General features: G+C 39.6%; 6 protein-coding genes across 8 annotated transcripts; 3 read left to right on the forward strand and 3 right to left on the reverse strand.

Annotated features, from left to right (window-relative positions):
• Positions 1-26,785: 26,785 nt before the first annotated feature.
• On the reverse strand, positions 26,786-28,012 carry LOC138204929 (transcobalamin-1-like). The gene is made up of 4 exons (XM_069160473.1): positions 27,905-28,012; positions 27,690-27,822; positions 27,389-27,522; positions 26,786-27,107 (listed from the first exon to the last, which is right to left on the reverse strand). Exons 1-4 carry the CDS (start codon positions 27,978-27,980, stop codon positions 27,034-27,036), a joined length of 417 nt encoding a protein of 138 aa, XP_069016574.1. The 5' UTR covers positions 27,981-28,012; the 3' UTR covers positions 26,786-27,033.
• A 3,187-nt stretch (positions 28,013-31,199) lies between these two features.
• LOC138204917 (G-protein coupled receptor family C group 6 member A-like) lies at positions 31,200-37,978 on the reverse strand. Its single transcript, XM_069160460.1, has 7 exons — positions 37,951-37,978; positions 36,668-36,749; positions 36,261-36,573; positions 35,310-36,089; positions 34,239-34,448; positions 34,039-34,156; positions 31,200-33,092 (listed from the first exon to the last, which is right to left on the reverse strand). Exons 1-7 carry the CDS (start codon positions 37,976-37,978, stop codon positions 32,164-32,166), a joined length of 2,460 nt encoding a protein of 819 aa, XP_069016561.1. The 3' UTR covers positions 31,200-32,163.
• Positions 37,979-39,825: 1,847 nt separating this feature from the next.
• LOC138204918 (matrilin-3-like) lies at positions 39,826-53,675 on the forward strand. Its single transcript, XM_069160461.1, has 8 exons — positions 39,826-40,157; positions 41,455-42,159; positions 43,861-43,980; positions 47,421-47,540; positions 50,201-50,320; positions 50,846-50,971; positions 53,315-53,416; positions 53,626-53,675. The coding sequence occupies exons 1-8, from the start codon at positions 39,836-39,838 to the stop codon at positions 53,673-53,675; spliced, it is 1,665 nt and encodes a 554-aa protein (XP_069016562.1). The 5' UTR covers positions 39,826-39,835.
• A 1,393-nt stretch (positions 53,676-55,068) lies between these two features.
• Positions 55,069-72,011, forward strand: wdr35 (WD repeat domain 35). Of its 3 annotated transcripts, XM_069160926.1 has the most exons (28): positions 55,069-55,324; positions 55,407-55,524; positions 55,784-55,855; positions 56,028-56,120; positions 56,222-56,350; positions 56,495-56,628; positions 56,918-57,083; positions 57,189-57,334; positions 58,025-58,150; positions 58,624-58,809; positions 59,097-59,132; positions 59,241-59,301; positions 59,804-59,948; positions 62,948-63,017; positions 63,429-63,482; positions 63,574-63,683; positions 63,812-64,031; positions 64,193-64,273; positions 64,428-64,564; positions 64,968-65,171; positions 65,306-65,452; positions 65,584-65,716; positions 65,916-66,026; positions 66,695-66,859; positions 68,222-68,362; positions 68,584-68,740; positions 70,544-70,784; positions 71,504-72,011. In XM_069160926.1, exons 1-28 carry the CDS (start codon positions 55,301-55,303, stop codon positions 71,676-71,678), a joined length of 3,582 nt encoding a protein of 1,193 aa, XP_069017027.1. In that variant the 5' UTR covers positions 55,069-55,300; the 3' UTR covers positions 71,679-72,011. The 3 variants fall into 3 exon arrangements, with proteins under 3 accessions (XP_069017027.1, XP_069017028.1, XP_069017029.1); XM_069160927.1 differs by lacking the exon at positions 59,097-59,132; XM_069160928.1 differs by lacking the exons at positions 55,069-55,324; positions 55,407-55,524 and having other exon boundaries at positions 56,197-56,350.
• A 2,524-nt stretch (positions 72,012-74,535) lies between these two features.
• Positions 74,536-75,831, forward strand: LOC138205084 (potassium voltage-gated channel subfamily S member 3-like). The gene has a single exon (XM_069160742.1). The coding sequence runs from the start codon at positions 74,536-74,538 to the stop codon at positions 75,829-75,831; it is 1,296 nt and encodes a 431-aa protein (XP_069016843.1).
• A 6,944-nt stretch (positions 75,832-82,775) lies between these two features.
• fosl2 (FOS like 2, AP-1 transcription factor subunit) lies at positions 82,776-91,305 on the reverse strand. The gene is made up of 4 exons (XM_069160929.1): positions 90,465-91,305; positions 87,401-87,655; positions 87,024-87,131; positions 82,776-85,573 (listed from the first exon to the last, which is right to left on the reverse strand). The coding sequence occupies exons 1-4, from the start codon at positions 90,591-90,593 to the stop codon at positions 85,031-85,033; spliced, it is 1,035 nt and encodes a 344-aa protein (XP_069017030.1). The 5' UTR covers positions 90,594-91,305; the 3' UTR covers positions 82,776-85,030.
• Positions 91,306-101,914: the final 10,609 nt, after the last annotated feature.

The following is a 101,914-nucleotide window of genomic DNA, read 5'->3' on the forward strand; positions in this document are numbered from 1 at the left end:
TATATAAGTCATGTAAGTCAGACAAGCATGCAAGAAAGTCTTCAAAAATGTTGAAGTTCCAAACCAGTGTTGTCATCTCACAATCAGGAGCTTCTGGGTTCGATAGGGGGTCTGGAACTTAGTGTGGACGATTGCATGTTCTTGCTTGAATGTAATGTTTCACATTATGGACAACATGCATAAGTTAGTCATCCTCATTATGGACGACAAACTTTACATTCTGGTCATTGGTTTTGCAGGAATAAGGAATTCATGTTGAAAGGTATAGACGGGAATTGAACCCGGTACCTTCCAACTGAGAGACAACAACTCTGACAGCTGCACCACTGTGTTAGCTTCCATGACATGAACGGAAGTCATACTTATAGCATGTCGTCTGAAATATGATCAAAAAGTCATACTATAGCATGTCGTCAGAAATTTGAAGGAAATATATCATGCTCTCGTGTGACTTTTTGATCATATTTTGGACGACATGCTATAGTATGACTTTTTGATCATATTTTGGACGACATGCTATAGTATGACTTTTTGATCATACTTTAGACGACATGCTATAGTATGACTTTTTGATCATATTTTAGACGACATGCTATAGTATGACTTTTTGGTCATATTTTGGACGACATGCTATAGTATGACTTTTTGATCATATTTTAGACGACATGCAAAAGTATGACTTTTTGATCATATTTTAGACGACATGCTATAGTATGACTTTTTGGTCATATTTTGGACGACATGCTATAGTATGACTTTTTGATCATATTTTAGACAACATGCTATAGTATGACTTTTTGATCATACTTTAGACGACATGCTATAGTATGACTTTTTGATCATATTTTAGACAACATGCTATAGAATGACTTTTTGAACATACTTTAGACGACATGCAATAGTATGACTTTTTGGTCATATTTTGGACGACATGCTATAGTATGACTTTTTGATCATATTTTAGACAACATGCTATAGTATGACTTTTTGATCATATTTTAGACGACATGCTATAGTATGACTTTTTGGTCATATTTTGGACGACATGCTATAGTATGACTTTTTGATCATATTTTGGACGACATGCAATAGTATGACTTTTTGGTCATATTTTGGACGACATGCTATAGTATGACTTTTTGATCATGTTTTAAATGACATGCTATAGTATGACTTTTTGATCATACTTTAGACGACATGCAATAGTATGACTTTTTGATCATATTTTAAATGACATGCTATAGTATGACTTTTTTATCATATTTTAGACGACATGCTATAGTTTGACTTTTTGGTCATATTTTAGACGACATGCTATAGTATGACTTTTTGATCATATTTTGGACAACATGCTATAGTATGACTTTTTGATCATATTTTAGAAGACATGCTATAGTATGACTTTTTGATCATATTTTGGACGACATGTTATAGTATGACTTTTTGGTCATATTTTGGACGACATGCTATAGTATGACTTTTTGATCATATTTTGGACGACATGCTATAGTATGACTTTTTGATCATATTTTAGAAGACATGCTATAGTATGACTTTTTGATCATATTTTGGACGACATGCTATAGTATGACTTTTTGATCATATTTTGGACGACATGCTATAGTATGACTTTTTGGTCATATTTTGGACGACATGCTATAGTATGACTTTTTGGCCATATTTTGGACGACATGCTATAGTATGACTTTTTGATCATATTTTAGACGACATGCTATAGTATGACTTTTTGATCATATTTCAGACGACATGCTATAGTATGACATTTTGATCATATTTTAGACGACATGCTATAGTATGACTTTTTGATCATATTTTAGACGACATGCTATAGTATGACTTTTTGGTCATGTTTTAGACGACATGCTATAGTATGACTTTTTGATCACATTTTAGACGACATGCTGTAGTATGACTTTTTGATCATATTTTGGACGACATGCTATAGTATGACTTTTTGGTCATATTTTGGACGACATGCTATAGTATGACTTTTTGATCATATTTTGGACGACATGCTATAGTATGACTTTTTGATCATATTTTGGACGACATGCTATAGAATGACTTTTTGGTCATATTTTAAATGACATGCTATAGTATGACTTTTTGATCATATTTTGGACAACATGCTATAGTATGACTTTTTGATCATATTTTTAGTACGACATACTATAAATATGACTTCCGTTTAAATTATTTCAGGCAACACAACAGTGCAGTTGTCAGCGTTGTCGTCTTACAGTCTAAAGGTCCGTGGTTCGATCCCCGCCTGTGACTTTCTATGTGGAATTTGCATGTTCCTGCATAGGTAATATGTAAATTAAAATATGTCTTCCATAATATGGATGACTATCTTATGCATGTTATCATGCATATAGTCCATGATGTAAAACAAACATCATGTAGTCGTAATTGTGACAAAGTCACACTCCAAGCAAGAACATGCAATCCTCCACAGACAGAGTTCCAAGCCCCTGATCGAACCGAGTACTTCCTGACTGTGAGATGACAACGCTAGCAACTGCAAAGTTGTGCTGCCTCTATTGCATGTTTGTCTGACTTATATTACTTATATGACTTTTAAACATTTTCTTGAAGAAAGCACGGTGGTGCAGCGGTTAGTGTTGTTGACTCCCAGTCAGAGGGTTGCAGGTTCAATTCTTGCCCTTGCCGGTGGTTTTCATCCAGGATGTTAATGTCATCCTTTCACGGGAGAGTCTCGAACCCAGAACCTTCTGAATGGGAGGCAACAGCACCAACCACTGCACCGTAGACCTCTCTTCCTTAAAATGTTTAAAAGTTATATAAGTCATATAAGTCAGACAAGCATGCAAGAAAGTCTTCAAAAATGTTGAAGTTCCAAGCCAGCGTTGTCATCTCACAATCAGGAGCTTCTGGGTTCGATAGGGGGTCTGGAACTTAGTGTGGACGATTGCATGTTCTTGCTTGAATGTAATGTTTTACATTATGGACAACATGCATAAGTTAGTCATCCTCATTATGGACGACAAACTTTACATTCTGGTCATTGGTTTTGCAGGAATAAGGAATTCATGTTGAAAGGTATAGACGGGAATTGAACCTGTTACCTTCCAACTGAGAGACAACAACTCTGACAGCTGCACCACTGTGTTAGCTTCCATGACATGAACGGAAGTCATACTTATAGCATGTCGTCTGAAATATGATCAAAAAGTCATACTATAGCATGTCGTCAGAAATGTGAAGGAAATATATCATGCTCTCGTGTGACTTTTTGATCATATTTTGGACGACATGCTATAGTATGAGTTTTTGGTCATATTTTAGACGACATGCTATAGTATGACTTTTTGGTCATATTTTGGACGACATGCTATAGTATGACTTTTTGGTCATATTTTAGACGACATGCTATAGTATGAGTTTTTGGTCATATTTTGGACGACATGCTCTTGTATGACTTTTTGGTCATATTTTGGACGACATGCTATAGTATGACTTTTTGGTCATATTTTGGACGACATGCTATAGTATGACTTTTTGATCATATTTTAGACAACATGCTATAGTATGACTTTTTGGTCATATTTTGGACGACATGCTATAGTATGACTTTTTGATCATATTTTAGACGACATGCTATAGTATGACTTTTTGATCATATTTTAGACAACATGCTATAGTATGACTTTTTGGTCATATTATAGACAACATGCTATAGTATGACTTTTTGGTCATATTTTGGACAACATGCTATAGTATGACTTTTTGGTCATATTTTGGACGACATGCTATAGTATGACTTTTTGGTCATATTTCGGACGACATGCTATAGTATGACTTTTTGGTCATATTTTAGACAACATGCTATAGTATGACTTTTTGGTCATATTATAGACGACATGCTATAGTATGACTTTTTGGTCATATTTTAGACAACATGCTATAGTATGACTTTTTGGTCATATTTTGGACGACATGCTATAGTATGACTTTTTGATCATATTTCAGACGACATGCTATAGTATGACTTTTTGATCATATTTCAGACGACATGCTATAGTATGACTTTTTGATCATATTTCAGACGACATGCTATAGTTTGACTTTTTGATCATATTTTAGACAACATGCAATAGTATGACTTTTTGGTCATATTTTGGACGACATGCTATAGTATGACTTTTTGATCATATTTTGGACAACATGCTATAGAATGACTTTTTGGTAATATTTTAAATGACATGCTATAGTATGACTTTTTGATCATATTTTGGACGACATGCTATAGTATGACTTTTTGATCATATTTTGGACGACATGCTATAGTTTGACTTTTTGATCATATTTTAAATGACATGCTATAGTATGACTTTTTGATCATATTTTGGACGACATGCTATAGTATGACTTTTTGATCATATTTTGGACGACATGCTATATTATGACTTTTTGGTCATATTTTGGACGACATGCTCTTGTATGACTTTTTGATCATACTTTAGACGACATGCTATAGTATGACTTTTTGATCACATTTTAGACGACATGCTATAGTATGACTTTTTGATCATATTTTGGACAACATGCTATAGTATGACTTTTTGATCATATTTTTAGTACGACATACTATAAATATGACTTCCGTTTAAATTATTTCAGGCAACACAACAGTGCAGTTGTCAGCGTTGTCGTCTTACAGTCTAAAGGTCCGTGGTTCGATCCCCGCCTGGGACTTTCTATGTGGAATTTGCATGTTCCTGCATAGGTAATATGTAAATTAAAATATGTCTTCCATAATATGGATGACTATCTTATGCATGTTATCATGCATATAGTCCATGATGTAAAACAAACATCATGTAGTCGTAATTGTGACAAAGTCACACTCCAAGCAAGAACATGCAATCCTCCACAGACAGAGTTCCAAGCCCCTGATCGAACCGAGTACTTCCTGACTGTGAGATGACAACGCTAGCAACTGCAAAGTTGTGCTGCCTCTATTGCATGTTTGTCTGACTTATATTACTTAAATGACATTTAAACATTTTCTTGAAGAAAGCACGGTGGTGCAGCGGTTAGTGTTGTTGACTCCCAGTCAGAGGGTTGCAGGTTCAATTCTTGCCCTTGCCGGTGGTTTTCATGTAGGATGTTAATGTCATCCTTTCCAGGGAGAGTCTCGAAACCAGAACCTTCTGAATGGGAGGCAACAGCACCAACCACTGCACCGTAGACCTCTCTTCCTTAAAATGTTTAAAAGTTATATAAGTCATGTAAGTCAGACAAGCATGCAAGAAAGTCTTCAAAAATGTTGAAGTTCCAAACCAGTGTTGTCATCTCACAATCAGGAGCTTCTGGGTTCGATAGGGGGTCTGGAACTTAGTGTGGACGATTGCATGTTCTTGCTTGAATGTAATGTTTCACATTATGGACAACATGCATAAGTTAGTCATCCTCATTATGGACGACAAACTTTACATTCTGGTCATTGGTTTTGCAGGAATAAGGAATTCATGTTGAAAGGTATAGACGGGAATTGAACCCGGTACCTTCCAACTGAGAGACAACAACTCTGACAGCTGCACCACTGTGTTAGCTTCCATGACATGAACGGAAGTCATACTTATAGCATGTCGTCTGAAATATGATCAAAAAGTCATACTATAGCATGTCGTCAGAAATTTGAAGGAAATATATCATGCTCTCGTGTGACTTTTTGATCATATTTTGGACGACATGCTATAGTATGACTTTTTGATCATATTTTGGACGACATGCTATAGTATGACTTTTTGATCATACTTTAGACGACATGCTATAGTATGACTTTTTGATCATATTTTAGACGACATGCTATAGTATGACTTTTTGGTCATATTTTGGACGACATGCTATAGTATGACTTTTTGATCATATTTTAGACGACATGCAAAAGTATGACTTTTTGATCATATTTTAGACGACATGCTATAGTATGACTTTTTGGTCATATTTTGGACGACATGCTATAGTATGACTTTTTGATCATATTTTAGACAACATGCTATAGTATGACTTTTTGATCATACTTTAGACGACATGCTATAGTATGACTTTTTGATCATATTTTAGACAACATGCTATAGAATGACTTTTTGAACATACTTTAGACGACATGCAATAGTATGACTTTTTGGTCATATTTTGGACGACATGCTATAGTATGACTTTTTGATCATATTTTAGACAACATGCTATAGTATGACTTTTTGATCATATTTTAGACGACATGCTATAGTATGACTTTTTGGTCATATTTTGGACGACATGCTATAGTATGACTTTTTGATCATATTTTGGACGACATGCAATAGTATGACTTTTTGGTCATATTTTGGACGACATGCTATAGTATGACTTTTTGATCATGTTTTAAATGACATGCTATAGTATGACTTTTTGATCATACTTTAGACGACATGCAATAGTATGACTTTTTGATCATATTTTAAATGACATGCTATAGTATGACTTTTTTATCATATTTTAGACGACATGCTATAGTTTGACTTTTTGATCACATTTTAGACGACATGCTATAGTATGACTTTTTGATCATATTTTGGACAACATGCTATAGTATGACTTTTTGATCATATTTTAGAAGACATGCTATAGTATGACTTTTTGATCATATTTTAGACGACATGCTATAGTATGACTTTTTGATCATATTTTGGACAACATGCTATAGTATGACTTTTTGATCATATTTTAGAAGACATGCTATAGTATGACTTTTTGATCATATTTTGGACGACATGTTATAGTATGACTTTTTGGTCATATTTTGGACGACATGCTATAGTATGACTTTTTGATCATATTTTGGACGACATGCTATAGTATGACTTTTTGATCATATTTTAGAAGACATGCTATAGTATGACTTTTTGATCATATTTTGGACGACATGCTATAGTATGACTTTTTGATCATATTTTGGACGACATGCTATAGTATGACTTTTTGGTCATATTTTGGACGACATGCTATAGTATGACTTTTTGGCCATATTTTGGACGACATGCTATAGTATGACTTTTTGATCATATTTTAGACGACATGCTATAGTATGACTTTTTGATCATATTTCAGACGACATGCTATAGTATGACATTTTGATCATATTTTAGACGACATGCTATAGTATGACTTTTTGATCATATTTTAGACGACATGCTATAGTATGACTTTTTGGTCATGTTTTAGACGACATGCTATAGTATGACTTTTTGATCACATTTTAGACGACATGCTGTAGTATGACTTTTTGATCATATTTTGGACGACATGCTATAGTATGACTTTTTGGTCATATTTTGGACGACATGCTATAGTATGACTTTTTGATCATATTTTGGACGACATGCTATAGTATGACTTTTTGATCATATTTTGGACGACATGCTATAGAATGACTTTTTGGTCATATTTTAAATGACATGCTATAGTATGACTTTTTGATCATATTTTGGACAACATGCTATAGTATGACTTTTTGATCATATTTTTAGTACGACATACTATAAATATGACTTCCGTTTAAATTATTTCAGGCAACACAACAGTGCAGTTGTCAGCGTTGTCGTCTTACAGTCTAAAGGTCCGTGGTTCGATCCCCGCCTGTGACTTTCTATGTGGAATTTGCATGTTCCTGCATAGGTAATATGTAAATTAAAATATGTCTTCCATAATATGGATGACTATCTTATGCATGTTATCATGCATATAGTCCATGATGTAAAACAAACATCATGTAGTCGTAATTGTGACAAAGTCACACTCCAAGCAAGAACATGCAATCCTCCACAGACAGAGTTCCAAGCCCCTGATCGAACCGAGTACTTCCTGACTGTGAGATGACAACGCTAGCAACTGCAAAGTTGTGCTGCCTCTATTGCATGTTTGTCTGACTTATATTACTTATATGACTTTTAAACATTTTCTTGAAGAAAGCACGGTGGTGCAGCGGTTAGTGTTGTTGACTCCCAGTCAGAGGGTTGCAGGTTCAATTCTTGCCCTTGCCGGTGGTTTTCATCCAGGATGTTAATGTCATCCTTTCACGGGAGAGTCTCGAACCCAGAACCTTCTGAATGGGAGGCAACAGCACCAACCACTGCACCGTAGACCTCTCTTCCTTAAAATGTTTAAAAGTTATATAAGTCATATAAGTCAGACAAGCATGCAAGAAAGTCTTCAAAAATGTTGAAGTTCCAAGCCAGCGTTGTCATCTCACAATCAGGAGCTTCTGGGTTCGATAGGGGGTCTGGAACTTAGTGTGGACGATTGCATGTTCTTGCTTGAATGTAATGTTTTACATTATGGACAACATGCATAAGTTAGTCATCCTCATTATGGACGACAAACTTTACATTCTGGTCATTGGTTTTGCAGGAATAAGGAATTCATGTTGAAAGGTATAGAAGGGAATTGAACCTGTTACCTTCCAACTGAGAGACAACAACTCTGACAGCTGCACCACTGTGTTAGCTTCCATGACATGAACGGAAGTCATACTTATAGCATGTCGTCTGAAATATGATCAAAAAGTCATACTATAGCATGTCGTCAGAAATGTGAAGGAAATATATCATGCTCTCGTGTGACTTTTTGATCATATTTTGGACGACATGCTATAGTATGAGTTTTTGGTCATATTTTAGACGACATGCTATAGTATGACTTTTTGGTCATATTTTGGACGACATGCTATAGTATGACTTTTTGGTCATATTTTAGACGACATGCTATAGTATGAGTTTTTGGTCATATTTTGGACGACATGCTCTTGTATGACTTTTTGGTCATATTTTGGACGACATGCTATAGTATGACTTTTTGGTCATATTTTGGACGACATGCTATAGTATGACTTTTTGATCATATTTTAGACAACATGCTATAGTATGACTTTTTGGTCATATTTTGGACGACATGCTATAGTATGACTTTTTGATCATATTTTAGACGACATGCTATAGTATGACTTTTTGATCATATTTTAGACAACATGCTATAGTATGACTTTTTGGTCATATTATAGACAACATGCTATAGTATGACTTTTTGGTCATATTTTGGACAACATGCTATAGTATGACTTTTTGGTCATATTTTGGACGACATGCTATAGTATGACTTTTTGGTCATATTATAGACGACATGCTATAGTATGACTTTTTGGTCATATTTTGGACGACATGCTATAGTATGACTTTTTGGTCATATTTTGGACGACATGCTATAGTATGACTTTTTGATCATATTTCAGACGACATGCTATAGTATGACTTTTTGATCATATTTCAGACGACATGCTATAGTATGACTTTTTGATCATATTTCAGACGACATGCTATAGTTTGACTTTTTGATCATATTTCAGACGACATGCAATAGTATGACTTTTTGGTCATATTTTGGACGACATGCTATAGTATGACTTTTTGATCATATTTTGGACAACATGCTATAGAATGACTTTTTGGTAATATTTTAAATGACATGCTATAGTATGACTTTTTGATCATATTTTGGACGACATGCTATAGTATGACTTTTTGATCATACTTTAGACGACATGCTATAGTATGACTTTTTGATCATATTTTGGACGACATGCTATAGTTTGACTTTTTGATCATATTTTAAATGACATGCTATAGTATGACTTTTTGATCATATTTTGGACGACATGCTATAGTATGACTTTTTGATCATATTTTGGACGACATGCTATATTATGACTTTTTGGTCATATTTTGGACGACATGCTCTTGTATGACTTTTTGATCATACTTTAGACGACATGCTATAGTATGACTTTTTGATCACATTTTAGACGACATGCTATAGTATGACTTTTTGATCATATTTTGGACAACATGCTATAGTATGACTTTTTGATCATATTTTTAGTACGACATACTATAAATATGACTTCCGTTTAAATTATTTCAGGCAACACAACAGTGCAGTTGTCAGCGTTGTCGTCTTACAGTCTAAAGGTCCGTGGTTCGATCCCCGCCTGGGACTTTCTATGTGGAATTTGCATGTTCCTGCATAGGTAATATGTAAATTAAAATATGTCTTCCATAATATGGATGACTATCTTATGCATGTTATCATGCATATAGTCCATGATGTAAAACAAACATCATGTAGTCGTAATTGTGACAAAGTCACACTCCAAGCAAGAACATGCAATCCTCCACAGACAGAGTTCCAAGCCCCTGATCGAACCGAGTACTTCCTGACTGTGAGATGACAACGCTAGCAACTGCAAAGTTGTGCTGCCTCTATTGCATGTTTGTCTGACTTATATTACTTAAATGACATTTAAACATTTTCTTGAAGAAAGCACGGTGGTGCAGCGGTTAGTGTTGTTGACTCCCAGTCAGAGGGTTGCAGGTTCAATTCTTGCCCTTGCCGGTGGTTTTCATGTAGGATGTTAATGTCATCCTTTCCAGGGAGAGTCTCGAAACCAGAACCTTCTGAATGGGAGGCAACAGCACCAACCACTGCACCGTAGACCTCTCTTCCTTAAAATGTTTAAAAGTTATATAAGTCATGTAAGTCAGACAAGCATGCAAGAAAGTCTTCAAAAATGTTGAAGTTCCAAACCAGTGTTGTCATCTCACAATCAGGAGCTTCTGGGTTCGATAGGGGGTCTGGAACTTAGTGTGGACGATTGCATGTTCTTGCTTGAATGTAATGTTTCACATTATGGACAACATGCATAAGTTAGTCATCCTCATTATGGACGACAAACTTTACATTCTGGTCATTGGTTTTGCAGGAATAAGGAATTCATGTTGAAAGGTATAGACGGGAATTGAACCCGGTACCTTCCAACTGAGAGACAACAACTCTGACAGCTGCACCACTGTGTTAGCTTCCATGACATGAACGGAAGTCATACTTATAGCATGTCGTCTGAAATATGATCAAAAAGTCATACTATAGCATGTCGTCAGAAATTTGAAGGAAATATATCATGCTCTCGTGTGACTTTTTGATCATATTTTGGACGACATGCTATAGTATGACTTTTTGATCATATTTTGGACGACATGCTATAGTATGACTTTTTGATCATATTTTAGACGACATGCTATAGTATGACTTTTTGGTCATATTTTGGACGACATGCTATAGTATGACTTTTTGATCATATTTTAGACGACATGCAAAAGTATGACTTTTTGATCATATTTTAGACGACATGCTATAGTATGACTTTTTGGTCATATTTTGGACGACATGCTATAGTATGACTTTTTGATCATATTTTAGACAACATGCTATAGTATGACTTTTTGATCATACTTTAGACGACATGCTATAGTATGACTTTTTGATCATATTTTAGACAACATGCTATAGAATGACTTTTTGAACATACTTTAGACGACATGCAATAGTATGACTTTTTGGTCATATTTTGGACGACATGCTATAGTATGACTTTTTGATCATATTTTAGACAACATGCTATAGTATGACTTTTTGATCATATTTTAGACGACATGCTATAGTATGACTTTTTGGTCATATTTTGGACGACATGCTATAGTATGACTTTTTGATCATGTTTTAAATGACATGCTATAGTATGACTTTTTGATCATACTTTAGACGACATGCAATAGTATGACTTTTTGATCATATTTTAGACGACATGCAATAGTATGACTTTTTGATCATATTTTAAATGACATGCTATAGTATGACTTTTTTTATCATATTTTAGACGACATGCTATAGTTTGACTTTTTGATCACATTTTAGACGACATGCTATAGTATGACTTTTTGATCATATTTTGGACAACATGCTATAGTATGACTTTTTGATCATATTTTAGAAGACATGCTATAGTATGACTTTTTGATCATATTTTAGACGACATGCTATAGTATGACTTTTTGATCATATTTTGGACAACATGCTATAGTATGACTTTTTGATCATATTTTAGAAGACATGCTATAGTATGACTTTTTGATCATATTTTGGACGACATGTTATAGTATGACTTTTTGGTCATATTTTGGACGACATGCTATAGTATGACTTTTTGATCATATTTTGGACGACATGCTATAGTATGACTTTTTGATCATATTTTAGAAGACATGCTATAGTATGACTTTTTGATCATATTTTGGACGACATGCTATAGTATGACTTTTTGATCATATTTTAGACAACATGCTATAGTATGACTTTTTGGTCATATTTTGGACGACATGCTATAGTATGACTTTTTGATCATATTTTAGACGACATGCTATAGTATGACTTTTTGATCATATTTTAGACAACATGCTATAGTATGACTTTTTGGTCATATTATAGACGACATGCTATAGTATGACTTTTTGATCATATTTTGGACAACATGCTATAGTATGACTTTTTTATCATATTTTAGACGACATGCTATAGTTTGACTTTTTGATCACATTTTAGACGACATGCTATAGTTTGACTTTTTGATCACATTTTAGACGACATGCTATAGTATGACTTTTTGATCATATTTTGGACAACATGCTATAGTATGACTTTTTGATCATATTTTAGAAGACATGCTATAGTATGACTTTTTGATCATATTTTAGACGACATGCTATAGAATGACTTTTTGATCATATTTTGGACGACATGCTATAGTATGACTTTTTTTCATATTTTAGATGACATGCTCCAGTGTGAATTTTTGATCATATTTTTAGTACAACATACTATAAATATGACTTCCGTTTAAATTATTTCAGGCAACACAACAGTGCAGTTGTCAGGGTTGTCGTCTTACAGTCTAAAGGTCCGTGGTTCGATCCCCGCCTGGGACTTTCTATGTGGAATTTGCATGTTCCTGCATAGGTAATAAGTAAATTAAAATATGTCATCCATAATATGGATGACTATCTTATGCATGTTACCATGCATATAGTCCATGATGTAAAACAAACATCATGTAGTCGTAATTGTGACAAAGTCACACTCCAAGCAAGAACATGCAATCCTCCACAGACAGAGTTCCAAGCCCCTGATCGAACCGAGTACTTCCTGACTGTGAGATGACAACGCTAGCAACTGCAAAGTTGTGCTGCCTCTATTGCATGTTTGTCTGACTTATATTACTTATATGACTTTTAAACATTTTCTTGAAGAAAGCACGGTGGTGCAGCTGTTAGTGTTGTTGACTCCCAGTCAGAGGGTTGCAGGTTCAATTCTTGCCCTTGCCGGTGGTTTTCATCCAGGATGTTAATGTCATCCTTTCACGGGAGAGTCTCGAACCCAGAACCTTCTGAATGGGAGGCAACAGCACCAACCACTGCACCGTAGATCTCTCTTCCTTAAAATGTTTAAAAGTTATATAAGTCATATAAGTCAGACAAGCATGCAAGAAAGTCTTCAAAAATGTTGAAGTTCCAAGCCAGCGTTGTCATCTCACAAACAGGAGCTTCTGGGTTCGATAGGGGGTCTGGAACTTAGTGTGGAGGATTGCATGTTCTTGCTTGAATGTAATGTTTTACATTATGGACAACATGCATAAGTTAGTCATCCTCATTATGGACGACAAACTTTACATTCTGGTCATTGGTTTTGCAGGAATAAGGAATTCATGTTGAAAGGTATAGACGGGAATTGAACCCGGTACCTTCCAACTGAGAGACAACAACTCTGACAGCTGCACCACTGTGTTAGCTTCCATGACATGAACGGAAGTCATACTTATAGCATGTCGTCTGAAATATGATCAAAAAGTCATACTATAGCATGTCGTCAGAAATGTGAAGGAAATATATCATGCTCTCGTGTGACTTTTTGATCATATTTTGGACGACATGCTATAGTATGAGTTTTTGATCATATTTTAGACGACATGCTATAGTATGACTTTTTGATCATATTTTAGACGACATGCTACAGTACGACTTTTTTGTCATATTTTAGACGACATGCTATAGTATGACTTTTTGATCATATTTTAGACGACATGCTACAGTACGACTTTTTTGTCATATTTTAGACGACATGCTATAGTATGACTTTTTGATCATATTTTGGACGACATGCTATAGTATGACTTTTTGGTCATATTTTGGACGACATGCGATAGCATGACTTTTTTTGTCATATTTTGGACGACATGCTACAGTATGACTTTTTGATCATAGTTTAGACGACATGCTATAGTATGACTTTTTGATCATATTTTAGACGACATGCTATAGTATGACTTTTTGATCATATTTTAGACGACATGCTACAGTACGACTTTTTTGTCATATTTTAGACGACATGCTATAGTATGACTTTTTGATCATATTTTAGACGACATGCTACAGTACGACTTTTTTGTCATATTTTAGACGACATGCTATAGTATGACTTTTTGATCATATTTTGGACGACATGCTATAGTATGACTTTTTGGTCATATTTTGGACGACATGCGATAGCATGACTTTTTTTGTCATATTTTGGACGACATGCTATAGTATGACTTTTTGGTCATATTTTGGACGACATGCTATAGTATGACTTTTTGATCATATTTTAGACAACATGCTATAGTATGACTTTTTGATCATATTTTAGACGACATGCTATAGTATGACTTTTTGATCATATTTTAGACGACATGCTCTAGTATGACTTTTTGGTCATATTTTATACGACATGCTATAGTATGACTTTTTGATCATATTTTAGACGACATGCTATAGTATGACTTTTTGGTCATATTTTGGACGACATGCTATAGTATGACTTTTTTGTCATATTTTGGACGACATACTATAGTATGACTTTTTGATCATATTTTGAACGACACGCTATAGTATGACTTTTTGGTCATATTTTGGACGACATACTATAGTATGACTTTTTGATCATATTTTGGACGACACGCTATAGTATGACTTTTTGATCATATTTTGAACGACACGCTATAGTATGACTTTTTGGTCATATTTTGGACGACATACTATAGTATGACTTTTTGATCATATTTTGAACGACACGCTATAGTATGACTTTTTGGTCATATTTTGGACGACATACTATAGTATGACTTTTTGATCATATTTTGGACGACATGCTATAGTATGACTTTTTTGTCATATTTTGGACGACATGCTATAGTATGACTTTTTGGTCATATTTTGGACGACATGCTATAGTATGACTTTTTTGTCATATTTTGGACGACATGCTATAGTATGACTTTTTGGTCATATTTTGGACGACATGCTATAGTATGACTTTTTTGTCATATTTTGGACGACATGCTATAGTATGACTTTTTGATCATATTTTAGACGACATGCTATAGTATGACTTTTTGATCATATTTTAGACGGCATGCTATAGTATGACTTTTTGATCATATTTTAGACGACATGCTATAGTATGACTTTTTGATCATATTTTGGACGACATGCTATAGTATGACTTTTTGGTCATATTTTGGACGACATGCTATAGTATGACTTTTTGATCATATTTTAGACAACATGCTATAGTATGACTTTTTGATCATATTTTAGACGACATGCTATAGTATGACTTTTTGATCATATTTTAGACGACATGCTATAGTATGACTTTTTGATCATATTTTAGACGACATGCTCTAGTATGACTTTTTGGTCATATTTTATACGACATGCTATAGTATGACTTTTTGATCATATTTTAGACGGCATGCTATAGTATGACTTTTTGATCATATTTTAGACGACATGCTATAGTATGACTTTTTGATCATATTTTAGACGACATGCTATAGTATGACTTTTTGATCATATTTTGGACGACATGCTATAGTATGACTTTTTGATCATATTTTAGACAACATGCTATAGTATGACTTTTTGATCATATTTTAGACGACATGCTATAGTATGACTTTTTGATCATATTTTAGACGACATGCTATAGTATGACTTTTTGATCATATTTTAGACGACATGCTCTAGTATGACTTTTTGGTCATATTTTATACGACATGCTATAGTATGACTTTTTGATCATATTTTAGACGACATGCTATAGTATGACTTTTTGGTCATATTTTGGACGACATGCTATAGTATGACTTTTTGGTCATATTTTGGACGACATGCTATAGTATGACTTTTTGATCATATTTTAGACGACATGCTATAGTATGACTTTTTGGTCATATTTTGGACGACATGCTATAGTATGACTTTTTTGTCATATTTTGGACGACATACTATAGTATGTCTTTTTGGTCATATTTTGAACGACACGCTATAGTATGACTTTTTGATCATATTTTAGACAACATGCTATAGTATGACTTTTTGATCATATTTTGGACGACACGCTATAGTATGACTTTTTGGTCATATTTTAGACGACATGCTATAGTATGACTTTTTGGTCATATTTTGGACGACATGCTATAGTATGACTTTTTGATCATATTTTAGACGACATGCTATAGTATGACTTTTTGATCATATTTTAGACGACATGCTATAGTATGACTTTTTTGTCATATTTTAGATGACATGCTATAGTATGACTTTTTGATCATATTTTGGACGACATGCTATAGTATGACTTTTTGATCATATTTTGAACGACACGCTATAGTATGACTTTTTGATCATATTTTGGACGACATGCTATAGTATGACTTTTTTTTCATATTTTAGACGACATGCTATAGTATGACTTTTTTTTCATATTTTAAATGACATGCTATAGTATGACTTTTTCATCATATTTTAGACGACATGCTATAGTATGACTTTTTGGTCATATTTTAGACGACATGCTATAGTATGACTTTTTGATCATATTTTAGACGACATGCTATAGTATGACTTTTTGATCATATTTTGGACGACATGCTATAGTATGACTTTTTGATCATATTTTAGACGACATGCTATAGTATGACTTTTTTTTCATATTTTAGACGTCATGCTATAGTATGACTTTTTGATCATATTTTGAACGACACGCTATAGTATGACTGTTTGATCATATTTTGAACGACACGCTATAGTATGACTTTTTTTTATCATATTTTAGACGACATGCTATAGTATGACTTTTTGATCATATTTTAGACGACATGCTATAGTATGACTGTTTGATCATATTTTGAACGACACGCTATAGTATGACTGTTTGATCATATTTTGAACGACACGCTATAGTATGACTTTTTTTTATCATATTTTAGACGACATGCTATAGTATGACTTTTTGGTCATATTTTAGATGACATGCTATAGTATGACTTTTTGATCATATTTTAGACGACATGCTATAGTATGACTTTTTGATCATATTTTGGACGACACGCTATAGTATGACTTTTTGGTCATATTTTAGACGACATGCTATAGTATGACTTTTTGGTCATATTTTGGACGACATGCTATAGTATGACTTTTTGATCATATTTTAGACGACATGCTATAGTATGACTTTTTGATCATATTTTAGACGACATGCTATAGTATGACTTTTTTGTCATATTTTAGATGACATGCTATAGTATGACTTTTTGATCATATTTTGGACGACATGCTATAGTATGACTTTTTGATCATATTTTGAACGACACGCTATAGTATGACTTTTTGGTCATATTTTAGACGACATGCTATAGTATGACTTTTTTTTCATATTTTAGACGACATGCTATAGTATGACTTTTTTTTCATATTTTAAATGACATGCTATAGTATGACTTTTTCATCATATTTTAGACGACATGCTATAGTATGACTTTTTGGTCATATTTTAGACGACATGCTATAGTATGACTTTTTGATCATATTTTAGACGACATGCTATAGTATGACTTTTTGATCATATTTTGGACGACATGCTATAGTATGACTTTTTGATCATATTTTAGACGACATGCTATAGTATGACTTTTTTTTCATATTTTAGACGTCATGCTATAGTATGACTTTTTGATCATATTTTGAACGACACGCTATAGTATGACTGTTTGATCATATTTTGAACGACACGCTATAGTATGACTTTTTTTTATCATATTTTAGACGACATGCTATAGTATGACTTTTTGATCATATTTTAGACGACATGCTATAGTATGACTGTTTGATCATATTTTGAACGACACGCTATAGTATGACTGTTTGATCATATTTTGAACGACACGCTATAGTATGACTTTTTTTTATCATATTTTAGACGACATGCTATAGTATGACTTTTTGGTCATATTTTAGATGACATGCTATAGTATGACTTTTTGATCATATTTTAGACGACATGCTATAGTATGACTTTTTGATCATATTTTAGACAACATGCTATAGTATGACTTTTTGATCATATTTTAGACGACATGCTATAGTATGACTTTTTGATCATATTTTGGACGACATGCTATAGTATGACTTTTTGATCATATTTTAGACGACATGCTATAGTATGACTTTTTTTTCATATTTTAGACGTCATGCTATAGTATGACTTTTTGATCATATTTTGAACGACACGCTATAGTATGACTTTTTTTATCATATTTTAGACGACATGCTATAGTATGACTTTTTGATCATATTTTGGACGACATGCTATAGTATGACTTTTTTTTCATATTTTAGACGACATGCTATAGTATGACTTTTTTTTCATATTTTAAATGACATGCTATAGTATGACTTTTTCATCATATTTTAGACGACATGCTATAGTATGACTTTTTGGTCATATTTTAGACGGCATGCTATAGTATGACTTTTTGGTAATATTTTAGATGACATGCTATAGTATGACTTTTTGATCATATTTTGGACGACATGCTATAGTATGACTTTTTGATCATATTTTAGACGACATGCTATAGAATGACTTTTTGATCATATTTTAGACGACATGCTATAGTATGACTTTTTGATCATATTTTAGACGACATGCTATAGTATGACTTTTTGATCATATTTTGAACGACACGCTATAGTATGACTTTTTGATCATATTTTGAACGACACGCTATAGTATGACTGTTTGATCATATTTAGAACGACACGCTATAGTATGACTTTTTGATCATATTTTAGACGACATGCTATAGTATGACTTTTTGATCATATTTTAGACGACATGCTATAGTATGACTTTTTGATCATATTTTGGACGACATGCTATAGTATGACTTTTTTTTCATATTTTAGACGACATGCTATAGTATGACTTTTTTTTCATATTTTAAATGACATGCTATAGTATGACTTTTTCATCATATTTTAGACGACATGCTATAGTATGACTTTTTGGTCATATTTTAGACGACATGCTATAGTATGACTTTTTGATCATATTTTAGACGACATGCTATAGTATGACTTTTTTTTCATATTTTAGACGTCATGCTATAGTATGACTTTTTTTTATCATATTTTAGACGACATGCTATAGTATGACTTTTTGATCATATTTTGGACGACATGCTATAGTATGACTTTTTTTTCATATTTTAGACGACATGCTATAGTATGACTTTTTTTTCATATTTTAAATGACATGCTATAGTATGACTTTTTCATCATATTTTAGACGACATGCTATAGTATGACTTTTTGATCATATTTTAGACGACATGCTATAGTATGACTTTTTCATCATATTTTAGACGACATGCTATAGTATGACTTTTTGGTCATATTTTAGACGACATGCTATAGTATGACTTTTTCATCATATTTTAGACGACATGCTATAGTATGACTTTTTGGTCATATTTTAGACGACATGCTATAGTATGACTTTTTGATCATATTTTATACGACATGCTATAGTATGACTTTTTGATCATATTTTGGACGACATGCTATAGTATGACTTTTTGATCATATTTTAGACGACATGCTATAGTATGACTTTTTTTTCATATTTTAGACGTCATGCTATAGTATGACTTTTTGATCATATTTTAGACGACATGCTATAGTATGACTTTTTGATCATATTTTGAACGACACGCTATAGTATGACTGTTTGATCATATTTTGAACGACACGCTATAGTATGACTTTTTGATCATATTTTAGACGACATGCTATAGTATGACTTTTTGATCATATTTTGAACGACATGCTATAGTATGACTGTTTGATCATATTTTGAACGACACGCTATAGCATGACTGTTTGATCATATTTTGAACGACATGCTATAGTATGACTTTTTTTTTATCATATTTTAGACGACATGCTATAGTATGACTTTTTGATCATATTTTAGACGACATGCTATAGTATGACTTTTTGATCATATTTTAGACGACATGCTATAGTATGACTTTTTGATCATATTTTGAACGACATGCTATAGTATGACTTTTTGATCATATTTTGAACGACACGCTATAGTATGACTGTTTGATCATATTTTGAACGACACGCTATAGTATGACTTTTTTTTATCATATTTTAGACGACATGCTATAGTATGACTTTTTGATCATATTTTAGACGACATGCTATAGTATGACTTTTTGGTCATATTTTAGACGACATGCTATAGTATGACTTTTTGATCATATTTTAGACGACATGCTATAGTATGACTTTTTTTTCATATTTTAGACGACATGCTATAGTATGACTTTTTTTTCATATTTTAAATGACATGCTATAGTATGACTTTTTCATCATATTTTAGACGACATGCTATAGTATGACTTTTTGGTCATATTTTAGACGACATGCTATAGTATGACTTTTTGATCATATTTTAGACGACATGCTATAGTATGACTTTTTGATCATATTTTGGACGACATGCTATAGTATGACTTTTTGATCATATTTTAGACGACATGCTATAGTATGACTTTTTTTTCATATTTTAGACGTCATGCTATAGTATGACTTTTTGATCATATTTTAGACGACATGCTATAGTATGACTTTTTGATCATATTTTGAACGACACGCTATAGTATGACTGTTTGATCATATTTTGAACGACACGCTATAGTATGACTTTTTTTTATCATATTTTAGACGACATGCTATAGTATGACTTTTTGATCATATTTTAGACGACATGCTATAGTATGACTTTTTGGTCATATTTTAGACGACATGCTATAGTATGACTTTTTGGTCATATTTTAGACGACATGCTATAGTATGACTTTTTGATCATATTTTAGACGACATGCTATAGTATGACTTTTTGATCATATTTTGAACGACATGCTATAGTATGACTTTTTGATCATATTTTGAACGACACGCTATAGTATGACTGTTTGATCATATTTTGAACGACACGCTATAGCATGACTGTTTGATCATATTTTGAACGACACGCTATAGTATGACTTTTTTTTTTATCATATTTTAGACGACATGCTATAGTATGACTTTTTGATCATATTTTGGACGACACGCTATAGTATGACTGTTTGATCATATTTTGAACGACATGCTATAGTATGACTTTTTGATCATATTTTGGACGACATGCTATAGTATGACTTTGTTTTATGACTTTTTGGATTATGACCTTTTTCTGAACTGACATGCCTCAAGTTACTTCTCACTGAAGCAACTCAACCAGCACACAATGAAAAAAAAAGAGTCTCTGTTGGACTTTTTCTTTTTACCTTTGGTTTGTGGCTTACCCTTACAGGGACTCGCCTTAGGAGGTCTCACCCTCCGTGAACCTTGTGTGTTACCTCGGCGGGTAAACCGTGAACCTCGTGCGTCGTGTTACCTCGGCGGGTAAACGGTGAACCTCGTGCGTTACCTCGGCGGGTAAACGGTGAACTTCGTGTGTTGTGTTACCTCGGCGGGTAAACAGTGAACCTCGTGCGTTACCTCGGCGGGTAAACCGTGAGTGTTGCATTACCTCGGCGGGTAAACCGTGAACCATGTGTGTGTTGTGTTACCTCAGCGGGGCTCGAACCCGTGTCTTCATGAGGTCGTTTCACGCTGGAAGTCGGCGTTGTAGACCGCAGGACTATCTTCGGTGCCGGAGAATGAGTCGTTGTAGGAGAAAGTGTACCATGGAGTTCACTCAGAGCTTCCAGAGACTCAGCCGACAGTCTGGTTAACTCAACAGGTAAAAGATTCTACTTCACCAAGGTTGCTATTAATGGTTCAGATTCCACCTGTTGATGGTGATTCAACTTTTAGTGAAGTTGAAACGTTTGGGGAATTTGAAAAAGTTTTGCATACACTACACATTACAGGAAGATATTTAATATCACTGCAGACCTCCTTGAAAACATGTATATTTACTGTCCAAAGAATGTCTGCGGCAATTTTGGTCGCATTTAAATGAATATTTGTGGACGGTGGAGGTATAGGTTGCAGTTTTAATTCTTAATTATAATGTTTTTCTTCAAGTTAAGACAAAAAGAGTTTAGATAGGACTTTATACATATATTCTAAATTGAAAAAAATAAAACCACAAAGTGCAAGCAAAAGAATAAAACAGCTTATTGCATGAATGTAATGTTTTACATTACGGACTACATGCATAAGTTAGTCATCCATACATTCCAGGCGGGAATTGAACCTGGTACCTTCAAATTGAGAGACGACACAGGTGCACCACGAGGCTGGCTTCCAGAATGTGAACGGAAGTCATACTTATAGCATGTCGTGCAAAATATGACTTTTATTCCATATATTAGCCGACATCCTATAGTACGACTTTTTTTTTTTCATATTTCGGACGACATGCTATAGTTAGTATGACTTTTTTAGGGCCCGAGCACCGAGCATCGGTGCGAAAGCCCTATTGTATTTCGTAAAAATGTTCTCCTTACGTAAAGTGATTTGCCTTTTTGGAAGCTTTATCATATTCAAAAACTCATGAAAGAGGATACACATATGTCTCCCAGCGAAAAATTTGGTATTCTGGTGGAGTCGCGAGTGGGCGCGGCCAAACGGCTCGAGAGCGCCCCCTAAAGAGATGCCCTGGCGGCCACATTTACCTAAATTCACCAAATCCGGTGGACACGTGTATCACACCTAGACGCACAAAAAAGTTACATTGCACCGTTACGTCAACTGGACAGGAAGTCCACCATTTTGAATTTAGTCGCCATTTTGGGCCATTCCGACACGTTGTACTTTGTCGAACTCGTCCTCAGGATTTTGTCGTACCGACTTGAATTTAGGTTCTATGGATAGAAAACATGTTTGGGATTAAAAGTTGTATACATAATTTGTTTTCATCGATGTGTGTGCCAGTAGTGTGGTGGCCATTTTGAGCGTCTCGCCATGAAACTACGAGTTGCTTTAAATCTTATGTACATGGACCGACCTTCTCCAAACATCACAGGTATGATAACAGCCCCGCCCTGAAAACCCCTGTGGGGTAATATTCGCTCATAGTCATAGCGCCCCCTGTTGGCCACTGGAAATGACACTTTTCATACTTTCACATTCTACGTCGAGCTGGTTGATCCCATGAACGTAAAGTCGGGTCACAATAACCTAAACATGTAGTTGATGATATATTGAGACATTCGTTCGACTTTGTCAATGGGTGTCGCCGTGACGATGCGGCAAAGTTGGATGTCTCGCCGTGTCACAGGAATTGGATGTTTAAGGTCAAAGGATGCTTGAAACCTCACGAAACATGTGACATACATCCGGCGTGGTGAGACGATACATCTGATGTGTTTTGCGAGTGGGCGTGGCCAAACGGCTCGCTAGCACCCCCTGCTGGAGACAGGAAACGAGACAAAAATAGCAACTTTAAGTGGGGATACGTGGTCCCTCGCACACTGCACGTTGGGGAGGCGGCTTCGGGGGGACAGCTTTGGGGAGGAGGCGGCGCGCCGGAGTGCGAGGGTCCGTACATCACTGCTTGCAGTTTTAATGTTGACCTTGTAGCCTAAGGATCATCAGCACTTTGGGGTTTCCATTAAAAAACAAAACACATTTTATGATAATATGGATGTTTGTTCAGTTCCCGTGTATGCAAATGCCAATAAAAGCACTTCACTGTAGGTGAGGCTGTATGGATTGTACAGCCAGATTTCCTAGATGACACATACTGGTCCGGGTCAGCGCCCATGTGTGCAGGAGGCTGTAAGGCGCGGCACCAGGAGCTGAGGAGAGATCTCTGTGGAGACTCGAGCTGCTGCTGGCTTGGCTACAAGTCACTGCAAAGGTGAGGCTGATGATATTTGATGGATCCACTCGGACACAGCGAAACTAAAGTCACTCTGATCTCTGCTGACGTTTATTGTCATGCTTTTTCTTTGGGTTCTCCTGCCTCTGTGTGTCAGTGAACTGTGGGAGGCCAGATGTGGACTAAAATGGAGTAGTGTACGGTAATGACTGGTGGGTGGGCTCTGTGATGAGGTACGCCTGTCACTCTGACTTCATGCTGGTGGGAAACACTACCAGATCCTGCCAGCCTGACGGCCTCTGGACCCCGAAGCCTACATGCCTCCGTGAGTAAACACAGACCACAACAACTAAAGGTTTTATGACCCTCTACGAATCTTTCAGCTCTCCTACCACCTGCCTTTTAGGAATGTGTCAACAGGGACGCATTGAAGTCAGTGAGAGGGAGCTAAATGGGACATGCAACGCCACCTGCACATACAAGACCTACTTCGGCCCACCCAAACAGGGCTGTACTCGCATAGACAACTGTAAGAAGAAGGAGACGGGTTGGAAGCGCTTCTTTGGACAGTGTGTTCCTTGCATTTGTGACTGCTCTCTATCATGTGGTTAGTAGCTTCCCCCAACACACTGTCAAGCATTATGATTGGTGGACTTGTTGAACAGATGCAATGTTAGCATGTTGTCTTTGCACATATCCACTATAATGTGGTTAATTACTTGCTTTGAACATGATGTTGCGGCCCGTCTGTGAGGAAGTCCCTGCAAAGAACATTTTTTGTCTTTTTATTTGTAGCATCTTCTGGCTAAAAAACAGAGAAAAGATGTTGACAGTTCAGACTTCAAACAAAGAGGAGACACAGACCGGCTGTAGACCACAGTGCCAAATGTGTGGACAAAACAGTGCACCAAAATCTGCATGGTTTAAGACACTAATTTCATCTCTGGCAAACTGAAAACAACATTTTCTTATTGGTTTCTAAATGAAGGATTAAACAATATGACAGGAAGACTTCAGTGCCTGAGGTTCAAATGTATCAGATAGATAGATAGATAGATAGATAGATAGATAGATAGATAGATAGATAGATAGATAGATAGATAGATAGATAGATAGATAGATAGATAGATAGATAGATAGATAGATAGATAGATAATATTATGACGAGAAGGTCAGAAAAGAAGAGAAATTTTAATCACTTAAAAAGTGTCTGAGAATTTGTGTCAAGCAATTAATTGAAATACAGGTGATGAGGTGTTTTTTAAAGCTCATTTGTGAAGACAAATAATTATTCTAAGGCAGTATTTGATAGCTCAGACAGTGTTCCCTGGTTGGTTGAAATAATTGGATGCTAAATATAATTTTTCACAAAATCCATCTACAAGGAATAGACCTTTTTCATGGCAGCCATTTTGACTTGTTACTAATGCACAGGGGTATTTATGATGGGTCCGTTCCAATCAGTGACAGTGAAGCAGGATGCACAAATGCAGGAACGCTCCTGTGTTGGATGCAACCCTCATTATTACACCTGCACTCCCTACAATGACATGTCAACATGTCTGCTGTCAAAAAAAATCTACACCTCACTTACTACAATATATGTCTAAACATGTGCACATGTTTGGGTTTCTAAGAGAGAGGAAGTTATAACGATTAAGAGAAGGAGAGAAGGGAGTGAAAGCACAGAGATTATTGTGTTGCTCCTCCTCTCAGTCCATCTGTCCTGGAATGAGCTGAAACCTTAATCTTGTTACAAAGGGCAGAGCTTTGATCAGGGGTCAGAGTTAACATGAATAGTGTGTTTATTGGGGCTATACCATGTATACTTTTTAATGTCTAAGTCATTCATTGTGAAAAATAGCAGAGTATATTTGTTCTCAAATTACATTTTTATTTTTTTATATTGTAGATGGATTGTATGAATGTAAAATTATGTCTGGTGCATTTGAAATGAATAAAAAGAGCAAAAATATGACTAGTGTATCTGAAGTCGAAAGTTAAACAGTTAAAGCATCACTCAGTTAATTTTTTTTAAGCTTTCAGTCTTGCAGATCTTCATCAGAGCTTTAATAATGACTCATCACATTTTGATAGGATTACATCATCTTGTATGCATTCACCCAAAAATTTTCATTAAGCAGTACACTATCTGACCTGTGATAGACTGTATGTATACACACATACGCTTGTTTCATTATCCCAATGGGGATTTTCATCCCCGTAACACATACCCTGCCCCCTAACCCTATAACCTTAACTATCACAACTACATGACTAACCTCAACCCTCACACTAACCCCAACCTAAGTCTAATTTTAACCCTAAAAACAAGTATTAACCCTCAGAGACAAGACTACCCCTGCAAACCTAAATTACGTCCACACAGTGACACATGTCCCCGTGAGCTGTTGTGTATTCAGGTTTAAGTCCACACCAGGATATAAAAACATGTACACATTCGATTTTTTGTAATCATTCTTAATTCCCTGTCTATTTTTAAAGTAAAACAAAAATAGTAAAAGATTCAAAGACCTTGAATGACACAAGTCAAACATTCACAAAATATACTTGATAAAAAATAAATGTTACATACATTTTTAACCATCTTTAATTATTTGTTCAGGTGTTTGATATTTTACAACCCAGTTGAGTAGACTTGATAGACGACATTGCCGCTGATACCACCAGATGCTGCTGTTGTGTTTAGTCTCACAACAACCATCAGTGCCTCTTACAAGAACACTAATCCACAAACAACTATTAAACACAAAATTAAAAAGGAAATAAAGTTTGATTCTCTTCCACATCTGATTCTGAAGAGTCACCGCTAAACACTCATCACTGCTCGGAGGACCAGGTACTGAGCCGAAAGACGATGTGTTCATTAGCTGCAGGTATGTAGCAGCCAACTCCTGTGAAAGGGGACACGAGATTTTTAAATTTATTCATAAAAAACAAATTCTTTAAAATAACTATTTGTGCAGCAACTTCTTTCCTACACCCCCAAAAAACTTAGCAACCCTTAGCAGCACTACATATTCCCGATGTAAAACAGATATATATGATATGATTTCAGAATAATCACACTAAAAGCCATCCAACAAGTGAAAGGGAAACTAATTCTCCTGCTACATTACAGTTGATTAGGTCCTTCTCAGGTATGTTGCACTGAAACTCCGGGGAGGATACTCACCCACTTCCAGTCTTTTGTGCTCTCCGGAGCATTCAGATAGGATCTCCCAGTACGTGTGATCCTGCTTGTTTCCAGCTATTCCATTTATACTCACTACAAACGGACCAAAGTCTGGGTTCTCCTTCGTGGTGAACCTGCAGGCAGTACAGAGAGTCAGGCCATATCTCTACTGGAGTTTCTTTAAAAAGCAGAAATGGGTCATCATCAGCTTAAATATGTAGGAGAAACAGCCGAGCTCCCATTCAGAATAAAGGATGACAGGCAGAGATATTAAAGGGGATGTCATGATGGGTAGTCTTACTTGAAGTTCGTTGGTGTTTCCTGCAGCCTCCTCAGAGCTCCCAGCAGCACACCTCCCTCTACCACAGAGCTCAAATAGGACTCAGTAGTCGTGCTAGTCTCCACAGACACTCTGATAGGAATAGATGCTGGACCTGCATAAAAAGTCATATTCGCTTGCCATGCTTTGCATGATACACGCACAAAAAAACAAAGGTTATATTTCTATAAATTTACCTTTATTTGAGAGACCGCCTGGTGTCAACAACAGAAGAAAGCCCACAGAGAGCAGAGCAGCTGGTCTCAGAGCCATCCTGTGTGATCTTTTCCCTCTGATGTGTCGAACAACACGTCGTCTTAGTACTTATAGGAGGCCTAACCCACATTAGGAAACACACCTTATTCCACAGAGAATGTAATCTCTCTTTCCCCCAGACAAATATTATATTATGCAACAAGGGTTTGCCCTCTGAAGTCAAACAGTAACACCAAACTACTATAGTCATGCAGCACATTTTCTGGAGCCTAAAAACAAAGGATTCATCTTTGTTTTGTAATGTGATTTATCTCCATCACATTAAGGCTGAGTTGCAGGAAAATAAAAAATAAATTAAAACTGCAAGCACCTCTGTGATGAGTTCATATTCACGAGGTAAAACAGGAGTGTGTCACGAAGGAATGTGGTCTGACAGGCCAGTCTGTTTTTTTTTCCTGTTGTTTTTCCTAGGAATTATTTTTCTCTTTCCTTATTATTCTTACGTGAAGTGATTTGCCTTTTTGGAAGCTTTATCATATTCAAAAACTCATGAAAGAGGATACACATATGTCTCCCGGCGAAAAATTTGGTATTCTAGTGGAGTCGCAAATGGGCGCGGCCAAACGGCTCGAGAGCGCCCCCTAAAGAGATGCCCTGGCGGCCACATTTACCTAAATTCACGAAATCCGGTGGACAGGTGTATCACACCGAGACGCACAAAAAGTTACATTGCACCGTTACGTCAACTGGACAGGAAGTCCACCATTTTGAATTTAGTTGCCATTTTGGGCGATTCTGACACGTTGTACTTTGTCGAACTCGTCCTAAGGATTTTGTCGTACCGACTTGAATTTAGGTTCTATGGATAGAAAACATGTTTGGGATTAAAAGTTGCATAAATAATTTGTTTTCATCGATGTGTGTGCCCGTAGCGTGGTGGCCATTTTGAGTGTCTCGCCATGAAACTACGAGTTGCTTTAAATCTTATGTACATGGACCGACCTTCTCCAAACATCACAGGTATGATAACAGCCCCGCCCTGAAGACCCCTGTGGGGTAATATTCGCTCATAGTCATAGCGCCCCCTGTTGGCCACTGGAAATGACACTTTTCATGCTTTCATATTCTACGTGGAGCTGGTTGATCCCATGAACATAAAGTCGGGTCACAATAACCTAAACATGTAGTTGATGATATATTGAGACATTCGTTCAACTTTGTCAATGGGCGTCGCCGTGACGATGCGGCAAGGTTGGATGTCTTGCCGTGTCACAGGAAGTTGACGTTTAAGGTCAACGGATGCTTGAAACCTCACGAAACGTGTGACATACATCTGATGTGGTGAGATGATACATCTGATATGTTTTGCGAGTGGGCGTGGCCAAACGGCTCGCTAGCGCCCCCTGCTGGAGACAGGAAACGAGACAAAAATAGCAACTTTAAGCGGGTATATGTGGTCCCTCGCGCACTGCACGTCGGGGAGATGGCTTCGGGGAGGCGGCGCGCTGGAGTGCGAGGTCCGAAGCCGTCTCCTCACCGGGAGACATATGTGTATCCACTTTCATGAGTTTTTGAATATGATAAAGCCTCCAAAAAGGCAAATCACTTTACGTAAGAATAATAAGGAAAGAGAAAAATAATTCCTTGGAAAAACAACGGGGCTTCGCACCCTAAAAACCAGACTGGCCTGTCAGACCACATTCCTTTGCGACACACTCCTGTTTTACCTCGTGAATGTGAACTCATCACAGAGGTGAAGTTCAAGTGATGTCTTTGAGGGAAGCTGAGAGAAGGAGGAGGTGAAAGAGGAAGGCTCGTTTCACACACACACATTTCCCTTTTAACAGCATCGTGTCAGTTCCATTTCACCTGATTATTCTACCATTAGTAAACTCGAAAACGCACTCGTTAACGCACTGTAAACCAACCAGTACTGCCTTTGTGAACAATATGAAGTTTTACCCCTTACTTTGTTATGCCTATCAAATATGTTAAATTCACATACAGTATCTCAATATAATTTTTTTTTTGTATCTTCCAGTTAAATAAACTATATTTACCTTTTTAACGCTGCTGTCTTTAGAATGACAAAAGGTCATTTAATTAAAAAAATAAAAAAATAGTTCACACAGAATTAAATAGAAAACAAATGAAATCCCTGAGAGGGGAAGCCGGGATCAGAAGACTCCAGTGGTGGGGAAATGACTGAGGACCTGAAGATCTGAGCTCTGTTCATCTCAGGATGACTCAGGACAGAACCATAGTCTGGAACTCCTCTGCTCCAATTCTGCTGTCATTGTCATCATCAGCTGCTGAGATGAAGCTCTTGGTTTCTGCTTCAGTCAGTGTTCGCGCACATCAGTGTGTGTTGCAGCAGCAGCACCTCCTCCTCCTCATCATCACCATCATCATCATCACCACCACCACCTGCAGCATCTCCGGCCGCCTGGCAACACCGAGTTTTATTTTAAATATTCCGACTGACACTTCTGATGTTTTTACTTTCATCTCCAAGTATTTGTTTCTCTCTGTGACTGTTTTTTTGTTTTTTTTGTAAATATTTGGATACTCCGGTTTGCACGCGAGTGGGAGTGGCCAAACGGCTCACTCGCCGTGACACAGGAAGTTGATGTTTAAGGTCAACGGATGCTTGAAACCTCACGAAACGAGTGACATACGTCCGGCGTGGTGAGACGATACATCTGATGTGTTTTGCGAGTGGGCGTGGCCAAACGGCTCGCCAACGCCCCCTGCTTGAGACAGGAAACGAGTCAAAAATAGCAACTTTAAGCGGGTATACGCGGAGACGGCTTTGGGGAGGCGGTGCGCCGGAGTGCGAGGGCCCGTACATCACTGCTTGCAGTTTTAATTAGCAATTAGAATCAAAACGTTGTCTGGTCCTGGGATGTACATTAGCACGGAAGTCATTTTAGACTTTATTTGATTCTACACAACACAGCTGGAATTTAATACAAGCCTGAATCTTGCAAATAATGGATCATCTTTGTTTCTGAACTATTGCTGAGCAAAGTTTCCATTACAATTGTAAGACCCAGTTAACCTTCAGGATGAATGGAATAATTATTGTCTGTGTGTTTGAGTTGGCTGTCGTTCCAATGATCTGTTCATATACAGTATAAATACATTCAAACATGCTTATCTACTCACTACACCTGGCTTTTAGACCTTCTTTGCAGTGTAAAGTTAAAGCAGCCAAATAATTATGTTCGGCCTCATGTTGTAATATTGCAAATGAAGACTTTTAAGTCAAACTGGTTGTTTATTGTGTGGACATACATTACATTTAATATTCAGGAAACGTATCCACAGCTCTACAGATTATCGGTGTCGCATGGAGAGCTTGCTGGTGTTTGATGCTTTCAATGAAAAAAATAACCATATTACCAAACACAAGGTTACATAAACATTTCCTATGCTGGCGGCCATAATTAAAGAAACTGTAAATATCATTCAGTTGATAATGTCTTGAGTTAATCTGTTTTTGTGAGTAATATGTCACTTGTATTTGAAATAATATATGACAAATACAAATAATAGAAACAAAAAGATAATTATACACTCTGTACAGATCAGTTTAAAGTAAAGAGTAATCACATCACCCAAAAACCTGCATTTACCTCTATTATGTATATAAATATATGATATAGGTTATACCTAAACAGGTTCTACAGGTAGAAAAGAGAAAAAATGCAGAGTGTGATAACACTCAGATAGATAAAGGAAACGTTTTACATTTTGGATAGCATAGCACAAGGGCTGGAAACAGCCACTCTGAAACTGTAACAGCTTTTTATCCATTCAATTAATTAACATATTGTTTGATCAGTACAAAAAAAGGATTAGATTAAACTAATCAGCAAAGTCCCCTTACAGACTTTATTGTGTTGTAGATTTCATGTTTGAAGGATTAATTCGTCATTCATTCCCACCAATTTGCACTTGATAATCCAAAATGATAAGTGAAAATATTTTTTTGACATTTTTGCAAATTTATTTAGAACAAGGAACTTAAATCTCTCATTTACAAAAGTATGCTCACCTCCATTTCAGTATTTTTGGGGCCATTGCAGCTTCAAGTCTTTGTATGTGTAAGTCTCTACAACATGTTAAATTGTTTGAGACACTCAATGGCTCTGATATCACCACACAAAGATGATTTTCTGTACAGATAATTCTTACCTAACAGCTACAAAATAAATGTATGGATATGTATGTACAATTATGATTTCACCACATTCATGCCCTTCTGCTCATAATGCCTCCTGATGTACTCAGTAATTGCGTTCTCATTATTAAGCTCTTTCCTGAACACCATAATGTAACATTTAGGGGCCAAGTGAAAGCAGAGGATGCTGTAGCTAGAAATGAGAATGGCTGCACTTTCAATAGCCGGTTTGTACTTCCCTGTCAAACTGAGAAGAAGTGGGATGAAGATGATCCAAATGATTAAAAACAGCAGCATACTGATGCTGATTAAAACTGCATTTTTATACAAATCTGGCAGCTGTTTACTTTTGATTGCAAATAGGAAACAAATGAGGGCCAAGAAAGCAAGGTAGGCTATCATGGCAATAAAGTACCCATTGGACCACATCGTACACTGGTGCAGGTTCATTCTTGCTGATATTATCTCTTTGGGGAGCGGGGGCCTCAAGATCAGCCATGACACAGATAAGGCCAACTGAACCCCAGAGACGATGGTCACCACGGCATGTGGGTAGTTAAGCTTCTTCACCCAGGATCCAACCTTCAGGTCAAACTGGAAGCCCACCAAGATCTGAAGCAAGTTAGCCAGAATACAGGAGATGCAGATGGAAAAGGCGAAACCAAAGAGGGGCAGGCCAAAACAGACGTAAGCCTTGGTGGGTTTGCCAATGAAGCTAAAAGAAAGGATGAAGCTGGCCATCAGGGAAAAAAGCTCCAAGAAGCACAGATAACCTCCAACTGCCTTCACAATGGGAGTTCCACGATAGATTGTAAACAGAACTGCAAACACAATCGAAATGATTATCCCAAAGAATCCAAATGAAATCAAAATGATGGAGAAGGGGGCTGACCACTTGAGAAATACATCATTGTTTTTGAAACACCGGTTCCGCTGTTTGTCGTCTGAGTACTGCTTTTTACCACAACGCTTACATGCTGTACCTGTAGAGGTAAATAAAGAAATGCAACTTTAACTTAATAGGAAAAGAAAGGATATTTTGCTTATTCATTCTGAAGAATAAACTCATTTGAAAAGGAATATCATAGAAATCCATAAATATAATATTTTATGTTTTGCTCAAATGAGGAAGTAACAAACTGCAATATCTGATCAACATTACAGTACGGTATTGTAAGAGTGACATTATGCAATACATGCAAAACTGACATGTGGGAACTCAGGACATGCAACAACAAGAGTTTAAACCTGAGCATTTGAATATAAAATTAGTAAATAAGAGTATTTTTATATTTTTATAAATTTGACCTGTTACCCCGAATACGTAAGATGACTTAGTATTCCTTTGCTATAGCCAATCATAAAATTATGTACAAAATATTACTGCAAAAATAAGGAAGTAAAGGTTTGGCTCTAACACGTATGGTGGCAGTGAGATCAAATACACAACCCTTAACTCTTATCTGTGGGCTGTATGAACATTTTTAGGGGCAGAAGGTGGTGTAGACAAGAGGTTGGTTGGAAATATTTGGGAGAGGAAGCTTTAATTAAAACGGCCCCCAATTTTTATCTTATGCCTTCCTTTTTATGTCAAATTAAATACAGACACCAAACATAATTTCTCAAAATACAATCATGTTCTGGAATTTCCCATCATGGTGAGTATTTTTTATCAAGACTAAAATGCATCTATTCAACAATTATTTTATTTTCAAAACCAGCAATATTACTTAATGTAAAAGAGGAGTCTAACAATAGTTAGAGGCATCTAAATATCCCTCTAACTATTGTTGCAATTTGTTAGTCAGCTGTGCACTCAGCTACAGATTGTAAAAACAACTCTCCCCTATTAGCCCTCATGTATTAATATGGAAGGAAACTGTATATCAGTAGACATTATTCTGTTGGGATTTGTAATATAACACTCACCGTTTCCAGGGGAAAACTCTCCAGTCGCACATGGAACACAATCAGGACAACACTTTTTTCTTTGCGTTTTCAACTCGTGTCCGGGTTTACACGTTTTAGAGCAGTTGTAAGCAGTCCTCTTTAAAGGAAACAACAGAAGCAGTAAATAATATTCATAAATTATCAAAGGAATAAACTAGATAAAGAAATCTTCATCTCACCTCCATAGTTTTTATGTTTTGAAGATATTCAGGGACTTTGATTTCCCCATTTGGCCAGTACTCTCCAATAGTTATTATTTTTGTGCCTTGTTGGGATTCAGACGTGTTCCAGTAAACAATATCATATCCCAAACTGGGGTCTCCATTTCTGTCAAAGGATATATGTGTGGTGTTCACAGTGAAGTTGACATTCTGGATTTCCTTGAAAAGCTGTGGAGACAACCATGAACAAAACAAAACTAATATAAAACAAATCACATTCTCTTATGAAATTGAATAAATGAAAGTACAATAAATATGTATTGTATTTCATAAACGAAACAGCCATAGATGTTAGGAATTTTGTAGCGTAAGTATGTACATTTTTTACATTTTATAAATATCAAAAAATACATTTGAACTTTTGTTTGTTTTCAGGAATATATTTACTTGCCAGAAAATGCTCTTATTTACTCTTTTGTAGTTGTCGCAACTGTCCAGTAAATGTGAGCCGCAACCAGTTAGCTTTGCATGAGGACTTGAAACACTATACAAATCTTCTCATCAGCTTTTTTTTAATCTATAAACCCAGGATTTGAGAACATGCAGCAGTTTTAAGGAGAGTAATGTTTTGACTATTTCTTGGCCAAGAGCAGTAATTTCCTAAAGTCTCTGTTGCTTTTCTACCAACCTCATGGTAAATTCAAGATCTGAAGCATTTAGCAAATGGTCAAATAACACACATAATCGACCCAAGAAAAGCAATTTGTCATTTCCATTGTCGACAGCCATTTCACATGCTTTATGTCGAGCTAAGATAACTGGCTGCTGGCTTCATATTCACAAGACAGGCTTGAGAAACTTTGCAAACTTCCTATCTACTATCTTCCTATTGACTAAATTCCCCCACTGTAGGATTAATAAAGTATAATCTAATCTAATCTAATCTAATCTAATCTAATCTAATCTAATCTAATCTAATCTAATCTAATCTAATCTAATCTAATCTAACTGTCAAAAAAAAAATTGTCTAACACATATTTGTTCAAGACATATAGCAGCCGTACAATATATATGAGCAAGATACTTTACCTCCAAGGCTGTAAATTTGGCGCTACGTTCACACTGTTGGTGATCACATTTTAGCAAGCGTCTGAGACCCTCCACGATGACTTGAACAGCTAAATAAATACTGTAAGATTCATCCTGGTCAATGTAAGTGGCCAAGCAGCTTGGGTCCAGGCATTGTCGGCCGTTTGTTAGCGAGCAGTTTCCTCCGTTCTCCTCAGACAGATTTGAGCACAGGGGATATTGAGTGAGGTGATATTGGAGAAAGGTGTTAGGAGTTCTGTTAAACATTGAGATGACGTAGTCTTTAAATCCTGGCACCTCATTCCTCTTAAAGATGAATCCGAAAACCTGCCCTGCCCGCTCAATGTCTGGCATTGTAAAGATCTTTGAAGAGGTGGACCACGTATCACTTGCAACCCAAGTTCTGCTCAAGTTTTTCTTAATGGCAGCGTCCATGATCATTTCAACATTGGTGTCCTTGGTGAACACAATGATGGCTTCAGCCGAAGAGTTACCAATTTGTTCTACCAGCTCAGCCAATTTCGTATTCGTAAAGTTGTCACGCAGGATGACAATGAATTCAATGCAGATGCTCATTTTAATGAAGTGGTCCTCGAGGCGATCAGTGCCGTATTTCCCATACTCATCGTCACTTCCCACAATGGCCACTGTTTTCCAATTAAACTTCTTCACCAGCAAAGCAATGCCCTTTGTCTGATATTCATCACTCGAGACTGTTCGCAGAAAAGTGGGGAACTTGGACTTCCTGCTGAGCAGCTCGCTCGTTGATGCGTGACTGATCTGTAACAAACAGGAACAAAATCATGTTAAAATAGTTCCGCACAAAATTTGCAACAGTGATGCATTTAAATCTAAAGACAAATATTGATTTAACTGTATTTTTAAACTAAAATTATTAGCTTCCATATAAGTTTCTAACTGCAGTTTGTAGAAAATACAGTGAGGACAAACCTGTGCAACTGATGACAAAGCAAAAATACGCGCAACAGCTATCGATACTTCAGAATACCTCTCACCGATCACCACCTTGGTTTGGGGTTCAGGTAAAGCAGAGTCAGGGTGTGCAGGTAGTAAACAGCTGTGAGGGTCTGACTGGTTCTTCAGCAGCTGAAGTGTTGCTCTGATGGCATGGCTGACATCTCCACAAGTGTCGTGGATGTCGTATCCTATAGTGAAGTTGGGGAGAAGTCTTGGAGTGCGCTGGTTTATTTCTCCGATGCTGTAAATCATCACTTGGCTGTGTAGGAAAATTTTGAAGTCATAGCTGCAAAAATTGACAGGGGACAGATTAAATTTCAAGTGATTCATTTTTTTTTTTTTTTTTTACAGTGATGTAATTAGATTAATTTCATACTTACTCCACACAGGAGAATTTTCCATGTTCTGTGCTTGTATTGGTTTGCTGGTGAAGAGGGAGAAGTCCTCCAATGATGATATCACCTGGAGAGTATGCACGCCGAAAATTATTCTCTCTTAAACAGGTGCAAAATATACTCATAAAGTTGACAAATAACCACAACAACATTGTGGCTGCATAGAGTCAAAGCATGCAGTATGTGCATTTGTTCTTCTCTCTAGAGTATGAACTTGTTCCTGAGCAACAGCTCTCATAAAAAGTCCCTTTGTGAAAGGTGTGACTCTTTGAAAATTTAAATTTCCTGTCACATAATGCAAAACCTGCCCTGCTATTAATATCTTTGAAACTCTGGATTGGCACGCAGACAGCCAGGTGATTTGAATCGCTGGTGAAGTGACTCTTTGATGGTCACATAATAATTCATTATCAAATGATCTGCCACCTTCAGCTGATAAACTGGTTTAGACAAGGCAGCTTTATGTATTTCACAGCATTTGAAATACTGTATGTCATTTGTTTTTTCCCCTCAAGTCAGACCAAAACCACAGAGGCGCACTTTGCACCACGAGCCAAGAGAGGGCAATGTGTTACATATAACTGCCTTAAAAGGGATTCATTTATACACTGCTCAAAAAAATAAAGGGAACACTTAAACAACGCAATGTAACTCCAAGTCAATCACACTTCTGGGAAATCAACCTGTCCAGTTAGGAAGCAACACTGATTATGAATCAATTTCACCTGCTGTTGTGCAAATGGAACAGACAACAGGTGGAAATGAGGCAATTATCAAGACAACCCTATAAAGGAACGGTTCTGCAGGTGGTGACCACAGACCATTTCTCTGTCCTCATCCTTTCTGGATGATGTTTGGTCACTTTTGCATTTTGCCAGCGCCCTCACCTCTAGAGGTAGCATGAGGCGGTGTCTACAACCCACAGAAGTTGCTCAGGTAGTGCAGCTCATCCAGGATGGCACATCAATGCACGCTGTGGCAAGAAGGTTTGCTGTGTCTGTCAGCACAGTGTCAAGAGCACGGAGGACATAACAGGAGACAGGCCGGTCCACCAGGAGACGTGGAGGGGGACGTAGGAGGACAACAACCCAGCAGCAGGACTGTTATCTGCTCCTTTGTGCAAGGAGGAACAGGAGGAGCGCTGCCAGAGCCCTACAAAATGACCTCCAGCAGGCCACTAATGTGCATGTTTCTGCTCAAACTGTCAGAAACAGACTCCATGAGGGTGGTACGAGGGCCCGACGTCCACAAGTGGGGTCTGTGCTTACAGCCAACACCGTGCAGGGCGATCAGCATTTAACAGAGAACACCAAGATTGGCAGCTTCGTCATCGGCGCCCTGTGCTCTTCACGGATGAGAGCAGGTTCACACTGAGCACATGTGACAGACGTGACAGAGTCTGGAGACGCCGTGGAGAACGTTCTGCTGCCTGCAACATCCTCCAGCGTGACCGGTTTGGCGGTGGGTCAGCGACGGTCTGGGGAGGCATTTCTTTGGAGGGCTGCACAGCCCTCCGTGTGCTAGCCAGAGGTACCCTGACTGCCATTAGGTCCTGGGATGAGATCCTCAGACCCATTGTAAGACCACATGCTGGTGCAGTGGGCCCTCAGTTCCTTCTGATGCATGACAATGCTCGGCCTCATGTGGTTGGAGTGTGTAAGCAGTTCTTGCATGATGAAGGCATCGATGCTACAGACCGGCCTGCCCGTTCCCCAGACCTGAATCCAATCCAGCACATCTGGGACATCGTGTCTCGTTTCATCCACCGACGCCACGTTGCACCACAGACTGTTCAGGAGTGGACTGATGCTTTGATCCAGGTCTGGGAGGAGATCCCTCAGGAGAACATCCGTGGTCTCATCAGGAGCATGCCCAGGCGTTGTAGGGAGTGCGTACAGGCACGTGGAGGCCACACACACTACTCAGCCTCATTTTGACTTGTCTTGAGGAATTTCCACAGAAGTTGGATCAGCCTGTGATCTGATTTTTCCACTTTTATTTTGAGTATGATTCTGAATCCAGACCTCCATGGGATAATGATTTTGATTTCCATTGATCATTCTTATGTTATTTTGTTCTCAATGCATTCCACTGTATAATGAATAAAGATTTTCAACTGGAATATTTCATTCATTGAGATCTCAGATGTGTTGTTTAAGTGTTCCCTTTTATTTTTTGGAGCAGTGTATTTTTGTTAAATCAGTCACATGGCATTTGTCACAGGCACAACGCTAGAGTAATATGGAGAAAATGATGCTGTCGATGCTGCATGTGGCAAATTATTTTGGGCCCACTATCAAGTCCAAATGTATTTTTTTTTTTGTAGACAGAAGTCAAAATCAAAGAACACATTAGACAAATGTCTCTTGTTTGTATGAAGGCTTTATGCATATTTGCAATACTACAGTCAGTAAAAAAAAAACTATAATTTTTTAAAAAAAATTTCACCTTCTGAAAAAGACTGACATCTTTTGCATTCCTCTTGCTAGTAATCTAACAGTATAGCCCCTGCAGAAGTGTTTTATTATTTTATTGGATTACTCTCACTGATAGATGTAAACTGCATTTTGTGGTCGAGGTGGAGCTATTTTTTATTAATTTAAAAAAAAAATTTGTTTGGTTATGGAATTGATAACATTGTAGGGTATCACATGAGCTGATTGTTGTTTGAATAAGAAATCTTGAGTAATAATGGAAGGGTGTAAAATATTGAGAAATTAAACTATTTGCTGCTGAGTGGAAGCACACCTAAAAACTATGCTTTACTTTGTGACATTTACCGACTGATTCCCTTCTAACAGCCTGTCTCCTGATTCATTAATTACAATTTCTACTACCATAGGGTACCATTGTATATATATATATATATATATTGTAATATAATTACTTTGAATGTAACTTCAAAATTTGATCAAATCCCAGAATTCAAGGACGATATTACATTAGTGAAGTAAAAACCAGATGCTGCTGCTCAGGCACTACCCTCACTTATTCTGGGCAGTCTTTTGATTGGGTCTCTGGCTCCCTCCGCTGATGTTGCATGCGTGGACCGGGTCATATAAAAGGGCTACACTCAGTAGTAGGAGGCTAGTGGACACCCAGAGGACACCAGGAGGAGGGACACAGAAAAAAAATAAACTGCGCGCAGACAACATGACTTCATTAACGTGGAGACTGGTCTGTTTTATTGGAATCCTCTCATCGGGATCTCTGGGAACTTTACCGCAGCCTCGGTCACTGCACAGGCAGATTCGTCCTCTGATCCCACGAGTGTCCCCGCAGGTCCCCCCGCGGCTACATGAGCGCCACGAAGATATCAGATCTATTGAACAAACCTCGGATGAAGTACCAAATGCAGAAATGTTCCAAGAAGTCAAACGGGGTGATAAGACCATCCGGGACTTCAAGCAGCGGCGGGCAGGCACCAATAACCACCTGACTCAGTCGCAGGAGAGCCGCGCACCTGACGTTGAAGGTTAGTTGGTGGATGTTGTGTCCTTTTAGTTGTCACGATTAATCCACGTGCTGTGCATGCTGACGCGTGAGTGCAGTTTTACAAATGGTCAGTAAAGATTTTTTTTATGGAACTTTTTTTTTCCATGATAAATGCAAGGATCCCAAGTGTGAGTCAGAAACTGGAGGGTTTTGGAATGCAATGTGGTTAATGTAGTCTGTGCAATTTGTATTAGGCCTTTTCAGCTTTTTTGTCCAGTCCCAAATGTAGCCTTTAGTGAGTATTTGATTTGTTTAGAAATAAAACAAATACATTTCTGATGTTCTGGAGAAAATTCATAAATGAAATCAAAAACTCATCAAAAACTATTTCTGCATGCTCATTTTGCCTCCTTAAATCAAAGCAACCAATGCCAATGCTCTCCCCTCTGCCTTTTCACTCTTGCTTTGCATAGCTGGTGGTGGTGGCACAAATTCCAGGTTTCATCCTCGCTATCAGCCCTTTCATCACCAGCCACCACAGAAAAGTCAGCTGCCCTCATCACTGCAACTCAAACCTGCTCCATTTATATCCTGGCAGTAAACTCAAGACTTGAGTAGCTCTCCTGAATCCATCAGAGCTAGTGCAGGTACTGAACCTTAATCAACACCATAAAGATAGGTGAGGAGTTATGACTTGGCTTTCCTCTCACATGTAAGCCATATCCCCCTAACATACCGAATTATATATACATTTTTAATGAAATCTTTCTATACTAATAATGCCACAGCGAAAAATCAATCCCCCACCCTCTTTGCTTCTTAATACTGAATCATGCCCCAGAATAGTCTTTTTTTCAAGGTTTAATCTTTATTGGCTAGAGAAAAGGTTGATTAGCGTGTGTACTTAGTAATTTCATCATTAGTTTCTTACATCACCTGCATTCAGCCAGTATTACATCAGTGTTTTATAAGCATTCTTACATTTCCTGATTTCGGTATAATGATAGTTGAGAGGTGAGATTTTAACTGTTATGTCATTTTAACATTTATCTCAATATGAATCGAATATTTTTTTTCACTTAAGATAAGCAAAGCTTTTGACTTAATAAAAAAAAAAAAAGTCTTGGGTGAACTGGCCAACTAAGCAAATAGTGGAAGAAATGTGTGCGTGCGATGCAATGGGTTATACATCCATAGGAGCTCCTGTGTTGGTTTCAATATAACATTAAATCAGTTTCTCCTTTACAATAGTAACTGTTGTCATATTGCACTCTGTCTGAAAACAGACACACTTGCAAATCCATTGAAAACATTTTTTTTTTTTTTTTTTTTTACAGCAACAAGGTCCAACTGCAAAAATCGGCCAATAGACCTGGTCTTCATCATAGACAGCTCTCGCAGTGTACGCCCTGCTGAGTTTGAAAAGGCCAAGGAGTTCCTGCAAGACATGGTGGACAGCTTGGCGATTGGCTCTGATGCCACTCGAGTCGGCCTCGTCAATTATGCCAGCACAGTGAAGATTGAGTTTCTACTGAAGACGTATTTCAACAAGTCGTCCCTGAAGAAGGCGCTGGCTCGAGTTGAGCCCCTCGCCTCAGGCACCATGACGGGCATGGCCATCAAAACCGCCATGGAGAAAGCTTTCACCGTGGAGGCAGGGGCTCGAACTGGCTCGCCGAACATCGCCAAGGTGGCCATCATAGTGACAGATGGGAGACCCCAGGACAAGGTGGAGGAGGTGTCAGCGGCAGCACGAACATCTGGGATCGAGATCTACGCGGTGGGAGTGGACAGAGCTGATATGGCGTCCCTGAGGCTCATGGCCAGCCAACCCCATGACGACCATGTCTTCTATGTGGAGACCTATGGTGTCATAGAGAAGCTCACTTTCAAATTTAGGGAAACCTTGTGTGGTAAGGATGATGATAATGGGAGTGCAGATATTCCAATAGATGCTGGAATTGATGATTTTGGACTAGATCTAGGTGGCAGGAAAGCCGGTAAAGAAGTAAATATTGAACGTGACGATAAAGGAAAGAAGGGTATGTCAGATCCGTTCTTTTATATTCATCTGTGATTGTATGGGCAGCACCATAGAGGGAATCTCCATTCTAAAGTCATTGGTCTTCTTCTTTGCTCCTAAGAACAAGGGCAAAGGTAACCAGTGATTTACCGCCACTTGTTTTGTTTGGAATTCCTACCAAAAGGTGTTCACTAGCTGCTGCCATGCAGATGGTGAAAAAGTAGAGTAGTATTAATGCAGTTAGCATTAAGCATGTACAATAAGTTATACATTAACCAACTTGAAGAAGAAGACAAACCTCTGATCGCTGATAATCTGCTGACTCAGAGTAAAATCCCTTGAATACTTTAAAATGGTTGAAACCCAACATGATGATGTCTGTACTTTTCACTGGGAGGACGCTGCTCCTCACTCGCTGTGCTGCGTTTTTGAGCCCAATGCCATGAGCCCTGCTCTGTTATCTGAAGCTGTGCTTCCGCAGTCTCTGACAGATGATTAACAGACACTTGTAATGCAAGGCAAAAACTAAACAAACTTGCGTTGAGTATGATTTGAGTCTGTTCGAGTGGAAATGTCTTTTAGTGTAGCCTATATTTAGCACAAAGTTTTCATTATTTTTGAATACGCTCATTAAAAGAAAAAAGGCTATAGGCCAATTGTAGGAATGGCTCGACAAATATTAATACTGCTTTCCCTCCAAAATTTAGATAACAAGATTGTTTCGTACTCTCATATCTGTCTGCTCAATATGAGCTGGGGCCAGCAGTTGGTTAGCATCGCTTAGCTCAAAGACAGGAGTCTTTCCAATAACTGCAAACTACGCCCTTAGAGTTCAATAGTTTTACCTCATTTGTTTCATCTTCAGGAAAAAAAAAAGCGTTACGACGCTTTTACTTATTTTTTGCAAAATGCACATATATTATGTCATGTATTATGTTGGCTTCAGGAAGGCTTGATCCAGCCCAGCTGCTCGTTGATATGATACGTTTGGGTGATATCAGAACTTGCGATGTAAGAAGTAAGAGGCTTTCAAAATACAAGTACTATTCTTACATTAAAAAATATTTTGCACAGAACCCCCCCCCCCATATAGCTCAGTCATTGTGCTCAAATAGAAAGAGGATTAAAAAATGTCAGTATTTACATTTTTATGTCCAACTTTTTGTTACCACCCAAACTTGCAAGCTGAAGTTATACATGCTCGTCATGCAACATTCATCCTGGTTGCATTTTGTGTTAACGACAGGCTTCCAGTAACGCAAACCGAAGAGCACTATTTGTTCATGACTGCATGAACCTGTGGAGTGAATTCATAATAAAATCTGTGTTTCACTGAGACTGTATGTCCACCGCAGTGATAACACTAGTGACGACACACAACGATTACTGAAGAGTGAGCCTTCAGTAGAGTTTGTGTTTGGATTTTGTACTGCATGGAATTTTTGCTGTTAAAAAGGTGGGTTTTTATTCTGATAATTTAAAATCAAAACCTATGGTGTAACAGCTGAATATTTGTCTTGTTTCCACAAATAATAATTTTCAATCGGTACAAATTCACTGCATCATCACTGTAGATGAAGCGCAGAGATCAAGCAAACTAACCTGCATGTGACAGATTACTCAATACAGACTTACAACGTATTAATACAGAGATACAACACAAAATACAACTGATTTCACTAGACTTAATCCAATCAGACATTGAAGTGTTTCTTTTCAGGTATGGAGGCATGTGCTCGGGGACACAATTGTCAGCATATTTGTGTCAACAACGGCAACTCATACAACTGCAAGTGTCAGTCGGGCTTTGTCTTGAACCCGGACAAGAAAACATGCTCACGTAAGAATCTTTATCTTTGTATTAATGTTTTTATACATTGTCTCAGTGTCTGACTATGTTTTTGTATTTCTTTGAAAACTTGAAAACTGCAGGACATGGCTAACATTTCTGTTTTGACTGAATTTTGACTGAATCTTGCCTAAAGTTTGATCTGGAATTGAACGGAAAAGAAGTAGAAATGTCTAACATAATATATTTATGAAAATAATTTTGATAGCGTGTTGGAATTCCACATTCATAAGCTGTTTAAACTCCTTTTGAACATTAGTGGTTGTGGTACTTTGTGCTGTAGACACACTGCATACCATCTGTTGATACTTGTTTTGGTTTGCGGTGAATAGATTATGGCAGAAACTATTCAGCACAAATTAAATAATGAGGGCACAGTGAAAGCCTGCACAAAAGCCTCCTTACTTATTATCTCAAAACTGTCTCAGTCAGTTGTGGGAGTGTTTTTTTTTCAGGTTCAGATGCATCATGTGCCCGGGGGACATTATTGCCAGCACATTTGAATGGACAGTGATGACTCGTACATCTGCAAGTGTCGAAAGGGATATGTGTTGAATACAGACCAGAAAACATGCTCATGTCAGGACATGAGCTTTCTCTATAGATCTGATTTCAGCTTCTAAGACAAATAGCTATATTGGTTTTCATAAATACATGAAGGCCGGTAATACTACCTTAAATGATCATAAGACCTCAGGGGCCAATAACCAGAAGAGCATAAATGACAAAAAGAATAAAAACGCAACTCCTTTAGTGCATGTAATGACTAAATAGAACCCCCAAAGAGCTGTGCATCAACTACAAAGAGACACAAGGCACCCGAAAAGCAATGGCCACAAATAGTTTGGCTGTTTTGGAGTTACAAAATTGTTTTCTTTTTTTAATTGGTAGGCTTTTTCAAATTGTCTGTTTGACATTTATTTATTACGCTGAATAAACAGTGGAACTATTAATAATGTACTATTTATCATTGCCAGGAACCAGGGCATTACATTTAAGACAATTTCAATCAATATCCAATTTTGCCCCGCTATTCAGATCGGTGCGATGCTTTGGCCATAAGTTTCTAAACCCGGCCCTGATCCAGTCTGCTGTCTCTGAAGCAGAGGCAAACAGAGAAGTATTTGCAAATGTCGGTTTGAATTATTTATGTTTTGAAACAAACAAAAAAAAAGGTTTATTGTTTCAAAACATAAATAAACTTTCAATCATGTACTTTAGATCACAAAAATCCAAATGAAGCTACAGCTATATACAGAATAAACAGTCCAAGGCACATTGGCAGAACGTCGACATCTAAACTTTCACTCCATAGCCACCTGATCTGACGTGTAGCGACAACCCCGGAGCACCCTTTCAACATCGAGTAGTGAAACCATAATTACGTTCATTTAAAGGATAAATTGTACTTGTATGAAATATGACTAATTAGGACAGTTTGACTTATGTAGTTAGACAACATTTTTTTAAGATGTGGAAGTGTTTCTTTTCAGGTTCAGATGCATCATGTGCCCAAGGACATGACTGCCAACATATTTGTGTCAGTAATGATGACTCGTACGTCTGCAAATGTCAAGTGGGATATGTGTTGAATGCAGACCAGAAAACATGCTCACGTAAGAAATACAATTTATTGTCTATTTTCTATATATCCTCCATTTACTTGTACATATTAACAGTTTGTGAGGGACTTTTTTAAGAGGACACAACTTGGCTCAACTGAACAGGAGATACTTTAGTTTATATGAGCTGTAACACTGACCCCTGTCAATCAAAAGCGTATTTCATGGTAGTCAGATGTGAAAGATTTCCCTTTCAGCTTTGGATATATGTTCCCAGGGACTTGTCTGCCAACATATGTGTCTCGGCACTGATGATTTGTACATCTGAAAGGTCAAATGGGATGTTTAGAATGCAGACCAGAAAACATGTTTTCGAGAGCTGAAGAATCCCGACAGATTTGAAGGAACTGTCAGTTGGTAGACTGACATTAATGCTATAAGGGGCATGGAACAGATTTATGTTTGTGCTCTGGAGGCAGATGTCATCTTGAGATTGATACTTTGGTTTGGTAATAATGGAAAAAGATGGCCTGGCAGCTTTTTGATTGGCCAAAGTCGTGTGTTGCTCGAGAAAGTCGCACTGTGTTATGGCAAAAGTTAAAGTTTTTTGTGATTTGTTTTCTTCTTTTTGTGTCGGCTGACCTACTGTGCCACTGTGTGTGGAATGGGGAGACTGTGTTTTATGATGCCATCCTAAAGGCAGATCAATATATGCATGTAATAGCTCTCAAGTTGGATACAGGTGTGAAAATCAGCTTCACTGTATTTTAATGGAAATGTGCCTTCATTTTAAAAAGAGTAAACCACGGTTACTAGCTATTATGATTATATTATGTTGTGAGAAAACTGTAGGTTCAATGATTTGTTTGTCTGAAGCCCCTGGTTAGCTCATTTCCCTAAAGTCTATCCAGGGAAATCTCAGTAATACAAACACCATTGACATATCACCATGTAATGACAAATCTTACTTTGATAACTGTTCCTTGAGAGCTCAGCGGGCCCGTGGCAGATGTCTTCAGACAACTGCGGTATTGTTTTCAGATCATAAACCACCATGTATTGTTATTAGACTGGAGGGTTGCTCTGAATAAGAACATAACTGTGAATAGCCTACAACTCTTAAGGTTTTGTTTTGTACAAACTACGAACTTTCTCTGTGACTAATATCGCTGTTACTTCTCTTCAAACCTGTCTCTTAGAAGTTGTGTTCCTATACAAATAAATTGCAACAGCAATTACGGATTAATATATGAGGACAAGTTATTGATTAACTTAATTGGCAAGTTGCAAATACGCTGACAATGAATTTATCAGCGATACGTTCACTGATGGGTTTCTCATGTACACTGTTAGGTGTTGAGCTCCTTCTGAATAACTTGATGAATCTGGAGAAAGACTGATGCAGTTGCATGGAGCATATAACCATAGTTCTTATTAAACCTGAACACAACAATGGCCACACAGAACATCCAGCAGGCCAAACTCTACATGCCTGATGTCATTAGATGTCACCTACATATGGATGTGTCTCTTTTCAGGTTCTGATCCATGTGGCCATGGCAACGACTGCCAGCACATTTGTGAAAACAGTGATGGCTCGTACATCTGCAAGTGTCGATCTGGATACATGTTAAATGCAGACCAAAAAACATGCTCACGTAAGACCCTTGCATGGCCTATGATAATGCATGTCTTTCAAGCTTTGAAGTGCAGTGTCACTGCTTCATTACATTAATTAAAAAAACAAAATAAAATGTAAGGCTAATTAAATAAAAGGCATAAAATGTGTGGCTACGCCTGTGCTAAGCACCACAACGAGCCCAGAATGGCTGAGCAGATGGTTTTAGCTTTCGAAGTGTCTCTTTTCAGGTTCGGATGTGTGTATCCAGGGACATGACTGCCAGCACATTTGTGTCACAAATGCTGATTCTTACCTTTGCAAGTGCCAGGAGGGCTATGTATTGAATGCAGACCAGAAAACATGCTCACGTAAGAACCTGTTATTTACTTGCATGGATGGATTTAAATTTTGGTATTTTCATATTCAAAAACTTGAATTCAGACAGCAAGAGCCAGTAAAGCACTGGGCTTTACATGCATGAATATCAACTCTTGTAGATTGTTCTCGGTGTTTTGGAAGTAAATTGTGATTTTTATTTGAATGTGAAGAAACCTGAGTGACTGGTATTCAGGCACGTCGAGGTACAATGTATGGCCATCACTTGAATTATAAATTGAATCACAATGTATTATAAGCTTCACAAACTACCTTCGTTACAAATTGGAGTGTCTATATTCAGGTTCAGATACATGTGTCCAGAGACATGACAGCCAGCATTTGCATCAGCATTGATTTCTCTCTCGATATGTGTTGAATGCAGACCAAAAAAAAAAAAGCACACGCAAGAGCTCCATCAGTTGATATGCATCCGTTTGCAGTGTCTGTTGTTCTGTGGTTCATTTTGCCACAAAAAAGCATGAAAAACAAGGTGCCGCAGATTTGGCTACCAAAAAACACATAGTTAAGATGAGGAAAAAAATACTTGGTTGCGGTTAGGTACAAAAACTACCTGGCTAGGATTAGTAAAAGATAATAGATAAAGATAAAATAAGTAATTTTACATCACATAAGTTAGTTAACATACATTTAAATATGTTACCTTAACATTGCTTAAAAAAAAAATACACATTGTTTTTTTCACAGCATCAAACCCTCATCGCCGGGAAGTCCTTAGTTTGTTCCATCTGCCCACCCCAGACCTGCCTAATGATCCAGACTATGTCCCTCTTTGTGCAGATGACCTCTTTATTGGACGCTGGCCGTGCTCTTTTCACATTTACTCAAGACCAAATGTGACCCGTACATTCCCTCCAGTGGGCTGACAGTATGTTACATGCTTTGGCATGTGATACACCTGTCAGCCCAGGGCTATGTTTACCATACGTGTACGAGTGTACGTGAACAGGAGATATGGAGATAAGAGTTCATGGCTTTATACGTTTTTCATTAATTCGGGCTAATCTGAAGCAACCCCAAGCATTTCATTACTAACGGTATCAGTGGACATTAGCTGTGGAGGTGTCTCTTTTGAGGTTTCGCTCATAGCTGTGATTGTTATGTCCTAGTGCAAAGTGTCAGGTGTCCCTCTAAATGACTGAATTAGAACTACTTGATAAAACGTTGCAAAGGCTGCTTTGTGAAATACATTTTTGAAAGATACGACAGTGTTTGTGTTAGAAAAACAAATTCACAGGCACTTGAATGTGTTGAAATTTGTTGAAAGTTCTGACCTGGCTGATGCACATGGAAGTACAGGGAGTACATACTGTAACTCTTAGATAAACAGCAAATGGAATGGTTGAGTTTTGTTGTGATGATTGTATACTAGGAAACATAGTCCTGCATGTTTGTTAGCAGTTTCAAATACGTATTCTGTACTTTTATTATCTTGTACACGTTTCTTGATTAAATGTAGGAAAGTTGTAAAAGATAATGCCCACAGCCATTAAAGAAATGCTAATCACTCATGGCTAATTGTAAGATGCACAATGGCCCAATGATTCCAAACTTGGTTCGTGAAAGTGTTCTTTTTTCAGGTTTGGACATATGTGACCAGAAACATGACTGCCAACATATTTGTGCCAAAAATGGCGATTCATACCTTTGCACTTGTCATGCGGGATATGTGTTGAATGCTGATGAGAAAACATGCTCACGTAAGAACTTGGTTTTTATCTTTGATGTGCATGCGGTGAAGTGTGAGGTTCTCTGATGCTAGTGGCTCATTAAACCTCCAACACTGGCTACTGGGGCAGGTGTAATTAGCTTAAATCAAGAGTCTCTCCTCAGGTTCAGACGTATGTAAACAAAAAGGCGCAGGACTGTCAGCACATTATTTTTTTTAATCAAAAGTGGAATTATACCTCCAAGTGTCATGACATGCTTGCATAAAACAACTCTACTATAATCTAAATGTGAGAGTCCTGCTCCTTGGAGACATCCTATAAAGGTCTCTAACTGGAGGATTAAAGATGTTGGTTGTGTTGGACATCAGCTCTTGGAGTTTACTCTTGTAGTTTATAATGTATGCAAATAGTGGCTTTATGTTTAACAGGCAGCAAGTTGGGGCACTGGGGCTGATAGGTACAGTATTGTTTACATGGCTTAAGTTTTTGTATAAAAATCATAAATATTCACAAGTCTCTTTTCAAAATTAGATACCCGGCTCAGAAATGTGACTGGCTTGGAAGAGGTGCTGAAAGTAGTACAGGATGTGTACCAATTCCTGTCAATTGTAAAAGGAAGAATGGCCAGCCAGAGGCTCTAACAGGCCAAGATTTACTTTACTGATGAGATGAGATATCACATGTGGTCTCTTTCCAGGTTCTGATCTCTGTGGATATGGACATGAGTGCCAGCACATTTGCGTTAACAGTGATGACTCATACACCTGCAAATGTCGAGTGGGATTTGTGTTGAATCCAGATAAGAAAACATGCTCACGTAAGAACCTGATCCCTCCTTTTAGATGTGTTTTCAGTTTCATTTCAAGTGCCCTGCCATAACGACCCATCATGAGGTCGATGTTTTTCCAAGAGTTTTCTTATTGATGTAAATTGAATTAGTAGATGTGAAACCTTCTTTTCAGGTTCAGGTACATGTCCCCAGGGACATGACTGCCAGCACATTTGTGTCAGCACTGATGACTCGTACATTTGTAAATGTCAAATGGGATATGTGTTGAATGCAGACCAGAAAACATGCTCACGTAAGAACCTGGACCTTTTTCATGTTTTCCAGTATCTTGTGTTGTTTTCTAGACTAAAATTGTGAACAATAAGACACACAAGATTTCATTAACTTTGATAAAGGACATTTGATTATTCAGAGAATTCACGTGAGGTTAAGAGCTCCTTGAATGATGTCATCAGAAGAAGTCAGTCAGATGTGGAAGTGTTTCTTTTCAGGATCTGATACATGCACCCAGGGACATGATTGCCAGCACATTTGTGTCAACAATGGTGATTCGTATACCTGCGAGTGTCAAGTGGGATATGTGTTGAATGCAGACCAGAAAACATGCTCGCGTAAGATTTTTTGTGTTTTTCCAATATGCGTATTTTGTGCCTGTGGCGTGATCCAGCATCTCAAAGCATCCCCACAGGACAAGTTCCTCATGGCTGTTGGATCATCTTCTGTTAAAGGGAACTGCAACAGAAGACTCTTCAAAATGCCAAGTGATTATTTTGTGCGCCATAAGACTAAGTTGCTAAGGTGTGAGCTTTTCTTTCAGGTTCAGGTTCAAATGCATGTGCCCGGGGACATGACTGCCAGCACATATGTGTCAACAATGGAAACTCATACATGTGCAAGTGTCGAGTGGGATATGTGCTGAACGTGGATAAGAAAACATGCTCACGTAAGAAACGTTTTTCTTTCAACTTTTTTTCAGTACTTTAGGATAATTTGTGTTATCCCATAACAGATCCACGAATCGGTTTGGCAGGTGGTTTCATGAATGTAATACAGAATGACAGCAAAGAGTTTGTTGTTGAGTTACCAAGCCAGTTAGTGTCTCTCTCCAGGTTCAGATGCTTGTGCTCAGGGACATGACTGCCAACATGTTTGTATCAACAATGGGGAATCTTACAGCTGCAAGTGTCGAGTGGGATATGTGTTGAATGCAGACCAGAAAACGTGTTCACGTAAGAATTTGCACTTTTGTCAACATACATCATGGTGACTGCACAATGAATCCTTGGTTGTCTATATTGTGTAATTTCTACCTAAATGTACAAAGCTCTCACAAGCTCACCAAAAGTTGTGGCAGATATGCCGTTGGTTTCAGTAAGCCCTCAGAGACAATCAACCAAGGCTTCTACTGCTGACCAGGGAGTCCATGCACACTCTATCCCCACTTTATCAAACAAGGGATGGACCATGTGCTTGACTTGACAAGAGCTGTTTTCACAACATACCAAACTGTTTAAGATTACTTAAGGTGAGATGCCAGTATTTCAATATTTTGATGCGTTATTGATAATTCAAAATCATAGATTTCCTACAGCTATAAAGTCGTGTTACACACAGGCCCTCAAGATGTACTGAAATTTGTATGTGCACGGTCTGGAAATCTACGTGAGCCCAGCTATTTTTGTGAGTCCTGGTAAATGTTTGAAGAAGAATTTTAAGAAATTCCCTCCAGTTGCGCCGAAAATTTTGCATTCATAAATATGGGTCCATTTAATAAGGCTTTGGCATTGACCTTTGACCCCCAAAATGTAATTTAATCTTTAAATTGAAGTTGTTTGTGTCAAATTTCAAGAAATGACTTCAAGGAATCGTGAGATATCACATTCATCAGAATGGGACAGACGGATGAGGGGGACATGAGGTCCCAGTTAGCTTAAAATTTGACCTTTGACCATAAAACATTCATCTGTTAAGCCTTCAAACCAAGTGAATGTTTGTGCCAAGTTTAAAGAAATTCCCTCATGGCATTCTTGTAATATCGGGTCTGGACTGACAGATGGAGGGACAACCTGAAAACATAAGGTCTCCAGCTATGACTATCGCCACCACAGAGGCATAAAACATACAACTGGCACACCAGAAATTCACTTCATGCAGCTTGTGTGCTTACACTTGACGTTTTTTGAATAGTTTACATACGCTACAGGAAGTAGCAATGTTGTTTCTATCTCTTAATCCTTTAAGTCCTTGTCAGGGAGAAGACTGAGCAAAACTATTATTAAAATATGGATGTATATACTGATATTTACACATCTGAACAAATCTCACAAGTGTTCCCTTTATTATTAAAAATATTTATATTTAAAATATATAATATTTTTTTATTGTGGTTGCAGAGATGTACTCTTTTTATTATGGGTATGCAATTTTCGAGCAGAGGCCTAAAACAATAAGTGTGTTTTTAAAAGGTTAAAGTTCAGTCTGCAGCTCTGTCATCTTACATAAACTGCTGAGATTTTGCGCAAACAGACCAGAACCAGTCTCCACATCAGACTAACGTCAAGCCCATAACGCTGATAAGAGGTTTAGAATTGGGATAAAGTGTGTCCGTTTTATTTCAATAGTAACTGTATGATATTAATGTCTTTCTTTTTTAATTCTTCAGTTGTGTAAAAGTCTGCAGCTGACTGTAACCAAGGCTACCAAGTCCAGCGAACAGCAGGACCTCGACTGGTCCAGCACGGTTTATAGAACATAAAAATGCCCAATGCTGGTTTAAGGAGCGAGCTCGTGGTGCTGCAATGGAAGTTGTAAAATGAGCTAATGGAGAGCTTTGCTCCAAGCAAAGCAGCAATAACTGATTTATTGTTGTACATGTCTGTGGATATATTGCTTGCATTATTGTTAAATGATTCTATCTTAAAATCCCAGTAAAAGCTGACCTCATCATGGGCACCTAGAGGTGATGATTCACTAATTCAAGTGATAAAAACATTTTAATACATTTCCTGATCTCACTCACAAAATAAAAATCATTATTGTACTTAATCTCTGCTGCTGTAAATACATTAATCAGTAATCATTTCAGGTAGTTTTTTTTTTTTTTTTAATTTAAAACAACACCTCACATTTCTTCAAATCGTAACAAATTATGCTCATTTTGAACTTTAGAGGTTTCTGAAAATGTTGGCTGCTGCTATACCGAGCTGCCAAAGAGACAACATGATGACACGACGAAAGACCTCTCACATTCTTTGACTTTTCTCATTCTGTTTCTTATTTTTTTCAGAGGAAATGAGGGGTGAAATAACTCAAGATGCCTGCATGTGTGAAGCACAGATTGTGTTCCAGAAAAAAGTACAGTCGACCATTCAGGAGCTGAGCAGAAAACATATCCTTTATCTGAACCCAGGATGATGCTTAGGAAAATCCACAAATCATATTAATAATTACGATTTTAAAGTTGTGGTTCACATGTGAGAGAAATATGTTTTCACCGTATGTCTTTGAAAATGCTATACAATTGCACTAGCTTGCCTTTAATTAGTACTTTTAATGACAATAAGTCATAAAATGCCGTTTCCTTGACTATCTGTTCACTTGATGAACTTTCAGACAAACTGAATCTGATTGAAGGATTACAGCAATAACAGCGATGCCACCAGAAGACATGTTCAGGAGTAGCAATGCATCCAATTATGTTGTCCAGTGGAATTCGTCTGTAACCTTCAAAATGTCTTAATGTTTTAATTTTCTTTTCTTTTTTACAAACCTGCCTTTTTGCATTATCCACACAGTCTGTTATTACTTACAGCAAAGTTGGTGTAACTGGTGTAAATGTTTACATATACCTCCATAAGAAATAAAAGAAAAATTACATTTCCTTCTAACACTGTTAGTCATTGAGGTCAGATTCAGATTATGTACGATAGTTAGGAAATTTATAGAAAAAAAGCGTAATTTGAAAAAAATTAACATGTTAAAAGTTAGATAGTGTTTTATAATAAATGCTTTATATTTTGGGGAGAAAATATTTTCACTTTTACGTGTATTTACTGCTTTAAGAGCATTTCTTGATCACGGCAGTGCAGTGTCCTTGGCAGAACACAAAGCCTCCCTCCATAACATCACACAACAACAAATCTTTTACACAAGAGCTTTGTTGTTTTTCGTCTGATGGCAGCATTAAAGAAAAGACTGAAATAAAGCCTGATCCAACTGCCACATTACATCACAGTGCATTACTATAAACCTTTTCTTTGATAGCTGAAATATTTTAACAACCTAATTGCACAATGTTGACTGGTCATTATTGTTTTGTTTGTACCAGACAAGAACAATTGTTTGAAAAGGAGAGACAATAGTTCAGTGAGGTCAAGGTGGCAGACTTGGCAAGTCTTGGACCATTTTTTCTGGCAGCAGTCTTAGCCATGATAGACTATTTTCAATGCAAAATTTTTAGAGTGTGACAGTATTTTCTTCATACACTACACACATACTGTATTTTCTTATTTCTTGTAGACATATGGCATCTTCGTGCATACTGACAGTTATGCGCGTTACATATTTTGGTGCTTTTGGAATAGAAAACAACTTGTCTGTATATGTTCTATTGGGAAAATAGCTGTGCATAGAAAATAAATATGGTTAAACATTTGATCTTATATTTCTCTTTTATCGTGTTAACCCTCTTAATCACCAAGCTACTTTTAAAATCCATTAAAAAAAAATGATAGTTGCCTAATTTTACTTCACCGGACAGAATGTTTTATGTATTGTTGTGCACTGGCGACCTAATTAAATAAAACTATTGTATTACAATATCTTCTATCTATTTCTTTTCAGTTATATTCTTTTAGATAATTTGCATAGTTCTGATTTATTTGTCTTTTTTTTACCACTTGTGTTTAGTTAAATAAAGTAGGGTTCACCTTTCTTCAAGCTCAAATAATATGAACAACTCCATTTAGCGCGCGAGCTGACAAGAAAAACTACAACTACCAGGTGGACACTTCGCTTCCGGTTTACGGTTACCACGGGAGACGGAGGGAAGCTCCAGCCTCCGAAGCGCCGAAATCTGCCAACACACGCAATAAAACGTCGAATTTAACCGTTTTTCAGTATTTTTTTCCAGCAAAAGTTATTTACTCTAATCGCAGTCAGCCTTTGAACTTGCGATGCCGCAGAGTTTTGAACGTCCCAGCTGCAACTTGTTTACGTGTTTATCGTCGCGCATGTGCCGCTAACTGCTAATTAAGAGGCTTCCACCACCGGCATGTTTATTTACCTCAGCAAGAAGGTGAGTGCTCAGACATTTATGGGGTCCGTTTAGGGTCGCGGTGTCGGTTAAACAACTTGTCCCCCCTTTCCGTGTCACGCAGATCGCGATTCCCAACAGCATCCATCTAAAATGCGTCTCCTGGAACAAAGATCAAGGCTTCATCGCCTGCGGAGGAGACGACGGCCTCCTGAGGGTACTCAAGCTCGAGAGTCAGACGGGTAAGTCGAAGGTGTTGGAGCCGAGGCGCTAAATTAAGTTTAGTGTTGAATCAGTTTCTTCTCCCTGCTCGTTTTCAGCCATAAAAATGTATTCAAACTTGTCGTTGTGCAAGTAGAAATGGTGCCGCTTTGCCTGCTCTCTCTGTTGGAAAGACTTGTATGCGAGACCTATGATAAACATGAAACACCGTGACTAATACAACTATAGAATGAATACAACACTGATCATCTGATTCATTTTTTTTTTTTATATCAACAGATGATGCCAAACTCAAAGGCCTGGCTGCACCCAGTAATCTGTCAATGAACCAGACTCTGGAGGGACACAGCGGTAAGTTACATTGAGCCTTCACCCAAACCTGTTATTATTATTATTGGATATTCGTGACAAGCAGCGTCCACAAAAGGAAGGACAAGTCTTGTCAGTGCACAGACCCCAACGCCAGCCAAAGGAATATTATCCCTTGTATGTCATTAACACGTCATCATCACCACACATGCAGGCGCAGTGCAAGTGGTCACGTGGAACGAGCAGTATGAGAAGCTGACGACGAGTGACCAGAATGGACTTATCATCGTGTGGATGCTTTACAAAGGTGATTAGTGCAGTCAAACTGAAATACAGGTTGCTTTATAATAAATGTTTTTTTGTTTTTTTTTAATATAATATAGATGTTTGTCTTTGTCTCCTCCAAAGGTGCATGGTACGAGGAGATGATCAATAACAGGAACAAGTCAGTGGTGAGGAGCATGAGCTGGAACGCCGACGGTCAAAAGATCTGCATTGTGTATGAAGACGGGGCGGTCATCGTTGGATCTGTAGATGGTATGGAATGATTACAACAACAACAACATAAAAATCAATAGATAGCATCAAATCAGTAAGGCTCCCTTTAACAATGATCGCTTTCTTGCTGTGCTGGGGAAATAGATGTATAATAACAGTCGGATAACGACCTTGTTTTTGTAGGAAACCGGATTTGGGGAAAGGAGCTGAAGGGAAGTCAGCTTGCTCATGTGGCGTGGTCCCCAGACAGCAAGATCCTCCTCTTTGGCATGGCCAGCGGGGAAGTACAAATCTATGACAATCAAGGAAACTTCATAGTGAGTGTGCATCCTTTCGTTAAATAGATTTGTCAGCACATTGTATTGGCAGTGCAAGTTAGTCATTTGCATGATTAATCGGATTGTAGGTGTCCTGCGATGGTTATAAGAACCATTCAAATAACAAAAAACAGGCACAGAAACATTGGATTAAGTAAGAGTTATAATGGAACATAACAGTAATTCATATTAAATCAACATTACAGCTACATTAATAAGAAAAATGAGTTGTAATTTAACGGACGCTTATTGATTTTACGTTAGTATGTTATCTTGTGGTTTGTTTCAGATGAAATTGACCATCAGCTGTCTCACCAACGCGACTGGAGCTGTCAGCATCGCTGGTATCCACTGGTACGCAGGAACTGGAGGATACATCGAGCCGGGCTGTCCGTGTCTGGCCATCTGTTTTGACAACGGAAGATGCCAGGTCATGCGCTATGAGAATGATGAGAGTAAGCAACCAAAAAGATTTGAAATTTGTGTTTATATTTCAACGTTTGCACTCAAATGAAATGTTTGCTCATGCTGCTGCTCCGTGCTCCTGCCTTTTTCTACAGACCCAGTATGTATTGACACTTTGATGAATGTGATCAGCATCCAGTGGAACCATTGTGGCAGTGTGCTGGCGGTGGCAGGTTCCCTCAGAGCCTCAAATATGGAGAAAGAATTCAACGTGGTGCAGTTCTACACACCATTTGGAGGGGTAAGGGTGGGAGATTTCTGCAGGGCTTTTAGAGGTTAGATAAGACATTCCTGGGATTCTTTTTTCTATTTAAAATGAGAGACTTTGCAGTTGAAAATGTATGTACTATGTTGACAATTGATCTTTTAAAGACAGAAATTCCAGCGAGTTGTTGAGTTTCATAGCTGCAAAGTGCTCTTAGCTGCAAGCTAAAGCTCTTCAGGCCAAATTTGCCGGAATAAATTGGAGTGAAAAGTATTGTAACCCTGTTGTGATTCAATCCAAGTCATTGATTTCATGACTTCATGTTATTATAAGTCTGTCTGGACTTCTAACACAGTATGTTGCGCTGTTTAGTACAATAATCAGTAATCCTCACAGTAATGTGGCAAACAGCAACAACATGGTAAGTGCACACCACCTATGTGACTGAATCATGAAAGAAGATTGTTCTCCGCAGCAACAAACAAAGAAACAAACCCAACACACCTAATTAGTTTGTCCTTTAATGTCTTTTTTCACAAACAGAAACGCACAGGCATTTTTTTCACTAAGCTCCACTTAGGCGGTCACGTTTTTCTACCCACTTGAGCTCGCAGCAGTTGGCGATATCTCTCGAGCCACACTTACCCCAACTGGGTTCTAACAATGCCGCGCAACAGTAAGAAGGTGAAATTTGTACACTACTAATGGTCTTCTGTGTTTACTCAGCACCTGAGAACTCTCAAAGTGCCCGGGAAGCAGATGTCAGGGGTTGCCTGGGAGGGAGGAGGGCTGCGAATTGGCCTCGCTGTGGACTCCTACATCTACTTTGCCAACATAAGACCAGATTATAAGGTAAATGTAGACACCTATTCCTCATACTGTCCATGTTTTTTCTTGACTTAAAAGATGCTTCGCGGAAAGAAACAGTGTTTAGCCTTTGGTTGACAAATGCTAAAACATGCTGTGCAGTTTCAAACATACGGTCTTTGTCAGGGTGGATTAACAGTTTGTCACGTTAATGAGCCCCAGTATTAGTCTGAAATAACACCTAGCAGCAGTGTTACACAGTGCATGCATGTGAGTGCCTGCTGGTCTTAACTTCTTAAACACAGATTATCTTTTCTGTAATTGGCATAATTAATTCAGTTTAGGAGAAATTTCGGGGAGTCAGAAAAAGTAAGTCATAGTGGGAGATAAATCAGAGGGGCTGGCAGAATATATCTTTCTCACAATCAAATTTCTTGTTCGTTCGTGCGGTATTTCATTGTCGTGTCACAGGCTAAACTGTCCCTGAACCTCACCTGCCTTGTCTTGTCTCCTCACAGTGGGGCTACTGCTGCAACACGGTGGTGTACGCCTACACAAAGCCAGAGCGCCAAGAGTACTGCGTGGTCTTCTGGGACACCAAAAACAACGAGAAGTTTGTCAAATACGTCAAGAGCTTGATGTCCATCACTACCTCTGGGGACTTCTGCATCCTGGCCAGCAAGGCAGACGACACCCAGCCTCAGGTACAAACACTAACGGAGAGGAGAGACAAAAAAACACAAAACAGGAGCTGTGATGTTTATGAACCACTGCAGGCTGTCTTGATCCACAAGTTACTACACTTTATGATTTAGGCTTTTCTATTGCTTTTTGAAAGATCTATACTGAATCTTACTCTACTGATTGGAGTTGGAGAAGAACAGTAGGGAAAGTACTGTCGATAATGGATATAGAGCGATCTGAAATAGCAAGGATCACAAATCTTTCTCTGCTGTCTTGCCTCCTGTTTTTCTAATTTGTTGCCACGCAGGAGGATGCTGAGGTAGAGTCTGCCAGTCATGCAAGGGTAACGTACACTCTAAAACCTCACAACCCAAAAGAGGCCCATTTGTTTTGACATGGAATTTAATACATTGACCTGTAAAATAATGTCGCTCTACTGTGTGTTTTTCAGTTTGTCCTGATTCTGTGCAACTCCATCGGAACTCCACTGGACTCAAAATACATTGACATCGGTGAGTGCATTATGCCTCTGGATATCCATTTTCATGGTCAACACGTCTTTAATGTGAGTTTTCTTCCATTGCCCTCTAAGCTCGCATACAATGAACGTAGCAATAATCTTGTGGCGCAGAAGTGGAACGATCAACGTCCTGATTTAGCATGAGGTTGGTGTATTTCTTCAAACCAGTGCGAGAGATCACACCTTGTGTATAGAGACATAGGAGTTGGCAGACAGCCTCCTGCCGCCCACAGTTACTTGATGGACCCGCAGCTTCCTATAGCAGCGAGCGCTGGTCGTCTCATACCACAGATATTCGGCCAGTGTCTTTCTGCTTGGCATGGTCCGATGTTTGCTGAGAAGTTCAGGCCAAGACAGTTCAAGGTCTGCAGGGTTGAAAGGCTCAGTGATCTGGATGGGCGTCACAGGTCCCAAGTATGTAAATAAGTAAGAGAATGAAGTTTGGGCCATCTCTGTAATTAATTGTCACTTTTTTTTTTTTTTAATTTGTTCAGATCCACTGTTTGTCACCATGACCAAGACACACGTCATCGCTGCATCCAAAGAAGCATTCTACTTGTGGCAGTACAGAGTGGCCAAGAAGCTGACTGCCCTGGAGATCAACCAAGTGACCAGAACAAAGAAGGAGGGAAGGGAAAGGTGCGTTTTCTCAGAAGCATGTATGAAATTTACAGAAAATTGGACAAATTCATCTGAACTGGCTGCAATGGTGCAACAAGTCAGCACCGGGCCCCAATACAAGAGAGTCAAAGACCTGGGCTGACCTGGGACCTGCCCATCACAATGCATCATGAAGTTTTGCTTGCTATACAGTCTGCAGCCCGCATTCGTCTTGCCTCACCTGTGGATTCTTCTGTTACAATGGCAGCCTCTTTCTTGTACAACATTTAGTCAGGACAATTTTGAAAGAATATCATAAATGTGCATCACGAGTGGCCCACAGTGGAAGTTAAAGTGCCTGTGTTTCAGATATCTGTCTCTGCACTTATAGAACTTCACTGTGCTCCTCACCAGCAGCTCAGTTAATCTCACAATCAGACGTAACATAACAAGATATCAGGAGCAAATCAAATTTAAATTTAAGTAAACCAAAGTTAAAGCAGTTTTAAAACAAGCAACGGTACAGTTGACACCTCAGTGAAATGATTCACAAGGAAAACAGCTACACTTGGGAAAATCTAGTGTGAGAGCATCATAATAAAACACTTGTTTTTTGGTTAATTGTCAAAGAAATCATACATACAGTGGGTACGGAAAGTATTCAGACCCCTTTAAATTTTTCACTCGTTTCATTGCAGCCATTTGCTAAAATCAAAAAAGTTCATTTTATTTCTCATTAATGTACACTCAGCACCCCATCTTGACAGAAAAAAACAAATGTAGAAATTTGTGCAAATTTATTAAAAAAGAAAAACTGAAATATCACATGGTCATAAGTATTCAGACCCTTTGCTGTGACACTCATATTTAACTCACATGCTGTCCATTTCTTCTGATCCTCCTTGAGATGGTTCTACTCCTTCATTGGAGTCCAGCTGTGTTTAATTAAACTGATTGGACTTGATTAGGAAAGGCACACACCTGTCTATATAAGACCTTACAGCTCACAGTGCATGTCAGAGCAAATGAGAATCATGAGGTCGAAGGAACTGTCCAAGGAGCTCAGAGACAGAATTGTGGCAAGGCACAGATCTGGCCAAGGTTACAAAATAATTTCTGCAGCACTCAAGGTTCCTAAGAGCACAGTGGCCTCCATAATCCTTAAATGGAAGAAGTTTGGGACGACCAGAACTCTTCCTAGACCTGGCCGTCCAGCCAAACTGAGCAATGGTGGGAGAAGAGCCTTGGTGAGAGAGGTAAAGAAGAACCCAAAGATCACTGTGGCTGAGCTCCAGAGATGCAGTAGGGAGATGGGAGAAAGTTCCACAAAGTCAACTATCACTGCAGCCCTCCACCAGTCGGGGCTTTATGGCAGAGTGGCCCGATGGAAGCCTCTCCTCAGTGCAAGACATATGAAAGCCCGCATAGAGTTTGCCAAAAAACACATGAAGGACTCCCAGACTATGAGAAATAACATTCGCTGGTCTGATGAGACCAAGATTGAACTTTTTGGCGTTAATTCTAAGTGGTATGTGTGGAGAAAACCAGGCACTGCTCATCACCTGCCCAATACAATCCCAACAATGAAACATGGTGGTGACAGCATCATGCTATGGGGGTGTTTTTCAGCTGCAGGGACAGGACGACTGGTTGCAATTGAAGGAAAGATGAATGCGGCCAAGTACAGAGATATCCTGGAAGAAAACCTCTTCCAGAGTGCTCTGGACCTCAGACTGGGCCGAAGGTTCACCTTCCAACAAGACAATGACCCGAAGCACACAGCTAAAATAACAAAGGAGTGGCTTCGGAACAACTCTGTGACCATTCTTGACTGGCCCAGCCAGAGCCCTGACCTAAACCCAATTGAGCATCTCTGGAGAGACCTGAAAATGGCTGTCCACCAACGTTCACCATCCAACCTGACGGAACTGGAGAGGATCTGCAAGGAAGAATGGCAGAGGATCCCCAAATCCAGGTGTGAAAAGCTTGTTGCATCATTCCCAAGAAGACTCATGGCTGTACGAGGTCAAAAGGGTGCTTCTACTCAATACTGAGCAAAGGGTCTGAATACTTATGACCATGTGATATTTCAGTTTTTCTTTTTTAATAAATTTGCACAAATTTCTACATTTCTGTTTTTTTCTGTCAAGATGGGGTGCTGAGTGTATATTAATGAGAAATAAAATGAACTTTTTTGATTTTAGCAAATGGCTGCAATGAAACAAAGAGTGAAAAATTTAAAGGGGTCTGAATACTTTCCGTACCCACTGTAAGTTTGACTTGCATCATAGGTTGTCTGTTAAATCCTTTAGATCCAGCCAGCAGGCATTCTCGGCTGATAGCACAGCAAGTCCGGTCATTCATTTGGTGATTAAATGAATGAAATTAAATATGTGACACTAAGGAGCAGATAACTTGGCTCACATAGTGCTGTCTAATTACGCATAGTTGTATGTTTGTACTCAGTGAAACTCAAGCACTAGAGATGTGTCAGCTCTTTTGATATAATGGTGTCAAAGTAAATTAAACTGACAAAAGAAGAGTCCAACTATGCGGGCCTTAATTGTTGCAGGCCCCACTGCGGCTGTATTACCAGCATTACTGGTAGTTACACCGTTGACTAGATGCCATAAGGACTGCGCAGTTGTTTAACAAAGGCAGGTCTCAGACAGTTAGAGGATGAGTAGGGAGATAGAGAGCCCATGTCAGCATTTACGGGAAGTATCAAGCAGATCGTGGAAAGTTGCAGGACCACCACCGTGCTAGATTCTGTGAGTCAGTGGGTGAAAACTTTGGGTTTACTGACTCACTGTTAAAGCGAAGAGTTTTGGTAGTGACAGGGAAATGAAAAGGATTCATTCATCTGACTGAGATACCACTGAGGTTCCAGACAGATGAATGACCTAATGTTCCTAGCACCTAGACCACAGGTCACCTCGGTGGAACTGGCAACCGTCCATCTCTCTGGCCGTCTCGCTGGTTCGCTCTCGCTCTCTCTCTCTCTCTCTCCTGCGTTCTCACTTCCTGCCTTCCTCTAGGGTCTACCACGTTGACAGCAATCCTTCTGGAGCCAGTGACGGAGCTCCAGATTTTACAAAAGCCTTCACAGTAAGAGGTTTTTTTTTTTTTTTTTAATGTTTTGTCTTACACAGACCGTGAAGCACAGAATCAAAAATCAACACTACAGAGACACTTCTGAGGCATTTCTAATGCAGCAGATAATTTTATTCTTTTTAAATCCAATGTTTTAGTGTTAGATATTTTTTTTTTTATCTTACTGCATTCAAATTAAGTACCTTTGTCACAAAATACAGCTCACGAGAACAGTCTCTAGCCTTTCTGTTCGTATATTGAATTTCTAAATAAATTTTACAAAGTCAAAATGGATGTATAGATAACAGAGTTGTAAAAATATTAATAAACCTACTGATACCAATGATAATTATAAAAAATAATTCTTTATTAATAAGCAGATCAATTTTAAAAGTTTTTACAGTGTGTGTTTCTGTTTTGTTTTAGGCAACTCGAGATCCCATCTGTTGCATTACAGCTACAGATAAGACCCTGATTGTGGTATGTACACTGCTGTTGTTTTTATATGGACCAATCTGGAATCATACAATGAATAGAAGAATTAAAAAGAAAAGTGTTCGTGTCCTTACAGGGTCGGGAATCTGGCACCATTCACAGATACAGCCTCCCAAATGTTGTTCTCATCCAGAAATACAGTCTGAACAACAGAGCCTATTATCTCTCCTTGAACTGCAATTCCAGGTAAACACTGGTTGGTGTTTTTGCTGCTATGGAATAAGATAATGTGCAAAAATCAGCTTACGCCCAATTTGTTCAGTTTGGTGTTGTACTTTTAAAGCACCGACGCATAAAACCATTATTTTCCTCAGTCGTCTCGCCATAATCGACATCGCAGGCGTGCTGACTTTGTTGGACCTGGAAGTTCGTGCCCCCGCAGACGACAGCACGGGAGACCAGGCATCTCCAGGAGATCCGTCCAAGTTTGAGCGCAAAGATGTTTGGGACATGAAGTGGGCCAATGACAACCCCGATCTGTTTGCCATGATGGAGAAGACCAGGATGTATGTCTTCAGGAACCTGGACCCGGAGGTGAGTGCTCAAGTGTGTTGAAAAAAAGTGTCAAATATAACAAATATGTCTGACTTGCAGCTAAAATGTCAACCACATTGCCGTATCGTTACTAAGTAAACATTCTTTCAGTCTAAATGAGATTGTTGCACTTATTTATTGTATTTTTTTTTTTAAAACAGGAACCCATCCAAACATCTGGATACATCTGCAACTTTGAGGACCTGGAAATCAAATCTGTCCTGCTCGATGAAATCATGAAGGTACACTTTTGAAACAAGCGCGCACAATCGCACTAATATTTATAAATGACCAGTTATGTTAATAACAGTATATCTATTTTACTATGGTGTCAATTTATTATTTTATTTTCTATTTAAAATATTTGATTTTATCACCTTCATCATTACCTTACAGGATCCAGAGAGGCCAAACAAAGACAACCTCATCAACTTTGAAATCCGCTCCCTGAGAGACAGTCGCACACTGATTGAAAAAGTGGGCATCGATGACGCTTCACAATTCATAGAAGACAATCCTCACCCAAGACTCTGGTAAATGCAAGTTGTGCCAGGATTTTAGTGAAGTATTTCATGCCTTATGCCTTAAAGCAGCAGTGTGAGCACTTTTTCTTTTCTTTTTGTATCTGGCTGATCTGTCAGTGTCTTGCAGGATCCCTCAAAATCTGGCCCTTCCTGCTCTAGCAGTCAGTTACAGTCTGTGACATAAAGATAACCTTTATGGTCACTTCAGGGAGTTATAGAGTCCAAGAATCCCTGAGGTTATTCCAGGTGGATTAATAACTGACAAATGGGTCACTTTATGCAGCGCAGTAGCTCCATTCATGTTTTAATCTACTGTACATGATGTAAAGAAGGATATATGCACACACTTTATTCCATGCAGCCCCGCTCGATAGCAGCTAACCCGTCTCTCTCTCCACTGCGAACCTGTCAGGCGTCTGCTGGCTGAGGCAGCCCTCCAGAAACTGGATCTGAAGACAGCTGAGCAGGCCTTCGTCCGCTGCAAAGACTACCAGGGCATCGGGTTTGTCAAGCGGCTGGGCAACCTGCAGAGCGAGCCCATGAAGCAGGCCGAGGTGGCGGCTTATTTCAGCAGGTTTGAGGAGGCCGACCGCATGTACCTGGATATGGATCGCAGGTATAGTAGGTCCTCGTGGTTCCGTTCATGTTTGCTTTTCTTGCGTTTATTAGTTTTGACGTCGGTTTCATCTGATGGCATGAATCGGGTCTTTAGACGTGATGGTTGACAGTGGACGTGTCTTGTCTCTACAGGGACCTCGCCATCAGCCTCAGGATCAAGCTGGGAGACTGGTTCAGTGTGCAGCAGCTGCTCAAAACCGGTTCTGGGGACTGTGATGACGCTCTGCTCGAACAGGCTTACAATGCAATAGGAGACTACTATGCCGACAGACAGAAGTGGTATTGGATTATTGTTTACCCTTTCTTTTTCTGGTTGTTGGTGTATTAGTGCATTCCATATAGAAACAATGTATACCTTTATTTGAAGTTTACTTTTATACTATTAATAAATACAATATTCATTTTTCAAGGGTCGATGCAGTGCAGTACTACCTTCAGGGTCGTAACCAGGAGCGGCTGGCAGAATGCTACTATATGTTGGAGGACTATGAAGGCCTGGAAAGGCTGACCACCAATCTGCCAGAGAATCACAAACTTTTACCGGTGAGCCAGATGTTCAGGTTTCACCAGATGTTCAGGTTTCACCAGATGTTCAGGTTTCACCAGATGCACTGTAGGTCTTTGACATTCTTTCCGGGCTTCACGTAGAAGCCGAGACGTCGATAACTCTGAATCTGTGGCCTTAAATAAAGCCATTTCTGCGTCACCTCTTCTACTCCCGATGTCCATGTTTGTGTCGTAGGAGATTGGACAGATGTTCGCCACCGTGGGCATGTGCGAACAGGCCGTGAGCGCCTACCTGAAGTGCAACCAACCCAAAGCCGCCGTTGACACGTGTGTCCATCTGAACCAGGTGAGAGACAGACAGAAAAACCTGCGGCGCCACAGTTTTCCGAGCGACACTCTGACCAGCGTTCCCTCCGGTGATCTTCAGATTTAACACAGTTTGATAGCTTTGGAGCGCAGCAGTCAACCTGACACGCTCCCACGCCCGTCCTCTCCCTCAGTGATATTTAGCCCCGAAGTGTGAATGCTGCTCTCAAACTCTGCTCTTCCAATGTAAATTTTAACATTCGGCTCCTTCTGTTCTCTGTTCAGGAAGTACTGAAAAAGAGAATGAACTTTTATCACATAAGTAATGTAGGCTGCAGTGGTTGTAATGTGTTAAAAGTCTTCAGCCACAGCCAGCTGTACTTTTAAAGGATGTTAAATATGGGCTGTAATTAACCCTCTGTTCATCCAAAAGTCAATGTCATTAGCTCCTAATTTCCATCCTTCAGGCCAGTTGCCCCTGCTGTGTTAATGCTAACTAAAGGAACAGGCTGTCAGCTGTTTCCACTTGACCTTTCTAAAAAATACAGTCTTCTCGTGCTATGCAACTCTTGTGCTGTTTGAATGCTGAGAGTTACATTCCAAACAGATTTACACTGAAAGCTACTTTTCTAACAGATACTGCATTTAAACCGGGAAATGTGATGTTTTTATCATTTGATTTTTTTTGTGTGAACTTTTTGCTTACAGTGGAACAAAGCTGTGGAACTCGCCCGGACCCACAACATGAAAGAGATCAAATCTCTTCTTTCCAAATATGCCACGCATCTTCTTGAGAAGAATAAAACTCTAGAGGCTGTGGAGCTGTATCGGAAAGCTCACCATTTTCTTGATGCAGCCAAACTCATGTTTAAGGTAGGCTTCGTTTTTTTTTTTTTTTTTTGTATTTTGACGAGCTTCCTGAAACACAAATGTTTTTGTGGCTTCTACGTTTAGATAAAGAGCTGTTTTCTTCAGTAATACATCCGAATTTGAACTGAACTAAAGTTAGCTGCTGATAACTGAAACATACAGTCGCTTCAAAAAGTATTCAAACTCCTTCACTTTTAACAGAAGGGAAAATTCCCATTTGGCAATGTCCCACTAGTGAGTTGAGAGTGTTCACAAACAGGTGACATGGCAGCCCCTAGAATATGTGCTCTATTTCTGCTGTCAGATTACAGATAAGTGATAAATAATATAAACCGAGACAGGGATGAAATGGAGCTCAGGAGGTCAATTTATTTGTACACGTTCTAGACGTTTGGATGTACTGCTTGTTTTTAACATTTAACACAGCCAGGTAGGCTCGGCTAACTAAGGCTGGCGATTTCACCTCAGAGCAAGTACATTTTTTTTTTCCTTCCACCACCAGCGCTGCCATGTGAAGTGATGTCAAACCTTCTTCTTGGAGCTCTCAAAAAACCTCCCACTTTCCTAGCGAGATATTCAAAGTTCGACAGGCATTCAGGTGTATTCACCCACTTGCAGCTCAAAACTTTCCCAGTTGCTCACGAATGCACCATTAGAAAGGCAGACACCCGTGTACATAAAGCTCTGATAATTCACTCTACCTGACAGGACAAAAACTAAGCCATGATGTCCAAGTAATTCTCTGGAGAATGTAGCCGTGTCACTGAAACTATTTCTGAAGCTTTGAGTGTTCCCAGGAGCACAGCGGTCACAATGATTGTGAAATAAGATCCGTTTTAAACCACCAGGACTAGTGGTGTCCATCCTGTCAAACTGAGTAACGGAGCAAGTAAGTCCTCGGTCAGCGATGTGACCAAGAACCCAGCAGTCACTCAAGAGTTTTAGAAGTTGATCATCTCAGTGTCACTCCGTCAATCAGGACTTTATGGCGGAGCAGCAAGACGAAAGCCACTCTGACTAAAAGGCACGACGACGTTGCTTGGAGTTTGCCGCACAGCATTTAAAGGACTCTGACAAATGAAGATAAAGAGTCTCTGTTCTGATGAGTCAAAAAGCGAAGCATTCAGTCACAACTCAAACACTCAAAAACCTCAGCAAAACCTGAAACTGCTGCCAAAGTGGCCTCTGCACAGTAATAAATTAAGATTGAGAGGTTAAGATTTGAATACATTTGGCTAAATATCAGATTTTCACTTTGTCGTGATGGGTTTACTGAGTGTAGACTGAATTGTAAACTTAATCAAATATTTTGTTTGCAATGTAATAAAGAGCGCAAAAGGTTTAGGTGTGGCTTCTGATTTGCAGATAGCAGATGAGGAGGCAAAGAAAAGGACGCGACCTCTGCGGGTGAAGAAGCTCTACGTGCTCGCAGCTCATCTTGTCGAAAATTACCACGAGCAGGTGAAGACGTCACAGCAGAGCAAAGCCAAAGGAAAGAAGTCTGAGGTAATAAACTGCAGTGCACTATACAGTACACACGCTTCCCAATGTCTTTAGTGTTCTATTTTGCATTAATAAAAGGTTTTAGATTTGTTTTTTGAATTCTACCAGACATAAAAAAAAATTTTTAAAAGTAATGATTGTACTTTAAATGTATGGACTGGCATCCTTGTATGCTGTATTCTACGACGTGCTGTACACATGTTGTGTCATTTGCTTGTGATTAGGCAACATTTGCACTTGCCGGCCTGCTTGAGGAAGATGCAACCTCTGCAGACAACCGTATTGTGGACAACTCCTGGCGTGGAGCGGAGGCCTATCACTTCTTCCTGCTCGCTCAAAGGCAGCTGTACGAAGGCTACATGGAGAATGCCATGCACACAGGTAATCTAATAATGAAATAGGAGGCAGTGTCTTCTGGGGCCTAAGTGAGAAGTCAGAAAATAGACCAATCGATCGGCACGGAAACAAAGAAGAGTCAATTCGGATGATCAAATAATTGTTCCTAAAAGAAAAAAAATGCTAAATATTCCCCGTTTACTGATCTCAAGGTGCGGGAATTTACAGGTTTTTTTTTTTTTTTTAAACACTACAAAGTGAATATATTTTGCTTTTGTACTGTTAGTCATGAAAACGCTTTTGTGTAGATTGTGATCCTTTTTTTTTTTTTTTGCTGGTGTCTATAATATTTTTTCAACTGAATTATTTAATTGTGGGGGGAAAAAACAAATTATTTTTTAGTTACAGCTGTTTTTTTTCTGACCTACTCAACAAAAGGATTTGACCAAAAGAGTTGTTATTCTGACTAAAGTGATCATTCTCTTTTTAGTATTAAAGCCAGATCACAAGATGTGTTGTTGCCCATTGCTTTCCGAACAGACTTTTGCACTAGACTGGTGTTTAATGTGTTACAGTATGTGTAGCTTTTGATAAGAATATATCATAAGTATCACATGAAATTAGTTACCTTTTTAACAACGGTATAACTAGTGACGGGGCGGCTGGGGGCCTAGAAGCTGTAGGGGGTGGACACCGTTTCACTAATCAAAGTATTGAGTCAACACTCCTGAAAAACACACAAGCAATTTCTATTGTACCTTGTGCACTTTGGGTTTTGAGTCCTAATTTATTTATTCTTATTTGTAAAATTTGAAAATTAATAGGATTTCAATCCATCACGTACGCCTATTTAATTTGATTTCTTTATTCTCAAAATGTACAAAATGTACAAAGTGGGAATTGTGTTTGTCTACGAGCGTCCCTGTATCCTCCCTGACATTTGTGATGTGTCACGTGTGTGGGGCGTCGCTTCCAGTTACAGAAATGATTAAAACTAGAGGAAGTACCTGAATTTATATTAGAAATGAAAAGAGTGGATCCCGGTGTCAGTTTCAGTTTAGGATTCTTCTGCCATCTACTGTTAGTAAACTGCATTAGTGAGCCACAGCACCTACAATCCCTGTATTCTAATAGTGAAGACAATGCAGCTTTATTTGTCATCACTGATGATTTATTACTAACTGGGTCTAAAGACTCCAGTGCTGAATTTTTTTTTTTTAATTCGTATTAACCCTCTCAGTGTGCGATATAATCTGATCAAAAGCTTCAAACGTTACCACAAACTGAACTTCACTCTTATGCAACTTTCCACGTAATATTTAAACAGCCTGATTACGTCGACAGTTTTAAATCTTGATAAATCGGCAGTAAACCACGTTTATTTCTCCGTCGCCAGGACTCACTGGCAGAGACCGCAAAAATTACAAAATTAAACGGGTTGGATTTGTATTAGAGAATTCGATGTGGCTGAGACACTAAAATGCTTCAGTGCTGTTTTAATCAAGCACGTTATGATGCCATACAGCGTGCAGGAGTTTGACTGGAATGGGGAACCATAGATGGGCGTTTTACAAATCAATGCAGAACACGACTGATGCAAAACTGTGTTTTCCCTGCATATTAGGCCCATACTTTGTTTCGTTGTGGTACCACGACATTTATAATCATCTCAACTGAAGCATAACAATCAGAATGAACACGAAGTGTAAAATACCCCAGAAAAGGATCGATTGAAAATTGTCATGAATAGATTTATTTTTTTTTCACTTTGGTTATAACTGGAACTGTCCAAAATGGAGTAAATTCCCAAGTCTAACTCTGCACTGTATATTCCGTTGCATTTTAAAGCCCTTCACCTGCGTGACTACGACGACGTCATCCCTGCAGTGGAGATCTACTCGCTGCTCGCCCTCTGCTCCACGTCCAGCCGGGCCTTCAGCACGTGCTCACAGGCCTTCATCAAGCTGGAGTCCCTGGAGAGTCTGGACCCTGAACAGCGGCAGCTCTATGAGGATCTGGCCCTGGAGATCTTCACCAAGCACACCCCGAAGGACAGCCGCACGCTGGAGCTGAACAGGCCATCAGAAGGGTGAGGGCCCCACCGATCAAACTCCTACCTCAAACACTGATGGGAGGCTGCCCCCACGTCGTTGGACGTCATTAAGGGGAATGGTTTTCAGCAAATTTTGCATGATGTCTGTTTAGCTCAGGAGATAAATACGAAAGCAGAGAGGTAAATCAAATACACTATTCAACATTCTGTCTGTGTGGAGGCCCAGAGAGGCTGCTTTTGACTTTAGAGGAAGGAAGTAACAGTTTAATTCTCCACAAACCAAACTGCAGCTTTATTTAACAATGTGTTACTGGCCCGTTGAATATGTTGTTAGAAGAATAATTCTTCTTACGCTTACAGACTAAATGTGGAAGTAGAAATGTGAATCATTAAGTAGAAATGTGAATCATTAATGACTCAGAGCCCATGTGTAATTAGTGCAGTAATATACTTCAGTTATTTCAAAACAAATATTTGTGTCATTTGTACAGAATGTGTTATGTTGTTTTGTGGAGGTGAAGTATATTACAGAATTGCTCTCAGTCTCCTAAACTGGCTACAAAATGAATATGCTAAAAATGGATTCATAGTGAGTAAGCAATAAACAGTTAATAAATAGCACCAGAACCAGGAACACTTTGGTGTATTTATTAGTCTCTTAACTAATGGCCACAGTTCAGAAGCTCCTTGTCCCATTTACTGCTAAATATATTTCCTGAAATGACTCAAACCATTTCTGTTCTTCCCCTTTTTAGGACAGAGGGGAAGTTACCGACATCCATCGTGACGGGTCTGCCGATCCAGGACTACCAGTTCTGGATGTGCAGTGTGTGTAAACACTGCGCTCTGGAGCTGGAGATCAGTAAATATAAGTGCTGCCCGCTGTGCCACAGCGCTGTAGCCAGAAGCACAGAACTGCAAGACTCATGACACTTTTTTTTTTTCAGGCAGAAAAGGATATTTTAAACAAAAATATTATAATTTACTTGTGTCACCTTGTTCAATGCTAAAAAGTTCTTCATATATTTTTGGGGTAATTGTGGACCGGGCGAGTTAGAGGTGGTAACAAAAACAAGCACCTGAACTCGCATATGTGGTGTCACATGCAAAACATATATTCAGCTCGCTTCAATTTATGTATCCTTAATAATTTACTTAAATGTGTTTTCTTGTCCTTAAAATACACCTGAATTAACAGAACACCTTTATAACTATTTTTACATTGAAGTCAGCCGGCGGTAAATAAATATGGTTTGGAAAACAGTTCAAAATGTCTGCGTTTTAATATGCTGATATTTTAGTGTCATGCTGCGTTGTTGATTGGTTGTATGTAATTTAGAAAATCCTCTTATACAAATGATAACATGACTTCCACTCAATTTTTCCACCAACTGGTCCATTTGAACATACAAATCAAGACCCACACCCTCAGCAGTGTGTAGACAGTTTGTAGGAGCGCTTCAGTACATCCACCAGATGAAATCCCTCATTCTGTGGTGCTCGCCGCCTTCCTGAGGTCAGACATGGAGGAAAGGGAAACAGTGCTTCTATTGTGGGGTTAATTCTTGGTACGTGAAAGGCCATTTTCAGCTCTTTACACATTTTCCTCAATTCAGATGGTTCTGAATTTTTTTGTATTTATTTAAATGGAATAGGCCATCGACAGTATGTTAAATAATTCATTAAAAAAACCAGAAGTGTCAGAACATAACTTTACTGGATTAAATGTAAAACTGTATACTGTCCTTACAGCTCCGTCATGTCACCCGCGTCTAATAGTCTTCTGCCATCTACTGTCAGGAAATTGCACAAACAAGCACATTGAAGCACAGGAAACAGTCACTGTATGAAGGTTGGCTTTCAGGTGTTGTTCTGTTAAGTATATTACAGGGAACATTTCCATAATCAGGTCGGGACTGCAGTGCTAGCTGATCACATTACTGATGTTCATAATGCTGAAGACCCTGTGGGTGAGCCAGCAGGCTCATTTGTTTGATGAATGATGACTTTATCTTTGGCTTGGACGCATTTATTTTTTTTATTTATTTATTTATTTTTAAACTTGGATGAGGATTTGCAACGTGTTATCAAAATTCAATGCATTCTACATCACATTAAGGTTATTCATTTATAAAGGAACACTTTATATCATGGCCTCCTGTTTAATGTGTTTTAAAAAACACACACAAAAAAATGCTCCTCACTGTTGTAACCCATGTACAGTCTATCGATAAAACACCATTACATAAATGTTTTAACATGCACGTTTCCAATCCCTTATAGCTACTAAGTTGTAAACATGACATTCACTTCTAAGAGCTTTATCCCCACTACATCTTTTCCAGCTCTCCTGCACACTTTCATTGCTTGTACCGGTTGACCTTTCAATACTCACTCCATCATCTCCTGTCATTTGGCCTCTCATCTGCTATCACACCAGAGAATTATAGTTTTTAATTTGGCAATCCCTAAAATTAGAAAGTAATATTCCACCTCTCCTTTCTTGTGCTTATCTTCAATCTCTGTCAAATTCATATTCCATTACATTCGTTTCATTTGCCATTTCCATCTTGTTTATTTAGTTTTTTGTTTTTTTTATTGCTTTATACACCTTTTAGCTTTGTGATGGTAGGTCTGCAATTAATTTTTTTTTTTTCCATCTCACTTGAAACCAAAAGCCAACAAAACCCAGAAAATACCCACATAGGTGAAAACAGTAAAAACAACAATCAGGCCGCAGAGAATAATGTGAGCACGGTAACACGTGAAACATAAAAGTTGAACTCCTGACAGCCTGTTAGATGGGATGAAGGTGCCATCATGATGGTCTGGAGCTGCGTGCCGCCCTGCGCACGACTCGGAAACGGCACCGCACCGCGCCACTGTCCCGTTTCACCTACTGTCCACTGCGCAATGTACACGGTATGCTCTGGACTGAGCAAAGTAAACAGCGACGGGACGCAACGCAGCAACACATGGTCAGGTGAGCTGCTCTACTCATTTCTTCCAGTTGTTGGGTCAATGAGGCGTGTAAAACAAGAAACTGCTGGGTTATTATTTTGTCCGTTATTTTAGAAAAAAAAAAATTGCTGCACGCGTTAATTAGCGCATTAAATATCAGGGGTTTTTTTTTGGTCACGCTTTCAAGTTGTTTTCAGAGTCTTTATTGCAGCAGAAACGTGTCAAATCTGACCTTGGCTGGCCATTTCCTGCAGTTGGAAACGCTACAACACCGTGCGTAATACAATACAAGTAAACCCGGTGCGACTGGTTTTTAGAGCGACAAGCTGGAGCGACAGCAGGTATTGATGCCTGTTCATCACTCAGCAATTTTATAAACATCAATTTTATGCTCCAAAAAGTTGGACGCTCGGTTTAATAAGCCAGTCCTTCTTGTGATAATGCTTAGGTGGCTTTCTGCTGCGTTTCTTTCACATCTAATTAAAAAAAAGTACAATATAATATAACTTGCATGCAAATGTATCCCATATGCAGTGCTGTCCAAGTGTGCAGCAGATGTAACTTACGACACAAATGTTACAGAGCACGTCATTTGATCTGTACAGTGTAAATAAAAAAAAAAATCCTCAGGAAGTGATGTTGACACTTCCACATTCCAGTGTCACAGAAACCCAGATGCAACTCGATACTTAATGGCACCGACGTGATGCTCTTCAATGTGATCAGATGACACGCAACGAAGCGTGAGGTGTTCTAATTTCGGTTCGTTTGTTTGCAGGCAACGCCGCCTCTGATTTTCTGGGAAGAGCCTTTTTGCAGCTTCATCATGGTGTACGGCAAAATCCTCCATCAGCCCGAGGATCGCTTCATTAATGTCAACGTCGGAGGTTTCAAACAACGAATGGATCACACTGCGCTCAAACGATTCCCGCAGACACGGCTGGGTCGCCTCCTGTGCTGCAGCTCCAATGAAGCCATCCTGGAGCTCTGCGACGACTTCAGCCCCTCTGAAATGGAGTACTACTTCGACCGCAACCCGAGGTTTTTCTGCTACGTTCTCAACTTTTACCTCACCGGGAAAATCCACCTGGTGGATGGATTGTGCATCCTCTCATTTTGCCAAGAGATCGAGTACTGGGGCATCAAGGAGCGACACCTGGACTGCTGCTGCACCAACAGGTTCCATGAACTGATGGAGCTTGCCGAGAACAAGTGCTGGGATCGGAGGAGTGATGAACTGCAGCTGCCCAGCCCGGGCTCTTCCATCGAGGAGCTGTCGGTTTTGGAGGACGACATAGAACTGTTTGAAGGCTCCCGGTGTGCAAACGTCCGCAGGAGCATTTGGATGCGACTTGAGAATCCGGGCTTCTCCACCTCAGCCAAAGTGATGGCCGTGGTATCCCTGAGTGTGGTTATCGTCTCCATCGTAGCCATGTGCGTGCACAGCATGCCGGACTTCCATCAGGTGGGTCTCGATGAAAACGAGATTGAAAATCCAGCGCTGACTTTCTTTGAGAACGTCTGCGTCCTGTTCTTCTCTGCGGAGTTCATTCTCCGTTTGGCTGTGGCACCGTCAGCCAGGAAGTTCTTGAGCAGCCCTCTAAATATTATTGACTTACTGTCAGTTATGCCCTTCTATGTCACTTTAGTCCGTGACATCATGAGCGAGGGTGGGAACACAGACCTGGGGAATGTCGGCAAAGTGGCGCAGATCTTGAGGTTGATGAGAGTGTTTCGTATTTTAAAACTGGCTCGACATTCGGTTGGCCTTCGCTCTCTCGGTGCCACAATGCGGCACAGCTCACGGGACGTGGGGCTGCTGGTGCTTTTCCTGTCTGTGGGCATTTCCATGTTTTCTGCCCTCATTTACTTTGTAGAGAAGGAATCTGAAGAGTCGGAGCTGCAGAACATCCCCATTGGCTGGTGGTGGGCCACCATTAGCATGACTACGGTCGGCTACGGGGACACCTTCCCTGTTACTTTAGCTGGGAAGCTGATAGGAACTCTGTGCATCATCTGTGGGCTGCTGATCGTGGCTCTGCCCATCACCAACATCTTCAATAGGTTCTCCAAGTTCTATCAGAAGCAAAGACACTTGGCTCTCAAGAGAAACAATAACTGAAACCTCTCCAGCAAACACAGCTTTCTTCTGAAGAGTCCAAGAACAAAGCGTCAAGAACTCTCAAGTCATTCATCGCGCACATCTCCTGAGAAGTATTAGCAGACACACAGGCGACAGTTAAAAACTCAGGACGAGGTTCAACATTTTCCATGAGCAAAGTCAAATGCTCAGCTGCCTAATAAACTGCATGAAAGTAATCAAGCATGTCCACAATTACAGTAGAACAGCAATTACAAGGAACAGTAACTTCTGCATACTATGGGTTGGAAAGCTTACAAAGGACAGTTACGGGATTATTTATTTTATTATTGTCGTTTATTTTATTTACAGTGAGCCAACACACCAGACAAGTCAGTCACACGGTAAAATCTATTTGAACTTGGATATCATTAGCTACTGCATGTTCATAACAGACCAAGCAAGGCCGGGGCACCAAAACCCGCAACTACGCTGAAAAGACCACTGGTGGGTTTTATTGCTTATATATTAAACTTTGTATTTGTTAGCGGAGAATAAGTAATTGCTTCTTATAAAAGTTACAAAAGTATAACATTTATTCTCTCCAATTGGACAAATTCATTCAAATTCAGTTTTTCCCACCATCTTTAAAAAGGTGTTTTAGACATGACGCAGCATTCTGTATTCGTCAGTTTCCTTCGCCCGAGCCCGTCTCCAGTCCCACCACGCTGCTGCAGTCCTCATCTGCTATCGATCCATGCGTCATTGTGTCGTGTCGCTTTTGTGTTTTTTTTTTTTTCAAAATGCTTTTAATTGCTTCACCCAGCGAGAGGCTTGGTGGCGTTTGCTCGGTCGTCAGTGCAATGAGCTCTCAATCAATGTGCCCGAGTTGAGAGTCGATACAAATCCCTGGAAGATGCTGAATTCACAGATGCCCCCTACGAGGAGTATCAATACACTTTAAACATGCAACAATAAACCTCACAATGAAGCAACTCGGTCTTTGTTTGCATTACTAACATTTTGAGGAGTCACATTTCTTCCACTCGGTTAATATTCGCGTGTTGAATCTGTATGCGAGCAAAACATCGAATGGTGCCGTGTTTTAACGCCCCCCCCCCCTCCCCTCCTGCCGCAGTCACCTTCATCTACAGTATGTAGCGTATCCGTGTTTTGTCTTCCACTGATAAGAATGTGCCGATCAATGAGAACGGGCCAAATGTCTCAGCTGCCCTCCAAATGATGCCAACGCTGTGGACAACTCATTTTTATACACATCGTGGCCCCTGACGACGTTGTGATCCGTAGTCAGATTACTCTCCGTGGCAGCCGATAGCATTCAGAGTGCAGCCGTCAGCGGTCAGAGAATTGCCAAGTAGTTTGAGGCTTCTGTCCTGAAATAAATGTTTACATCAGCGCTCGGTGGCATGGTCACCTTTCCTGCTTGGGTTCCCCCTCCTGCACCTTTCCCTTTACGCTTAAAAGTCACTCAAGCACTGCACTCTTGATTCAGTTGATGGCTTCAGTCTTTCCAAATGAAAGTCACCGTCAGCAATATCTGTGGTCATCTCGGCATTGAAGGTCAGCCAGGTGATTCTCTACGCAGGAACACAAAGCTGCTTTCTGTACTGTTCGGGTAAATCGAATGACTAGAAGCAAAACTCTCAAAGCCTGCACTCCAGGCTGTTAACAGGAAGAGGATGTTATTGACAGAATACGCATTAACAACTGACATGCAGGGAAGTTCACGTGCTGAAAAAGCCAACTAAAGAAACAGAAGTTTTGACCTTTCCCATTGCAAAGGTACATTTTATTTGAGCTCTGTCAAACCGGTTGTTACAGTGACAAGTAACAAGTTTATTTTGACGAAAGGTTGAACTGAAAAGATCTTGGTGATCAAAGGTGAAAAGTCCATTTCACTCTGAACCCACGTCCGCATAATGTCCACAAACATGATTTTGCAGGAATGTCAGGTGGTGGGTTTTTTTTTTTCAGATTTGGCACAAATGGTCACGTGGGGTTAAAGATGAACTTACAAGTCTTTTGGTGGTCAAAGACATAGGCACTGTTACATCATGTCCTTTCCCATTACTATGAATGCGACGCTCTCACTCAGGAACAGAAGGGGAGATTGTTGTTACGAGGTGGTGTTTACCAGGACCCAAATGCAGGCTCACAGACTTGGGTATCAGTTCCAAAATACAGTCTTTATTCCAATAAACAAAAACAAACAAACAAACAAACAAACAAACAAACAAAAGGCGGTACCTACAACGTCAATCTGCTTCCCAGTCGGGAGGGCAACTCAACCGACAGATCCGGGGAGACACGGCTGGCAGGGCAGCTGGCAGACCAGCGGACGGGACCGCTGGAAGAAACGGAGTCAATAATCCTCTGAGTCGGGAGGGCAACTCCACCGACTGGTGACTCCGGCAGGGAGCTCCGCAGGAGGAGCAGGAGCCGGAGGAACGGGAACAGGACGGACAGGTAACTAACAAATGAACCGACAACCAGAGGAGTGCAGGGGCAGGGTACATATAGTCCGGGGAGGTGATCAGGGAGATGCAGCACACCTGCAGGAGGTGATCCGGGGTGAGTGGCTGCAGCTGCTGGGACCGGTGAGGGGCGTGGCCACGGGAGGTGAGGGGAGGAGGACACAGAACAAGCAGACAGGAGACTGAGGGGACACGGGAGGAGAGGAGAGGAGGACACAGAACAAGCAGACAGGAGACTGAGGGGACACGGGAGGAGAGGAGAGGAGGACACAGAACAAGCAGACAGGAGACTGAGGGGACACGGGAGGAGAGGAGATCGGGGGCAAAACGGAGGAAAACAGGACTCCTGACAATTGTGACCACATTTAATCTTAAATTGGATATTGAATTGGTGACACTAATTGTGACACCACAATCTACTACGATCTGGTCGAAGGTGTGAGCGAAGCATCCTCGACTTGTAGCTTCTTCGCCGTAACATCTCTACTGGAAGCATCGTCTGCTGTCATGGTTACAAATTGTACTCTGTCAGAATCAGCTTTAGTGGCCAAGCATGTGAACACGTTAGGATTCCTCCATCGTCTTCACTACATATATTATACGAGTCTGGACATACATTAATGTCAAGTGCAACTTGACTGGGTGGCATACGAGCGTGAGACAGTAATTGTCTATTGCAATGCAACCCAGTATCTAAGAACACATCACTGTACGGAACATTCCTTTTATTGTGTGCATTTGCTGGTATCCTCCATTTAGAAGATTGATACTTGTGCTTTACTTGCAGAAATCTGCTGGTTAATAGCTTTGCCCGACTTCTCTCGAAGTTGTAAAAAGCATTAAAGCATTATTTATCTCTCAAGCATGTAACAAACACCACTTTAGGATGTTTTATTGTCTCAAAGTGCGTCATCACATGAGAAGCTAAGAATAATATTTGCAGCCTCATCCTGACTTTACTGTAGCAAATAAAATCGCCTGCACAGCAGTAAATGACTATCACACAGGGTCACGTCTCAATATCTCCTTGTATTTTTTTTTATTTTTTTTTAGCTCTGTTGCTTGCCTTTTGGTGTGTTGCTACTTTCTCATTAGTTTCACCAGATTCACAATTTCCCTTCATTTGCCCTTGCAGTTACCAGTATTTCTGCCCACTCAGCATTCACTCACAACCAAAGATGTATCGTTGAAAGGCATCTTTTACCGCAGTGTAAAAACACGTGCACCGTTTCTGGCTGAAATATCACCCGAACAAAAATGCTGTCTTAAATTCAATGTGAGCCGCAATCAGATCTCAGGGTGAAAATCGATTAAACCCAAGCACACGTGACAGTGACGGGAAAGAGCGGGAAGGATACGAGGAACGGGTATCGTCAAATGTTCTCTGTAATGAATGAAAGCTAGATAAACTTACACCAGTGCACGGTCTGCGATCATTTCAAAGTTATAGATGTCTTTGCAGTACACGCGCATTTATTTGTAACGATTAAATTACACGACGTCTCAGTGCCAACCACCTGACTCAGCCCGAGCGGGCTGAAACGTCCCAGAAACTCAGCGTTTGATTTCGCGGAAAGTGCCCACGCTAGGATTTCAGCTATTGATATTTGAAGGGCGCTGCTCCAAAAACACAATCAGTTTACGCTCTTCTGCCATATTACAAGGATTTAAACCCTGTCAGTATGCTGCTGGATGTGAATGGTTGTGAAAACTCCTCTGTACTATCTCAAAGGTCGGCACCAGATTTTTCTATATGGCATTACGATTTTAAATTCTTTTTTAGTGCTGTCTGGAAAGATGAGAAGGAAGTTACATGACCCTGAAATCCAAACAAAGAAGCAGAAAGCACCTCGAAGCACACAGCCGGTGTCTACTACTCTCAGACTGATGCGGTTGCTATTTTCCCGCCCAGTGTCCATTGTTTAAATAGCAAATGTACTTGTGCTCATTTGTCAAGTAGGAATGAGAGAATTTTTTTTTTTTTTTTTGTAATCTGCCTTTATAAAGGAAAATTGCTGAGGTGGAGGAGATATGAAAAAAGTCATACTTTAGTATGTCGTCTAAAATGTGATAAAAAAAAAAGTGATTGTACAGCATGTCGTCAAAATGGATTTATTTTTCACGTTAGCAGTGCAGGTGAGAACAAGCTTTCGCTCGAGTCCAAGTGAACTTTCGGCAACATTTTTGAAAGATTCCCTCGAAGCATTTCTGAGACATCGTGTTCATCATAATGGGACAGATGTAAGGTCACACTAACCTTGACCTTTGCCCTTTGACCACCAAAATGGGATTAGTTTATTGTCAGGCAGTATCCGTTCCGTTTGACTCCTTTTACTCTGCAGCAACTTACATCCGCAGAAAGCATTTGGGTTTGATGTCTAACTGAATGGATTATTGTACTTCATTTTGAAACGGCATCCGTTGCTGACCCGAGTGTAACACTGATTGGCTTCAGTATGAAATGGTACTACGAAATAGGTAAACCCTGGTTAACCTATGCTGGTGGTAAGTGCGAGCAGCACTCTGAGGTTTCAAGTGTATTCATTTGGCACCTTACTTGTAAATGCAGCCTAATTGATTAGAAGAAGTTTAAAAAATATATAATAAACAGCTGAAGTTTCATATTACATTGAGTAGCATCGTGACTTCATTTCACTTTGACTAACCTTATATAGAAAAAAAAATTAAAATTAGGTTCTAATCAAATTAGTCTTTTATCAACAGCAGGTATCGCCGCAGCCCATCCATGACAACCTAAATAAGTGATTACTGCCACCTAGTGGACATCAATAGCAGCACATAGAAATGAAGGCAATGACGCACTTTGTCTTAATTATCTCTAATAATTATATAATGTAGTAAGGGTTAAGTGTTTCACAGTTGTGAAATGCTAAGCACTTTATTGGAGGACTGTGCATTCCTGACCTCTTGTAGCACTTTCTTATTCATCTGTCAAAGAATGTTTTAACGCAGACCAGTTCACCAAATATTTACATCATTTCAAAAGGACACTTACCAAGCACATCATCCTTGAAACATCCCAGCGTTACGCATAAAGCCTTGGTCTCTCCCTATTGTGAACATTTATGACGATAATGTAGGTGTTTATTATTTGATTTGCTTGCTGTATGTTCTTTTGTAGTTGTAAATTGCATTTGGGACCACGGCGCGTGGTCATTCTGCCCTGAATTGAATTGAACTGATTCGCAATAGAGACCCGCCGGGAATATAATTCACTTCCGTTTCAACCAAGTGTTGCATTGCCCTTTAATGACCACTTGAGGGCAGCAAATACTCGCGATTTGGATTTAAACACACTCGTCACACGATTCACTTTACCAGCAGAGCCACACGCGATAATGGAACTAAACACTTTATATGATGTTAAAATAAAAACAACTTCTTTACGAATCTGTGAGTCTAAACATCTAAACTCTAAAATCTATGCTCTCCGTCGTACAGAGGGATGGAGAAATAAACGTTTTCAGTGATAGCGTCAGGATGTTTGTATGACATTTCATTTTATGTCAGTTGGTTCAGATACGAATTTTCCACTTGTGTGGGTTTATTGCACCTTTTATAGCCTGCAGAAGGCCAGTGCCGTCCTCTTCCAATAAAAGTGTAGCTCATCCAAGAGCTACTGACAGACCAGCTCTATTTTTCAGCGGGCCTGGAGAATTATGTACACTTTATTTGTGAATGAACTCATTTTGATTGTCAACTTATATTCAATTAATACTGATAATACAAAATAATGCATTTATCTGTATAATGTGGATATGTTACTGTAAATTCAAATTCATTCCATGAAGCAACATTTTTCTTTATAGTCTGTCAAACTTGACTAAAACACAAATCTCCTGTGAGCTTGACTGATGTTTTTAATATGATGTTATGATGATTTTGAGTTCATTGAAACTAAGATTATGAAGCTAGTCAGACTAAGATAAAGGTCATGCAGTCTATTACAACAGTCTGGCAATAAATACTGCTAGTAATGGTTTATTATCAGCACTATAATGAAAAGGTAATGCTTATCTCAACAGGGTGTTTTCTCATCACAGTCTATGTAAGTAATGTGTGTTGACATAAGATGTTGCCAGGAGATGACAAATAAATACGATACTTCTTTATATTACTCGAACATTGTCCTTGAAGATTGTGTAATATGCATTGCACTTTCTTTGCCAGGAACAAAATGTGTGCAATGTAAATAACATTTGCAATACTTTTGAATAAAAATTATTTTTAATTTTTGTTCTTTGTCCTTTTTAAAAAAAACAACAACAACAAACTGCTTGTTGCTAACCTGAGTTTTAGTTTGATATTTTTAATTTCCAAAAAATAGTCAAGTGGCCTTTCATACTTTGGAATAACTGCAATGATAAATAAATAAATAGAGTTATTACATTATGAATACTGGATTGAATCACAGCCGATGTCCCTTATTGTACGAACATTCCCATGAACAAAAAAACAACAATTCAGAGCTGAAAATGACTTTTTTATTATTATTCTTTTAAATTAACAAACACTGCTATACATATTGCTGTTTTTATTCATTTTGAATCATTTTAAACAGTTAAAGCATTTGGAAAAGAAGTAATAGTAGTTGAAAACAGGCGACAGACAGTAGATGACATGTACAGTAGAAGATCTACAGTCAATGGCTTTCCTATGTGTGTCGAGGGGCTCCAGAATATTTCAACATAAAGACATAGTTACGTTTTTGGTTATTATTTCACCTGTTTATGTTGTCGTAGAGGATTCAAGATTTCCTGTTGCATGACACAATATACCACAATACCAGTGACCTTAATTCCGACATCATTCAAAGATAAACAGCCGTCATGTTCTTTCCAAACAAGTAGCAGCAGCTTGTATTGAATTGCAAAGTCTGTTTTCTGCATCCAGCGCAACAAAAGTCTTCCGACCACAACTTTTTTCTTTTCCTCTGATGATAAAAAGGGTTCGAGCAAAGATGGCAACCCCTGACAATATATTCATTAGGAATGTCTGAAGTAAACAAACAAAAAACAGTCTCAGATATCGCTGTTCTGTCCTTCTCAGTGCATCGAATTTTAAACCCTCATCCCTTTTAGATAAAAACCCGCAAAAATAACGACAAAGAACTTCTTCATAGAACTCAAAGTGTCCACTCTTTCATGTCAGGCCAGCTGTAGAGAGAGTCTCCTTATCATTTCCTTATTGTCAAAAAGTGAACTGTGTCTGGCCTTTGTTTTAACCCAGTAAGGCTTCCACTAAGTTTCCAGTACCTCGACGTTGGCATGTGTTCACACACCCATATATCAGCACATCTGAGATGAATTTAAACATAGTTTCTTTACTAAAAGTGACAGATTTACAAACACAGTATAAACAGGGTTGACATCATTGGCAGCTGGCGACAGTCTAGACCACAGTGGCTTTTTTCAAATTTGAGCAAAATCCCCCCTTTTAGACAAAGACGGACGAATTACATGTCATACAAACCTTTTTGGCTTTTTGAAACCTGACCTGCCCCCGAGAGGCAGTGTTGAAAAAGGTAAGACCTTTGTTTAGAGGACGTGTGAAACAAAGAAGGACAAAGTCCAGCTGAGGAGGGTTTTGTTCAAACGTTTTGAAAAGTCTGAGCGAATAAAAGACGAACCTCTCTTGACATGACACGCAATGAAGTCTATCGTCCCTCTACATACAGTATAGTACCACCTCCGCAACACTTTGGCTAGACCATTCAGCAGCCAGCAGTCCTGCAACGCTCTTCACAATGGGGTTCTACTACACATGAGAGATATCCCTGACATCAATGTAAATCACATACACTTTGTCAAAAACAGGTTGTAAAGTTCAGGTACAGAATCACTGAGGAAAAGCACACCAATACTACTGTAAAGTCAAGCCACTATGGCAAAATAGAAAGTATAGCGTATTGAGGAACTAGTCATTGATTGAAAATTGGCTCGTATCCTTTTGCAACACTGAGGAGTACTTTGGTCACCCTGCAGGCGACCACGTTGCTTTTCTACAGGCAGATTAAAGGAGAGGACAATGTCTCAACAAAACACTTTGTAAAATTTTATCAGCACAGGCCATAAATACAATTAAAGAGATGGTAATAACATCAGAAATGTGTACACACTCGTAGAAGCTATCCTGAATCAAGTTCCAAGTTACGAAAGGACAAATCTAAATGGAAAAAAAGATGAGAGGAAGTCTTTGCTCATTGTCTCTTTCTCTCCCCAGAAATTCCAGTCGAGTGCTGACCTCGCTTAAGAGATTTATTTATTGATTCATCTTGGCAGAGTGCAGGTGTCGGCCACATGGCTTTTTAAAACATTTTCAAAAAAATATATTAACAACGCGCTCTCTGGTTGTAGTCACATCAATTCATGATTGCCAGATTTTGGCATGTCTTTCTTCAGAACCGTCTGCCCAGTAAACAAGTTGACACTCTGGAGTTGAAATGGCGAAGGGATGATGCTTTTCAGGGTCGGTGCACACACTTTGACAAATATTTTTTTTTTTTTTACACTGAAGCAGAACGAGAAGAAACACGCGGCGTAGCCCTTGTGGGTCTCCCTCTGGACGGGAAACAGCTCACATGGTCAGCTTGGTCTGGACTTTTGAATGTGCTCTTGGGTCTTTAAAGACACTGGAGGAAGGGGGGGGGGGGGCGCGCAGTCGATCCTCATGTCTGCTTTCAACCACAGTGTTTGTGTCTCAGCCGCGCCGAGCCAAGCCCTCGCTCAGAGGGCCAGGAGGGTGGGCGAGTTGAGGGAGTCTGAGGACTGGTCGCCGCTGCTGCTGCTGCGCCGGTGGGCCTTGGAGCAGGACTCGGAGGATGGCGAGGGGCTGTCGGGCTCCAGCATGTTTGGGTAGGTGAATATGAGGCTCGGAGCGTTTGGCGTGGCAGCCGGGGTGGACGCCACCACCACCGGCGTGTTCAGGCTGTCTCCGTCGAGGCAGTACATCCCCCCGCTGCCACCGAGGCAAATAGGCTTGATGACGGAGCGCTGAGACTTGCCCACGTTCTCCTCCATATCCTCCGGCTCCTGCTTCACCACTATATGGTTCATGTGAGCCCGCGTGCCCATGGTGGGGCGCATGGTCAGCGGGAGCGGGCCGCACTGCTGCTGCTGGTGCCCTGACGACTGATGGCGCTCATCCATGGGCAGCTTGCACACGGGATTGTGAGCAACCAGCATGAACTCCAGCTTGTCTTTCTCCTTCTGCAGGCTCTCTATCTCCTTCTGCAGATCGGCTTTCTCCTCCTCCAGCTTCTCTGTCTCCTGTTAATTGAAAACAGGAAATAAAATTGAGTACAGGCATCCTAGCATGGGATGTGACAACACAGACATAGCTGAGAACCCTACAGACTAGCAAGACATTTACAAGCGAAGTTGCATTTATGTTGCACACCTTAACCTCTGGGCCACCTTCTCAGCCGATTGCTTTTAATTTGGTAACACCACGTTACAATATAATTTTTTTTAAATAGATATTTAATGACAAAAGTATCTTCGGCCTGATCAAAGCTTCAGTTTTCTCAGCAGTAACGTAGCCAGTCTGTATAAGTGATTCTCTAAAATGCCAAAAGAGGGCACTGTTTGTTTGCCTCAGCTTCCTAAAGTACAATCACGCATTAAACCAAGAATTTGTCATGAGCCATTTGGACTAACAACGTGTAATCTCAAAGCCTTCTGCTTGAATTTGAGTGTCACATAATGACTGTGTATTGTTTGTGTCTCTGAGATATGAGATCTGCATCAACAGTGCGTCATTAATGTGTCACATAAAAGACAAAGACGTATCTCATTAAACGCCGTTTGTCAGTCCCAGACATCGGGCAGATAAAGATAAGATGACATGCTGTCTGAGAACTTTGAATCATGGGCAAAGGTATGAGGAATTTTTACACAAGCGACGAAGAGAGGAGGTAAACGAGACACTGAAATTATACAAGACATAACAAATATTGAAGTAAATTTCACTGCGAAGCAACACTTCCTCTTAAAACAGGTGTGTGAAGCAGGAAGGGCATTTTTTCCCCTGGCAGAACTGGCTGTGGAGTGGGTTTGTATATGTGTGTGTGCGCACACGGCATGTCTCTATGTGGGATTGTGAGACAAGCAATTTGCCCCTTTTACAAAATGTCCTGCATTCATGGAGACAGCTGCCTGCAGCAAATTCCATTCCTGTTTTTTTTTTTTAAGGCCTGACAAGCTCAACCTCACTGTAATTCGGCTAATTAGTCCATTTAGATGCCGTTACTGTCTGCCAGGCAGAGCCGCGAGGCAGCCCTACCTCTGTCTACAGCTGCCCGAGACAAAAAGCTTTTCATCGCCTGTCATCTTTTCACTCAGACCTTGTACTCAGGCGCACAGCGAGAGGCAAACCAGTAATGTGAGGTTGTAAATTTAGGTGTGGAGTTCAATCACTCGTCAAAAATCTGGACTCCAGCCAGGCTTCTGAACAAGAGTGACTTTTCTTTTCTCCTGAGCACTGTGTATCCTGTGTGTGCAAATCATTTATTTTTGTTGCTCCTTTGGAATTTTCTGCAAAACAATAAGCATGAAAACGTTTCTCAAAAAACCCCAGAAAGGACAGGTGTGATTACCTAAAGCTGGTTGCCAAAAAAACAACATACGCCATCACTGATTTGTGATTGTTTCATGTGATTAAAGAAGAACCCAGAAGAAGATTTTGCCACTGATCTGCGGGCTCCAGTTTTCTACTCACCCCTTGCAGCATATCGGTGAGCTCTCGCCTGCGGTTGCGGCACTTGGCCGCTGCTAACTTATTCCTCTCACGCCTCACCCTCCGTTTCTCCTCTTCCTCTGGGGTAAGCTGAGGGCAAATGAAGAAAGAACATAGCAGGAAAAATAAGTTGTTTGACAGACATACATGATCGATATAAAGCGAAGAGGCCAAAACAAGAACTGGGTATTACTGGCTGGTTGTGAGCAGAATAACAATGATACATAGAAATTACTGGCATGATAAAATGAACTTCTTCGCCATTAAGAAAACGTGTTTTCAATGGTTTCATGAAAACGACAAAGTGTTCAGTCCAAACACACTTTAAAAATCCCACATTGTTATCCCCGGTCCCTCACCTGTTCGTCCCTCTTGCGTCGGCCCCTGGCGTCCCCGATGGAGCGGATGACCCCGGGCCGAGCCAGCGTGTTGTGCCCCAGCAGCCCCGGCCCATTGGTCAGGTGATGGCCGTACGGGTGGGAGCGGGAGTAAGGGTTGGACATGGAGGTGATGACGGTGGGCTGCACCATCCACTGCAGGTCTTGGCTGGTTGTGATTGCATTGATTGTGGGGATGAAGGCACTGTTGGAGCCGGGCATGTCAACCCTGTACTTCTGTGAAGGAGAAAGGATGAGAGGGGATGCTTAATGTAAGAAAATGTTCCAGAAAAGTGGGTTGGAAGTTGCATGTAGATACATTCAATAAGCATCTTAGTTTCTATTTTACTTACAGCACAATCATAGGGATGCATGCACCACCACCCACCATGATCAAATTCACACATTTTCCACATTTCAAGCTTATAGTAATGATTCAATCCACATAGGCAAAACACTGTGTATGTAGCCCCTGGAGTGGAACAGTGACACATGCTGTGATTCATGTGGGAAAGCCCAAGGTGTCAAGTACATCTCATTTTACTACAATAACCATGAGACAAAACAGCACTGCTGAATTGTTACCTCTGGATTAGAGACCTATTAACCCTCCCGTTGTCCTCGGGTCAAAATGACCCACTGCTGTGTTCAACCAAGTTCTATTTTATTTTCATATTTTTTGGGATCATTGGTGACAAAGAGGCTGTGAGGGTTTATTTAAAGAATGATCACCAATGATCCCAAAAAATATTAAAATATAGAAATGAAATAGAACTTGGTTGAACACAGCATTTTGACCCGAGGACAATGGGAGGGTTAATTTCGACAGGCCGATCTTAAACTGAAAAAGATTATTTGTTGGAATAAACTTTTCCTCATTTGATTAATTATTCCACAGGGAATTCTTTATGAAACCAAAAATTGGACAAGTTAGAGAAGCGATGATGCAACTGTTGTTTTGTGAGCACTTCTTAAGACATACTGCGATGAAGGATGGTACAGTGTGTCCCCAAGCCTCTCAACTTTTGCAACAAATCCTCACTTTTATTTTCAAATTTTCATGTAACCTAAAAATGTAAATGTATAATTATCTACAACCTATACACTTTATATCACAGTCTAGGGCTTGGAAAAAGATAACAAGTATGAGAACTGATGTTAGATTAGTGTTGCTTCATGTTTCTGAGACAGAAGGGCTGCCTGGCTTTGTGCGTAATTTTACGCACGTCCCCATATCCCCGCGATTCCCGACTTTCCGTCGGATATCCCGGCAGTCTTTTGGACCTTTGTTTATCTGGTGAGTCATTGTGTATGGGATTTGTTAAGCACATGTGAAACGCGGTCAGTTCCAGTAAGGAGGGAAGCAGCCAGCTGTAACAAGCCAGACATGTTATCCAGAATTATGGGAGCGGAATGTTTGGCCAGTTTTGCTTCAAAATGAAATCATTCTAATTCCAATTCAATAAAGGAATGGATAAATGTATGCAAATGAGGGCGAAGGACATAATTGTTCAGTGGAGTCATTGTTCCAAAGAAAACTGACAAAAGTCCTGGTCTGATAAAAAAAATGTTATATTGGTCTAATAAAAACTGAAAAAAAAAAAAAAAAAAATGCCTTGGGTAGATATGTCTCAATCAACGTAACAAAGAAGTCGTGTTCCAGCCCGCTGTAATAGGAAACAGGCAGCCAGTGTGTGATTACAGAGAACCAGAGCAATGATAGATACGGGCCAAAAAGTCGTTTACCGTAATGTCGCGTGAGTCTGACGAGGCTTTTCCACAGAAGTGCACTATACGCAAGACTAGGGTGTGGATAAACAACATGGCTATTCCCGGATTTATATCCTATTATTTTTGCATATACGGGCACGGCGTCGTCATGGCATTACACTGGAACACCAACAGGATATGTAAAGTGCATCTCATTTAGATAACCTCTGATGAAAGCGGTAGGTGGACTTCAGGGTTTGGTGGTAAAACAATCTCTGGGATAAACAACCTGATTATTGCCACTTCCTCAGTGAGGAAATACAGGCTTTAGATGGCCCTGTTCTCCCAGTCTGAGCGCGCTTCCTGCTGGAGGAAATATGCCATGTGCAGCCCGGGACCTGTCTGATCAAATTAGATTACACTCTGACTCCATGACCATTTGAATCTAATAGTCGACACGCAAATAACGTGAACAACTTCAGCTTAACTTAAACCACATTCTGTAACTACACATGCCTTCGATGGGTGTCCAACATGTCTGAAGTACCTGCCACGATAAACAATAAATCTCCTAACCCTCTTGTTTATAAGATATCAATCAGTAGCCTATATACATGCCCGTTGGACCCAGTAGCCTGTGCTTTATCTCTAGCCGGTTTATTATCTGGCAGCGCAAAGTGTAAATGGCTCAGGGAATGTAATATGCTACGAAGGGCTCGACATTCAAATTTATGCGCATATAATACGTCTCCAGTAAGATGCTATATAGGCGCAAAGAGCCCAGAAATGTTACCGTTTTACTAACGAGTACTCGAAAGGGACAGGGAAGTACACCTGACTTGGACATCTGGAAATCACGGAACTCAAATCCAAATACCACATTTCTCCACCACCGAACAGCGCACAATTCACCTGTACGTGACAATCCTGATTAGTTTTTGGTTTATAATAGCTACCGCTCGAAGAATACACGTTTTATTTATGTGCGCAAATTCACGCGTCTTTGCCAGTTGCGCACCGGGCAGATCGGTAAATTACCTATTTAATCAGAGTATACCATCAGGTTATGTCTATTTAGACTATGACATAATTCAAATGGTGCGTGTCCGAAATACTTGTGCATAGATCGAGTGTTGCATCTGTTGAGTCACCGATACAATCGGTGTCATTGGGTTCATCGGTGTTTTTCCCAGGCGACCTGGACAATGAGTAAATGCACGGTATATATCGTGACGGAAATAAATCAATTTGAAATTCTAAAAGGTCGTGCACTCAAAAGAACGGGCATTTCTTTGTATATTAGGCTATCATTAATAGATCAGTTTCCTTGTGTTACCTGGTAGCTTGAGGTAGAGATCGGACTTCCGATCGTGCTGCTGCCGCTTGTGAAAGACTCTGGCTGGGCCGGAGAAGTGCTGCTGCCGCGGGACGACGTGTCGTAGTTCCCGGAGTAGTCCTGGTACATGATCCAGGAATGAGGAGGATTTCAGCAGACTGTTTGAGCTCTGAAACCCCTTTTCTTAAAATCCCGCAGTAAAAAGGCACCAACAGAAAAATCCTCTGACTCGAGACGTTGTGAATTTGGGATATCCAGAGAAGAGGTGGCAAAAATCAAAGTGCAATTATGCTCCTCAAACAAACCTAAAACATTTTACGGATTATTATCTCTCTTTTTTTTTTTTTTTTTTTTTTTTTTTTCTTGTGTTAGCCCTGCTTGTAAAGTCGATATTCTTATTGTGCTCTTATTATTCTTGCGTTTCAGGTGGATCTATACTAACCTGGTAAAGATCCTCTCAGGTGCGCAAACTTAAACTAAACTAAAACAGCGCACCTTCAGCAGTCAAATCCAGTAGACAAGTGAACCTCCAGTTACAGAGTGACTCACGTAGGTTAACGCTCGCTTTAAAACCTATAGCCTGTCTAATCTTCGGAATATTTTTCCGTCGCCTTGCCTACTTCACTACTCTGAGCTCTCTGTTGTTCACGGAACAGTTCTAACTTTTTTCTTTTCCTTTTTACCACACTTCCTAGAGATGACTCACTTCAATGGCACTAGAAAGAACTGCAACGGCTTTTCAACACCAACGAAACAGCCTACGTCACGCCTGGGCGTTGCAACTTCCACCAGGGAGGGGTTGTTTCTGGATAAGGCAGTGAAAAAGAAAGATCCGCTCTGACCATCCTTCGCCCAGCGGACACTGGAGATATACTAGACAAGCTGGGATACAGTTAAAGTAGCAAAATACATCTCGAGAGATTTATTTTTTTTGTTACGGACGTCATGCCCTGCTGCGGAGTTCACTATTTGTCTGACTTGCTTCAGTCCATTGACGCAGGTTTCCTAAAATGGGCAGTTGCGTCAGAGAGCGCATGTGGGTTTCCTTGGTAAAAGAAGCGTCAGACACTGGAGGGATTCCCTCCCCTCGCTGCGCTGCACTTCGGACTCGGAGCTCGGCGTGCGGTTCCCGGTCCGGTCACCAAATCGGTGCTGGGAAACCAAGATATTACGGCGATAATTAAACCGTATTGATTAAGAACGTATGGGCGCGTGCCGTGAGACATGCAATAGTGGCGAGTTTACGGCATTGAAAGCGTCTTTTGGAAGTTTTAGCCTGTCCCAAAATGAATCCGTCATCAGTGGGTTACATGTCCTTAACCCGAAAACTAAAATATTTCAACAGCAGATTGACGCCGCGCGTGTAACCATCTCACATCTTGAAGACGGGCGAGCTCAACATCCACCCGCGTTCATCTGCTACTGTTCCTGTTAATAAAAACACTCAGAATAATTGGACATGCAGTGTTTCTGCACAATTGAGTCTTTGTGTTATTTGGCACTGGCGTATTGTGCGTAATTTGGAGAGGTGGCATGGAGCGCAAAAGAGACGGCACAATACGCGCGGTACGTCGCGGATGGTCAAATTAATGTGGCCCACTGGTTTTGCTCTACACATCAGTGGAGCATGGCTGCTTCAAAGGGATCTTAGTGAAATGTGTGCTAATTGTAATTCGGACGCACCTCATAAACAAGGGCACGGCGCCCAGAATATGACACGTTACACGATATAAAATGGCGTATTAAGTATAATCCAATTTGCTATGGTTCCTATTTTAATCTGTATCACCATAACTGGTTCTGCTGAGCTCTCTTAAAGCTGTTTGCTGCGCATATCTTTGCCAGAAAGAGTCGCTCCCGTCAAAAAGTTTCAGCTGCAGTGTTTAGTCGGGGAAGTTGTGTCGAGGGAAAATAATCAGCAGGGGGTTTTCTGAGGTGACCACTTGCCACCGAGTGAATGAGTTTATACGCTTCCTCATAACGCCAACACGTCAATTACACCTTAGGTACCGCAGCCCTCCAATATGTCACCCTTTCCGAGGTTAAAGGGTGTCATTTTCGCTGCATTAACTTTTGACCTGCGCAGTGATTTTCATGCTTCTCTACACTCACTCGGAGCACTTGCTGCGCCTCGAACGTTTGGTTTCGAAACGGTGACAGAAAGCGCGCAGATGTTCAATAAATCTTTATTTGAATGATATTAATTAATGATTAATGTTTATCATCTGCCAGCGGCGGAGCTTTTGAACGGTGACGGTGTTGCTAAGCGACACAGTTTCTGCTAAATTGCTTGGGGAAATCTAATCTGCCATAGTCCTATAATTAATGCTGTAATATAATTTGAGATGCACCCATCGGCGTCAATTTGAGTAAAGCAAGGTATGGCACTGTGACAGGTTCTGTTCCCATATGAGTCCAATTTTGATCTTTAAGTATGTAATGAGATATCAAGCAAAAAAATTGGGATGCACAACAAACAGCACTATGTGATGCCTGTCAGTCAGGCGTTATTGCTCCAATTTGTCATTAGTTTCATGGATGTCAAATAACAGATTCTGCCACCTATGACAAACACGAGAGCCTAAAATACGGCAATGCAGAGGCAGCCGATCAGTTCCTCGGGTTCCAAGGAGAGGGTCAGGTCAGGTGACATAAAGGCTCGTGGGTCGTGTGCGCACTGAGGCCAGCTGATCCGCAGGCCGTGCGCCACTGACGCGTCGGTGTGCCTCCATCACACATCATAAGGAATCATCTGCATATGGAACAACTGATCCAGCCTGCAGTCCACACAGCAATTATGTCCACAGACCAGTGTAGGCAAGAGGCTTACCTCGCCGTGGCCGACGCAGTGTAGGTGCTCTTGACTCAAGAAGGCTGAAGACTGACGTGTAATGCTGCGTTCAGGTACCGCCAGCTATATCCCAATAAGGAGATAGCAAATAAATCTCCCGTTTAATTTATCCCTTTTGGTCAAGAGGAGTACAAAAAAAACCCTATCAAAATGATGGCCTAATGATATAAAATTATTGATTAAAATGAATAATAACGTCGCAGATAATGCCAAACATATTAAATGGCAATACAACGCTTTTTTAAATGTATTTACCACAGTCAATCATCCTTGTATCATATGCATCTCACTTAGGCTACATGGCTTTTCCCTTGCAAGGTCTGCAAAACTTTAAAGCAGCATAAACTGAAGAGACCATTTTAATGTTTTTTTTTTAAATTTTTAATTAGTTAACACTCACAGTTCACTAATTGTTCAACTAGTTAAATTATTTTTGCATACAGAGCAGTTGCTTAGTTTATAAAATATAATGTTATAGTTGTTATAGATTCTACTGGATATAGATCACCCACACGGGCATCTCCAGCATCACTTGAAGATACAAATGCCTGGAGAGATCCAGAGCCTCTACAAGTACAATAGATTAAGGAGAGAATCACTTACCCAAGGTGGGTTGCTTTTTAAACAGCCTATTTATTACAGCCTATTAATTTTGCTGTTACAGTCAAGCAATCCAACACTGCAAGTTGGAAGAATGTTCTACATCTGTTTAAGTAATTTATGTTGCACTTTTGTACTACCAGATGCCACTGTTACATAACTATGTAACCATGATCTGCACAATTTAAATATTGCCCACACATGCAGGCATCAATTTTAATAATCCAATAATATATGGTAATATCAACCAGAAGAAAAAAAAAAAACATTTTGTTGCGTGTATACATTTACATTTGATTCTTTAAGTGCATTTTGCGAATGATACTTTGACACTTTTATTTAAGTAACATGCGGGACATGTGTTGCTTCTGCCCTTATCATCATTACAATTAAGACTCTGTGAGTAATCTCAGACTGTCACTCCCTGAAGTGCCATTTGCTGTTATTAGTCCCCGTGGATTAAATTCTGTGACTCAGGTTTGTTGTCTGATGCAGCGAGAGATAGTGAGCCAGCCTCCACCTGTTTTTGTGAAGGAAGAAACACATTCCAATGATTTGCATATAGACTTACTCAAAAGAGCATTTACAATCACTTCATTGCTCAAGAGTTCGCAGGAAAACAGCTGAGTGAGACAGAGAGGTGAAGACTGAACTGAAAGTCAGCGAGTTCAGGGTTCACGGTGATCATCCTGTCTGCTACTACACGTTTTTCTGCCCTTGCATTCCTTTGTTTTCTTTCCCCTTTCACGTCATTCCACTGACAAGTTATAATACCTTAACCTGGATAACAGCTCGACACGATCAGCATGGCTAATCTCTCAGCTCAGGTGCTGCCAGTAGGACACACGTAGGCTCCAAAGTGCTGACGAGGAGCACAACGAGTGGGTTAAAGAAGAATCAGATTGACTGACAGTGGGATTTAATGTTGTGCTGGTGGCCTGTTAACGCACCTAATGTGCTATTTTATCATGCAGTGCAGCAAGGAAACATGGCTAAGTGCACTGTGCATTTCAGTAAACTGAGTAAATGTGGCAGAGAGCAGGGCTTTAGTTTTTCTCACTGTTATAAAATGTGTTCAAACTATCCCAAAAGACCTGGTTCACACTGGCAATGTTGTGGCGGACATTTGCTCTCTCGTCACAGCGTCCTCTCCAAGTTGGACTCTTTTTTAAAATAAAAAAAGGAATCAGCAGTTTCATCAGGATGCCCACTGTGCAAGAGCACGAATTTAAAAAGAGGCTGGATGCCAGGCTGGCAGGCAGCTCCTGTGAATTAAAGTAGGCATCCTTCAGTGATTTCATTTACTGGTTGCCTTGGTGACTCATGTAAAGCAGTCAAACACAACAGCACACGGGGATAATTTGAACGATCTTGACCTCCAGAGTGTGGGATTGTGGAGAGAAGAATATGAATTCATTGGCTGCATGTCCTCCAATAAAGCCAATCACATTCAGGTATGTAAAAAGCCCTGCAGCTGCTCGACAACATCTTCCTCGTGTTCATATCTCTCTGAGCTGCATATTAAGACAGCCAGACAGTCATGTCAAACTGCTCCGCTGTGCTTTCAGCCTGAATCCCTCATCCCATTTGCAAAAACAATTAATTAGCACTTATGTAAGTATTCAGTGACAATTGCAAAAGGGAATTGATGCACCCAGTGGAAATGGTAGTGGGCTGATATGGCGGAAAGATTTGTATCACAAAAAGCTATGAAAAAGAAAAGCCCCTAATTAAAGGGACATGTCACACATTTTACACAAGAGGAGCAGTTTACTCTCCATGAGGAGTGCTGCTCCAACTGTGAAAATGTGGCTTTGTACAGTGGGTACGGAAAGTATTCAGACCCCTTTCAATTTTTCACTCTTTGTTTCATTGCAGCCATTTGCTAAAATCAAAAAAGTTCATTTTATTTCTCATTAATGTACACTCAGCACCCCATCTTGACAGAAAAAAACAGAAATGTAGAAATTTGTGCAAATTTATTAAAAAAGAAAAACTGAAATATCACATGGTCATAAGTATTCAGACCCTTTGCTCAGTATTGAGTAGAAGCACCCTTTTGAGCTAGTACAGCCATGAGTCTTCTTGGGAATGATGCAACAAGCTTTTCACACCTGGATTTGGGGATCCTCTGCCATTCTTCCTTGCAGATCCTCTCCAGTTCCGTCAGGTTGGATGGTGAACGGTGGTGGACAGCCATTTTCAGGTCTCTCCAGAGATGCTCAATTGGGTTTAGGTCAGGGCTCTGGCTGGGCCAGTCAAGAATGGTCACAGAGTTGTTCCGAAGCCACTCCTTTGTTATTTTAGCTGTGTGCTTAGGGTCATTGTCTTGTTGGAAGGTGAACCTTCGGCCCAGTCTGAGGTCCAGAGCACTCTGGAAGAGGTTTTCTTCCAGGATATCTCTGTACTTGGCCGCATTCATCTTTCCTTCAATTGCAACCAGTCGTCCTGTCCCTGCAGCTGAAAAACACCCCCATAGCATGATGCTGCCACCACCATGTTTCACTGTTGGGATTGTATTGGGCAGGTGATGAGCAGTGCCTGGTTTTCTCCACACATACCGCTTAGAATTAACGCCAAAAAGTTCAATCTTGGTCTCATCAGACCAGAGAATCTTATTTCTCATAGTCTGGGAGTCCTTCATGTGTTTTTTGGCAAACTCTATGCGGGCTTTCATATGTCTTGCACTGAGGAGAGGCTTCCGTCGGGCCACTCTGCCATAAAGCCCCGACTGGTGGAGGGCTGCAGTGATAGTTGACTTTGTGGAACTTTCTCCCATCTCTCTACTGCATCTCTGGAGCTCAGCCACAGTGATCTTTGGGTTCTTCTTTACCTCTCTCACCAAGGCTCTTCTCCCACGATTGCTCAGTTTGGCTGGACGGCCAGGTCTAGGAAAAGTTCTGGTCGTCCCAAACTTCTTCCATTTAAGGATTATGGAGGCCACTGTGCTCTTAGGAACCTTGAGTGCTGCAGAAATTATTTTGTAACCTTGGCCAGATCTGTGCCTTGCCACAATTCTGTCTCTGAGCTCCTTGGACAGTTCCTTCGACCTCATGATTCTCATTTGCTCTGACATGCACTGTGAGCTGTAAGGTCTTATATAGACAGGTGTGTGCCTTTCCTAATCAAGTCCAATCAGTTTAATTAAACACAGCTGGACTCCAATGAAGGAGTAGAACCATCTCAAGGAGGATCAGAAGAAATGGACAGCATGTGAGTTAAATATGAGTGTCACAGCAAAGGGTCTGAATACTTATGACCATGTGATATTTCAGTTTTTCTTTTTTAATAAATTTGCACAAATTTCTACATTTCTGTTTTTTTCTGTCAAGATGGGGTGCTGAGTGTACATTAATGAGAAATAAAATGAACTTTTTTGATTTTAGCAAATAGCTGCAATGAAACAAAGAGTGAAAAATTTAAAGGGGTCTGAATACTTTCCGTACCCACTGTACATTCGAACAAAAATAATCCTGATGATGTCACAAGAGTCCTCTCAAAATTAAGATATGAACCGGCCAGTAGAAGCTGGGAAACACAGTCTAACATGAAAATGTGAAATGGCTACATTGGTCTACAGCGCAAAACGTGTTGTTTCAGAATGATGGTTCACAAATTGGGAGATTCAGTTTTATTTTTTGGGCCTATTCTTTTCTATTGTCCTGCATCCACGTCACGTGACTGTTTAAAAAAATGCCTGCTGTGGCATTGTAGACACACTGTCAAGATGCCTTAGCTTTGGGCACCAAATGTCCATTATTTATATAAGGATCATGACATACAAGACTTAAGTCATGTAAGTTATGCAAGTTAATTAATGCTTCATATATTTGCTTCCTTAAAATAAATCCACACTGATTTTTGCTTTCTCAAGAACTCAAACACTGCTCTCCTGGGTGACAGTTGTGATGTAGCAGATACATTTTCAAGTGAGACTGGATTGAGCTGGGAGTGTAACAATTAAAAGAAAAATCAGGGCAATTACCATGAGAAATGAAGGAACCAGTGTTTTTGGAGACTGACAAATACGACTGATGAAAAATAATTTTTCAAGCTGTGTCTCACAGTAAATCATCTTCATGTTTGCAATTGTAAATCACCATATAAAGAAGAAAAAAAAAGCCCTACCCATAATAATGTTATAAGGTGTATACATCTGTGTAAAATGTGTAAAGACAATGGACAACAGGTGGTATACACTTATTTTCAAAACATTGTCTCATCACTTGGTATTTAACAATCTTGCCTTTACTTCAAAGAAATACTTTGGCATTTTGGGAAATTAACCTTTATACTGAGAGCTGGATGAGACGTTGGACACCACTCATGTCAAAGTATGAAGGTACAGCCAGGAGAAGAGGAGCTCAGTTTAGCATTAAGACGGAAAACAGCTAACCAAGTCAGGTTTGTTTATGGATTACAAAAGCCAGATATAATGTTATAAATTGAGCTTTAGAATTTTTTTTTTTTTTCATTTGAGTCTGAGCACGATGGCAAATGTTGAACTAATGCTTTCACCATTGTAAAGGTGATTAAGTGATTGCATATGCTTAATGTCAATTATTAAGCTCGATGTGAACTAACCCTTTCTTAGTGAGTATTGATTATGCTAAGAGGTTCTACTTCCATAAATATCAGTCAGTTAAAAGAAAAGGTGAAGCGCTGACTTTCCTACAGGGCTGACATGTGGTTAAATTGTTGCAACCTGAAACCAGCTTACACATCACTGCTGGATATGGAGCCTACTCTCTCTTTACAGTAAACAAACGCATTTCAACCATTTCATTTTTTTTTTTCTTTCATAACTTTCGCACAAGCACAAATAAATCCGTCACCGCAACTTGTGCTTTCTCTCAGACTAAAAGAGCAGTGGTGGGCTGGAAGTGAGATGATAATAAGGATGTGGTCGCGTTTTTATTTAATGCCATCTTTCTTTCTTGCTCTTTTGCTGCTGTAGTGAGGAAACATCATCTGACTCAACTTCAGCTACAATTTGTTTTCATGTGATTGTGCAGGTTTACTCGCTGGAAACTACAAACTACATTTAGTCGCAGGAGATTGGAGTGAAGCAAAGAGCTTTATTCTGTAATTTAACATGCAGCGCTGTTTAATCAAGTGACGACAGGCAAGTAGCCAAGTGGAGACAGATAATTACCTGCACTGAGCATAAAGCACCTTCCAATCAACACACCCCGACGCACACTTTGAAAGTAACTTCACAAGTGTTAAGGTATCAGTTCCTGATACAATGGAAGGAAGTGCGTCACAGGCACGCTGTACCTCGAGACAAAGAAGAATGGAACGCTGTTCGGGCACAAACAGAGGAGAGAGAAGGGGAAACGTTGGAGCATGTGGTGGAAGAAGTGAACAAATAACAGGGCCCGAGAGGAGAGAAGACCGCGAGTGTGCGGGGGACTTCTGAGCCGGGTCAGCGCAGCCACCTGCAGCTCGCAAACAAACAGGACCTTCCACTTTTACTGGACTGCTTGTTTTCAGAGGAAGAAAACAAAAAGCCCCCCCCACCCGCTAAAGGAACAAAAAAAAAAAAAAAAAACAGGAAAGGAATATGCTGGCTGCCTGACAAACGCGAGCTTCATATCTGTGTATTATTTTGTTTTGGTTCTTGTATGAGTTGTTTTCCTGCTCGTTTGGCCCAAAACAGTCAAATCAAATAGCATTTCTGAGTGACGCGTTTCGGTGCAGCAACAGTTCACCCACAATGGACAAGTTTATCTCACTCCGTCAACAAGGTTGTCAGCGTAATTTATGAGTATGTTGGTCTGAGAGCAGGCTGAGGGCTGTGCAGCTTGGAATGTTAATGGGTTTTGGTTGAGGAACTGAGCTGTCCTGCTGTCGTTTTGACTTCAGCTGAAAAACCATCGTGCTCCTTTCTGCAGCTGACGGGTTGAACTAAAACAGCCCAAATCTAAATTCTTAAACATGCAATATGTAAGGTTGTTGGCTGTTCCTCAGGACTCTTTTTTTAGTTTATTTTGTTGTCTGCACTCCACTTCCTCGAAACCTCCTGCAAAACAGAAAGCGTGGGTGGTACGGTGACATCATTCTACCTTCGATCATCAGTCGATGAGGTTTGAGTTTCAAGGCTTTTGATCTGTTCACGTAACCAACTAACCGACTACGCTTTTATTCTGGAAGTCTGGAAACATAAATTCATCACTTCATGTCCAACAGTATATTTTTCACAGGAAGCGGTAATCTGGTTGTTGAATCATTTTGACCATTACTGTAAAAGCCAACAGATTCACTTCTCTGAAACAAAGATACGGGGCTTAGGTTTTGGCCACATTACATCTGAGTCTGCTTTTGAAAAAAGTCACTACAGCTTTAAGGGAAGATTACTGTTGCCGTGTCTTTAGATGCAATCTTGCATTTCTTGGTGTAAACATAAAGAATTCTTTGTATTCAGTCCCATGCGTGACAGTTTTCTCTCAGTCTCTCACGCACCACTCTGAGGCTTATCTTCCCCACAGAATAATCCACATTGTTTTAGCTCCACTTATCTGGGTCCTTGGTGGAAATTCTGTTGTGGAATCAGATGAGAAGATATTCTGTATCAGTGATCGGCTTTCCGATCGACTCCACTGCTGCTTACCACGTGTTATATTTTTGATGGCTTAATTACACATCGAGGCCAACAGACAGAAAGGAATATGGGAAACCTTGAAGATAATTTCGAATATTTTCAAACACGACTCTTCGCCTCTTTCAAGGTGATCCAGAAAAAAATCTTGCTGCTTGAATCGTTTTCTTCTAATATATACTGTATATATATATATATATACAAAGCAGAAGACAAAGTAAGATGTTCCACGCTACGCAAAACCCAACGAAAGTCAAACCTTCCCTTATAATGACGAAAAAAAACAAGGTCGTCTCTACAACTGTTACTGAAGTAAAACCAGCTACCGAGACTGAAGTCCCAGTCAGATTAATATTACAGGTAGGGAATAAAATATTCACTGTGCTCTTTTGAAATTTACCATGTTCCTGACAACATTTTAACCGAGCGTGTTAAATTGCAGGCTGATATCTGTGACAGACATCGGACTAAAGAGTACCCCTACATGCAGCTGACATAGTCGCTGTCATTGTTTTAAGGCCACGTGTTCACTTCATGTCCTTAATTTCTCTTCCTATGAACTACCAGTCAGATCTATATGTTGGTGGTTTCCCCATTTATAAAGGAAGCAATCACAAGTACACCCAATTCATTGTCAGAGCATCTACAATATACAGATCAAATACACGATTATCCTTATGCTTGTTAAGATACTGCAATCTAATAATTCCTCTGCCAAAATCCATTTTTAAATAGATTTTTAAAGCATCATCAGAAGAAAACAAACTGACGCACACAATTTGAGTATTAGACGTATTAGAAGCATGTCCACCTTTAGGAAATACCCCCAAAAAGATCTCAGCTCAACTATGTGACTGAACATACTGAACCTAAAGCCCCTTGGATCTTGATTTTTATTGATTTATTGGGTATAAAATGAATATAACGCTTTCATATATGCTTTTTTGAGGTTCTGGACCCCAGGAAGACAGGCAGCTGCTGATGTCTCAAGAGATTGCGCACGTGATTTTCCTCTTGTCCACTGACATTTTAGGTCATTCAAAGTTTACATGTATTACAAAAATCTATTCTTATAACCATCTTAAAAAAATAAGGTGGAATGAAAAAAGGTCAAAAACAACATTGGACACTTTCAAAATAAATGTAACATAATTCCTTGTTTGATGAAAATTGAAGGATACGCGTATCATTTTAAACTCCACTAACATTTTCCATTTCATTACTGAAAAAGTGTGGATCTCTTTTTTCTTCTCCTGCATGCTAAGTGGAAGCAGAAATAACCCACTGTCATATTTTTTTAATTTTTTTTTTTTATGGACAACACTTTTTGTATCGAAGGACTTGAAAAACATACCGACAGCTCTCTGAAGGGATGGTTTAAAGTTTGCTCCCATCTTG

The sequence above is a fragment of the Embiotoca jacksoni genome, unplaced genomic scaffold (assembly GCF_022577435.1).
Source record: "Embiotoca jacksoni isolate LCO1_2020_lvr unplaced genomic scaffold, fEmbJac1.0.p SCAF_27, whole genome shotgun sequence".
Classification (NCBI taxonomy): Eukaryota; Metazoa; Chordata; class Actinopteri; family Embiotocidae; genus Embiotoca; species Embiotoca jacksoni.

Bases quoted from the DNA above. Each gene is read 5' to 3' on its own strand.
- LOC138204929 (XM_069160473.1), bottom strand. From the start codon at position 27,980: ATGGCTCTGAGACCAGCTGCTCTGCTCTCTGTGGGCTTTCTTCTGTTG. The intron at 27,823-27,904 runs GTAAATTTATAG...CTTTTTATGCAG, and splicing joins AGGCGGTCTCTCAAATAAAG to GTCCAGCATCTATTCCTATC. The intron at 27,108-27,388 runs GTGAGTATCCTC...CCCCTTTCACAG, and splicing joins GCACAAAAGACTGGAAGTGG to GAGTTGGCTGCTACATACCT.
- LOC138204917 (XM_069160460.1), bottom strand. From the start codon at position 37,978: ATGCTGATCGCCCTGCACGGTGTTGGCT. The intron at 34,449-35,309 runs GTAAAGTATCTT...TTGTCTCCACAG, and splicing joins CCAAATTTACAGCCTTGGAG to CTTTTCAAGGAAATCCAGAA. The intron at 34,157-34,238 runs GTGAGATGAAGA...TTTCCTTTAAAG, and splicing joins AAAACATAAAAACTATGGAG to AGGACTGCTTACAACTGCTC.
- LOC138204918 (XM_069160461.1), top strand. From the start codon at position 39,836: ATGACTTCATTAACGTGGAGACTGGTCTGTTTTATTGGAATCCTCTCA. The intron at 40,158-41,454 runs GTTAGTTGGTGG...TTTTTTTTACAG, and splicing joins CCGCGCACCTGACGTTGAAG to CAACAAGGTCCAACTGCAAA. The intron at 43,981-47,420 runs GTAAGAATCTTT...GTCTCTTTTCAG, and splicing joins GGACAAGAAAACATGCTCAC to GTTCGGATGTGTGTATCCAG.
- wdr35 (XM_069160926.1), top strand. From the start codon at position 55,301: ATGTTTATTTACCTCAGCAAGAAG. The intron at 56,121-56,221 runs GTGATTAGTGCA...TCTCCTCCAAAG, and splicing joins CGTGTGGATGCTTTACAAAG to GTGCATGGTACGAGGAGATG. The intron at 70,785-71,503 runs GTGAGGGCCCCA...TCCCCTTTTTAG, and splicing joins CTGAACAGGCCATCAGAAGG to GACAGAGGGGAAGTTACCGA.
- LOC138205084 (XM_069160742.1), top strand. From the start codon at position 74,536: ATGGTGTACGGCAAAATCCTCCATCAGCCCGAGGATCGCTTCATTAAT.
- fosl2 (XM_069160929.1), bottom strand. From the start codon at position 90,593: ATGTACCAGGACTACTCCGGGAACTACGACACGTCGTCCCGCGGCAGC. The intron at 87,656-90,464 runs GTAACACAAGGA...TCTCCTTCACAG, and splicing joins TCTCTACCTCAAGCTACCAG to AAGTACAGGGTTGACATGCC. The intron at 85,574-87,023 runs GTGAGTAGAAAA...TTCAATTAACAG, and splicing joins TCACCGATATGCTGCAAGGG to GAGACAGAGAAGCTGGAGGA.